General features: G+C 48.7%; 1 protein-coding gene and 1 pseudogene across 1 annotated transcript; both read left to right on the top strand.

The window, feature by feature from the left end:
• The first annotated feature begins 13,284 nt into the window (after nt 1-13,284).
• Nucleotides 13,285-80,387, top strand: LRRN2 (leucine rich repeat neuronal 2). Its single transcript, XM_030813152.1, has 2 exons — nt 13,285-13,765; nt 77,343-80,387. Exon 2 carries the CDS (start codon nt 77,569-77,571, stop codon nt 79,708-79,710), a length of 2,142 nt encoding a protein of 713 aa, XP_030669012.1. The 5' UTR covers nt 13,285-13,765; nt 77,343-77,568; the 3' UTR covers nt 79,711-80,387.
• Nucleotides 80,388-130,991: 50,604 nt separating this feature from the next.
• Nucleotides 130,992-131,100, top strand: LOC115835226 (annotated as a pseudogene).
• The last annotated feature ends 2,933 nt before the right edge of the window (nt 131,101-134,033 follow it).

Here is a 134,033-nt window from a genome sequence, read left to right on the forward strand (position 1 = left end):
TTCCAAGTTTTTGCCAGGGAAGCTCAGGTAGAGTCCCACGTCCTGTTGTCACCAAACTCTCTCAGTTAACAAACCAGAACTGCCCATTGGAAATAAACTTCTGGAACTTGTACTCCAAGAGAGACAGCATGAAATTTCAGGCTTGGTTGCAGACCATTTCTGCCCTAAATCACTGTGGGGTCTGTCCAGGTAAGTCTAGTCTGTTTGAAAGGAGATAGGAAAAAGAGTGAGACGCTCTCCTGGCTGATTACCTTCCTGGAGCCCCACAAGATCAGGATTCAAAAGATGGGGGTGAGGGCCGGGTGTGGTGTCTCAAGCCTGTAATCCCAGCACTTTGGGAGGCTGAGGCGGGTGGATCATGAGGTCAGGAGAGCGAGACCATCCTGGCTAACACGGTGAAACCCCATCTCTACTAAAAATACAAAAAATTAGCCGGGTGTGGTGGTGGGTGCCTGTAGTCCCAGTTACTTGGGAGGCTGAGGCAAGAGAATGGTGTGAACCCAGGAGGCGGAGCTTGCAGTGAGCCGAGATTGGGCCACTGCACCCCAGCCTAGGCGACAGAGTGAGACTCTGTCTCAAAAAAAAAAAGATGGGGGTGGGCCTAGATGGTGATGCACAGGGCCAAAGTGTGATGGAACAAGAAAAAGCCTATGTCTTTCCCTTCCAGACATTTGGACAGAAAAGTGAGAGTTCTGAGCTCCTAGGTTGTTCCTGGGTTGTAGGAAGGGGATGAGGGTGATTAAATGAATCAAGCCTTGGAATGGGAGCATTATATACTCCCTGCCAACTGCAGGGCCAAGCCTGGCATCACCAGGAGCACGTCATGGGATCAAGGAACGCAGACTTGGCCCAAAAACAAAGCAGCAGCAGAAGGCAAGTCCTATAGCAATTGAATTCAGGATCTTCCTTAAACTTGAAGGTGAAGCTGATTAGGCTTAGGATAAACAAATAAGCAAAATAAGTTTATAGTTCTACTTCACAGGGTAAATAATCCACTTAGAATCCAATACCCCAAGAGGAGGGAGGAGTCGGAAGTATACAGGGCTCCCAAATGAGATTATGGTGACTTGGGGAAAATGGATTCATTGTAGGTTAGGAGAAGTAAAGCATTTTAGCTATATTCTTAATATTTGAGAATGCCAGAAGAATCTGGCGCTTCTGAAACCACCCCGAACGTCATGCCAAGATCAAATGCAGACTGGGGGCTGACAAACAGTGGGAATATAAAAGCTGAAGTTTCTTTTTTAAAAAACATTTTATTTTGAAATGATTATAGATTCATAGGAAGTTGCAAAATAGTAGAGAGCAGTCCCACGTACCCTTCACCCAATTTTCCCCACCAGTAATATCTTACATAACTACAGTAAAATATATCAAGTTATACTGAGAAATATAATTTATTCATTTTATTGGTTAAAATATCAAAAGCAGCAAAGGGACATTTGAACTGAATCTGTCCTCACAGAGTTAACAAGAATGCTGGACAGAAATAGAGTTATAATTAAACATTAATCAGGCTGCACTTTGATCCACTTCATTGTAACTAAAAGTCGTGCAACACGGGATACTGACCATTTGCATCCCTGTCGTTCCTATAGATGGAATTTCTGATGTTAGATTCACTCAGCTTTTGTTTAAGAATTGCTCAAGATGTTTTTCAGATACCAAATTCCAGTGAAACAGCTGGTGTCAGTCAGTTTGAAGACCCCCACCGAGGAACAGACTCATCCCAAGAATACAATTTCTTTATCTCCCTGTCCCATGACTTCACTCTGTATTCTTTGACCAGTCAACAATCCCCACTTTGGCTCACTCCAAAACCCTTAAAAACCCTAGCCCTGGACTCCTTGGGGAGATGGATTTGAGGTTTTCTCCTATCTCCTCATTCGGTGTCCCCAAGATTAAATCTCTTTCTCAGCTGCAGCCTGGTGTCTCAGCATATTGACTTGCCACACACATCGGGCCATGGACCTGTTACAGTTACAATACAATCTACAGAGCTCATTCAGATTTTGCCGGTTTTAAAGAACTCAATTGTGTGTGTGTGTGTGTGTGTGTGCACGTGCGCATGTGTGTGTTTAGTTCCATGCAATTTTACCACGTGTGAAGATTCATGTAATCACGCCATAATCAAGACACGGAACTGTTCCATTCACAAAGATCCTCACGCTCTCCTTTTATAGTCACACCATATCCTTCATCCCCAAGCCCTGGAAACCACTCATCTATTCTCCATCTGTGTAATTTTGTCATTTTGAGAATGTCTTATGAATGGAGTCATGCAGTACCTCTGAAATTACCTTTTTTTCACTCAACACAACGCCCTTGAGATCTATCCAAGTTGTTGCATGTATCAATAGTTCATTCCTTTTTGTTGTTGAATAGTATCTAGTGGCAAGATGTACCACAATTTGTCTAATCATTCAACCATTGAACGACATTTGGGTTGTTTCCAGTTTGGGGCTATTACAAATAAAACTGCTATGAACCATCATGTACAGGTTTTTGTGTGGACATGTGTTCATTTTTTTGGGCAAATGTTTAGTAAGGTGATTGCTGGATCATATGGGTAAGTATATGTAAAGTTTTTAAGAAACTGCAGTTGGGGGTAAATGGACAGTTAGGAACATCTGGGAACCATGGCAGGGGGTCTCCATTGCAGGGTCAGAGGTGTCCATTAAGTCTCGGCTGGGCCCGGCTGGGAAGGGAACAGATAGTGATCACCCTAGAGAGACTGAGACTGCAGCTGACACAGCTGGGACATGACCAAAGGCAATTGCAAGGAAGAGCTATCTGAACTCCAGAGCTATTCAAAGCAACCTACAGAGAACTCAGAAACAAATTTTAATCAGCAGAGTGACACTGGCCTCCAATAAACCTCTAACCACGCTAGAAAGATAGGCTGCCCAGAATGAGTCTCAAGCCATAATAGTGTACTGGTAAATCAGAGCCCCGTACACAAAGAGCGCAATCAAAGAGACTTAGTTGTTCACTAAGGAGTTTTATGGTCTGGCCCCAGCCTCCCTCAGGCTCTGCGTCACATGACTGGAGGGGCTGCCAAGTGGAGGACACCAGCTCATTCCCTCATTCCCTCAATAAACATTTGCTGAGGCCCTACTATATGCGTAGGCCTCAGACCAAAACAAAAGAAGCCAGTATCTGGACAGGTGGTCACATTTAGAGGTGAATCATAAGTTGTGCCAATCAAGAGGATGTTGAGGGCTTTGGTCTTGTGAAGTCCTAGGATACCTCAGGAAAATTACCATCCCACCAGCTAGAGCTTCTTAACACAGGGCTGGTTATAAGGCATGTGGATGAGGCAGGGTGTCAAGGCCTTAGGAACAACCGCTAATATTGAGCACATTGTCAGGTGCCAGGTGCCTGCCCTGTGCCAGGCACAGCACAATAATTTAAAAGGGTAAAATTTATGCAACATTTGTTTATTGAATTTCCTACTATGTGCCAGAATAACCAAAGAAGACTCTGATTTCACAGAATAGGGAGAGCTACTTGGACAAGAGACAAAAGGGTGCTTTAATAGTCCCAGCCCAAGATGGCCAATGCTTTCTTGATTTCCTGTGCTAGAGATTAAGGCAGCCATTCAGCAGTTCTCTAGTAGGGAGGGGTGAGGGAGCTGAATCTCCAATTTGGGATTTAAGTAGAGTTTGAAAAAGCATATTCAATATGATACTATAATTATATATTTGAAATTAGTATTAAAATAAAATAAAAAGTATTTTAATTTTTATAATAAAAACTAGAGTAAGTCAGTCTTGATAAAATGGTCTTAGCTGGTGCAGAGATATAGAAAAGAACGAACTCTCAATTGAGTACAAATTCTGGAGCAAAATGCAGTAGAATCCCCAAAAGTATGTATAGTATTTTTGTTTATTACAAAGAAAGTTTGAGTGAAAAGAAAAAAAGATTTTAAATATTGTATTGGGGGGTCATCATAATCACCCTGGCCCTACACACTTTCTCAAATGACAGACCCTCTCCCATCCAAAGTCAGAAAGTGCCACCTTCGGAACACCAGTCAGGGGGCCTTAGATGCCTCTCTTCTCATCTCTCTTTGAAATGCTGTCTCCTTCCTCCAAGAAGTATTTTGTGAGTGTCAGGTTGTTCTGCTATTCTCTGAAGGTCATGCTGGGAAGAAAGCCCCCCTTGCTTTGGAAACTGCCTGGAGCCAGACCTGGCTGAATACTCCCCTGTGTTGGTGGATTTGTCAGGGGGTCAGCCTGGGCAGTAGGGGTCCCTCAGCATGAAGCATTCCCTTCCCCAAATGCGGTAGTAGGAGAGCAGGAAGTAGGCAGCAGGAGACCACAGGGTCTCCATCCTGAAGCACCCGCTAAACAGCATCTGGCAGCCCCTAAAATGTTCTAAACCTCAATCAGTGGAAAAGGAGCAAGATCAGCTTCTTCTCTTTGTCCTAAAGAAAAAAAAGATACATTCCAGATAATTTCACCATGATGAAAGAGGAAGAAGCGCTGAAGTAGCAAAGGAAATAAATTAACGCCATCTCAGCTAAAATCACACACAATTAAAACCTGGATCTGAATGTACTTTCCTGTTCAGAGAGAGCAGCTTGAAAATGACATGCATTAGTCATTCACTCCAGCCACCCGACTCAATGTATGGGGATGCCACACCATCTCTGATGGCAGGGCCACGGGAAGGGTTCCTGATCCCAGTCTTCAGCTTTCTGTTCTCTCGTCTGGAGTCTGAAAATCCCACTCCTCCATGGTGGAGGCATCCGAGTGAGCCAGATAAGCCAGGTAGGAAGAGACCTCTCTCCAGTGGCCACTTCACCATCTTCCCTTCATGTTGGGACATGCCAAGGGAGAGGTTCGGGTCTGGGGCCCGGGAAGGGATTTGGTCCAAGAGCCACTTATGCGGACAGGCACAGCAATGGCGGAGCTCCTGTCCACTCTGCCCAGGGTCATGGCCTGCATGGAGGCTACCCAGCATTTTGGGGGTCACCCCCTCATCTCCTGCCTTCAGACAGTCAGTCTCCCTCAGCTCAGGGAGATGGGAGTTTTTCTCTTCTTTCTCCTACTGTTTTTCTTCCTCTTCTCTTTTAATTTTTCTTCTTTTAGGGGGAAAAAAAAAGAACAATCTTCTGCAAAGGAGACGGATTAATGTGCCTGAAAAAAAGAAGACAGAAAAGACTTCACGAACCAAAAGGTCCCCAGGTGCCGACATACTGAGGCCAGTGACCAGTGACGGGCTCTTCTTCATGTTCCCTGAGGGTAAAATAGGAAGGAATGTGGTTTGTGGCAGAAGCAATAAGAATAAAATATAAGGATGAGCTTTCTGACAGTCAAGATTTTAATCCCTTTGACAAGTGACTCTTGGGGATATGGGATCTCTTTTCCATGAAAGGCAGGAGAGTTGTGGAAGGAAAATGAAGGGAAAAAACAAAAACAAAAACAAAACCAGTGAACTTAGTTAGCATCAGAGGACATGGGCCTGAGGCTTGTTCTGGCCTCTTCCTGGCTGGGGGAATAGGCACTGTGAGCCTCATCAGGACCGGATGAGGCAACACCGACCGCTCCTAGCACAGACTCAGGGACTCAGGGTCAGTTTTACCCAAGTTGCTTATCATACAGGCCAGCTCCTATGGACAGGAGAATGGGCCAAGCTGACCTCTGCCTGAAGAGCCACTTCATCTAGGAACAAGACTGTCTCCAGGCCACACTTCCCTCAGCCCTCTCTCTCTCTCTCTGTTCATTGTCTGGATCCAGGCCTCACCAACGCTCGCCTTAGGCTGCCCAGTGGGGCTGGGACTAGGGTGAGGCAGGGGAGGTGCCAAGGCCAAAAGTTAAGGAGGCACTCAATCCTCAGGTTTCGCAAGTATAGGGTCAGCACCTCAAAGTGAGTGCCTCCTTAAATTTTGTGCCCTGGGCATCTAGCTTGCCTTACCGAGTTTTAGCCCTACAGCTCAGCCCTCTGCCTTTGCTACTATTAGATGTGTTTCTGGACACAAGAAAGAATATAATAGCCCTTGATGAAGCTACAGTCCCCAGGGGGTCATCTGGACTCAATAGTTTTTACGGATTCACTTCTTCCTAAGGAGGTGAGAGGAGAGGACAAAGTCAGAGCCAAAGCACCCAATCAACAATGCCATTTGATCCAGGACATAACACTGATTCCCCCTGCCCTGAGCACTCCTGGATGGGGATCCCCACTCAGCAGGTAGGGGCTGGTGGGGGCAGGGGGTAGATGGGAGGCTTCCGTCCCAGGCACATAGAGTCTATGGGAAGTCTGCCATGAGCAAGGCCCTCCAGTGGGCACTCTAGGGAAATAGCAATGAATGATACAGTTCTTTGGGGGAGTTTATCATTTAATAGAGAGGCAGGATACCCAGAGAAAGTAACTTTTCAGGCAAAATGCAAATGATTGCAAATAAACATAAAGTGGCATAAACCAAGACTATGAAGGGAAGTGGAGTGGCGTGACCAGAATCAGAAGTGAATGCGGGAAAGCTTTCTGGAAGGAGCTGAAGTTTCTCCACTGTTTAGTGTTCCTCCAAGTGCGGTCTTTGGACCACCTGCATCAGAATCCCTTGGGGAGATGGTCAAAAATGCAGTTCGTGAGCCCCACTTGAGACCTACTGGGTGAGACCCAGGAATCTACATTTTAATCAATTCCCCAAGTGGTTTTTCTGCACACACAGTTTCAGAAACACTAGTTTAGACAGAAAAAAAAATAGACCCATGGAGTAGCTGCTGGGAAAGACCTTAGGAAAGATCTTTAGACATCCCCATGAGCTCTAAGATCTATGTTGGAATTAATTCAAATATTGGAAATAAGACCACAAAGACTTCCTTCTCTGACAGAAAATAAGAAGGAAAATATAGAGGTCAGAGACAGTACAAAGAGAAAAGAACAGGATTAGGATACATGAAGTCGCAGTTTCTCTGTCCTGTGAACCATTTCTGAAGTGAAATGTTCAGAAATGAATAGAATCTGATTACAAAAGAAGACAATCAACAGAAATTAAAAGGCTGGATTTGGGCAAATACGTTATTCTTAACATGTGGGATACTCCGTGTGTATTTTATTTGCAGGCTCTGGAAATAAATAACCAAGGCTCGATAGTGACTTCTGGAAAGATATACATTGAACACCATGACTCAGCACACACACATATGTTTGCATGAAAAAAAAGTATTCATGAAATATGTCCTGTTTCATTTTCATTTCAACAAAAAGTTTTTTCATTTTTTTTTTTGAGGTGGCGTCTCACTCTGTTGCCTACGCTGGAGTGCAGTGGTGAGATCTCGACTTATTGTGACCTCCACCTCCTGGGTTCAAGTGATTCTCCTGCCTCAGCCTCCTGAGTAGCTGGGATTACAGGCAGGCACCACCACACCTGGCTGATTTTTGTATTTTTAGTAGAGACGGGGTTTCACCATGTTGCCCAGGCTGGTCTCCATCTCCAGACCTCGTGATCCACCCGCCTTGGCCTCCCAAAGTGCTGGGATTACAGGCGTGAGTCACCACACCCGGCCTTTTTTCATTTTTTAAAAAAGTGCTTGCTGCAACCCACTGATGGTTCTCTACCTGCAATTTGAAGACCAGTAAAGCAGAAGGGAGGTGTGGGTGATGAGCACTTGGGGACAAAGTCTTGACCGCCTATGATGGGTCTCAGTGAGGTGGGTCAAAAGTCAACTCAAAAGATGCTTGAGGGTCCCTGGGTCTGACCTCTCAGGAAACCTAACTATTTTGTCCTGCCTTCAAGCATCTTCTCAAGATTTTCCTCCTCCAGAAAGCCTTTCTAGATCAGCACTCCAAATGGCATTCCAACTTCAGCTCTTAGAGCCATCTCAAGTGTCCCCCAGTCTTGGTGCATGCATGGCAGCCCTTGACTTAAAAGGCATGCACTTCGGAGTAGGCCAGATATACTCGCAAGTGGTGCTGGCTGGCTGGTCTGTTTTCAGATGTGCCATGTGGCAAAAAACCCTTGTCCCCCAGCTTCATACCCCTGAGGCCTCCCTTTTTGCCCATACAGGTTCTGAATGGGAGAAGGGCAGTCACTCCAGCCCTTCCCGTGGTCCCTTCTACCTAAAGCATTTCCTTTAGGAATCTTCTGAATATGTTAAACAGAATAGGATTTGGTTACCATATTGCCCGGTTTAATTGTTTTGGATACTCAAATCCAATTTAAGAAATACAGAGTACACTGGCCGGGCGCGGTGGCTCACGCTTGTAATCCCAGCACTTTGGGAGGCTGAGGCGGGCGGATCACGAGGTCAGGAGATCGAGACCACGGTGAAACCCCGTCTCTACTAAAAATACAAAAAATTAGCCGGGCGTGGTGGCGGGCGCCTGTAGTCCCAGCTACTCGGAGAGGCTGAGGCAGGAGAATGGCGTGAACCCGGGAGGCGGAGCTTGCAGTGAGCCGAGATTGCGCCACTGCACTCCAGCCTGGGCGACAGAGCGAGACTCTGTCTCAAAAAAAAACAAAACAAAGAAATACAGAGTACACTTTGGGAGGCCGAGGTGGGCAGATCACGAGGTCGAGACCAGGCTGGTCAACATGGTGAAACCCCATCTCTACTAAAAATACAAAAATTAGTTGGACGTGGTGGCAGGTGCCTGTAATCCCAGTTACTTGGCAGGCTGAGGCAAGAGAACTGCTTGAGCCCAGGAGGCAGAAGTTGCAGTGAGCCGAGATCGTGCCACCACACTCCAGCCTGGGTGACAGAGCAAGACTCTATCTCAGGGAAAAAAAAAGAAAAGAAAAAGAAACACAGGGCCGGGTGTGGTGGCTCATACCTGTAATTCCAGCACTTTGGGAGGCTGAGGCGGGTGCATCACTTGAGGTCAGGAGTTCGAGACCAACCTGGCCAACACAGTGAAACCCCGTTTCTACTAAAAATGCAAAAATTAGCTGGGCGTGGTGGCACACGCCTGTAGCCCCAGCTATTTGAGAGGCTGAGGCAGGAGAATCGCTTGAAACTAGGAGGCGGAGCTTGCAGTGAGCCAAGATCTTGCCACTGTACTCCAGCCTGGGTGGCAGAGTGAGACTCCGTCTCAAAAAAAAACAGTACAGGTGTATCATTTACGGTTTATTAAATACGGTGTCTGTGGTGTTTGTGCTTATGCCTATAAAAGTTGGGCACCAGGATGTTGGTGAGGAATGTAATTTTTATGATCACGTTGTTTCTGGGCAAAAACAGGTTCAACCTACATCATTTTTACCTGCAGTGCCTTTTCCAGGAATATAACCCAAGATAAATTTGAAGACTCCCTGCAGTTCCACACAGCTCTGCCATCTGCAATGTGTGTCTCTCTGCCTTTGTGGTTTTCTGTGTTCCAATGGTGTCTGTGGATCCTGGGAGCTCCCTGAGGGCAGGGGTCAGGGAAGATCTCAGTTCTGTGGAGCCGTCTTAAGAAAAAACTGGCAAAATTCCAAATACGAATTAGGTACAATAGTGATATTTACTTATGGCCAGCAAGAAGATAACAATTTGCATGAGCCTGGGACATTCAGGGTCCCTTTCTCCTGACATTTCTTCATTCCATTTACCAGAAATGCTTACATAAAAATGCTTCCTGTTCATAAACTGGCTTCCCCTCTTCACCTAGAACACTCTACAGTTCCCAGCTCTCATAGCCCACCCTTTCCCCACCATCCTGCAAGTCGAGAAGCCCTAAAACTTGAGCTTCATTCCCTTCATCTCTGCCTCTGCCTCTGCCTTCACTTGTTCTCTAATAGCCCAGAGAACAAGGCTCTGCACATGGTGAGCCCGGGCAGGGGATGGTCAGAGAGCAATGGGCACCCCCAGGCCAGTTTTTCTCACAGTGAGGTCATCCAGCCACCTGAATCAGAATCCCCTGGATGGTTTATCTGAAATGCAGACTCTGAGAACTACAGAATCTGACTCTGGGGTAGGACCTCAGCACCTGCATTGGTCCACACTCTCCAGGTGATTCCAAGGACCACTGCTCTAGTGCCATACTCTCTGCCTAGTTGGGTCACTGGTGGGGGACAACAGTCCTCATTGACTCCCCAGACCCCACCCCACATCTCCCAAGGAGGCTGAGCAGAGGCTGCACAAAACACACAGTGTTGTCTGTGTGGAGGGTCCACTGAGGGACCCTCAGTGACCCATGCCACATCCCAGGCCTCCCTTCTGATTCGGCTCATGTGCCAGGCACCAGTAGAAGCCATCCCCTCCTCACAGCCCCCACCACACAAACAGCATGCCCACCAGTTCCGTGGCCTGACCCCTATATGAGAGAGCCACCTGGAATTGAGTTAAGGATCATTTCTAGCAGCATGTAATCCCTGCATCCCTCTCCCAAGACACTCTGATGTCACAGAGTTCCAGGCTCCCTGGTGGGAAATTATGCATGGCCAAGCCCAGAAATTAAATTTGGAGGGTGAAAGGTCAATAACAGGGCAATTAAATCCTCTGGGTAATTACCTAAGCGCTTCCAAAGGACTGTGAATTGGGGCAGCTTTTCCCAGGAAAGTATGAGACTCAGAATGGCAGCAATGGGAGCAGGGTTGGGAGAAAAATGTCAACCACGTACCATGCATCAGCCACCGTGCTCATGCCAGCCATATAGTCCCTGTTACATCTCACAGCAACCTACAAGTATGAATCCATTCCATTATTGCTATCTTCATCCTAAAGAAGTGCTAGGGAGACTTGGATTGGTGTTTGGACTCTGTCATTTGAGGACCCTGGATTCCCATCTTAGCTCTAATATATACTGGTTAGGTGAACACTGAACCTTGTTTTTCTCCTATCACTAGAGTCCTAGTATTGATCAAATTTTTGATGAGATGATGCATAAATGTGCTAGCACCTTGCCTTGCATGTAGTAGGTGCTCAATAAATGTTAACTGCTATTACTTGAATTAATATCATTACTCAGGAAAGAATCAGAGCTAGGGAAGTTCAATACTTTTCCTGAAGCAAGACAGAGTAAATGGACAAGTAGAGTTCCAAATCCAAATCTTTCTGGCTGTAAAAGCTACACTCTTTCTCCAGTCTCACTGGGTTCTAAGACGTTTGGAGTCAGCTCAAGATAAGCCTTCCCCTGTTTTCTTCCCACAGCTGATGAAATTCCCTTATGCCTCACCTAGTACGTCTCACAGGCTTTGCCACTCAGGATCAACCACTTAGCGAACGTTACTTGCATTTATCCCATTTATTATTTCAATAGTCAGTTATTGGACATCTACCATAAAGGACTGGTCTTATCTTATTAAGGTGTAAGACAGTTGTAGGCTCCAGAAGCTTACCCTCTGGTTAGGAGATAAGACACATGAGTATGCATGGTTATTGGGAAGCTGGGGTGCCGGCATGAGTGCTCTCTCTGGTCGTGCAGTTGGTAAAGGACTGCTAAAATGTCCTCCTTTTCACCATCAGCCTGCCTACATTGACACTGGCCCTTAGACTGGAAAGGTGGCTCCAGTGACTTGACAAGGGACTCAAATGCTCAGGCTAAAAGCTTGGAGTCAAGTTTTGACCCCTTTCAATCAGTCAGTCTCACAGTTCTGCCAAGTCTTCTTTACAAAGGCCCACGCATTTACTCTATTCTCACTACTCCCCTCCTCCTAGATTCATGCAACAGCTACCTCAATAATCTCCCATCCTCCTGCCTCTTTCATCCCAAATCACCTGAGGATGGGTCCACAGCTAAACTGCTGAGCCTGGCAATTCAGGCCCTTCATCAGCTGCTCCCACCCTGTATACTCAATGTGGCATTGTCACACTGTGAAAATGAGGTCTCACATTCTGCCTACAGATTTTGGGCTACTGCCTTAAACTCTGTGGGCCTCCATCCCCCGGTCTGTTAAATGCGGGTATTAGTCAACTCAGAGTCTAAGATGAGAGAGATGAGAAAAGGCTGGCATCTAATAGTAGCTCTATAATTTTCCTCCCTTGCCCCCTACCCTCCAGACAACCCATTCTACTCTGCTTGTCTCCACTTTCCTGCCTTTGCTGGTCCCCATATTCTCTTCACTTCAAATCCTATCCCTCCAACTAGGCTCAGCTGGAGACTCAGCTCCTCCATTAAACCTTTCGTGAATAACGCTAGTCCATTAGGGTGGTTTCTTTTTGTATTTCTATGGCACTTCCATTGCCTTGAAATGTTAAAATTGGTTTCATATAGTTCCAGCCTGTCACTCTGAGCTCCTTGAGGCCATTATGCTCCGTAGCAGGGGTGGAGAGTGGGAACATGGGGGTGGTTTAGTGGGAACTTAATATGTGCTCATTCAATATATGAAGGTGAGAATCCCCTCTGTGCATACAGAACTCACAGACCCTCAAGCCAACTTCACAAAAGCCACCAGGCGTGGCAGTCACCACTGGCTGTACCCTTGGAAAAGACAGGGCCAGAAGCTCAAGCACTGGATGATGACAGGCAGCCCAGGGAAGCCACTCCTCACAGGACTCCACACCTTGGGCTCACCTACCTCATCCATTCCCCTGTTGTTGGTTCTGCAGGCTCTGGTCCAGACCCATCAATAGGGTGTGGCCTGCCATGGAGCCGAGTTTGTGATGTGTGTTCTGAGTGGTCCAGGCTGAAGTCCCCACCAAGGCATGGGTGTTGGGCATTGGGCCTTTGCCCCAGCAGGAGACCCACTCTCCTAAGCCCCCACTAGTGGCAGTCATCCAGCTTTTCTAAGCCACCAGGCAGCAGCCTAGCACCCACCTTTGGCACCTTCTTAACTTTCCTTCCCCAGTCTTCATGATGTCCAGCTGGCAGAGTGGGGAACCCTGAAGCCAAACCCCTGACTGGGCCTGCCAGTTCCTGACTGAAATTGACCTCCTTCATTGAGAGCCAGAATGGAATCTTCCAGAATGCTAGAGCTGCACGGCTCAGGATGCAATGCTGGAAAAGCATGACAACTAAAGGCGTCTTCCACTCCATTCTTTAGAGTGAGAGGTGCCTGGGCCCAGTGACAAATTCTCACCCACCCCACTACATTCCTTAGTCCACTGTTAACTTCGGGAGGGTAGCACCATGCAAAGCAAAAATGTGATCTTAGGTGCATGCTGTGACTGTGAGCGGCACCTGTCCTCACAAAGCTGCTGAATTCCCCATCTGTCCTCCTGGCCTTTGCAAGAGGGTCCGAGGAAGTATGAGAGAAGCCAACCCTTCTGTTCCTGGACCCCAGGGCTGTGCTCCTTCTCTCAGCCAAGCCTTGTGTCTCTAGGCACAAGGACAGCTCAAGCGTTAGCGTCTGGCCCCACCCAACTCCTTCCTCCCGGGTGTGTGTGCGTTAGGTAGAGGGGGCCTCTGGCCACTCAGGAGTTAAAATGGCAGCGGGACTGGAGGGGGTTGGCGTGGCATGCAGACTGGGAGGAGGCGACCGGAGTGGGCTGGGGAGGTTGGGAGAGCGGCGGAGAAGCCAGTGAGGAGGGCGAGCGCGAAGCCGGGAGGAGGGGCGCGCGTGTAGGGGGTGCCGGGCGCCGCGAGGGCCTGCTCCGGGCACCTGCAAACGCGCGGCGCTCTGAAGGAGCGCCTGGCTCTCGCCGGCCAGCCTCCGGCCACAACGCGCCCAGGGCGCGGAGACGGGGTGGGGACGGATTGGGATTCTGCCATCGCCCTCACCGGCTGGGCCCCGGAGCCGCTCCCAGGATAACTCCACGTTGGAGAGGGCGCCCGCCGAGGCTCCTCGGCCTGTGCAGACGGCGCGCGCGGCGGGAGGGCGCGGACTAGCGTCCCCAGCCCGGCCCCGGGCGGACGGCGGACGGCGGACGGCGGACGGCGCCCGGCGCCCGGCGACCACGGGGTGAGTGTGCGGCTTCGGGGCTGACCTGGGCAGCGCCGCCGCGGCTGGGGAATCGTGGACACCGAGGTCGCTGGCGTGGCCGAGGGGGACGCGGCGGGAGCGCCCGGAGCAGCCGCCTCAGGGCTCCGGTCTCCTGCCCTGGCACCGCAGCTCCGCCTGACCCGGGTGGGGGCCGGGGGAGGGCTGGCCGCTGCCTTCCGCCGAGACGCCTGCAGGGGAGCCGGCGACTTGGGAGAGGGAGGCGGCCGAGGGGCAGAGGGACGGAGGGCTGGAGAATGCCCAGAAGCGGCCAGGGAGGGGGCGCCTGGGCCTTCTCCCGGAGAGGACAGAACCTCCCCCAAACTGTTGCTGGGTAGAGTGGGGCCCTGGAGATGTGGAGGAGCCGAGAGGTGGCAGTGAGGTTAGAGAGGGCGTGACACGGGCGGACTGGCAGGCTGGAAGCGCTCCAGAGCCTGGGGACTTTCTCCTTCTTGGAGCTCGCGAGTCTGTGCGGAGGGACAAGGTGGCCTTGGGTCTGTCTGAAGTATCTGGAACCAGGAGCTAGGCTCCTCCCGGGCCGGCTGGCTGGGGTCCGACTGCAGCCTGGGATGGGACCTTTGGGGTGGGGGATGGGCCGGCCTGGGGCTCAGCCTGGGGACTCGGTCAGGGGGAAGCGGAAACGGAAGGGTGGCTCTGAGCCCACCGCAGCACCCAGGAGACAGGATGGGCTAGCCAGCCACAGGTGGGCCGTCTGTCCTGCTGGCAAAGGGTGGCGCAGGCTCTGGCTGCCCAGCTGGCGAGGAGCCGCGGGGTGAGGGGGAACTGAGCTCCATCTGGGGATGAGCAGAGAAGCTAAAGAGGTGCAGGAGACCCGGACCCTGGGGAGGGGCCCTGGGGATAGCACTGTGCTCCCTACCCTTCCTCCCCCACCCAAAGGAACAGGAAGGAAAATGTCAGCTGGGCTTTGTGCTCTGTTCCTCAGGCTGCCGCAGCTCCCATCTGTTGGAGCCAACGCAGCTTCTAATTGGGCGACTGGCAGGGTTGGAGGGGATGGGCTGGGCACAGCGCTCAGTTGCCAGAGATGGACTGACAGGCCCTCTGCTTGAGAACCCCAGGACCTAGGGTGGTGGGGAGAACAGCCTCCCTAGGTCAGGGCAGTAGAGGTGACTCCCTGCCAGCTTGGTCACTGTCATAGGGGAAGATCTAGGTCTCCCCATGCACCCAGGCCGATGGCAGGCTCCTTGCCCCCCTTTCCCGCCAGTCTAGGATGGGCTCTGGCCCAGGGTTTTGTCCCTGAATAAGAAGGCCAGGAGCTCCTCCCATTGCCCACTGCTTCTTAAAGATCCCTCCAAAAAAGAGCACTGGGCATGGAGGGTAGGGGTGGGCTCTGTACTGGGCACTGGAGCCCCCTTGCCTTTGGGCCCTGTGGCTACCAGAAAAAGTCACATGTGGGTGGCCTGACCCACTTTCCTGGCCGGGTGCTGTTGTGGCGAAACGATGGAAACAGAAGGGCAGAGCTAGGGGTCTGAGCCTCCTAGGCCTTCTTCCTTCCCCTGGGCTGACTCAGACTTCTCCTTCTTGCAGAGGGCTCTCTCTGGACCTGGGATGGGACCTCATTATTTGCAAAGCATGGAACTAAAGGCCTCAGTGCCTGGGAGATTGAGATCTGCCCAGGGTCTGGCACCTAGGAACACCCCCAAATCCACACCCTCTCCCTAATGCAGTCTCCTCCCAGGGAGACACCAAGTGGCAGTAAGAACTCAGAGATCTGCTAATTCCACCCAGGCTAGTACAGCAGGTTCCCTCTCTAATTCAACACAGTTCTTCCCCACTTCCCACCCTCTTTTTCCTGTGCCTCCCCTCTTCCTCCTCCCCCTCATCCTCCTCTCCTTCCTTCACTCTTCACTTTCCTCCTCTAACACTCTTCACTTCCTTTTTCCCCCTCACACTGCTCTTCGTCTTCTCTCACCCTCCTCATTCTTCCCCAGATATCTCCCTTCCCAGTCTTTGTCTCCACCTTTGCTCCGCTTCTCCTGTAAACTGCAGCTTAAACCGTAAGCCAGGCGTACACGCACTCCCGCTCATCCTGCCGGTGGGGGCACACGCACTGTTGGCTTTGCTGCATCCCTTTTGCAGAGGAGCCTGAGCTGGTGGGCCTGGCAGCTGCATTTGTCTGGCCCTGGTGTCCCTTGCACCCTGTCATTTACTCACCTGCCCCTCCTACTCCCCACACCCTTATGTCGTTTATTTGAAAGGAAAAGGAAACTCCATTGCTTTTTAAAAAATTTGTTCATTCAACAACTATTTCTTGAGTGCCTACTGTGTGCCTCTCATGATTTTAGAAGCTGAAGATACAGCGGTAAACAAACCTCCATGTCTCAAGCTGACCACACTTGTATCTGGACTTGCCAGCTGATTAGCTCTGTTCCCACCAGGCTCGTTCAAAGACCCACAGCTTGAGGGGGCAGAGGTGAGGAAGATGAACAATGCTAGTGAATTATCACACTGAGTGACCTCTAACATGCCAGGTACCGCTCAAGTCATCCTGTCCTTAAGATACTTTTCTGACCTGAAAGGATGGACCAGGTCACATCTCACCATTTATCTGGCAGCCCAGGGCTGAGTAGAAGGCTGGTGCTTCAGACAGAGAAGGGGGAAGGAATCAAATTTATTATTGAATACCTATTATGTACCAGTCTATGTGAGGAACATTACAAAAGTTATTCCGTTCAGTCCTGCTGACAACCTTCTAATGTCTGCATTACGATCCCCTGTTTTCTAGCCAAGGAAATTGAGGCCTGGAGAGGAGAAACCACTTGCTCCGGGTCATATAGATCTCCATTTTGAAATCACTTATCTCTGCAGTTGATTTGGCCCTATAATATGTGTGACATCTGGTAACTTGTACACTTATACTAAGGCTTACATTCTAACCTAACTTTTCATGGGGCCTTATCTCCCAGTTAGACTATTAATATGTATAAGGATTTGCTGAACGGTTGTGTGAAAGTGACCAAAAAGGAAGGCTTCCCAGAGGAACTGGGACCCTGAATGAGGAGGCAGGGAGGGCAATGACTTTTCCTGTGTTATCCTACACAGGTATGTGACAACTTGTAGGCAGGAAGTCCCTCACCCCACACCGCACCTGCATTCAGGTAGAATTGACTCAGGGTCAGGATATAGAAGCTTGGTCTATGGCCCATCTAATGAATAAGTGTCGCTTGTGTTCTTAATCTATATGGCTTATACTCTTTATAAAAGCTTCAAGACAAAGGATGGGGACCAGAAGCTTTCAAGCCTACAAGGACTCCAGGGAAGGACAAGGACCATGGTTGGAGGCTGGAATGGGGCAGGAATGGGGAGAGTGACCAAGGAACAGAAGAGAAGGAAGACAAAGGCAGAAGATAAACTGAGAAACAAAAAACACTTTTGACAAAAATGAAGTAGCTGAAAAAGACAACAAAACAAAACCGAAGACAAGAGATATGCAAAAAAGACAGCAGCATGTGATTAGATTGCTGAGAGGACGAGTCAGAAAGATGCCTTTATCTGTTACTTTCCAGTGCGGGGCCTGGGTCTCTGTGGCCTACAGCTCAGAGTCTGAAATTTCACCAAGTTAGCCTCAATCAGGCATTTGCTTATTCAGTCAACCCATCTTTTCTAAGTACCTACTGTGTGCCTGGCTCTGTGCTAGGTGCAGGGGACAAAGAGACAGATCAGATGTCCCTGCCTTCAAGGAGTTCACTGTAAGAGTAGAGATTCTAGAGCCACACAGCTGGTTCAAATCCAGGCCTCACCACTTCTAGCTGGGTGACATTGAGCAGGTCATGTAACCTCTCTTCCTCTCAGTTTCCTCATCTATAAATGGGATAATAAAAGTACCTACTTCATAAAGTTGTCATGAGGACTACATGAGGTGATACATGTAACGAGCTTCGAACAGTATCTGGTATATATAGTAACTGCTATGTAAGTAATATTATTATTGTTATTATTATTATTAGATGGGGGAGTCAGTCCCATAGACAATAATGAAACAAGTGTTGGACTATAGGGATAAGCAGATAAAAAGGTGACTCTCGGCCAGGCTTGGTGGTTCACACCTGTAATCCTAAGGAGGCCAAGGCGGGTGGATCACATGAGGTAAGGAGTTCAAGACCAGCCTGGCCAAAATGGTGAAACCCCATCTCTGCTAAAAATACAAAGATTAGCCGGGCGTGGTGGCACATGCCTGTAATCCCAGCGACTTGGGAGGCTGAGGCGAGAGAATCACTTGAACCCAGGTGGCGGAGGTTGTAGTGAGCCGAGATTACACCACTGCACTCCAGCCTGGGCAACAGAGCAAGACTCTGTCTTTAAAAAAAAAAAAAAAAAAAAAAAAAAGTGATTCTCTGTTTGCTGTTTGCAGATTAGGAAAGGGTTGCCAAGTGATATGATATTTGGGCCAAGGCTTGAAAAGGAGTCAACCAGGCAGAGACGGTGGGTCTGGGGACACAGGTGATGAGGGTATTTGGGGCACAGGCATCGTGCATGAAAAGATACCGGGGTGTGTATGTGTTGACTGCTCTTTGTGAATGTCACCATCACCGCTGACACGTCCCCGTCAGCCTCTTTGTCTCCAGAGCTGGGAGCTGGGCTTCCAGTGGGGCTGGCTGGTCGCCCAGAACATTCCCACATGTTTTGGTGCAGGGGACCTGGTGCATCCCTGCTGGGGGTTAGGCTCATGACCTTGGGCTCCTGCACGTTCTAAGCCCTCATCAAGCAGACTCTGCTCCAAACCCAGAGGTGCTAGGCCTTGCACTCTGCCTTCTGGCACTTCCTAGGGACCTGGGAGATGCCTTGGCCTGAGGGGGGCTGCCTTTTAGGAGGTGAGTTGAACCAGATTTGGTTTGGAATTCAGTTTTTTTCTGTGTGTTTCTTGCACCCACACCTTCCCTGCTACTCAGCATTTGATGGACCTGAAGTGAGTTCCAAGATAAAGCGCAGACAGAGGGTTCCTGGGGCAATAACTGCTTCTCAGCTTCTACCTCTCACATGGTAATGACACTAATTATGATACCTGATACCTAGCATTTATTGAGCATTTACTATGTGCCAGGCACTGTGCCAACTGCTTTACCTGCGTTATCCTGTTAAGCTTTCAAAAGTACCCCTATTAGATAGGTAGTTAACTCTCATTATCCCTAACCTAAAAAGCCAAGAAACAGCCTCAGACTTGCTCAAGGACATATAGCTAGGAAAGATCCAAGGGAGGGAGTTAGCCCTTCTCTCTGACTTTAGGACTCCTCCTGCTTCTTCACCATCCCCGAATCTGGTGTTCCTTGGGCCTGGAGGGTGCTCTGGGACATCTAGCCCATTCTCCTCCTTCCCTCCCTCCAGGAAGAAGTTCCCTAAGCCAGCCCTGCCCAAGCCAGTGGCTGCCTTTCTCCTTTTTTGGGATCTTCAGAGAGGGTCTCCGTGACCTTTTTTTTCCTCCTGCTCCTGCAGGGTGTGATATTTAAGATCCAACATTGTTTCCTTCTGTCTCAGCTAAGTGCCTCGGGGCCACATGGAGCCACTAGCCTCAGAGAAGCTGGACCTTAAGAGTCAGTGCCCATGGACACATGGTGGGAACCAATGCAAGGGTGGCTCGCTGGGAGATGTGAGAATGGGGCCCAGACCCCAGATAAGGTGGAGAGAGATGGGGAAGGCTTGGGATTTGTGCTGTCAGTGGGATAGCTCTAACAAGGCAGACTCGTGTGCTTCAGGAAGAACAGGTACAACTGTTCCTATTTACAAATGTCTCACAAGGCAGCTTCTTCAGGGAAAAACATATGGAAGAAGGGGGCAGGGCAGTGATTATTAGCAACCAGCCTGGGTTCCCCAGGAAGAATGGGTCTGTCCTATCTGATCTTTTCAGGGGGAAGGAAAAAGGAGGAAGAGAAAAGAAAGGCAGCAAAGGTTACTTTGCTCTCTAAAATGTTCTCAAAATAAGCATTTGAATGTGGTCAATGAAAGTATCTGTCTTTGGCTTGGGAGGGCAGAGGTGGTGATGCCCAGAAGGGGGAATGACCACAGAGGGGCAGCTGGTGGGAAGCAAGACATTTAAAAGCTGTGTAGGAGGAAAGAGAATTTGACGCTTCACCTTGCCTGGCTGTCGCCACTCCTTTTCCCCTGCCTTCTGCTGGGGTTCAGACAGCTTCAGGCCTTGAGCTTGAGAAAGTGCCTGCCCAGAATTGGGCCCAGGGGTTGAATGGTGGAATCTACATTGCGAGGGGACCTGCAGAATCATCCTGTCCACTGCCCATCTCTGAGAGCCACCACGCCTCAGCCATCTCAGACATGGGGTGGGGCTGGAGTCTCTTCGTTCAGCAAGTATTTGTGAAGCATGTAGCCAGGCACTGAGGGCAGACAGCAGTGAATGACCAGACAGATCTCTGCCCTTCAGGAGCTTTTAGTTTATTGTCTGGGGATGCAGTAAAATAAACTCATAAAGGAAATGGCATATTGGAGGCTGCTAAGTGCTAAAGAGAAAAAACAGGGAAGGGAAATGGAAGAGTCAGTTGGGAGAGGGGGAGTTTGTTATCTTGTGCAGGGTGGCTACAGAGACCTCACTGAGAAGGTGACATCTGAGGAGAGATGAGGGGGTGGCACCGCAGTCAGGGCAAGCTGGGCAGAGGGGACAGCAGGTGCAAGGGCAGGGAGGCAGGGCTGTGCCTGGAGAGTCAGAGGCGGCGTGTAGGCCGGCGTGGCTGGAGTGTGGTGAGGGCAGAGAGTTGCAGGAGATAAAGTCAGAGGGTCAGGAGGAGGCTAGCTCTGGGAGAGCTCTGGAGCTGGTGAGGAGGGGGATTTTTCCTCGGAGTAAGATGGGCTCTTGCAGGGTTGGAGCCTGGGGCGGCATGATTTGACTTTTTAACACCCCTGGTCGTCGGCCATCCATTCCAGCATTTTCCTCAGCGGCTAGTCAGGAAGTGCTGCCTGGTTGCCCTCTGCAGCCATTGGAGCTGTTTCAGCCAATCAGTACATCCCCACCAAGGATGCTCTGAGCACTGTCCTAGGCAGTGTGGGGTGTGAGGTTGGGAAGGAAATAAAAAAGACAGGACACAGTCTTTACTGGTAAGGAAACCTACTGATCAGCTGGGGAGGCAGAACTTACACTCACAAGAAATAATGAGGGAATAATACCAGACAGTATTTAAAACCGAGTGCTAAACTGTGTGATTTAGACTATAAATGTTATCAGAACTGTGAGCTCTATGTGGGAGTTATATAGGGAACGCTTCCTCATGGGGGCGCGGCTGATTTAGGCTTGGAAAATGGAGTAGATTCGACTCTGCAGTGGGAAGGATTCTCGCACGGAGAACTTGGAGCTGGCAGGGTGAGAGGAGAGAGGGGTGGTGCTGCTGGAGGGGAGGGCACTGAGTGGGAGTAAGGCAGCCCACATGGCAGCTTGCAAGGGCAGGGTCTTCTGTCTCTGAGCAGTCCCTGCCTCCCACCTGGGTTTCCAATGCCCCCTGTACTCTCTCCAGAGACACGGAAAGCCACCCTTTCCAGAAGGAAATCCATTATCCAGTGTCCTTGCCCTCTCCTGCCCAAGACCAGATGATCTCTGATCTTGGAAGTCCTCTGGCTTCATGGAGTCCCATTTCCAGCTCTGGCTGTTGTCCCAGGTCTGCACACTGGGAATCTCAGCCTCTTAGTTCACCGTTGTCTGGAGCCATGTTCTCTGGAATTCCCTTAGGCTCCATGTATCTACCCAGGCTGCAGCAGCTTCTCGTCTCCCTTCCTCTCACTGCCTGGGTGGGCCCGTGTTGGGTAGGTTACTCCTGTAACATTCCTGGTCGTTTCAGATATTGTGAACTGCAAATAAAATTGCAACAAAATGAGCAAACTTCCTCCCCCATGAGGGGTGAGTGTGTCCTCTCCCTGGATCTTGGAGGTATGAGCTCACCTCTGAAGTATAGAGAGAGATCCCCAGAGTGGAGCAGACTAGGATCCACTGGTAGTGCCCTCGCCCACCCAAGACACGGGGGGCAATGCTTTCCTCCCTGCCCCCAGCCCCCAGGCAGAATGCAGGAGCCAAGAGACCCATAGGCAAAGCAGTCCACTACTAGACAGACTTCTCCCCTCCTCTAAGTCCTTGGAGCCTGAGAAAGGGGGGCACACCCGCGGTACCCCAGCACAACCCCCTGGAAGACGCAGAGGCTGACCCTGAGGCTTTTGTCCTTATGTCTCACAATCCAGAGGAAGTGGAATCAGTTGGCATTGGGTCAGAATTCACAGTCCCTAGCCACCTGCCCTTGGGCATCTTACTTAACCTCTCCAAGCCTCAGTTTCCTCATCTATAAATCTGAGTTAATAACATCCACTTCCTAGGGTTGTTAATAATAATAAGAGCTAACGTTATTGAGTGCTTATGAGGTGCCAGAAGCTTCACTGCATTTATCTCATTTCATCCACATAATGCTGTGAAGTAGATATTATTTTCCCCCATTTTGCAGTTGAGGAAACTAAAGCCTGGAGGCCCTGCACAGCCAGCAAGTGGCAGAGCCAGAATTCAGCCCCCAAATCTTTCTGACTCCAGAGCCCTGATTCTCAACTACCACATTAAATGAGCTAATCTGTGTAAAGTACCTGCTACAAAGTAGAAGCTCAATAAATGTTAGTTCCTTTTCTCAATTTCCCCAGGGCCATTCCTCTAGAGAATAGCGTTCTCCTACCTCATCACATTTCTTTTCCGGGATCCCGTGGGACATATGATAGAAGTGGGAATGGGAATGAGCTGCCAGTTTATACCGAGGGAAGAAAATAAGGCTGAGAGAGGTGAGTAATTTGCATAAAATCATAAAACACTGGGGCTGTGATTAATGCCCAGGGCACCTTGCTCATAAAAGTTATTGAGCCCCACTGGGTCCCAAGCAGTTGGCAGAGGGTGTCTTGCGGAGATGAGAACAGAGGTTATGCTTTATGGAAGAATGAGAGGCCACCATCTCCCCCAGGGTCAAGAAAGAGCCTGTCTCACCTGCAGAGGGGAGAATTGATCATTATGGGCCTGGAAAGTTGCTAGCAGAAACAGTACCTAAGCTCAGAAAGGTCTAAGATCCTATGTTTTCTGAGCTTAGCTACTGTTTCTAGAGTTTGTTCTAAACAATCTGGGACTGTTCATGAGTCTTGGAAGAGGACAGTGTAGAAGGTCAAAGTGTGGAAAGACAAGATGCTATCTCACCTTTATGACTGTTAGATTGGCATGCCTTTTGCAATAGGTAAAGTGTGCATGGGTGGGTACACAGACACACACACACACACACGGCTCCATGTAACTTTGCATGGAAATAAAAATGAGCAGACAACTGCAGGGTCATCTGAATTTCAGGGTATATAGGGAATGGAGGTGAAGGAGCTGAGACAGGGCCATTCCCCTAAAACAGTCCTCATTCTTTCCTCCCCGGAGACCTCTTTTCTGGTGGGCATAGAGACCCATTTCTCTGCACAGCCCACAAAACAGCCTAAGCCTGCCAACATTCACCTCTGATGGGCAGACCCAGAGCTCCTCTGCGTATCCCCCATGGAGAAAAGGAGAAGAGCCTAGGTCATAGTGCATCAGAACTGATGGCAACAGGAAGCCCTCTGGTCCTGTGGCTTTCAAACATTTATAGAAGTTAATCCATTTTTCAATGTCTGGTAGGCAGAATAATGGGCCCCCTAAGATGTCCATGTACGAATCCCTAGAACCTGTGAATATGTTATGTTCCGTGACAAGGGAGAAAAGATTGCTGATATCTGGCTTAAGAATAAATTATCCTGGATTATCTGAGTGGGCCCAGTGTAATCACATGGGTCCTTTAAAGGTGGAAGAGGGAGGCAGAAGTCGGCATCTGGGTAATGCCATATGTGAAAGTCTGGACATGCCAGTGCTGGTGTTGAAGACGGAAGGGGCCATGGGCCAGGGCCTGTGGGCAGCCTCTAGATTCCTGTCTAAGAAGCTGGGAAAGTGCAGGAAACAGAGTCTCTCCTCCAGCCTCCAGAAAGAAACACAACCCTACTGACACCTAGCTTGAAGCTGGGGAGACCCATTTTGGGCTTCTGGCCTCCAGAACTGTAAGAGAATACATCTGTGTTGTTTTTAGCCACTAAGTTTGCAGTCCTTTGCTCACAGCAGCATCAGGAAACTAAATACAAGGCAAAAGCCAAGCGGTGGACCAGAACCCAGTTGACCTCCTTCTGACCTCCCAGCCACCCTGGAGGGATTGCTTCAGAACTCGGTGGCTCCGAGGAGCCTGGTTTGAAATACACTGTGTGTGAAATACAACCCGCTAATTCTCCAGACAATGAAATCGAGGCCCAGGAAGGAGTGGTTTTGTGTGAGGTCACGCTGAGTTAGTGGATGAGCTGGGACTGCAACCCACGGTCCACTCCTGTTTTGTCAGAAATCCCAGATGCTTACATGAATTCTCTCATGAACTCATCTGTTACAACAATTGTATGTGTATATTTTTACATTTTCAACAAACACATGCATATAAAGGCCCAAGCACTGTGCTAAGAACTGGGCAGAGGCGACGTGAGCACTGGTGCAGGAAGATGAGCAGCTCTGAGTTCCAGTCCTGACCTCAGCCCCTTCCTGGGCCTCTGCTTTCTCCAAACATCCGCAGCCAGCCCAGGTTGCTCAGATCTGTCTGTGTTCTTTGTCCTGGAACTGGTCACCAGATGGGCTTTCTCACAGCCACCTGCTCTGAGTGGAGACACAGCTCCAGGAAAGGAGAGGACCTAGCCCACTGGCCTAGGCTGCACCTGCCCTCGTGAAGCTTATGCAGCATTTATCACCCATAACAAGCTGCAGGTGGGCAGGACCCAGGACTGTGGGAGGGAAGGGAGAGGAAAAGCAGGCAGAGGCAGAGCCTTGCCTAAAATCAGTGCCCCAGTGGTGTGTATACCCTCTGCCAGGCATTTTGACCTTCCCAGCTCTCCCTGAAACACACCTGAGCCACCGGCCGGCCCCCCGGGGCTGCCAGCTCCCCGGTGTTGGTCTCCATGGCAACCTCACATTTGCCGTTCTGGTTTCTAATGACTTATTGGCATGTGTGGTAATTTGCAGAGCTTGGCAGGAAGAGCTAGGAGAGTAGTGAGGAGGGGAGGGGAGGGGAGGCAGTGAGGGGGACTTGGCAGTTGGCGGGGGTGGGGGTTGGATTTTGGATGGGGACAGAGGCACACTTATCCTGCCCCACGCTTCCTAGTCCCAGCCGAATAACATCCAAAGTAAGGGAGCTGCTTCAGGTCCAGGGCCTCTGCTCCCTGAGGAGTATTGGCTCTCTGCAGGCCCCTGAGAGGGAGACAGATGGACAGACAGATGTGGTGCACAGCTGCTCACCTGTCAGGCAGATTCGGGCAGGCATGGGGGGCTGACAGCCGCATTCAAACATGGCAGGTCAGATCACTCATGTTTTCCACCACTCTCCTGTCTGTTTCCTGGGCCCTAAGAACAAAAGGGTACCTGGGTCCGGGAGTCACTTGGTCCTGTGGGGAGAGGGGTGGGAGTAGAGTATCCAAGGACAGATCCTTGCTGCTTCTAGGCCTCTCACACATTCAAAGAACCAAGCAGGGCAGCCCTAAATGAAATACCAGATCACGTGGGTAGTAGGGGAAAGCAGGAAGGGGGAGAACCAGCCTAGCAATCACAGGGGCTGAGGGGAGCAAGGGCCAGACCCCTCTCCACTTTTCTTCGGCAAAGCTTAGCCAATCTCAGGACAATTTCCCCAGGGCAAGGCAGTGGGAAGCCTCAGATTTGCTGTGTGGCTGCAGTCTTCCTGCATACAACTTTGCTGCCTCTGTCTCTTTCGGTCACTCTTGATGCTGCGATCTGTTGTGCATTTGTGGGAAGCAGGCGGATGTGCTGAAAAGATCACCTTCTTGAAAGTTGGATCCATCTGGGTTAGAATCCTGTGACTTGTGCTTCCCAGCTCTATGACCCTGGACGTGCCTCAGTCTCTCACTGAGCCTCATTTCACTTATCTATAAAATGGGTTTAACACACCCAGTTCACAGGGTTGTGAAAATGAAACCAGCTCATGCTTGTAAAACGCTTGGCACACAGTAGGTACCAATAAATATTAAAGAATTTAAAAAGTCATCTTTTAATTATCTACCCAAATAAACAGGAATAATGTGATGGATAATTTAAAGAATTCTGATAGACTTGATAGGGTATTGTTTTTTAAATATTTGAAAATAGTCTTCATTTAGTTCAGTAAATGTTTTTCGAACATCTACTGTGCGCAAAGTACAGGGCCAAGTGGGTCTTTCCTGGTGTTTTATGATTAGGGTGAATTTAAGTTGCTGGTGCATTCTCTAAGCATATATCGTCTGACAGAGGGAGAGGGAGGGCCCCTAGGAAGGCTACTAGCAGAGAGGGGGTGGCCCTCGGTCAACCGTGTAGGTGGATCTTACATGGATTTCTGAGAAGTGGCTGGCCCTAAGAGAAAGATCTGCATTGTGAAGGCTCTGTCTGGGTGGTGTGCAGTGAGATATGTGGCCCAGCTTCTCAGAAATGGTGAGTCTGTTTTTAGAGCTGGATGAAGTGGATGATTGATGGAACTAGTGGGTGGTCGCTCCTTCACTTTCACAAGCTGCTGCTGAGGCTTGAGCAGGGCGGTGACCACCAAACTCTCAGCTGGAAGAGGAGCAAGGTGCATCTGCTCTCACCTGGGCATCTGAGCAGATCACAGCTCCCTCAACTAGTGCTGGGAGGGAGGGAAGGAGAGCAAGAGGGAGCTAAGAAACTTGGCTTCTATCTCTGCCAGCAGATGGACTTCTGCCTGCAGCAGGAGTCTGTCTGTTCTTCTATCAGCCTCCCTGCAGCCTCCTCCAAGACGGCGCGACAGAGATGTGCAAACAGAACGTCAGAGATAGCTGGGGCCCTGGAGAGCATCTGTCCCACTGCTTTCTCACCGTCCTCATTCATATTATAGCACACAAACACAGTGATAATGGCTCAGGGACCCCAATTGACCCAGGGCTAAAGGGTTATGATCTCAGCACACCTGTACCCATTTGTTGCTCCCTAACACCACTTGGGAAGCCCTACCTTAGCCGGTTCTCCCAATCTATTTTTAATCCATGAGAAACTTAAGCAATGGGGAGGGGGAAGGACTTGAGATCACATAGCATATTAGTGCCCTTGGGACTAGACAGAAAGCTCCTAACTTCTGGCTTTGTGCTATACCTACTACCTCTTCTCAAGACTCCTTCTTCCGCTGTTTTTCCTGATCTTTCACCCTGGAGGGCCTACTTCATGTGCAAGAGAATGTAATGTCTCTAAGACACGATTATTCTCCAAATCTCGCAAAATAAGGCGACATCCTCCCCACCCACCTTTATTCTCACTAGCCACCCTCTTCATTCAGGGAAGCCTTTGGAGTGTGCCCATAGACCTTCTCCCTTTCCAAGTGTGTCTGTCCATCATCCTGGGTGAGATTAGTGACGATGTGGACAGCTTCTTCTACCCCAGACCCATCAGTCCCTTCACGAGCTCACCTATCTCAGCCACTCACCTGCAAGTTCACACTCTGTATCTTGCCATCCCCTGAAAATTACCTAGCAGAGTACCCAACTTTCTGGTCATCACCTTCTACACCTTTTAGTCTCCCAGCTTGCTTGTCCAAGGACTCCCACTCCACCACTTATTTTTTAGCCAGTCAAATTTAGCAGTGGGAGGGTTGTATGACACCCCTACTCTTTAATCTCTTTGGGAACTTTGCTCCATTGGCACCTTTGCTTTTTTTTTTTTTTTTTTTTTAACCATCAATTACCTTCCTCTGCCTTCCCTTCTCTGAGTCCAGATAGAGTCCATGGTCCATCATTTTTAAGAATCCTCCTGCCAATATCCTAAACTCTCTTGAGCCTCTGTCTTATTGTCCTAGTTTGACCAAGTCCCTGTTCTAGATTAATTGCTCTATCTGCTTCTTTCTACCTGCATTCAGGAATCTGGACCTGCTGGGACACACACACACACACACACAAACAGATTGCTACTTCTACAAACTCACCATCACCAACCCAACTTGCTCTTCAAAAGTGCCTGGCGTTCCTACCACATTCCTCTGGTTCTGTCTCCCCTCACTCTCCACAATGACTATTTCACACCTTCCTCCCCGAACCTCCGCCTCCACCCTCATGCTCAGCTGAGGACCTCACCTCCCACTTCACAGAGAGAGAGAAGTCACCAGGCAGAACTCCCCAACTTGTCCCCACCAAACTCCCAAACTACCTGCCTCTGGGCCAGTCCTCTCCTCCTTCCCTCCTGTGTCTGCAGAGGCCGCAGCATGGCCATCACAGGCCAGTTCTTCCACCACCCATGTTCTAGATCCTCTCCTCTGCCTTCTCAGAAACAGCCTTCTCACCATGCTCAAGTTTCTCATGTCTTCAACAAGCAAAACAACAACAAAAACCTTCCTGAAGGCTGACTCCACTTGCTGCCACCACACTGTCTCTCTTCTCCGTACAAGCCAAATGTCTGAAAGGGTTGGCTGCAGCAGCATTCTCCATCTCTGCGCCACCCACTCCTTCCCCAGCCCTGCTTCAGTCTGGCTTCCTCCCCCATCACTCTGCTGAAGCAGCTCTCCAGATTGCTAAAGCCAGGGAACATTTTTTAGTTCACAGAAGCATTTTCCACTCTTTTTTTTTTTTTGACACTTTCTTTTCCCTTGGCTTCTCTGACCCCACATTCTTGGCTTCTCTGGTACTCCTGAGTCATCTTTGCTGACTCATCCTTCCCATCTTGATCTTTAAATGTTGGTGTTCCTTATGGTCTGGCTCAAGGTATTGTCTTCTGATTGGATACTCTGTCCCTGGGCCATCTCAGCCACACGAACGGCTTCCGTTGTCGTCCACATGCAGATGACACCCAGCTTCCTAGTCGGCGTCTTTTCTTCTGAGCCCCATATCCTTATATTCACCTGCCTATTGACTAAGTTAGATGTCTCAAGAAACCTCAGACTTGACATACTGAAAGCCAGAGTCGTGATTCTCCTGCTACATCTCCCACTGCCTTCTCACCCGCTGCCTGATCCTCCTCCAGTGCTGCCTGTTTTGTGAATGGCATAACCTCAAACCTCAGTTCTGCACGCCATCAACTGGGAGTCACTGTCAGCTCTTCCCTTTTCTCCACCGTCTTACATCCAGCCCATCACCATGCCCTGTCTACCTCTTAAACAGCACCTGGGTCCATCCACTCCACTCTTCCCCATCTCCACAGCCTCCACACTAGTTTAGGCTGACTTTGCCTTTTCCCCAGGCTTCTGGAATCACCTTCTCATTGGTATGGCTGTATCCACTCTTGCATCTCCGATTGTCAGAGAAGCCAAGGGAAAAGAAAGTGCCAGAAAAAAAAAAAAAAAAAACTAGAGTGGAAATGCTTCTGAGAACTAAAAAATATTCCCTGGCTTTAGTAACTGGGTCTCTGAATTGCTGCTAGACTGACCTTTTTAAGGACACAAATCTGACCTAGTCACATTCTGTCGTACTCTCAAAACTCTTAAGTGATTCTCGTGCTCTTTAGGATGACCAGTGGGAGGGTCCCTTGTGGCATTTGACCCGTGCCTGCACTGCGGCATCCCCACTCCCCTCCCTCACGCTCTGCACTCTGCACCCTGGCCTTTTTCAGCTCATTGACTGCTGAGCTCCTTTTGGCCTCATGGCCTTCACATGTGCTGTTTCCTGGCCCTTAATCACTCTTCCCATCCCTTACTTCTCCTCCCTAAATACTAGCTATCCTGCAGATCTCAGCTCAAGTAGCCCTTCCTTAGAAAAGCATCCCTGTACATGCAGAATTTTACCAGACCCCGGTTAAACACTCTCACAATGTCCTGTATGCTTTCTTCAGAACACACATGATGATATCTAATTATACAGTTAGGTGCTTATTAGAGAAATGTCCATCTCTGCCACTAGGCTGTGACCCTATGAGGGTAGAGACCCTGTCTGTTGTATTATTGTATCATTGGTGTCTGGCACAGATTTGGCTTCCAGAAAATCTTGGGAGAGTGAATTCATCCATGAAAGGTCTTTAAATACAAAAAGGATCCATGAAAAAGTCCAAAAGGAAAGCTATTCCCTGTGTGTGGCATTGGTAGACCAGAAGACCATACTCCTGCTCCCTTCCCTTCCCTGTCTTTCCCCAACCAAAGATTCAAAAGTCATTCACTTTGAGTTTCCAGTGTAGGCTCCTCCTCACCAAGAGATTTTTTCAGGAACAATAGCATTAACCTTTCACATGTGAAAAGCTATTTACAGTCAGGCACAGTGGCTCATGCCTTTAATCCCAGAACTCTGGGGAGGCTGAGGGGGGAGGATCACTTGAGGCCAGGAGTTCAAGACCAGCCTGGGCAACATAGTGAGACCCCATCTCTATAAAAGATTTAAAAATTAGCCAGGTGTAGTGGCCGGTGCCTGTAGTTCCAGCTACTTGGGAGACTGAAGCAGGAGGTTCACTTGAGCCCTGGAGGTCAAGGCTGCAGTGAGCTAGGGTAGCACCACTGCACTCTAGCCTGTGTGACAGAGTGAGACCCTGTCTCAAAAACAAGAAGAAAAACTATTTACAACCTACAAAACTCTTTCACATATATTACGGTGTTTGATTTTTTTCTTTGTCCTTAGAGCCACACCCATGAGGAAGCTGGGGTGTGTATTATGATCACCTGTTTCACAGTGAAGCAAACTGCAGCCCAGAGAGGAGTGGTGGCTTGCCCACAGTCACATGGCTGATCAGTGAAGAGCTAGACTTGAGCCTGGTACTCAGTCCCCACTTCCATGCTCTTTTTTGAGACAGAGTCTCGCTCTGTCACCCAGGCTGGAGTGCAATGGCGTGATCTTGGCTCACTGTAACCTCTGCCTCCTGGGTTCAAGTGATTCTCCTAGCTCAGCCTCCCAAGTAGCTGGATCCACAGGCACGTACCACCACACCCAGCTAATCTTTGTATTTTTAGTAGAGATGGGGTTTCACCATGTTGGCCAGGCTGGTCTCGAACTCCTGATCTCAAATGATCTGCCCGCCTCGGCCTCCCAAAGTGCTGGGATTACAGGCGTGAGTCACTGCGCCTGGCCTTTCCATGCTGTCTCTACTGCTGCATATCCATGCTTTATAGAAAAGAGACTGCTGCAAGTTCAAATTATCCACAGTAGTGGAAGGAGGAGTGGCACCACAAACAAACACCACCACCCACAGGGGCTGGGAAGAAGGTGGGTCTGGAATGTCATGTGCAGTTTGGTTTGGAGCAGACCAAGTTGGCTTGGTGGGGCCAGCACTGGCCTCTTGCTTTTCTCAGATCTTCATAGGTCTATGAGGATTCATTCCATGCCAGGAATGGAGTACTCTGGAACAGGAGTGCCCAGAGAGTCCACAGAGTGAGGAACGAGGATGGTCAAAGCTGAGGGAAGACAGTGGCTCCTCACCGCAGACTCCAGGAGGATAACGTGCGAGCTCTTGAGACATGCACACCCTCCCTGGAGTGGCTTCTGCCTACTTTGCCAGCCTCTTCCTCCAGCCCTCACTGCCTCCCAGATGCTCAAGTTAACACAGTTGTCCCCAGTTGCTCAGCCATCTCATGTGGCTTCACACCTCTGAGCTTTTCTCAGACCGTTCCTTCTGCCTGGATGCCCTTCATAGTCTCCTCTCCTGGCTGACTCTTACCAGACTTCAATACTCAGCTCTAGTGGCATCTTTTCCAGGAAACCCTCCCTAAAGCCCTGAGAACTCCTCCCATGAACTGAGCACATTCAGCACATTCTATTAAAAGTCTCTTTGCTGGGTCTTTCTCTTCTGCTGGATTAGCAACTCCTCAAAAACAGAGACTGTGAGCTATTTATATGGGCAATCCCAGTGTCCCGCATGTAGTAGTAATAAAATCACAACATATATTGAAGGTTTACTATGTGCTAGATGCTATTTAAGTGCTTTATATTAACTCGTTGTATCCTCAAAATAACCATATGATGTATGTTTTGCACCCTATTTTTTAAATTGTTTTTAAACAGTTTAAAAGGTTTTTTAAACCTTTTTTTTAAAAAAGTATGGATTAACTGGAGATGCAAAGAAATTTACAGGGAAGTCCACAGTACCCTTCATCCAGTGTCCCCCAGTGCCAGCATCTTGCCTAATTATAGTGTAGTGTCAAAACAAGGAAATTGACATCGGTATAACCCTAGAGTTTATCTGAATTTCACCAGTTATACATGTACTCCTTTGTGCATGCCTGGTTTTGTGTATGCCTGGTTTTGTGTAAATCCACCACAATCAAGCTACTTAACCACACCATCACAGGACTCCCTTGTGCTGCCCCTGTATAGCCACACTACCCCATCTCACACTCTGTCAGCTACTCAACTATTCTTCATCTCTATAATTATGTTGTTTCACAGTTGTTATATAAATGGGAACATTGAGTCTGTAATTTTTTTCTGTTGGCTTTTTTTTTTTTTGGAGACAGAGCTACACTCTGGCATCCAGGCTGGAGTGCAGTGGCATGATCTTGGCTCACTGCAACCTCTGCCTCCCAGGTTCAAGCAATTCTCTGGCCTCAGCCTCCCGAGTAGCTGGGATTACAGGTGCAGGCCACCACGCCTGGCTAATTTTTTGTATTTTTAGTAGAGACTGGGTTTCACCATGATGGCCAGGCTGATCTCAAATTCCTGACCTAAAGTGATCCATCTGCCTTGGCCTCCCAAAGTGCTGGGATTACAGGCATGAGCCACTGCGTCTGGTGGCTTTTTTTGTATTCAGCATAATTTCCTTGAGGTTCATCCAAGTAGTTTCCTATATCAGTAGTTAGTTTGTTCCTTTTTGTCACCATGTAGTATAACATGATAGGGATGTGCCACAATTATTTAATCATCCACCCACTAGAAGGGCATTGGCTTTACCTCGTTTTGCAAGTGAGAAAGCTAACTGGCCTAGGTTCACATGACTAGCAAGTGGCACTTAATAAATGTTTAGCAATAAGCGCCTAACAGACGTTTATTGTACGAACTCAACTGAATGAGGGTACTTTATGCTCTTCACTTAGCACCTAGCATGGTGTTTTACACATAGTAGGTGCTCAGTAAATGTTTGCCAGTGAGGATTTGGATGAGATGGCATTTATATTTACATAACTAGCATCATGACCAACTTATTCCTATGCGTAGCCATTCACAGGAGAGGAATATGTCCCTCTCAATAGCTTACACTTTCCACTTTACTTAGAATATCAGGAAAGGAAAATTGGGGCAGTAAATATGACCACATACAGGGCTGGCATTTTATTGCCTAAAATGCCCAGAGCTTTTGGTTCCAAATTAATATATGCCATCTTTTCATAGTATTTTGCATCTAATTTGCAGGTCGCTCATTTTATCAAAATGCAAAGCAACCCTTCCAACTCCTGCTTCTTCCTGTACCACCACCCTCCCAGCAGGTGCTGGGTCAGGCTGTGCTGATGCAGTCTGCAGAAACAATTGGTTGGGTTCCGAAAGTGTCCATGCTAAGCTGAAAAGTCTACTGGGGTGTTTTTGCTTGTGGAAGCAGTGAGTTATTTTCACTCAGTGGGGGCCTCAGGAGGTTTAATTGCAGAGGATTTGTGGAGCTGTTGGAAGTCCTCAACCTCAGGTGTGAAGAGCCAAATGTGATTAAGTGATTGGAAAGGAACCACAATTGGACTAGTCTCTGTCCTGGGCACAGAGCCCAGGAGATGGGCTTGCTCGAGAAGCTCCCACTGTCCCTTTGAAGAGTGAGGTGACAAGAGAGCCAACCCCAGCCTCCAGGGACACATTGGAGTTAAGTGGGGTCTCCAGGGTGGGCCTTTCACAGAGAGTGCCCTGTGGCCTCATGGGGAACCCATGGTTTTGGCCAATTAAGGCCTTACTATGGGCCACAAGTAGGAGGGACAGATAAAAAGGGTAAAACTGTGGGCCTTGCCCTCAAGCAACTACTAATGCTGTCGACTCACCCCCAAAGCAATTAAGGGCCGGCTGTGGGGGTGCTCACACCTGTAATCCCAGTACTTTGGAAGGCGGAGGTGGGAGGATCACTTAGAGCCCAGGAGTTCAAGACCAGCCTGGGTGACAGAAGAAGAACCTGTCTCCAAAAAAATAAAAAGGAAAAATGAGACTTTAAAGTAGTTTTGGCCTTTTGGCGGGCCATGTGGGATTGTGCCCTCAGACCCCTGGGAATGCATGATCACTCTGTTGTTAGGGGCAATTCTTTTTAAAATTTTTTTTCTTTCATGTCCATCTGTGATCCAAGTTAGGGGCAATTCAAAGGAGGAGTTGAAGCATTATCTTTCTAAAGAGAATGGAACCTCATCTGGGAAGACAAAACGGACTGCTGGGGAGGATGGACTGGTGAGGAAGTGGGGCCAGTATTGGGGTAGAGAGAGTGACGTGTCTGATTTAGGACACTGTTCTAGGGACTCATGGGGAACTTTGGTACTTTAGGGAACTGAATGGGATTTGATTAAAGAGCTGACCCTCAGGCTATTGCAGAGTGTAATGAGAGGCCAGATGAGGCTGTAAAGAGGGACCATGATGGGGAGTGGAGGATGGGCCTGCCGGACGGCAGAGGACTGACCCCAGAGGGAGAATGGGCACAAGGCAGGCGCAGAAGACAGGGAGGGAGTTCCAAGAAGGAAGTTGGTAGCGTGGCAGACAATCCCATCAAGAGCTTCCCGAGGCTGAAAGCTGCAAAAATGCTGTTGGATTGAGAAGAGCTGTGAGATTGAAAATTAACTCACAGGGGCTTAAGCAAGAAGGGTCTGTGCTCAGAAGGAATCACAGGCGAAAGGGGCATTTTTATTGTTATTTTTAAAGGTGGAGAGAGGGTAAGCAAAGGAGTGAGTTTCCTGAGGAGGTGGGAAGGGATGAGGTTGATTTTAAAATTCCTCTTCCCTTAAGTCAGAGTGGAGGGAGAGAGAATGAACGAGCTGCGCAGAGGTGTGGGAGGCACAGTGATAGAGGGCAAAGGGGGTCACATCACCATCTCCATCTCCATCGGCCTCAGGAGGTCAGGCAAGGCAATCTGTTCTGAGGACGGGGTGCAGGTGGGGAGTACGGTGAGGGGCAGATCCAGAAAAGGACTGTGCAGAGGTGCTGGGGCAGCTGCAGGGGAGGAATAAAGGGATTGCAGCAGGGAGGATTGGTTGAAGCTGGAATCATGAATGCATAATAGTGCTGGTGGCTTCCGTGTTTTCTTCTGCAATGCTTTGTGGGGAGAGAAACAGAACTGGGTGGGGAGGATATCTAATTTTTTAATTGAAGCAGGGGCAGCAATGACCTCAGTAAACTTCCCCTCATTTTGTGGGGCCTAGGCTGCCCAGCCTTCTGCAGAGAGACACCTTCTATCCCCACCAGCCTGGCCTCTTCCTGTGGGCAGCCCAGTGGGGAAGCCCACTCACCTGGCTTTGCTGTCTGGGGGAGCTCTCCACTTTTCAGAGCTTGTGGTCATTTCTCCTTGGCCTGACATATCAGTGGATCCGGTTCTAAAAGAGTCCCATTTGCCCTCGGTTGTTCCCTGTGTACTGTTTTCATTTTTCTCCCCTCGTCGATCTTGCGACAGCAGCGTAATAGCCTCCAAGAGGGTCAGACTGGGAAGATGAATGCTGGCCTGTGGAGGACTGCATCCTGCCTCTCCATTAGTGAGGTGATGGAAGGCAGGGAGCAGAGAATGGATAATCCAAGGAAACACAAACAAACACAACAAGCAGCGCACAGGATAACCTACACAGCATTTCCTCTTGTGCTTGGAGTGTGCTGTGGTGACTTGAGTGCCACCGATTTGCTGGTCTAATTAGGTCTGACTTGGACAATGTGGGTTGCATTTCCCAGGGTAGAGGGGACAGTGAGGAGAAACCAGGATAGGCTAAAAATGTTTACTTGGGGAGAAGCCACCATGTGAAGGATCCCCGTGTGCACGCACAAGCAGACAGGAGAGCCTGTGATGGCTGCCACTATTTGAAGACTTGGTGCATTAAATGGGCCCAGATACCCCACAGGTCACCCCAGAACACAGCTCCCTACTCAGTGTACTCCTCACATGTTGTGTGTTAACTCCTTCCTGGCCAAGTCAACCACACAGAATGGCTGGGAAAGTTTCTCATGTGTAGTGCTAGGGTGGTGATCTGGTACGGTTTATCCCTGTTCCTTGCTGATATGCTCCAGGTCTGTGAGCTGATGCCTCCAGGTACTTTCTGCCAGAGGAGCCAGGAAGACGCCCAGGGGCCACTGCCCTGCCCTTCTGCCCAGTATCAGTTGATGCTTCCTTCGTGCCATTGGCATCAGTTCATGGTCCAAATGGGGGATGGAGGGGAGAGCCCTTGAGGCAGACAGAGGGCAGATTATAGAAATAATAGCCTAAAAGCCCTCTGGAAATGCACTATTTAAGGAAACATGAGTTCTGGTCTCCATGTCCTGTGTAGTCTTGAGCTGCTCACCAAAGTTTTCTGGGCCTCCATTTCCCTCCTAAGGCCTTTTTTTTCCCAGCTCAGTCCCCTGAGCCATCCTGAGAACAGAAAAGAGTTTAGTTAAACCAGTTTCTAGTGATCATGAAACCAGGCTGTAAGTAGGGAGGGACATCTTCAAATTCTCCTGGGCTTGTGACAGGGCTGGAGTATGTTTTCAAGTGTCCAGATAAGATACTGTGGCAAAGTTACTCATCAAATGTGTATTTAGGTCCCAGTTCCCAGATACGTATCAGCTATTTGACCTTGGACAAGTTGTTCTTTACCTGAAGACCAATTGTTCATCCATAGAACAGAACTTATACCTGCCCCACACATGCTTGTGAAAATCAGATAAGATAATGTGTGAGAAAGCATTTTGCATGTTCATAAATGTCCCATCACTGTAGCAGGCTGAGAGGGAGAGGTAGCAGGGAACATGAAAAGATCGTGGGACTCGAGTCATATGGAGCCAAGTTCAGAGTCCACTGTGAGTTGTGGCCTTGGACAAGTTGGTGAACTTCTCTTAGTCTTAGTTTCGTCATCTGTAAAGTTGACATAAGTAAATTATGCCAGAGAATTACTGGAGGATTAAATACAATGGTGTTTGTAAAGGGTCTGGCATATGGTAGATGCCCCTGCCCCTTTTTCCACTCCCTGTATGTAGCTCCCCCTCACTATATCCTAGCCCTCCCAGGCCCTCAAGTCAAGGACAGCTCAAGTCATCATTTGCCCATATTTTCAAATGCTCAGACTATCCTGGCATTTGTCTATGGAAGTGCCACGTTGTCTACACACTCCCCAAGGTCTCACCTTTAGCTGTGGGTCTTCAGTCTTGGATTCCTTCTTCCTGTTGGACAGAAGGTGCCTGCTGAAGATACAGAACTGATCACATCCAGTCTTCGGACCCTGCAGAGGGATCAGGCTATTCCATGAAACTCCACCTCTGCTGGGGACCAGCTTTCCACATCGGCTACCTTTCCTGAGCCAAAGCCACTCCATGAGGTTTGCCCAGCCATCCTGGGGCAGGGTGCCCAGGGTGCAGGAGTGCAGGAAAGCATTCTTTGCTCAGAGAGATTCTCATCCCTGATGAGAGGATCCACTCCCTGTCCTGCTCCTTCTCAGCCCAGAGAGCAGCCCCTAATTTCCCGCTACCACTTTTGCTGTCCTGACTGTACTTTCGCTATGCTGCAGCGTAGCCAACCCCTAACCCTCCCTGCCAAGGGCCTCCAGGAGCCCTCAGCCACCCAGCTGCCCCTCATGGCTCCCAGCAGGATGGTGCTTAGGCCATCTAACTGGGCAGATGTTCAAGCCCCTGTGTGGTCTTTTCTGGTCTGTGGAACACCTGTCTCAAGATCACCCTTGGGGGTGTGGGGCACTCAGATGCAGATTCCCAGACAGCACTTCAGACCAACTAGATTCCAGGCTGGCCAGAAATCTGCATTGTAGATAAGCTCCCACAGGATTCTTATGTACAGGAAAGTTTGAAAACCACTGGTGTGACTTTTTCCCCCATTTTTATTGAGGTAGAACTCATATAGTGAAGCAAACAAATCATGTGGAAAACTTGAGTTTGAATATGGGGTATACAATATCCCCATATTACCACTCCCAAATCAAGATATAAAACAACCTGTAGAACATTTCTAGCCCCCTAAAAGGCTCTCTTGCACTCAGCGTTCTAGCAACGTAGACCTAGTTTAGCCTGTGTCTGAATTTCATGTGAATGGAGTATTTGTATTCCTTTGCTCCACATTGTATCACTTCTGCCCACTGTTAAAAGTACAAACAACTCCTCTTCTATCCCATGTACCTTACCCTCTTCTGACAGAGAGAGAGAGAGAAAAATCAATCAATCAATCAACCAAGTTTTTCAGGATCTAGCCCTAACTCCCTCTCATTTCAGTTTCCTCTATCCTCACCTCCTCAGGCCTTGGGGAGATCACATTCGGCCCCCATCCTCCAAGCATTAGTGCCTCCAGAGGCTCAGGAGCCATCACCAATGCAGCTGTGGAGGACCTGGGCCCACTCCCCTGCCAGTCCCTCTGTAGAGAGCTACTGGGACACTCATTTGTAGTATATGGCTTGCCAGAGAGTCCAGGCACATTCCAGATGAAATTGGCCAATTTGAGCTACAAATGAAAAGACAAATGAGATGGAAATTGCACAGAACAAGCCTGCTTCTCATCAGGAGGTATCAGTCCTGACATGCTTAGTTGTGCAACCTATTTAGGCCTCTCCCTGCCACTGAGGTCAGAAGGGCTTTCCCAAGGAGGGGAAACACCACCTCCTTCACACGCACAGCCAGGCAGAAGAGCAGCTCAAGAGGCTCTAAGACGAAGTGAGAGAGAGACAGAAAGAGAGAGAGAGAGAGAGTGTGTGTGTGTGTGTGTGTGTGTGTGTAAGGTGGGGAGAAGGGGGAAAGTAGAGGACCCAAGGCAGATACCTCAGAAGCAAGGCAATAAAGAAAGAGGATTTATCATTCCAAAAAGGAAAAAAATATTTTGGACATCTGCTATTTACTAGGCCCCATTCTAGGTGTTCAGACTGTCAAGATGAACAAGACCTGCCCTTAAGGAACTCCCAGCCTAGAGGAGGAAAAGAAAGAAAGTGACACAATGGGGACGACAACAGAAAAGGCAAGGGGAGATGGAGGCACATCTATAAACAGGAGGAAGGACAGCTGGAAGGAGAAATGAGGGTGGACGGGAGACCTGGAGAGGAGCAGGAACCCTGTGAACAAGCCAAGGGTATGGAGCTTGGCCTGCTGTCACCCCCTGGACCAGGGAGAAGCAGCCTTGAGGGTCCTCTGGAAAGAGACAGCTCACAGATGCCTTTACAGGCATCAACTCATTGGTTCTTGGTAAAGTGTCAAGGAGTGGGCCTGGCAGGGAGTTCACCAATCCAGTGAATGGGGCAAACCAATAAACAAAATATCTGGATGATGGTTTATTCTCTATTATGTAAAGAGGGGTCAATGAGCCAGGAGTTCTTAGTCCCTGGGTCTCTGTCTCATCTACTATTTTTTGTTGAGTTTAGTGAGTTGCAAAGAGTCCAGGAATGCAAATTTGTTTTCATATGGATCCAAGCTAAATACAGTTTTAGTAATAATAATAATAGCAAACACTTATAAGGCACTTACCATGAGCCAGGCTGTTTTAAACACTTCACACATATTAACTCATTTGCATAGTAAATACGCTGGGGAAAAAAATCCTACAATGCATTTCAAAGCCAAACACAAGCGACTTTTGAACTATCCGTCACACACACACACACCCAAAAGTGGATTATGAACTGTTGACCACCTTAAACCTCATTGTCTTAGGTGGCCATAAGACAGATGTCCTGGGAGGCTGGGTTTGGAAAGCCGTTCCAGGGGCACTTGAATAATTCCAAGATTTCAGTGGGCCAAACAGGCTTACCCTCTCCCTCTTCCTCCTCTGAGCTGGAGCACTTCGGGCCAGGCTCCATGCAGGGTGCTCAGGCTGGATGGAGACCCCGGAGTCCGTCATTAGGGTAGGTGTGGCCCTCTCTCCAGGGACTGCTCCCTGTCCATTACCAGAGCCAGAATCCATGTGCATTGCACCACTGTGGATGTTGCTAAGCCTAATTGCTACCAGGGAACTAGTTACCATAGTGACAGAGGTACAGTAGGCCCTTGACATTCTCAAGGGATACATCATAGCCCTTCATGAATCCATGGATTAGAGACTACCACATAATTTCCCCCATAAAATGCAGTAAAGTATGACTGAGAAATGTAATGAGGATGGCTATTGAGGGCAAAGTCACCCAACTCTCAGCTTGCTAGGAGGTTCCCCTGCTGGTCTCACAGCACTGGCAAGTCAGCATTACATACTATTTCATGTCAGACCGAGGTTGGTCATAATGGCAGAAGCCACCTTATGATAAACAGAGAATACCAGTGACTGCCACTTTTGAATGACAATAGCAAGGAGGGACTTCTGTTTAAACATGATGGACTAACATCTCTGGTGCTCTGTGCTGCCTCCCCAAACCACACTACGAGTAAAGGAATAAAAAAGATGCAGGCCCACAAGGGCAGGGGAGGAGATCAAAGCGAATAAGAAATGTTAGTACAATTTTGGAACTTGAGAAGGTAACTGACTTGGCTTGATAGAGAAAGAAAAACCTAGAGACTCACAAAGAGGGGAGTCAATGAGAAATGGGCAGATTCCTGCTATAAAACCACAGAGAGGCTGAGAAATGGTTGGCATCTGAAGACAGGGTATGGAGTAGGGTCAGAAACAGGAGAGTGATACCTCAGATCCCTTCCTCACCCCATGTCACTCCATGTCTGTCCCTGCTTTACCCTACAGCATCCTGAAGAAAACTTTGCTCTCCAAAGAGACTGAACCCAAAAAGTGCTGACTTGGGGATATGGGTACAAGTATGGGTAGAGATGAGGCAGTATGTTGGAAAAGTGAGCATTTGCTCAAAGTTTCCAAGCCAAGTGGGGAAGCCTTTTGGTCATTTCTTCCAGTTGGGTCTAAAAATACTGGTAGTTGGACAAGTGATGACATTTGGGAGACCCCCTCCCTCTCAGTTAAGCCCTGCCCGTTCCAATAGGCTGTAAATACGAACCATCGGCTGGGCACGGTGGCTCATGCCTGTAATCCCAACACTTTGGGAGGCCAAGGTGGGCAAATCACTTGAGGTCAGGAGTTTGAGAACAGCCTGGCCAATATGGTGAAACCCCGTCTCCACTAAAAATATAAAAATTAGCCGGGCATGGTGGCACGTGCCTGTAGTCCCAGCTACTCAGGAGGCTGAGGCAGGAGAATGGCTTGAAACTGGGAGGCGGAGGTTACAGTGAGCTGAGATTGCGCCATTGCACTCCAGCCTGGGCGACAGAGTGAGACTCAGTCTCAAAAAAAAAAAAAAAAAGAACCATTGGCTAAGGCTTACTAGAATTTTAAGGGAGGTGTCTAATATTAAAAAAGCATAAGCCAAAATAAACAATAAATAAAAACTTGAAGAAAGGAAATACTATGCAGGGAGCAAAAGAAAAAATAAAAACCACCATCACCACCTCAATTTATATCCTCAGAGTTGAGAGACGACATTATACCCACAAAAGAAGATCATGGGACCTTTTTAAAAAATTGAGATATAATTCACATACCATAAAATTCACCATTTTAAAGTGTACAATTTGGTAGTTTTTAATATATTCACAAGGTTGTACATCCATTGCCATTATCTAATTCTAAAACATTCTCATTATCGCCCCCAAAAAACCCCATACCCATCAGCAGCCACTCCTCATTCTCCCCTTCCCCCAGACCCTGGCAACCACTAGTCTGCTTTCTGTCTCTATAGATTTGCTTATTCTGGATGTGTCATATAAATGGAATCATAAAATTCGTAGCCTTTGTGTCTGGCGTCTTCCACTTAGCATGTTTTCAAAGGTTGTAGCATGTGCCATTACTTCATTCCTTTTTGTAGTTGAATATTATTGCATTGTATGGATATACCATATATGTGTGTGTGTGTGTGTGTGTGTATACATATATATAGACACACAGATACATATTTTGAGATGGAGTCTCGCTGTGTCACCCAGGCTGGAGTGCAATGGCGTGATCTCAGCTCACTGCAACCTCCGCCTCCCGGGTTCAAGCGATTCTCCTGCCTCAGCCTCCCAAGTAGCTGGGATTACAGGCCTGCACCACCACACCCGGCTAATTTTTGTATTTTTAGCAGAGACGGGGGTTTTGCCATGTTGGCCAGGCTGGTCTCAAACTCCTGATCTCAGATTGTCCACCCGCCTCAGCCTCTCAAAGTACTGGGATTACAGACGTGAGCCACCACGCCCGTCAGATATACCATATTTTTTTATCCATCTATCAGTTGGTAGACATTTGGGTGATTTTTATTTTTTAAGGAAAATGCAGAGAACAAGTTATTGGAAACTTAAAATATGTTGTTTCCGTCGATGAGGATGATTACTTTGCAGATGGCGAGGGTCCATTAGGTGCCTAGCACAATTAATGAAGAAGAGACCCTCACAAATACACAACATTTTGAGATTTCAGAATGTCAGGTATAAAGTGAAGATTCCACAAGCCAGGAAGAAAAAGACACGCTTTAGGATAGAGCAGACTTCTCAACAGCAGCCCTAGACGCAAATAGGCGTTATGTTATTGTAAATGTTATTTACAATCTGAAATTATATTTCCAGTCAAACTGTCAGATATGGAGGCTCAATAAAGACATGCAAACATTTGCAAAAATGTTCATACAAAAATTTTCAAACACTCAGACTTTCAAGAAACTTAGCCCTTTTTCAAAAGCAACTCAAGAAAGATGTACTCTACCAAAACAAGGTGGAAAACAAGAAAGATGACATGAACCTCAGGGAGAGACAAATTGTTAAGAATATTTACTATCATAAGAAAAAGCCTGAAAAGACATGCATCAAAATGTTAACAGTGGTTATGGCACCGGGAGGTAGAAAAGGGGATTGTTCAAATTTTCTCCATGTTTTTCTATACCTTCTAATTTTTCGATAAGAATGTCATACTGTACCTACCAGTTACTATATCTTTGACACACGTGGATGCAGACAGCCAGGGGCAGGCCAGAGATAGAGAAGAGACAAAGAAAGAATAGAGGGGGGCCAGGCATGGTGGCTCACACCTGTAATCCCAGCACTTTGGGAGGCCGAGGCGGGCAGATCACGAGGTCAGGAGATCGAGACCATCCTGGCTAACACGGTGAAACCCCGTCTCTACTAAAAATACAAAAAATTAGCCGGGCGTGGTGGCGGGCTCCTGTAGTCCCAGCTACTTAGGAGGCTGAGACAGGAGAATGGCGTGAACCCGGGAGATGGAGCTTGCAGTGAGCCGAGATCGCGCCACTGCACTCCAGCCTGGGCAACAGAGTGAGACTCCATCTCAAAAAAGAAAAGAAAAAAAAGGGAAGGAAAGGGAGGGAAGGAAAGATGTGGAGCGTGGAGCTCTGGGGGCCACTGTGCTGCTCTGAACACAATTATCTTGCATTTCGGTGCCCTTGTCCTGTCAGCAGCCCCCAGGGCCACAGTCGTATTTGTGAGTCTGTCAGTCTGCCCTGCTAGGTACAGATTTTCCTCAGGACAGAGGCTGGATCTTGTTCATCTTGTATCTATTCCCAGTGCCTGGCAGAGAAAATATGTGGAATTGGTGCTTGAATGAATGTAGAGAGGAAGAGAAAGGAAGGAGGAGAAAAAAAAAAAAACCTCACCTGGCTGGGCATGGTGACTCATGCCTGTAATCCCATTTTGGGAAGCCTAGGATGGCAGATCACTTGAGCCCAGGAGTTCAAGATCAGCCTGGGAAATAAGTAAGACCCCTTCTCTAAGAAACAAAAACATTTTTTAAAAAATTAGCTGGGCATGGTGGCATATGCCAGTAGTCCCAGCTACTTGGGAGGCTGAGGTGGGAGGATCACTTGAGCCTGGGAGACGGGGGCTGCAGTGACCCCAGATCGCGCCACTGCACTCCAGCTTGGGTGACAGAGCAAGACCCTGTCTCAAGAAAACAAAAACAAAACCCACCAAATGTAGGGCATAAACTTGGTGATACCTGAAGTAGGGATGCCATCAAGGTTTTAGCACCACTTGCTGGAGTGGTCAGTTCCACTGTCGGAGAACTTGCCTCAGCTGGGTCCAGCCACCTGTGTCCCACTCCCACTCGGCTGTTTCTTCAGCCAAGGCCTGGGGGAGCTGGGAATGTCCACAGGGGCTAGAGAATGGAGAATGTCTTTCGCACACATTAAAGTTTCAGAACAACTACAATCAGACCACAGCTCCCCAGCTACTGGTAGTCCCAGAGCTCTTATAAACCTCCTGGGGCCCACTTGAGAGGAGCACTTTGGGTTCACGGCAGGGGTGTTGTGCTGGGGGGAGTGGCAAGGAGGGAAGCCCTGATTTGTAGTGTTTGCCAATTTTCATAGTTTTCAGTATTTCCATCACAGCCAATTTCAACCTACTATGTAATGTTATTGAGGGTGGAGTTGGGAAGAGGTGAGCCCCATCAGCTCTCATGGACTGGGGCATGCTGGTTCCAGCACACACTGGTTAATGCCAATGATGGATGTAACTACCAAGTGCCACTTCTGCATAGTACAAAGTTGGATGACTTGGATGTTTGGATGGAATCAAAGAGCTTTTGGTCCAGGGAAGGATGCAAAGTAGCCACATATGCTATGAGTACCACCAGGGAGAGTTTGGCAGAGAGTTTTTGATCAGGGGATGCAAAAAGGATCAAGACAGCTGGATGGGACCTGCTATACAAAGAAAGAACTTTGTACAACTTCCTTATCAACTAAGAAAGCAGGCTTTCATTCTAACTGTTCTGATTTGCAGATGAAAAAACTAAGGCCTAACAAGCTAATGGTCACACAGCTAATAAGTAGGCCACCATTGGGACAAACCCAAGCCTTCTGATTTTTCATTAAGATGAAACTTGTCTACAGTATTCCCATAAATCTTAAGTGAACAGCTTGAACATTTCAGTACCCAGAAGGCCCCTCGTACCCCTTCTCGGGTAATTGGGTCTTCTAATTCTTAATCCAGTCTGCTTTACACCGGTCCTTACTGACTTTGGGTTGGCAGTATATCATGTACTTACAAGTATGGCTTCAAGGGCAGTGTTCCTCAGTGGTTAAGCACACAGACTTTGGGGCCAGACTGCCGAGATTCAAATCCCAGCTTCAGCTGTTTGACCCCAGGCAGGTTACTTAATCTCTAGATCTTTTTTTTTTTTTTTTTTTTTGTCAGGGTCTCACATTCACCAAAGAGGGAGTGCACTGGCACAATTATGGCTCACTGGAGCCTTGAACTCCTAGACTGAAGTGATCCTTCCACTTCAGCCTCCTGAGTAGCTGAGACTACAGATGCATGCCACCATGCCCAGCTAAATAGTTTTTCTTTTTTTTTTGAGATGGAGTCTCACTCTGTTGCCCAGGGTGGAGTGCAGTGGTACTCTACTACCCTAACTCACTGTAGCCTTGACCTACAGGGCTCAAGTGATCCTCCTGCCTCAGCCTCCCAAGTAGCTGGGACTAAAGTTGCACACCACCACACCTGGCTAATTTTTAAAATATTTTGTGGAGACACAGTCTCACTGTGTTGCCCAGGCTGGGCTTGAACTCTTGGTCTCAAGTGATCCTCCTGCCTCTGCCTCCCAGAGCACTAGGATTACAGGCATGAGCCACTGCACCCGGGCCAATCTCTGTATTTTAGATAACCATTTATAAATGAGGATAAAGGCATCACAGGGTTGTTGTAGGCTGATATGGGTTAATACAAGTAAAGTGCTTAGAACAGCTCCTAGTTCATACCAAGTGTTCAGTAAGGGTCAGCCTATCATTATTTGGCAAGGGAGAAGCAGCCATCCTAGCTCAGAAATCAGAGAGGTGTGAAGAAGTTGATTAGAGATCAAGAAGGCAATCAGCCTCAGGCTTCCTTCACGGTTTCCCAACCTGGGGTCAGTGGAGCCAACTCCTAGAGAAACTTAGAACTTCTGAGTTGAGAGGGACTAGCCATCTTGTAGCTGTGTACTTGTTTCTTGCAGATGAGAATCAGAAGCCCAGAGTTCAGTGTGTGCCCTTATATTAATATTAGGCTGGTGCAAAAGTAATTGTGGTTTTTGCTGTTACTTTGGCAAAAATTGCAATTACTTTTGCACCATTTAATGCTAGTCACTTCCCTGCTCTGGGACTCTGCTTCCATTGAAAAGGAAGCAAAATGAGGTGGATACTGAGGTCCCTTCCACAGAAGCTCTGACCTGAGGACCAACTCACCTTGCTTAGATGTGGAGGCTGCCCCCGGGACAGACCCCCACGTGAAGGTAGCAAGTTGGTGGGAAAGGCAAGACCTCACCTCCCTGTCAGCGCCCTCCATCTGTAGGGGAATGGCTTCTGAAATGGACCCAGGTGCAGGACTGCCCTGGGCTAGCTCTTTTCCCAGGAGGCAGACCCAGCTGCCTGCATTGGAATCACCTGCTTGGAAGCTGTTCAATCTGCAGGTGTCTGGGCTCCACCCTGGGGAGTGGGATGGGTATTTGCATATTAACAAGCTCTCTGGGTGATTCTTGGGCACACTCTGAGTTTGAGAAATATTGGATTGGAGGGCTGGGATCCAGGATGGGAGGTACAAGCTCTCATATTAGAAATAGCTGCCATTTATCCAGTCCTTACTCCATGTGGGGCACTTTTTGACACCTCCAATCTTTACAACCACCACCCTGCAAAGTAGGCATTATTACTCTAATTGTATGGAAGAGAAAACTGAGACCCAGAGCAATTAACTTGCCAGGCATCATCCAGATAATGAGACAAGGAGCCAAAACTTTAGCTCAGGTCCTTCTTTGCTCTTCTGCCTCCTTGCTGAGCTCCTAAACAGCTGCCTCTTACCTGACAGCGCTGGGAGACCAGCTGAATTGGGAGAGGGGTGGGTTAATGTAAAGGAGCCTGCAGCTATGGTTCAGGGAGGCAAGGAGGAAGGCGGCGGGGGCGGGGGTGTGAAGAGGAGAGGGAGAAGGGGAGAGAGGAGGGGTAAGGGTCCCATGGCCCATCTCTGTTTTTCTGTCTTCCTTTCCCTCTCAGGCATTCTTCAGGCTCACAGCGGCTGTTTCGACAGGGTGTGAAGCCATCCACAACCTTTGTCTTCTCTGCTTCCCAGCCTCCTATTGTCTCACTAATTAAAGACAGCTTCAAAAATTCCCCCTGCTGTGTGCTGCTTGGCAGAATGCCAGCATCCCACTGGAGAAAGCCACAGCAGGCACCTGGCACCCGGGCACTGGGAGACACCTGGGCCCTGGCAGGGGCCGGCTGGGGAAGGGAGTTGGGCCAGGGGAGAAAGTGAGCAGCCTCGGGACAGGGCAGGCAGGGGCTGGTAATTCTTAGGCCCTACAGCAGGAGGATGGGGTTCTGGAAGGAGGGCTGGGAGTTCTCACCTGTCCTCAGCTAGAGTTGCTCAGTCCCCATTTGAAAGAGTTTTCTGAGCGATTCCCCAGCAGCCCCCATCACCCGCTCCTATGTCCGACAGAACTTCCCTTGGGATGCTTTTTGTGACAACTCACCTGAAAGCTCCCACTCCCCAAGCCTTTGCCCAGGCCATTCCTTCTGCCATATGGTGACAAGCCATCTGGTTTGCCTGGGGCTGGGGGGTTTTGGGGGGATGCAGGACTTAAATGATGAAACTGGGAAATGGGGACAAGTTGGTCACCCCACTCTGCTTCCTCATCATCCAGGTGTCAGTCCCTTCCTCAAAGAGGCCACCCATGTTAACACAGCACCAAGTCACTCTCCTGTGACCCTGTTTAGTTCCTGAAATAGCTTTTTATTGCTGCCATAACAAATCACCACAAACGCAGCAGCTTAAAGAAACACACATTTGCCATCTCACAGCTCTGTCGGCCAGAAGTCTGTCTGGGTTGGCTCAGCCGATTTCTCTGCTCCAGGTTTCCAAAAGGCCAAAATCAAGGTGCCAGCCAGCTGGACTCTATCTGAAGACTCTAGGAGGATCCGCTCCTGAGCTCATTCAGGTGGCTGTAGGACTGAGGTCCCTGTTTCCATGCTGGCTGGCAGCTGAGGGTGTCCTCGGCTCCTAGACGTCGCCCTCCAGTCCTTGTGCACAGCTTCCTCAGAGCCAGCAACAGGATATCAGATCATTGCACACTTGGAATCCCTCTTCTGCCTGCCGCTGGAGAAAGCTGCTTTAATGACTCATGTGACTAGATTTGTCCCACCCAGATAATCCAAGACATTCTCTAATCTTAAAGTTCATAACTGTAATTACATCTGCAGGATTCCTTCTGCCCTGGAAGGTGACAGATTCCATAGGCTCTGGGATTAGAGTGTGGGAGTCTTTGGAGCCCCATCCCTCCTGCTGTCCGGCATTCCTTCTGAGCCCCTACCACTCTCTGATGTCTACTTACACATTTATTGTCCATCTATCCTCCCAAGTAAAATCCATGAGCAGAGGGATTGTGTTTGAGTTGTTCAGTGCCGTGTCCCCAGCCCTCCTGAAGCAACACTTGGCACACAGTGGGTTGTCGATGTTTATTGAATGAGTGAGTGAACTTTACAGGGACTTTGGATGCAGAGTGGAAGTGGGAACTTCCGGCAGGTCCAAGGAGGCTTCCTAGATACACCCTTCTGCAGAGCAGGTGGCATCAGGTAGGCAAAGCACCCCTCCTGGATGCCAGGCCCCAGCTGCTGGCATCCCCCAGCCTACCTCTCTGCCAGTGTTCTCCCCTCTTCCCACCTGAGGGTAAGACTAGTAGGACCCCTACCCTCACACCTGACCCTCAGTCTCTCCCTGCCTGAGAATCCCAAAGGGCAGAAGCCACTGCTGAGTGTGTCCCTGAGGGGTGGTGATGAGGTAAAGCCAGGGCCTGTCTGGTCTGCGCTGGGTTCAAAGCCAATCCACCTGGGACTTCAAACAATTAATTTCCCCAATCTGCAAAACGATCAGCTTCTGAGGGAAAACAATTAGCCCACTGCAAATTGTAATTGTCATCTCACTCCTGATTTTAATTTGGACTAATGAGGGCTAAGTGATTCCTGCTCCCTCCCCTTCCACTGCCCCAGGCCCTGAGCCCTCACCTGCCAGCGGGCACTTAACCCTCAGCTGCCCACCTTACATCAGAGGCTGAGGAAGTTTTCGGGCTGGCACAGGGCCCATGGCGAGGCTGGGCAGGTGCTGGCAGGACAAAAGGAGGGAAGAAGAGAGCACTTCCGGCTCAGCCCACAGGGGAGCTGCCTGTTTACAAGGCTCATAGGTAATCAAAGTTTTATTGAATGGAATTGACTACTGGCTCACTCCTTGTCACAGCCAGTTACCTCTGGCTGCACAGTCTCTGGGGACCCTGCTTCTAGGAGTGTCTGTTTGCCTCCTTCACGCCAGGGTGCCTCTGCCTGGCCTTGCTCTCCCCATACCCCCTACTGCCATGGTGGGGCAAGGCCATGATTCTCTGCAGCCGGGAGAGGGCTCACGTCCATGTCTGCCAGTCATGGGGATCAGTGTGGGAAGTGAACCTTGGAGCATTTAGTCTAACTCCAGTTCCTCTAAACAAATAAAGAGGAGAAGGATCTGGTCAAGGTCACACAGGGGTCAAGGCCCAGGAGGAACTCACAGCCCTTCATGTTTCTTCTTATTGCTTGCTTGTCTATCTTCTTTCCTGGACACTGCTTTCCTTTCTTGCCTGCACAATGCCTGACATGTTCAGGGATGCAGGAAAGAAGAAAATAATGCATCCTGAGCAACCCTGTCCATGTTCTTCTACCACCTCCCACCCCCACTTAGCCTCGTTTCCAGTTGGGTTGGTTTGATTCATTCATGTGCACATCCATTCGTTCACACAGTGCAGCTGTGTGCTGAGAACCAGGCCGTGAGCTGGGGATACAGAGATAAATAAGACCAATCCCTGCCCTCTAGGACCTCACAGTCTAGTGGTTTCTGAATGTGGGGCTGTTTGGCCCAGAGCCCCCGACCCTCAGCAGGTTGCTCTTGGGCAAGAACCAACCCTGCGTCCTGAGCAGCAGGTGAGGGAGTCAACTGCAGCTCCTGGCTGCAGACTGGCCCTGTGCTCATCCACCTCTTTGAGTCGCTGCCGCTGCTTGAGGAGTTAAGTTTGGAATCAGAAACCCTGAGTTCTTGTCCTGGGTTTGATGCTGATTTGCTCTGTGGCCTTCCACAAATCCCTTCACCTGGTGCACTTTCTGAAGCCAGGGTCTCGGCTCTGGTGCATCCACCTGACTTGGTGACTCTGGCCTGACCTCATCCCAGCTCCACGCAGCTGCCTCCCCCTCCATGTGCCAGCGGAGGCAGCTCAGCTAGTGGAAAGGCCTCTGTTCTGGTCTGGAGCCGTCTCTGTCTGGGCCTGCCACCACCACTGGGTAATCTCAGTTAGCCGTAAAGTGGGGAAGGTCACCACCTTGAGGGTTGGGGGTTGTGGTCTGAACAGCTCCACATTTCAAAACCACTAGACTGTGTGGTCCTGGAGGGCAGGGGTGGGTCTTATTTATCGCTGTATCCCTAGCTCATGGCCTGGTTCTCAGCATACAGCTGCAGAGTATAAATGGATGAATGAATCAAACCAACCTAACCAAAAAGTAGGCTGGGGGGCGAGGCTAGAAGACCAACTGTGTGGTAAGAAGTCCATGCAGGTGAAGGCTCCCTTGAATAAAACTCTCAGTGCCATACAAGAGGACCTCATTGTTGGTATGCAGTGGTTGCTTCTTGGATACCATCCCTCAATTCAGTGGACATACGCACTGGAGGTGCTGCGGGGGAAGCAGTGGAAAGCACATGGAAGGAATTTCCCGGCTCTGGGCCTATTTTCTTGGGGTCCCTGGATTGGATCCTCTTTCAGGCTTCTTCCAACTCTTGACATGCTGGGATTTGGCATTGAGATGTACCCAGTAGTGTGGCCTTGGGAGAGGCCACAGCTTCTTCTGCACCCTGCCCAGGCCCTCTCTCACTGTCTCCGGTGGGAAGGTGCAGTTGGCTGCACCTCTCTGACATTTTCCTCTTCACATTTTCCCCACTGTCTGTTTCCACACATGTTGCCGACCCCAGCCCATCCTGTTCCAGCCCAGTGCTCTTTCCCTATGGTTTGGCCCATCTTGTCTTCAGTGGCTGTAGCTGGGCTCACCTGCCAGGTGTCCCTGAGTAAGTCGTGGAGGTGGGATTTGAATTTAAGTCTTTCTAATCCACAGTCTGTCAGAATATAGAAATGTGTGTTCAATAGAAATAGAATGCAAGCTTATTAAAAAGGCAAAAAGAAACAGGTGAGGTTAATAACATATTAACCCAATATGGCAAAAATATTTCAAAATGCAATCAATAACAAATTCATGAATTAGATATTTCACATTCTTTTTTCATATTAAATCTTTGAAAGCTGATGTACATTTACACGTCCAGCACATCTCCATTTGGACTGGCCACATTGCAAATACCCAGTGGCCTCATGTGGGGCTGCCACCTTGGACAGCTCTGGTCTTTGTTCTTGATACTGCTCCCTCCTGCTGAGTCATAGAGTGACTCAGCATAAAAATCAGAGCCGTCCATCTGGGCTTTGCTTCTCTTTGACTTCCTACTGCTCTCAGGGACCAGCCCTTCTCCTTTGGACTCTTTTGGAGTTGGTGCTGTCTCCCCTTCCCTCTTACTTTCTAACCTGCCCATCCTCTACCTCCTCTTCCCTCACTCCCTCTCTCCCTTTCCTTGTTGTCAGACAAGAAACCTTTAAATAGGTGAGACAAAGGTGACAAATGTTCCTCATTTACATTCAAGTTCTATCTGCTTTTTTGGCCCTGTTGAATGGCACCTCTATCAAAACATCTCATTTGGAAATGTCAGAGTGGCTTTTGATAAGTCATCAGTCACTCTGATGGTAGCTGACAGATGTGGGTAACAGTGTGGTGGTATCTAATATACTGTGGAATGCATCTTTTGCAATTGTGTGGTATTTTATTTATTCAACGTGGCATGAGATCTCTATTGAAGGAAAGAAACTATTAACCCTGCCAGACCAGTCTCTAAGGCCTTCTTTTCCCCTTAACTTTCTAGCCTTCTTTTTTAACCTCCTTGCTTCCTTTCCTGGAATCAGAGTCTTGCAATCCCAGTCACTGCAGGCCAAGTTCTTGGGCACCCCCTCGCCTATTGCAGCAAAAGTCAAGCCAGCCACACTCGTGAGGCTCTGCCATCCCTACAAGAAGTGAGTAAAAGCTTCTGGGTTGAGACGGAACCCTGGCTTGGAATCCAGTTGCTCTTTCCCCATGGCTGGGCTCATCTTGTCTTTGGTGGCTATAGCTGGGCTCACCTGCCAAGTGTCCCTGAGCAAGTGGTGGAGGTGGGATTTGAACCTGAGTCTCTAATCCATGGTCTAAGTTAGAATATAGAGATCTATGTCCAATAGAAATATAATGCAAGCCCTATTAAAAAGGTAAAAAGAAACAGGTGAAATTAATAACATATCAACCCAATCAAAAACATTATTTCAAAATGCAATCAATAACAAATTCATGAATGAGATATTTCACATTCTTTTTTCATATTGAATCTTCAAAAGCTGGTGGACATTGACAGGTCCAGCACATCTCAGTTTGGACTGGCCCATGAATCTTGCCTGAGTCCTGGCTCCCAGGTTCTCATGAGGGAGAAAATCTAGCCTTGGCAGCTGTTGTTCCCTGGATATAACTGCTCCCTCCTCCCTGCCAGCTCCCCCAGCTCTCCCAAAGTCTGCCACTGTAGCTGCCATCCCTGAGGGGCTGCACTGCTCCTGGGTTGTAGTAACCCAGGTGCCTACTATCCCTGTTTCCCCATAATTTCAACTCAAACGAGAGTAGTTTTTTTTAAAAGAACATTCACTAAAAACTAAACGAAAAACAACACTACACACAGCCTACCCCAAGAAAGCATGGAAATAAATCCCGAGTTTTTTCAGGTCATATATTTCTGATCTAAAATACAGGCAGTCAGGTCCCTAATGAGATAGGCTGGTTCAGTCCAGGCAGCCTGGTCCCCGCCCCTTCCCCCATTTCACCTGTGTCTGGAGTCCCCCCTCCCCATCTTTTCTCACCATGGAGGTCTTCCTCCCCTGCCACCACTTTTCCCTCCGGTTCTCCTCCCATTCTTTTGGGGTTGAGACTTTGGCCAGGTATAGCAAGTAGCCAAGCATGGTGGGATGACAGGTCTCTAAAGGCCCTGGGTTGTTACTGAGAGAAATCACTGTGCTAACATAGTGATATGGTTTGGCTCTCTCTCCCCACCCAAATCTCACCTTAAATTGTAATCCCTATAATCCCTACATGTCCAGGGTGGGACCAAGTGGAGGTAATTGAATCATAGGCATGGTTTCCCCCATGCTGTTCTCATTATAATAAATCTCATGAGATCTGATGGTTTTTATAAGCACCTGGCATTTCCCCTGCTTGCACTCACTCCGTCCTGCCCCCCTGTGAAGAAGGTTCCTGCTTTTCCTTTTCCTTCTGCCATGATTGTAAGTTTCCTGAGGCCTCCCCAGCCATGCAGAACTGTGGGTCAATTAAACCTCTTTCCTTTATAAATTACCCAGTCTTGGGTATTTCTTCATAGCAGTGTGAGAATGGACTAATACACAGCCATTCTGAAGTTTCCTCATCAGTACATGGAGATGGTAATACCTGCCTCAGAGAGTTGCCATGATGATTCCGCATGCAGTCACACATATGAGAAAGTGCCTTGTTGACCTAAACCCTACTGTGAAATCATTCTTTTACCCATGTCCAGACACGATGGAGGAGAGGCTGCCCAGTGCCACCTTAGCAACTGACCCAGCCCATTCTCCACCCATTCTTTAAGGAGAGATGCCAATACACACACATGTTTTAGCATGAGCCTTTCCCTGTTCCTGTTTCCTTGGGGTGCTGTTTGTGATTTCTGCAGAAGGCAGCATCTTTTAAAGAAAAGAACTGTTACTCGAGGGCCAGACCAACGTGGCTCCAATTTTAGCTCAGTGCAACTTATTGTATGCCTCTGGACAAATAAGCCACCTCAGTTTCCCCATCTGTATAATGATTTAAGTATACCAGTCACACAGGAGTTGGACCTATGACACTGTCAATGCTAATGACTGTGAATTCCCTTCTTCATCCCTGCCCCATCCTCACCTTCTTCCTCTCCGTGCAGGTGTAAGGTGGAGAAAGTACCTGGATAGCTGGCAAAAGCCCTCTGCCCTGCCCTGTGGCTTGGAGTAGACAGGTGCAGAATCCAGATGGGATGAGCATATCAGTCCTCTAACCATCAACCTTCCACATACCTAGTCTACACACAGGCCTGCTCCAGCAGGACCCAAGCTAGCTACCCTTGGGGAGGGACTGCTACCTTTACAGGAAGCTTCTATTAAGGGGGTCCCACTGCTAGCCCTGGGAACCATGTTGCTTTTTCTTTTACCCCAAGCCGCATTTATTGAGCACTGACCATGTGCAGACCCTATGCCAAGTGAGGGGATGCTAGGGATGAGGGAGGCCCAGCCAGCCTCTGCTCTTGAGAAGCTCAGTCTGGGGAGGCAGATGGACTTGCCATGGCTCATGCTAAACTAGGGTAGGTGTTGTGGGAGCAAGAGGAGAGAAGGAAGGTGTCACAAAGGAGATGACAATTGAGCTGGCACTTGGAGGATAATTATGAGCTCCCTAAGCAGAGAATGGAAGGACATTCCAGAACAACAGGTTCAAAGACTTGAAATCACAAAAGAGAACAGCCAGCTCCTGTCCAGGGCGGGGAAAAAGAAGAGGAGGAGAGGATCTGAAGAGGTGGGCAGGAATGGGGCTGTGGGGGCAGCTGCTAGGCCAGCCAAGGAGTCTACCCTTTGAGAAATGAGAGAAAGTAACCTCCCCCATCACCAGGAGAGAGAGGGAGGGAGGCTGCATGGTACAGATGGAAAGCCCAGATAGCAACTGTGGAATGTCAGGGAAGAGCACTGTAAGGAGAGCTTCATGGAGGAGAAGGGGCCGGGTGTGAGGATTTGGTAGAATGTGGTCAACAGTGTAGGGGGAATGTGGCTTCTGACCACCACTCCCATTTTACTAAGCAGCTGTTCCCCCCGGGACCCCCTTTTCTCTGATATTGCAGTGGTGCAGCAGTTGGGTAGAGGCATGTATGTCCCTGCTCATGCCTGCTGGGAAAGGGAACCCATTTATCGAGTGCCTGTTGCGTGCTAGATACTATGTCAGATTCTCTGCCAGCATTATCACATTTAATCCTCATGATAACTGTCATATATTATTCTCATTTTACAATATAGAAGTTGACACTCAGAGAGGTTCAGTAATTTGTTCAAGGTCACACTGGTGGGAAGAGGCCAGGGCAGGATTTGAACTCAGGTCTTTCACATTCTAAAGGCTTTGTTCTTTCCACTTTGTGGTGCAGAGCATTTGGTCCCCAGCTTCCTGAGCCTGATCTTCCTCTAGCCCCTGGGTTTCTGGAGGAATTTATATGACATTGTTGCTGCCTTCATCATTAGAAGGCTGTCACCAGGGTGACAGGGAACAGTAGATATGGAGCTGTCACAATGGGAAAAATGAGGCGATGAGGAAGGCACTCCATCACTGCCTCTGGATTAGAGGCGGCCACAGGCGGCTCTGCCTGGCACACACTCCCTGTCATGATTCTGCTTCAGCTGCACCCCAACCTCATCCTCGCCCCCTCTTCAAATGGGTGGAATCCAGGCCTCAAAATCCACCCTGAATTCCAAAGTATGGAGTCATCTTCGTGGAAAGGGGCCAACCCACCATCAGAACCAAGCAAGGACTAGAACAGCACTTAACATTTTGGGAGGCCACAGACCCCTCTCAAAAGTTGATAAAAGCTATGGACCTTCTCGCCGGAAAAATGCACCTGTGCTCACACATTCACACACAAACATGTTTGCATGCAATTTCAGATAATTCCCAGACTCTCTGCAGTCCAACTGAGGACTTCAGATTAAGAAGGCTTTCTCTCTGGAGATGCTGGGGGAATACATTTATAAAATACATAGTTTCTGATGATGTCTCCTTTTCTGACCCCTTCCCTGTTCGTAAGCTCCTGGAGAAAACAAAGGAAATGTAACTCAGATGAAGTAATTGTTTTAGAAGAGTGTGTTGGCAACACCATGTGTGGGGAGGTGGAAGCACTGGCCACAATGGGAGCTTTGGGTTATCTGTCTGTTTAAATCCCTCAGGGTTCTTCACGTCCATCATGGTGTGGGTGGGCTGCCCAACAATCAGGATTTGGCTCCATGTCCGAAAATCAGTCTATCAGGCTCTGAGCCCCTCAGGATGCTGGCTTGTGAAACACTTAGGTGCTGCACCTTCCAGGGGATGGGCTGGAAAATGCTTTGTAGAAGAGCCCATTGCTCTAAGACCCTGATCTCCTCCCTCTCAGCCTCAGCTACCTCTGCAGGTTCCTGTTCCTCCCTGGCAGGAAGCACGTGTGCTCTTAATAGAGCTGCCTAATCACTTGTTTAAACTAGACATTGCGTAGGTAATGACTTCTGGCTGGGACCAGAGAAAGCCATCAGCTATCCCCTGTAGGGACAAGTCCTGCCAGACATGGTCCCTGCTGGCTGCAGAGGCCGGGGCAGTCCTTCCTGAGGCAGAGCCAGCTGTGTGGTGGAGCATAGACGGTGGATTGGGGACTGTTTGAAAGTTTGGCAAAGAGAGCTGGCACCTCTTTCCCTCCCTTGCCTACCCTGCTACTCCTGGGCACAGGATGAACCCAAATGTGAGGGCTAATGGGAGCGCAGAGCTAGGAGGCAGGGTGCCTGGGGTTGTTTCACCCCTCTGCCAGTGGCACTCAAAGGGTAGCTCCTGGCACAGGCCAGTCCCACGTACACCTGCACCTGTCTCCCAGCTGGAGAAGACAGAAAATCTGGCAATACCTAAGGCTTCCCAGTCCCAGGGGTGTGACTATAAAGCCAGGAGATTCGCTGTTTGCTCAGAGTTTTGAGGTCTGGGGAGAGAGGTGCTAGAGAAATATAAGTTACAGCCATGTTAATTATTATTATTTTTATCATTATTACAGGAGAGAATGTTCCCCCTGTTAATTCCCCGGGAAAATGGCTGTGAAAAATGAGCTGCCACCATCCGGGCCTTGTGCCCAGGAGAGCAAGAGCACTGGCTAATACAGCCTCCAAATCTGCTCCCCTCCAAGCTGCTTTACCTGGTCCGCCACTGCACCCCTCTGCCTGCCACCTCCCCTAACACACACATGCACTCACGTGCACAGATACACAACACACACACTCTTACACACCTGCAGCCCTGGCTGCAGAGAGGACGGTGCATAGCTCCTGCAGCATTGGAGAGTGGGTTTGGCCCTTGTTCCTACCTCACTGGGAGAAAACCAACTGAGCTGTAGTAGAGCCATGTGAAGGGATGAGGGAAGACCCCTGCTTTAGTTGTTCTGGAGTTTTGCACTTACAAACACTTTCAAATGCATCATCTCGTAGGCTGTCTCACAGCCAGATAGTTGGTGTGGTGGTGAAAAGTGAGAGCTTCAGCATTACACAGTGCTGGACTTACACTGTGGCTTCTGTTAATACATGTACTAGCTGATGTTACAAGGCAGGGCCTTTGGGAGATGAGCTCATGAGAGTGGAGCCCACCTGAGTGGGAATAGTGTCCTTATAAAAGAGACCCCAGAGAGCTCCCTCTCCCATCCTGCCATGTGAGGACACAGTGAGAAGATGGCCCTCCATCCATCAACCAGGAAGCAGGCCTTCACCAGACACCAAATCTGCCAGCTCCTTGATCTTGGACTTCCCAGCCTCCAGAACCGTGAACGATAAATTTCTGTTGTTTATAAGCTGCCTGGTTTATAATATTTTGTTATAGCCGCCCAAATGGACTAAGACCATGGCAAATCCAGCCATTTAATTTACTTTTCAAATATGATGTGATTGTGAATTTATGGTATATGAATTGTATTCAAAGCTGTTGTTATATATAATTGTGTATGTATGTGTGTAACATCATAATATGATTTGTTAAGAGCATGGATTCTTGCTCCTTACTAGCTGTATGATCTTGGGCAGGAGGCTTAACTGCTTTTAACCTCAGTTTTCTCATCTGCACAATGGTGATAATAATATAATAGAGTTTTATGAGGATTAAAAGAGATAGTAAATGGCAAATACCTGGCAGAGAGTAAGCCCTTAATGAAATTAGCTAATTGTATTGCATCTATTTTAGCTATACAAGGCATATGTCATTACCTAAATTATATTTATGTATTTACTTATTTTAGAGACAGTGCCTTCTGTCACCCAAGCTTGGAGTGCAATGGTGCATTCTTAGCTCACTACAGCCTCACCTCCTGGGCTCAAGCAATCCTCCTGCCTTAGCCTCTCAAGTAGCTAGGACTACAGGTGTGCACCACCACAACAGGCTAATATTTTTTTTAAAAAGTTGTTATAGAGACAGGGTCTCACTATGTTGCCCAGGCTGGTCTTGAACTCCTGGCCTCAAGTGATCCTCCCAGCCGGGCCTCCCAAAGTGCTGGGATTACTGGCATGAGCCACCATGCCTGGCTATTACTCCCATTTTAGAATTGAGGAAACTGAGCCCAGGAGGATGTTTCTCTGTACATGTCTGGAGGGCAGCACCTTGTCTTATTCATCTCTGTGATCCTGTACATAGGACTGGGCTCACTGAATCTTTGTAGAGTAACAGACATGTCACCCCTTGCTCAGTGGGGATCTGGCACCGGAATGCACAGCTCTGGGATCCTAAGCCTGGGTTCTGTCCGTCAAGCCAGGCTGACCAGCTAGGGAGGTTGAGAGGGCCCTTATGGCCCAGGAGCCTCCTGGAGGCCTGTCGCATGTCTCCAAGTGGTGGCTACCGAGGGGGCCGTGCCACCACTTGCTCACAGGGGAAGAACTTTCAAAGGTGGGAGCTGAGGCTGCCCTGCCAGGGGATGGCCATCTCAGGGCAGGGTCATTCAGCAGGCTCACGGAGCCCCCAAAACTCTTCCCCAGCCTGGGAGCAGGAGCCTGGGGGTGGCGTCCCACTAGCCAGGCAGATAAACAGCTTCTTTGGTCTGGGATTTTACTGAAAGCTCTGAAGCCCTGAGCCCTGCTTCACTTAGCACAGATTAGGCATCATGGGGCACTAAAGATCTCCACATGGCCTCTTGGCAAGTCTAGGATTGCTTCCTCGCTCTGGACTACTTAGAAGACCTGGCTGGGCGTGGTGGCTCACGCCTGGAATCCCAGCACTTTGGGAGGCCGAGACGGGTGGATCACGAGGTTAGGAGTTCAAGACCAGCCTGGCCAAGATGGTGAAACCCTATCTCTACTAAAAATACAAAAAATTAGCCGGGTGTGGTGGCACGTGCCTGTAATCTCAGCTACTCCGGAGGCTGAGGCAGAGAATTGCTTAAACCTGGAGGGCGGAGGTTGCAGTGAGCCGAGATCACGCCACTGCACTCCGGCCTGGGCGACAGAGCGAGACTCCGTCTCAAAAAAAAAAAAAAGAAGAAGACCTTGGGTAAGTTACTTCACATCTGTAGGCCTCAGTTTCCTTGCCTGTAAAACAGGGGTGCCAGTAGTGCTGACTCCAACGGTGTGGGGGGATTCAATGAAATGGTGCACAAAATCACAGAGTCGAGTCCTGTTGTGAACACTAAAGCAGGTCGGAGGCCTGGCCCCAGATCTCCATGACAGCGCTCTGGCTCTGCGAACAGTAATGCTTGAGATCAGCGCTGGTGATTATATTCTCCAGGCCTCTGCCTGCAGGCCTCATGCCAAGGCCTGATGTTCGGGGGGGTGGGGGAGAGCAGGCAATCACTGTTGGGGTCCCCCTACACTCAGTGAATGCTTTCACGAAGCGGGAGGGAGACCAGAAGAAAAGCAAGGAAAGGAAAAGAAAACCCTAGCACATTCTCCTCTGTCCTCCAGCTCCGCAGCTCCTGGGGGAACTGAGCTGCATAATACAATGGGATTTAATAAAATGCCTTTAACTCACAAAGTTTGTCTGCTGCCAGCTCCTTAATTAAATTGCCTAATGCTGCTTTGCGATGGCAGCACAAACTCCTGTGTTTAAAGAGCATGGTGTTGCCATGGCACTCCCCCACAGGGTGAGCGGGGTGTGGAGGAGCATACAGATGAGGCCCGGGGGTTGGGGCCTTCCCTCAGAGTCCTCTCTACCACCCTGTCAGCGACTGCCCCCAGACACACACACACACACACACATCACATGCTGCAATAGGCAGACTCTGATCTGGGAAAGGATTTAATCCTTGCTAAGAATGCTGAGCTGTGGTTTAGAACTGGGAGACTCAGGGGCATCTGTACAGAGCAGAGCTGGCCAGCTGGTCTGGCTGTGGACAGTGGGCTCCAGGCACAGCCCTTGGTACTCAGGGCAGGCCTGTGGGGCCTGGGGCAACCAAGCGTCTCCCCGAGCCACTCCCTCTGGCTGCCAGCAGCCACCACCCTCTCTCCTGGTGCACTGTACAAATACACTCATCTATATGTGCCCTGGCTTGAGAAGGGCTGGGAAGCATTGGGCTAGAAAGCACTGGGCCAGATCTGATTGGTTTGATGAGAAAGTAAGGATGTTCCTTCACATGTGGATGGTAGAGGAAAGAGAAGCTCATTTGTTTTATGGATTTTTCCTTCAGAAGCAATAGTTCTCAGTCCTGGCTTCACATTCAAACCATTTCGGGATTTTCCCCCCAATACTTTATTATGAAAAATTCCAACATACCGCAAAGTAAAGGGAATTTTACAGTGAGCAATCATCTACCCACCACCTAGACTCTACCATTAACCTTATTATTAGACTTGCCTTATCACCTCTCTCTCCAACTATCCATTCCTGTGTCTATCAATCCATCTTAATTTTGGTGCATTTCAAAGTAAATTGCAGACATCAGTACACTTTTCCCTAAATATTTCAGTATCAACAGCTATGGAGTTCAATTTTTGCTTACAATGTTTTTCTTTTGACATAAAATTTACAAAGAAATCCTGGGAAGTTTTTTTTTAACACCGTGTGTGGATCCTACACCTCAGAGGTTGATTTAATTGGTCTAGAGTGGGAGGTAGGCATCAATATATTTTATTTTATTTATTCTAAAAGAGTCACCCTCTGTCTCCCAGGCTGGAGTGCAGTCGTGCAATCATGGCTTACTGCAGCCTTGACCTCCTGGGCTCAAGGGATCCTCCTGTCTCAGCCTCCTGAGTAGCTAGGACTACAGGCATGCACCTTGTAGCCCACTGCCCACAGCAAGACCAGTTGGCCAGCTCTGCTCTGTGCAGATGCCCCTAAGTCTTTCAGATCACTGTGTTGCCCAGGCTGGTCTCAAACTCCTGGGCTCAAGCAATCCTCCCGCCTTGGCCTTCCAAAGTATTGGGATTACAGGCATGAGCCACTGTGCCTGGCCAGCATTAGTATATTTTAAAAGATCCCCATGTAATTCTATGGTGCAGCCAGAGTTGAAAAACAGATAACAGGATGCAAATGATTGTCATTTTTATGTCCATGATCATCCTTCTTTTAGTGGCCCCTCTGTGTGCATGTGAATCCACTTATTTTCATGTTAGCATTATTGGGGGATCTCATTATCCAATGTGTATTTCCCAATTACAGAAGCCGCATCTGTTTCAGGTTCTGTACACATCACAGCAATGAGGCCATACACATGTTCTGATGGTGATCAGGGTAGCTATGATGACCAGGATTGTGACAGTGGCTGGAGGAGATGATGATGCTCGTGGAAGGTGTTAAGTGAGTGTGGTCATGGCAGCGAGCAGGGGATTCATATGGCAAAGATGGGGCTGGTGACATTAACAGAGATGGCCGGCTACAGGTGGGCTGACCGTAGTGATGGTGGAGGTAAATCTCACAATGGCATTGTGATAATGAGATGGTATTCCTGGTGATGCTGCTGCTGTTTCCTGTCCCTGTGAGGGCGATGTGCCAACAGATGCTCATTCCCTGCAGTGATGCTTGTCCGGGAGGAATGTTGGTTGTTACATGGCAGGAAGGTTGGTCCTTCCATTTGGGATTCTCACTGCTGCAAGGTGCAGCTCCTTCCAAAATTCTGAGACCACCTAAGAACCTTCTACCTTTGCAGCCAAGAAAGAGGCTCAGCAGAGCAGCAGCAGCTCCTTGCTCAGCTGCTCTTTTCCACTGCACTTTAAGACAGCTCTGGTGTTAAGTACGAGTGGGTCATTAGGAACATTTATTTAAGATGAACTGTTCTGGGAGCCAGCCGAGCTGGCTCGTGATCGATAGAGATTTTATTTGCTGCCTGCATGGTTTCCTGTTCCCTTCAGGCCTGGTACACTCAAGAGAGGACTGGACAACTGCTGTGGTTCTCTCTCCCTTAAACCCTGCAGCAGGGAGCAGAGGTGAGCAAAGCCCCAGAGTAATCCTGACCTCTCTCCATGAGCTAGGATGACACCCTCACTGAATTGTACTGGGCTGCGGAGAGAGGTTTAAGGATGAGAACAAGGTTGGGGCTGCCAAGACACATTACATTTAAAATATTTATATATTAATATTTACTTATATGTAAATATATATAAGCCCAGAGAATAATGCTGGAAAATACCCTTAAAATAATATTGTCCAACGCTTTTATTTTACAGATGAGAAAACTAGGGTTCAGTAGTCAGCAAATAAGATCCTTGTTGAGAACAACAAAAACATCTTTTATGCATATATCTCTAACAAAGCAGAGTGAACTCACACCTGTGATCTGATCAGATCTTTAGAATGGTCCTGTGAGTAGGCAGGAAACTTCCTGCCCACCTGACCAATAGCTCCTGATTCCCTTCCCAGATTTTTTCCACTATGCAGTGAGCCTAGGTCACATCTGTATAGTACTTCTCAGCTCACCATGCATATTTCACACTCATATTTTCATTTGAGCTGTACGTCTCTGTAAAAAAGGGATGGTACTACTCTTATTCCCATTTTTCAGTAGAGAAAACTGAGGCTCATAGAAATAAAGCATCTTGCCCAAGCTGACGCAGTTAGTAAATAGCAGAGCGGGAACTAGAACTCAGGAGGCCTATGTTACTGGATGGCTTAAAACAACATAAATGTATTGTGTTGTAGATTTGGAGGCTGGAAGTTCAAAATCAAGGTGTTGGCAGGGCCATCCTCATGCTGAAACCTGTAGAGGAAGATTCTTTCTTGCCTCTTCCTGCTTTCTGGTGGTGGCCATCAATTGGTGGTGTTCCTTGGCTCATAGCTGCAGCACTTCCATCTGTCTCCATGGCACATGGCACCTTCCTGTGTGCCTCTGTCTTCACATGGCTTTTTTTTTCTTACAAGGATACCAGTCTTATTGAATTAGGGCCTTCCATAATAGCCTCATCATCAGGTGATTGCATCTTTAGACCCTATTTCCAAATAAGGTCATGTTTACAGGTACTGGGGGTTAGGACTTCACTATATCTTTTTGAGGAACACACTTCAACCCATAACAGTCCCTGACTTCCAAGCCAAGGGCCTTTTACAACATGCTGTTTGCACAGCGGGCTCCATCCCATTCATTCTCTCCTCCACGTCTTCTATTCCCAAGGACCAGGTGCTCCCCTCCCCTGCAATTCAGGATGTAGGGCTGGCTGAGAGCACTTTTCATTTTCTGCTCTTCCCAAATTATTACAAGCTAATATCATGAAATATAGGTGGGCTTTTTGTCTTTTTTATTCCCAGACAGTAAAAATCATTAAGGCTTGCTCTTAATTAGTTTAATTTCAAAGCTTCTAAATATTGATTTAACCTACACTCTTTTGTACTTGCCGCAGTCATTGAATTATGCCTGTTATTGATCACAGATGGAAGCATTTCCTTCCACAGGCTTGGGGGCTCTGGGAGCCGCTGGTCCTGCAGCGGGTGCACTGGGCTCAGAAGGCGTGGATGGGTGTGGAGGAGAGGAAGCCTCTGCCAGATTGGAAAGGGCCTTCTCTTGAAGAAGGGCTGCTGAGCTTAGGCCAGGGGCCAGTTTCTTTCTCTTGGGTTGGCCCAGGCCCAACGGAGCTTGAATAAGTCTACTGGAAATCTCCTCATTCTATTCCAGGCTTGAGGAAGTGGAAGGAGAGCTGGGCGCGGGGGCTGGAGGAGGGTGATGTGGGATCGGGGTTTAGAGCACAGGTGTTACGGCCAGCCAGAAGCAAGTCTGAGTCCTGGCTTTACCAACTGAATGTTCTGGGCTGGGTACCTTACCTCTCACATCTGAGAAGTGGGGCTAGTAATTTCCACATCACGCTGTTACTGTGAGCATTCAACACAATCACTCTGGTGAGGCACCTAGCCCAAGTCCTGGCTACTAATCAGTGCTCAGTCAATGACTACCATTATTATCATTGCCCTCTCACTGGAAAAATAAAGACTGGACTTGGAAGTATACTGTATCTTCTGGCCTCAGCCTTGTTACTTGTTTAGGTGTGATCTTGGACAAGTCACTTATCTTCTTTCCACTAAAATGAGGATAATGGCCCCTTTGACTTCAGAGAGCTACCGGGAGAATCACATACATCGTAGTCCATTTGTGCTGCTATAGCAGAATACCACAGAATGGGTAATTCATAAAGAACAGAAATTTATTTCTTACAGTTCTGGAGGCTGGGAAGTCCAAGACAAGGTGCCAGCATCTGATGAGGGCTGCTGTCTGCTTTCAAGATGGTGCCTCGAATGCTGTTTCCTCACATGGCAGAAGGTAGACAGACCAAAAAAAAAAAATTCTCTCTGTCAAGCCCTTTTACAACAGTAATTTATTTCTTCATGACCTAAACACGTCCCAAAAGGCCCCACCTCCCAACACTGTTGCACTGGGGAATAAGTTTCCAATACATGGATTTTGTGGGATATATTCAGACCATAGCAACATAGGATTGTGAATACAGAAGAATTTTTTTTTTTTTTTTTTTTGAGACAGTCTCGCTCTGTCGCCCAGGCTGGAGTGCAGTGACATGGTCTCGGCTCACTGCAAGCTCCACCTCCTGGGTTCATACCACTCTTCTGCCTCAGCCTTCCGTATAGCTGGGACTACAGGCACCCGCCACCACACCCAGCTAATTTTGTTTGTATTTTTAGTAGAGACGGGGTTTCATCGTGTTAGTCAGGATGGTCTCGACCTCCTGACCTCGTGATCCGCCCGCCTTGGCCTTCCAAAGTGCTGGGATTACAGGCGTGGGCCACCGCGCCTGGCAAATTTTTTTTTTTTTTTTGAGACAGAGTCTCACTCTGTCACCCAGGCTGAGGTGCAGCGGCGTGATCTCGGCTCACTGCAACCTCCACCCCCCAGGTTCAAGCAATTCTCTTGGCTCAGCCTCCTGAGAAGCTGGGATTACAGGTGCATGCCACCAGGCCCACTAATTTTTGTATTTTTAGTAGAATTGGGGTTTCACCTTGTTGCCAGGCTGGTCTCAAACTCCTAACCTCAAGTGATCTGCCCACCTTGGCCTCCCAAAGTGCTGGGATTACAGGTGTAAGCCACCACACCCGGCCAATATGGAAGAATTTTAATTGCAAGGTGCATTTGATCTGAACAGCCTATTATTATTGATGGCTGTTGTAGCTATTGCCTTTCGTTTGTTTGGGTTTGAGTTTGCTTTTATTGTTAGAGACAGTGTCTTGCTCTGTTGCCCAGGCTGTAGTTCAGTTGTGCAGTCATAGCTCACTGCAGCCTTGAACTCCTGGGCTCAAGCGATTCTCTCACCCCAGCCTTCCAAATAGCTAGAACTACAGGTATAAGCCATCACACCCACGTAGGTGTTTTGTTTGTTCGTTTGTTTGTTTGTTTGTTGGTAGAGACAGGGTTTCACTGTGTTGGCCAGGCTGGTCTCAAACTCCTGGACTCAAATGAGCCTCCCTTGGCCTGCCAAAGCACTGAGATTACAGGCGTGAGCCACTGCGCCCAGCTGGTTACTGCCTTATATGCCTCCTTTGGCTGGCCTCTGCCTGGGTATTGTGTCCAGACCATTCTGCCTCTGGCTTGCTGCTCCAACATCTTCATCACATCACCCACACTCTCAGGACCCAAGGGGAGCCACTCACTGCTTGGAACTCACTTCATATGTTTGAATCTTGGGACCTTTGCTCCTAGTGTCTCCTATCTGTGCATTACTGGCCTATGGATTCCAGCAACACTACCCCTGTGAATTTTTCAATGGCTTTATTGAATTATAATTTGCATACCATCAATTTCAGCCATTTTTAGTGTACAGTGATTTTTAGTAAATTCCTCTGAATGTTTGTCTAACTTCCTATATGAGGTAGAATCATGCTGTCTCCCCTAGCTTGTGCCCTGCTGCCCTTGCTCTGTGACAACTTTTGTCATCCTCTAGTAGACTGGTTTAGTTTTCTTTTTAACCTGTGAATCCCCACCTGCCCTCCTCATAACTTTGTATTTGCAGCCCTCACATACTTACAGTGCCTGGGATAAGGTCAGGGATCTATTTCATGCTCAATGGATATGAGTTCCCTTGTGGCCAGGACAGAGGAGGTGAGGGGAGTCTTGAATACCCAACCTAATCTGTCACGGTATAAGCAGCTCATCATATATATATATATATATATATATATATATATATATTAGATTGAACACTCTAGGTGTCACTCTTGTTTGTTTGTAGACTTCTAATCTGAGCTGGAGAGGAGGTTAGAGATGAGCTAGCCAGCAATTCTCAAACTTCAGCATGCATCAGAACCACCCACAGGGCTTGTTCAAACACAGGTGACTAGACTAGGGCCTACTCTCAGAGTTTCTGATTCTGGAGGTCTTGGGTGGGCCAAGGAACTTGCATTTCTAGCAAGTTTCCAGGTGATGTGCATACTACTGGTCCAGGGACTACAGTATGAGAACCGCTGCTCTAGCCCAACTCCCTCATTTTGCAGATGAGAAACCCAAGACCTAGAGAAGGAAGAAGACACCATCCAAAATCTGTCCCCAGGCCGGGAGTAGAGCCAGTCCTGTCCCATGCTGTGTCTACCAGCTCTGCTTCCTCCATCTGGCTTTGGAGATGGGTGAGGAGTGGAAGGTGGGAAGCAGCCTCTGAGAAACACTGTCCACCGGCCTGCCCCGGCAAGGGGTGTGCAGAGGGACTGCCCAGGGAGAGGCCTGTGGGACTGGGGAGGGGCACAGGAGAGGTCCTGGGGAAGGGAATGGCCAGGGCATTGGAGGAGGTGGCCAGGACGGACAGGCCATTGTCTTGTGGTTAGTGGGGAGGAAAGACAAACCTGGGCCTCAGCTGCAGCCATTTATCTCCGGGCTGCCTGGACAGCTGACAGCGAGCAGGCAGTGCCCCCGAGACCAGGACTCCTTCCGCGGCGTGATTTATCTAGAGCTTCGTCTGGCAAACCTGCTGATGAAATGAGTCTCCTTTTCTCTCCGCCTCATCAATTTTCATTCTGATTTCATTTTCCTTTTCCGTTAGAAGGGGCTTGGCCTTTCTCCATAACTGGGCTGCTCCCCATTCTCTGCCTCCCTTTCTCCTCAGCCACCAGAGCCCAGCCCCTCTGACCAGGCCTCACCCAGCCCCACCCGACCCTGCCCTGAGGGTCCTTTCCTCAGTACCACTGACACTTGGAGGCAGGAAACCCAAACCTCCTTAACTAAGCTTCATTCACCTCGAAAGCAGTGGTGCTTCCCTCTATCCAGGGCCATAAAGCCACTGTCCCTGTCCTCGAGCAGCTCGCAGTCTGAGAGAGAGAAGATGAGCATTGTATTTGATGTGGATTTTTTTTTACTTTAATTTTTATTTTATGTATAGGGGGTCCATGTGCGGATTTGTTACTGAGGAATATTGCATGATGCTGGGGTTTGGAGTATGGTTCCTGTAACCCTGGTAGTGAGCATATACCTGATATATAGGTTTTTAACCCCCCCACGCACACCCTCTAGTGGTCCACAGTGTCTGCTGGTCCTATATTTATGTCCATGTGTGCTCAATACTTAACTCCCACTTATAAATGAGAAGATGTGGTATTTGGTTTTCTGTTCCTGCGTGAATTTGCTTAGGACAATGGCCTCCAGCTCCACCTACACTGCTGCAAAGGCCATGTTCTTTTGATGCCTGTGTAGTATTCCATGGTGCATGTATTAGTCTGTTTTCACACTGTTGATAAAGACATACCTGAGACTGGGAAGAAAAAGAGGTTTAATTGGACTTATAGTTCCATATGGCTGGGGAGGCCTCAGAATCATGGCAGGAGGTGAAAGGCACTTCTTACATGGCGGCAGCAAGAGAAAATGAGGAAGATGCAAAAGGAGAAATCCCTGGTAAAACCATCAGATCTTGTGAGACTTATTCACTACCACAACAATAGTATGGGGGAAACTGCCCCCATGATTCAAATTATCTCCCTCCCACAACACGTGGGAATTATGGGAGTACAATTCAAGAGGAGATTTGGGTGGGGACACAGCCAAACCATATCAGTGTATACGTAGCACATTTTCTTTGCGGATGTGGATCCTTGAGGGTGGAGGAAGGAGCAAGGGACTGATTATTTTGAGTTGGTGGTAGAGCCTGGTCATCAGGGAAGACCACATGGGGGTACAGCATAAACTATGACTTCAGAGATGGAAAGGAATTCCCCAGATACGCAGGTGAGGAAGGAGACTTGTGGCAAGGTCCCTGCATGTGTGAAGGCATGGGACAGGAGAGACTATCGCTTGTATTGCTCTTGGGTCTTCCCTCCCCTTCCCCCCTGCCCTTGCCTCTGTCCCAGGGATCCACTGGAGCTAAAGGGATGTTCTAGGGCCCAGACTGCTGGAGGAGCCATGCTGCAGGGTCTGTTCAGCACCCCCACCTGACTCCTGACGCAGAGAGGTGGAGAAGCTCATAGGTCAGCACTGGGCTTGGCTGCCCATCTGAGGCTTGCAACTGTGGCCAGTGTGGAACGTCTATGGGAGGCCATCAGCTGGGACATTTAGAACTCTTCTGGGAGGGGCACTCTCGACCCTTCTGGAGAGCATGTGGGGAAGCAGGGGAGCTGCTCCCCTAAGCCAGGAGGAGCTGGTGCTGAGTTGTTTATTGAGGAGGAGCTGGTGCTCAGTTGTTTATTGAGGAGGAGCTGGTGCTGAGTTCTTTATTGGGTGAGAGTTGTGTCCAACACCAATGATCTTTAAATGAACTGAGTCCTAGAGTTGTCCGGAAGACTAGAACTAGGACCCCAGTTGGAGACTGCAGGGAGTGCTTATAGTTGACATCGGACAGGGTAGCTCCATTAGGAAGGAGTGCCACCTGCACTGGGAAGGTTCCAAGGAAGAGGCTGCCTGCCTTAGAGACCAAGTACCCTGATAGGCCAGCTGGCCTAGTACAAAGATGTTCTCGAAGCCCCGCCAGGGAAATGTACCTCCAACAAATCGAAGTGGATAAAAAGGGCAGGAAATTCTAATGAGCACCAGGCACTCTCTAGACATCTTTTTCAGATTCCCCCTTGCTATGAGGCAGGTCTGTCTCCATCTTGCAGATGAGAGTCTCAGTGAGGAGGTTCAGGATCACACAGCCAGCACAGGACTCTGTGCCACGCCGTCTCTAAAGCCCACCGTTCAACCGCTTGCTTATGCTGTCAGAGAGGTCGGTGGAACCTGTGGGATTTCTGGAAGTGGAGCCTGAGAGAGCTTCAGAAGGGTGAAGACTGCCATAGGAGCATGGCAAATCCAGAGGCAAGAACTTGAGTCAGAGAAAAATGCTCTCTTCACCTGGGGGCCAGTGACCAAGGAATGGATAAAGACGCCATGCCTGGAGTGACCCAGGTATTGCCCAGGAAAGGCAGGCTCTGGGATGATGTTTGTCTCTTTCCTGTCAGGAAGGAAGGAGGCAGGGGGTCTGAGCCCAGACACTGCCCACCCCATAGGCAATGGAGCCACCTGAGCTCTGAGACAGCCAGCCCCCTCCCTCCCCACTTGCCTTGCCTGCCTTGCCTTTCTTTTCTTCCCTCCCTCCCTCTTTCTTTCCTTCTCCTGATATTCTCTGAGCTACCACTGTGTCCAGACGGTTGGAAGAACTGGCAACTTGGAGTACAGTTCCTGCCTCAGAGGAGCTCACAGTCTGGTCGGGGAGACAGCAAGCCAGCCAGTTTAGGATGGAGGCACACTAGGGCATCATGGGATCCCAGGAGATGGGTGCAGGGGGTCAGAAAAGTTTTCCCTGATGATCAGCAAAAGCCTGGAAGCAAGCAGCAGTGAGATGCAGCCTGGAGCTGCCTCCGTGCCCCCAACAGGCTGGCTCCGCTCCCCTGCAGCCTTTTTTGGTGCAGTGCACGCAGACAGCAATGACTCTGTGCTACCTACTGGCACCTTCCACTCCTAATTAAGAAATAACGAGGCAGGCTGCCTTCCAGGCGGCAGAGCTCTAACACTCTCTGCTTGGGCCAGCCAGGAGACCTGCGAAGACAGAGATTCCTGCCTGGGGACAGTCCCTCCCCTCCCAGGCCCAACAAGGGGGGTTTCCTGGAACCCTGAGCCCTCTCATTCCAGACAGGAGGGGAGGGAAAATATGAACAAAGAAGCCTCACTTTTGCCCAGCAGATGCCCTCCAGTCCCTTCCCACCATGACAGCCCTAGAGGTCAGGTGAGCGCTGGCACCGGAATCATGGAACTGGCAAGGGCTGGCGATGGGGTTCAGATCCTGGCTCCTCTACACGCTCGCTGTGGGACCTCAGTCCGGCCCCTTAGCTTCGCGGAGCTTAGGTTTCTCATCTGAAAAGTATGTCCCTCACAGAAGGATGGGATGAGGAACATAAAGTGGCTAGCAAATAGAAGTCCTGGTACATGGAAGACACTCAGGAATGCCACATCTTTCCTCTGAGACTTTGCTTTCTGTTAGCATCCCAGTGGCGTCAACTAGAGTTGAAGGGACTCATTTTCCCAACAGAGAGATTCTCAGAGTAATGGTTTTCAAGCTTTTATAGCTATAGCCCTAGGCAAAAAAAAGAAAAAAGAAAAAAAGAAAAAGCCTTGTATTGTGTCCCAGTGCGCAAATGCGTGTGTATAAAATAGGGGGCAGCATCTCAAAACAATGCTTAGTCTGGCTGCATACAATGCAGTCTGATATTTTCTATTCATTTTTTTAATGTAGATAGTGACCCACGTTAAATTGTTTTCATGACCTACTAATGGGTTGTGTTTCACAGTTCACGGCAGAGCACCCCTCAGTCCTGCAAGGGAAAGTGCACAGTACTAGGCTCTAGGGATACAAAAATCCATAACAAACCATCCTTTCCTCGAGGAGCTCTCAGTCTGGTTGGGAAGACAGACTCATGGCCTAACAGTGAGGAAGTTGCCACTGTGGTTTGTTCAGAGAGTCTCGGGGGCAGCTGTGGGAGGAACCACTCTTCTCTAAGGGAAAGCGTCACAGGGGAGGTGGCATTTGGGATGGGTTTTCATGGCTGAAGAGGAGTTGAATAGTTGAAGTTGGGGAAGGGCATGGCAGGCACAGTGAGATGCCCGAGGTGTGGAAGGAAAAATAGCCAGGGTGTGGCGTGTCTGGGAATGAGAGGCAGTGAGGGGAAGTGTGGCTCTCTCAGGTGAGCAGGAAAGCCCAAAAGAGGCCACCGCACAGGACAAGGCCAGAAGTGAAAAGAGAAGGTAGGTGCGAGCATTTTGGTGGGGGGTGTGAGGTGGGAGAGGGCAGATGAAGATGGCGGGCATTTCCAGCCTTTGGTGGACGGTGGTGCTGACGGCAATGGGACCAATGCAGCAGAGCCTGGTGGTGGGAGGAGATGTTGCATTTAGGACAAGCAGAATGGGAGGAGCCTCTGAGACTACCCAGTAGAGTGGCCCAGGGGACGGATGGTTAGGAGTGCAGGTCTGGGCCCCTCCTTCCTGGCCACCCCCAATCCATCCTCTTGCCTAGTGCCCTAGAACTCTGTGATGAGAAGGCCTAGAGGACACGGGGGCCAGGAGGTCACCCACATCATCCTCTCTCAAGGCAGCATGGCACCCCCAGGCCCAGGCCATGAGGATGCTGGCCAGAGCTGGGCCCCAAGGCTGAGAGCAATTTTTAGATATGGGAACTCTAGAAAGGGAGAGAAGAATCAGCCTCTCTTCCTGGAGATCACTGGTTAAACATGAGACTCTGAGAAGCTATAGCTCACTTTGAAGTAGGAGGAGGAATGAAGTGGATTTAAAGTTCCCTAATGCCACAGTAACCTAATTCCAAAGACCCTGGTCCCAACTTGTCATGGAAAAGGAAGGGGAATTCTGGGTTTTCAAGATGAAACTGCTTGGCGGTGATAGAAGTCGGGACAGTGGTTAGCTCCAGGTGGGGGCTGGATATTGACTGGGAAGGGGCACATACGTAGGAACCTTCTGGAGTGCTGGGAATGTTTATGTCTTGATTTGGGTGGTGGTTGTACTTGTACCTATGCATGTTGAGATCAGGGACATTTATGTATTCTCCCGTACATATGTTATACCTCAACAGTATTTTTTTAAGTTTATTACAAAAGTTGAGAGATGAGAAGTATTAGGTATTAGTATTAGTATTAAAAGTCATGGCCAAAACTGCAATTACTTTTGCTCCAACCCAATGTATGATAAGATGAAAGGAGAGGCTGCAATGCTGGGAAGCAATAGAGGGAACTAACAGGCACTTCTTGTACCTTCCATCCCGTACCCCTCACAGCAATTCCAGAAGGGGTGCAGGCATTATCCCCATTTCCCAGCTCAGGGATTTGGGGCTCGAAAGGTTAAGTACTTTGCCCAAGGTCACACAGCGAACAGCAGAGCCAGGCTCACGCCCAACCACTCCTCCTTCACATAAGTTATTTATGGAATTCAGACTCTGGAAGAGCAGATAAATGCTGAGGCTGAGGTCTCCTCCAGCTCTGAGGTTCTGGTTGTGTGTGATTAAATGGGAGGTGGAAGTGAGGGGCCAGCCTCACCTCCCAGGAGGAGCTGAAGGCCAGGTATGCAGATGGAGGACTGGCCTTCCTCACCCTCAGCATCCCTCCCACGCAGCGCTTCTCTGCTGGTGAGGAGGCCGGAGTTTATCAATGCTACACTCAATTATGCCGCCCATCTGTCTCCGCAGCTTTGTGGGGAGAAGGGTGTCCTGGCACTGAAGCAGCCAAGGCCAGGCAATCGATCACCGCCTGCCACCCTCTCTCCGGACCCTCAGCTCCCGGGGGGCTGCGCAGGGAACCGCCAGGGAGAGGAGGGAGGAAGAGAGGAGAGAGGAGACTCTGCGTCCACCAATACCAGGCAGGAGCACTAGGGCTGTGCTGGGGCCGGGGGCCTGAGAACCAGGGAAGGGAGAAAGGAGCGACAGCATCTCCAAAACTTCCTTCAGATCTTTGCCAAAGGTCTTAGTTTAATTGGGGGCATAGTGGATTAATTCCACAGTTTCTGCTAAATCCACAGAAACAGCCCCGAGGACATAGACCTGACAGGGTTTGCAGCACCAGCCCTTCCAAGAGAGAAACTTGCCCTTGGAGTGGGCAACCAACCCTGCTTCTTGGAATACGGCTCTAGGGCTTTTGTCTCCTGTCCCTGAAGCCCACAGCTGGCCAGCAGTCACTGCGCAAAAAGCAGTCCCCAGCCCCCATTCAGAAGGCAGGCTGAGGTCTGTGTGCAGCAGCTGGCTATGTTTGTCCCTGTGGTTCCAGGCCCAGCCACACACACACACAGGAACAGTGTCCCTCCTCACACTGTCCCCCAAGGGGGTTGTTCTAGGCAGGAGTCAAGAAACAGGAGCTGAGGGGCCCAGCAGGGGGCAGGTGGGGTGGAGGAGCTGAGGACTCAGGTTTTCTCTGAAGGGATTTGCAACTGAGGCAGCCTTGCCCTCTGCTCCTGTAAAACAGGCGCTGATCCACATTGGCTGGGCTGGTGAGGCAGGTTGTAGAGTCAAAGGCCCTGGGTTTGAATCCTGACCCCACTGCATAGAAGCCATGCAACCTCTGATGAATCACTTAACGTTTCTGACTCTCAGTTGCCTCCCTAGCAAAATGGGGCTAAATAATCCCTTCTTGCCTACACACAGGGTTGTTGGGGAGATTAAATGCAATGCGTGTTCTCTACACATTTCACTATAGCCACTCTCAAGCACCTGCTACATGCTCAATCCTACACTTGGTGCTCTGGGGACACAAAAAGCATGTAAGATATGGCCCCTGCCTCAAGCAGCTTGGAATCCAACTGGGGAAAGTATACACGTGAGAGTCTGAACTCCTGATCACCCCTGGAGATTACAGATGAAAGACAATTAGCTTTCTCTGCAGCTCCCCGGTAGAAACTGCTAATCAGCCTGCATGAGCGGGCCATGTGCAAGGCAGCTTTAGGTGGTGATGGCAGGTGAGTGGGCAGCCCTGAGCTGTATCCTGGAAAGGGCTGCATGCTCAGCAGTGAGGGGGTGGACTTGTCTGGGCCTTTGCCAAGCCTTGGGGTCAGAGGTGCAGTGTGAACGTGAGTCATCAAGTCACTGCCTCTGGATCCTAAGGCCTAGCCCCAGGCTCCTGGCCCAGGAGCCATGACCTCTGCCTCATCCACCCAGCCCAACCAGAGGAAGGAAGGAAGGGGCAGCAGTCTGGGGTGAAGGGGAAAGACAAGTGCCTGGAGGGTTTCAATTAAGTTGTAAACGGTTCCTTGATCCCCTTAGTGCAGTTGAGCACTGACTCAGCGCTTAGAACCAAGTGTTGATGAAGAAGGGAAACTGGACTCGGGTAGGGTCTAAAGGTCAGGGAGATGCTGGGGCCCAGCTGAAGACCCCTCTCCACCTCCTCCAGCCCTCACCCTTCTCTCCACTTGGGAAATGTCTTGGGCTCTCCTAGTTGTTTTGTGTTTTTGAACCTGCCTCCCCAACTAGCATGGCACTTGCTAACTTATCGAGCCCTAGGAGCCAACTTCTACTGTCTCCTAAGAAGTCCTATAGCTGGAGAACCTCCTAACCCTGAGGGATGACTGGAGCTGGAAGAGAGCTAACATTTGTCCAGTTCTTTCTGTGTGCAACACACTCATTTAATTCCAGTGACAATCTCATGTAATACAGAAGGAAATGGTTGCTCAGAGCAGTCAAGTAGCTTTGCCTCAGGTACTTGGGTAGTGAGTGGTAGGGCCACGATTTGGGTCCTGATCTATTTGCTAGTAGGTCTGCTCTCTCACAGCAGGTCTAGGTGGCAGTCAGGGGTCTCTGGTATGTAAGTGTGGCAGGACTACTGGCCATAGATCCAGTTCCACAACAGGGACCTCTCGGAGACTCAGCTTGTTCCCTCCTTCCTTTCCACCCATATAGAACAACATAAAATTCCCTCCCCGCTTCCTGACCCCCATACACTGGCTTGGGTAGCTGGGTTCCCCTTGCACATGTATGCAGGCATGCATGCATGTGTGCACGTGTGTTTGTTTACCCTGAGTTTTACGTGTCAGTGCACACACACCCCTACGCAAAACCTCTGTGCCTTTTAAGTCACGGTTGTTTTTCCCACCTTCAGAAATAGCTGCAGAGGAAAGTGGGAAGTAGTCAAATGTAAATAGGCTTGCTGTGTCCCTGCTCAGGGAAGGGGACCCTGCCTCCAACTGCTCTCCTCCCAAGCCCTAGCATCCTGGAAGCAGGATGAGGTAGGCGAAGAGCCCCTTGGCCCACTGAGAGGCACCTGCCTGGATGGTGGCAGGAGACATAGCTCCAAGCTTTCTGCAGCTGCCTGGTAAGGAGTCATCACCCCAGGGGACGAGAACAGGCACACGGCCTGCAGCTGCAGCAGTCAGTACATCCCAGACCCTCCAGAGGCCCAGGGCAGGGTCAGACCAGACAGACCTGGGAGCACAGATGTTAAGTGTAAGCGGCACACAGCCCCCTGGACTTGGGTTGATTCTTGTATCTTGCTGCTCACCAGCTACGTGACTTGAGTCAAGTTCTTTAACCTCTTCAGGACCTCAGTCTCTTAATCTGCAAACTGGGGGTATTAGTGCTTATCTCATGTACCTGTTACAAGGGTCATGTGAAAAAAGACATTCAGAGTCTTCGAAGAGTCCTGAGCAATGGTAGGTGCTCAGTAAGTGTTTGTGCATTTCCTTGACACTTGTAGCTGAAAACTTACCTGGAATCAGACTTCCACTCAGGAGTCAGACCAGGCTCAAGAAGGCAACACAGTCTGGCCCCTTTTTGTTTCCATCTTTGGTTCGAGACCAAGGCTGGACTTGCCTCCATGGCCCTGGGATCTGAGAGAGAAACTGGATAGGTTCCTCACGCTCAGGATGGAGGAAGCAGCAGTGGCTTGCATTGTCGATTACAAGGGTGATGTCCAATCTCCTGGAGAAAGGAACTCTGGAGTCACGGAGATTGACTCATACAATCAACACACACTGGGCACCCATCCTGTACTACAGGCACAAGAGGCAAGACAGGTCTCTAGTTAGAGACGTTTTCCCATGGTGTGGTCAGGACTGTGACAGCAGGAAGCGTGAGTACTGTAAGAGCATAAAGCCAGCCCCTTAGTCAGCCAGGTGGGGAGGTTTTGGAGAAGCTTTCTGCAGGTGGTGACTGAACTTAAAGTTGAGCGTTGAAGAACAAGTAGGAGTTGTCTGGAAGATAATGAGGAGGAGACATCAGAAGGGGTGGCATGTCACGGTAACCTCAACCCAAAAGGTTTGTGTGCAGCGGGTAAGTGGGGTGGTGACAAGAGAAGCCAGGTGAAGGGGCCAGGCCAGGTCACAGAAGGTCTTACCTGCACAGCTGAGGAGCTCAGACCCGGGCTTCTTAACTCCACTACCTCCTCCTGGGCAACTCTGCCAGGCTGTTGGGAAAGGAGAAAAACTCCTGCCTCCAGGGTGGGGAAGTTGGCAAACACCAAAGCAATATCCCCACCCGGAAGATCCTCGGCAGCAGAACACCCCAGCCTGCCTGGATGTGAATCAGGTCTGCTGTCTTTCACCTCTAGAGTCCTGGGGAGCCCATCCCAGATTTTAGAAGCGGTACTTATTTCCACCAATCCTCACCCACCTCCCACCTACACTGCCAGAGGAATTTCTGGAAACTTATCATTTTATCTTCCATTTACCCAGTGAGCCAAGGAGGCTGGGAGGAAAGAGGTAAGAAAGATTAGAGAACCTACCTCACATCTCTCTGGGCTCAGAAGGACTCTGAAGATATCAATAATTTCAGCCCATCCACTCTCCTTCCCTCCCAAACACACATGTGCATGTGCACACACACATACACCTTCCTCTCCTTCACTGAAGACTCACAGTCACTCACTCTGTGAGCAGGTCACAGAAAAGGACACTAAAGCCTTAAGGACAGGCCTGGCCATGACCTCTGCAGCTCCTTTGGCTTGTTGAGTCAAAAAACATGGGAGGGGCCAGGCGCAGTGACTCACACCTGTAATCCCAGCATTTTGGGAGACCACGGTGAGCAGATCACTTGAGGTCAGGAGGTCAGGAGTTTGAGACCAGCCTGGCCAACATGGAGAAACCCCCGTCTCTACTAAAAATACAAAAATTAGCCAAGAGTGGTGGCAGGTGCCTGTAATCCCAGCTACTCAGGCGGCTGAGCCAGGAGAATCGCCTGAATCCAGGAGGCGGAGGATGCAGTGAGCTGAGTGCGCCACTGCACTCGAGCCTGGGTGCCAGAATGAGACTCTGTCTCAAACAAATAAACACGGGAGGAGGGGTAGATACTGCTTCTCTGCAACCTCCTTAACTCTGCATCCTCTTCTTCCAGGGCTGCCCCTGATGGGGCCTGGCAATGACTGAGCAGGCCCAGCCCCAGAGGACAAGGAAGAGAAGCCATATCGAGGAGGGCAAGAAGTGATGCCCGGTGTAGAATGACTGCCCTGGGAGGGTGGTTCCTTGGGCCCTGGCAGGGTTGCTGACCCTTACCCTGCAAAACACGAAGAGCAGGACTCCAGACTCTTCTTGTGAATGGTCCCCTGCCCTGCAGCTCCACCATGAGGCTCCTCGTGGCCCCACTCTTGCTAGCTTGGGTGGCTGGTGCCACTGCCGCTGTGCCCGTGGTACCCTGGCGTGTTCCCTGCCCCCCTCAGTGTGCCTGCCAGATCCGGCCCTGGTATACGCCCCGTTCGTCCTACCGCGAGGCTACCACCGTGGACTGCAATGACCTCTTCCTGACGGCGGTGCCCCCGGCGCTCCCCGCAGGCACCCAGACCCTGCTCCTGCAGAGCAACAGCATTGTCCGTGTGGACCAGAGTGAGCTGGGCTACCTGGCCAATCTCACAGAGCTGGACCTGTCCCAGAACAGCTTTTCAGATGCCCGAGACTGTGATTTCCATGCCCTGCCCCAGCTGCTGAGCCTGCACCTCGAGGAGAACCAGCTGACCCGGCTGGAGGACCACAGCTTTGCAGGGCTGGCCAGCCTACAGGAACTCTATCTCAGCCACAACCAGCTCTACCGCATCGCCCCCAGGGCCTTTTCCGGCCTCAGCAACTTGCTGCGGCTGCACCTCAACTCCAACCTGCTGAGGGCCATTGACAGCCGCTGGTTCGAAATGCTGCCCAATTTGGAGATACTCATGATTGGCGGCAACAAGGTAGATGCCATCCTGGACATGAACTTCCGGCCCCTGGCCAACCTGCGTAGCCTGGTGCTAGCAGGCATGAACCTGCGGGAGATCTCCGACTATGCCCTGGAGGGGCTGCAAAGCCTGGAGAGCCTCTCCTTCTACGACAACCAGCTGGCCCGGGTGCCCAGGCGGGCACTGGAACAGGTGCCGGGGCTCAAGTTCCTAGACCTCAACAAGAACCCGCTCCAGCGGGTAGGGCCGGGGGACTTTGCCAACATGCTGCACCTCAAGGAGCTGGGGCTGAACAACATGGAGGAGCTGGTCTCCATTGACAAGTTCGCCCTGGTGAACCTCCCCGAGCTGACCAAGCTGGACATCACCAATAACCCACGGCTGTCCTTCATCCACCCCCGCGCCTTCCACCACCTGCCCCAGATGGAGACCCTCATGCTCAACAACAACGCTCTCAGTGCCTTGCACCAGCAGACGGTGGAGTCCCTGCCCAACCTGCAGGAGGTAGGTCTCCACGGCAACCCCATCCGCTGTGACTGTGTCATCCGCTGGGCCAATGCCACGGGCACCCGTGTCCGCTTCATCGAGCCGCAATCCACCCTGTGCGCGGAGCCTCCGGACCTCCAGCGCCGTCCAGTCCGTGAGGTGCCCTTCCGGGAGATGACAGACCACTGTTTGCCCCTCATCTCCCCCCGAAGCTTCCCCCCAAGCCTCCAGGTAGCCAGTGGAGAGAGCATGGTGCTGCATTGCCGGGCACTGGCCGAACCCGAACCTGAGATCTACTGGGTCACTCCAGCTGGGCTTCGACTGACACCTGCCCATGCAGGCAGGAGGTACCGGGTGTACCCCGAGGGGACCCTAGAGCTGCGGAGGGTGACAGCAGAAGAGGCAGGGCTGTACACCTGTGTGGCCCAGAACCTGGTGGGGGCTGACACTAAGACGGTTAGTGTGGTTGTGGGCCGCGCTCTCCTCCAGCCAGGCAGGGACGAAGGACGGGGGCTGGAGCTCCAGGTGCAGGAGACCCACCCCTATCACATCCTGCTATCTTGGGTCACCCCACCCAACACAGTGTCCACCAACCTCACCTGGTCCAGCGCCTCCTCCCTCCGGGGCCAGGGGGCCACAGCTCTGGCCCGCCTGCCTCGGGGAACCCACAGCTACAACATTACCCGCCTCCTTCAGGCCACGGAGTACTGGGCCTGCCTGCAAGTGGCCTTTGCTGATGCCCACACCCAGTTGGCTTGTGTATGGGCCAGGACCAAAGAGGCCACTTCTTGCCACAGAGCCTTAGGAGACCATCCTGGGCTCATTGCCATTCTGGCTCTCGCTGTCCTTCTCCTGGCAGCTGGGCTAGCGGCCCACCTTGGCACAGGCCAACCCAGGAAGGGGGTGGGTGGGAGGCGGCCTCTCCCTCCAGCCTGGGCTTTCTGGGGCTGGAGTGCCCCTTCTGTCCGGGTTGTGTCTGCTCCCCTCGTCCTGCCCTGGAATCCAGGGAGGAAGCTGCCCAGATCCTCAGAAGGGGAGACACTGTCGCCACCATTGTCTCAAAATTCTTGAAGCTCAGCCTGTTCTCAGCAGTAGAGAAATCACTAGGACTACTTTTTACCAAAAGAGAAGCAGTCTGGGCCAGATGCCCTGCCGGGAAAGGGACATGGACCCACGTGCTTGAGGCCTGGCAGCTGGGCCAAGACAGATGGGGCTTTGTGGCCCTGGGGTGCTTCTGTGGCCTCCAAAAAGTTGCCCTTACCTCCTAGGGTCACCTCTGCTGCCATTCTGAGAAACATCTCCAAGGAACAGGAGGGACTCTGGCTAGAGCCTCCCGCCTCTCCATCTTCTCTCTGCCCAGAGGTTCCTGGGCCTGTCTTGGCTGTCCCCCGCCTGTGTCCCCGGGCTGCACCCCTTCCTCTTCTCTTTCTCTGTACAGTCTCAGTCGCTTGCTCTTGTGCCTCCTGGGCAAGGGCTGAAGGAGGCCACTCCATCTCACCTCGGGGGGCTGCCCTCAATGTGGGAGTGACCCCAGCCAGATCCAAAGGACATTTGGGAGAGGGATGCCCAGGAACGCCTCATCTCAGCAGCCCGGGCTCGGCATTCCGAAGCTGACTTTCTATAGGCAATTTTGTACCTTTGTGGAGAAATGTGTCACCTCCCCCAACCCGATTCACTCTTTTCTCCTGTTTTGTAAAAAATAAAAATAAATAATTACAATAATACGGGGGAAAGGAATGAAAGGAAAATAATCCTCTGAGTATTGAGTGTGGTTAAGGAGCTCTGCTCTGGACTCTCCTCGGAGCCTGGAGGGTGATGGGCATGGGGGCCAGCTGGGACATGAGAAGAGGGACAAGAAAAGGGACAGAGTGAAAGAGGGGACAGTTTTTCCTTTTTGGTTTGAATTCTGGCCCCTGGGCCTGCTTCTGGCCCCCAAGAGTCTCCGTGGCTGTGACAATGACCAGAGTGAGGAAGGGAGGGAGGCAGAGCGCAGGAGGCAAGGAGAGGGGTGGGAGAGAACCATGGAGACAAACCCTGAGATGGGGAGAGCGGAAATTTCCATCACCAAATGCTGTCACCCCTTATCCTTCTCTGATAAGCAATTAACATGCCAGAGCATAGGAAGCACTTCCCAGCCTATTTCTAATTAAACAAACCCAAGAGGCAGAGTCATGCAGAGAATTGCAAATCATCAAGACAGCAAGAACCTTGGCTCACTAGGGCAGGAGCAGGGCATGGGGTGATAAGGATTTAGGGAGGGGAGGGCTGTGGGATAAGGAAATTACTGCATTCTATCTGTCCGTTTCATTTCGGTATAATTTGCAATAAGCATGGTTTGCTTTTTTAGTTTTTTCGTTTTTAAACTGATTGAGTTCTTAGGACTACATGTGAAGAGGAACATCTGTTGGGAAGCCATCAGAGCCAAGGGCAGAGGGGCCACTGTGGGCCCATCAAGGGGCCCTGCCAGAGCCAGAGGCCACTGAGCCACCACTCTCCGTTTCTGAGATAGGCTGGGAAGGGAATGGGTTTCCTGAGACTGACAGAAAGCAATGCACATTTGGAGGATCCCCCTGTGTTACAGAGCACATTTGGCAGACTTGTTGGAAGCAGATCCTAAGCCACCATCAAGACTGCAAATGTATACACGGGTGGAAGCCAGACCAGGGACAGAGCATCAGGCCCCATGGACCTGGAGCACTCACCTAAGTGAGGATAGTGTCCCTCTCTCAGGAAGCTCAAAGAGAGCAGGCTCTGTGAAGACCATCAGCAAAGAGCCACAGTAGGAGCCTTCTTCCTTTTGCCTGAGGTCCTCACTCAAGGCTACATCAGTCACCTGTGGGGCTTGTTAAACACAGATGGCTGGTCCCGCCCCCAGAGTTTCCCATCTACTAGAGCTGGATAACAACTGAGAACCTGGATGTCTAACCAGTTTTCAGGTGACACTGATGCTGCTAGACTGAGGACAACACTTTGAGAACCACTGGGCGTAGGCCTGCAGTAGCTGGGATTTTGCACTCCTTCTGCTCTAGGCCTCGGCTTTCTCATAGACAGTGTTGTGGCTTATGGCTCCAGAAGAGAGTTGGGAAGGGGCTGGAGGATGGTCCCTCCTCCCCACTCTTCTGATGGGTTGCTCAGCCCCCATTTCAATGACACGCTGTCCTGAGGTCAGCAGCTCCTTTCACGAGTGTTTTTCTGCATGGCCATGTTATACATTCTTTAGGGGAGGGGAAGGCAGAGATGCTTTCTACTTCTACACACACGCTCCCCTTCCCCTGCGGCACCCCGGCAGACACTCCTAGCACCCCCCAGGGTTCTCTGCCGATGTGCTTTGGGATCATCACAGCCGTGTTCTAGGCAGCCCTGCCAATGGACTGGAGCTGGCCTGTGCAATTTAGCCTATTCTCCATCCTCCAGGATCCAGAAACTCTGTAGGGAGGAGGTGGGACAGAGTCTGTGCTGATCATGGAAAACTGGAGTCAGAAATCAACGCCTCTCCTTTCCTCCCAGAAGATCCACAGTGCTGCCTTTCTTCTCTGGCCCACGAGACATGGAGAATCAAGGTGTTCCCTTAAATAAGCTCCTGAGCCCTGTAAGAGCCTATGGAGCCCTGTAACACCCTCCCATCACCACCTCCACTGCCACCCCAGAACTTACCGAAGAGCCCCTGGTCAGTCAGTAGCTCCCAAAACAGGGACCACCTGCAGATCCAGAGGTTCCAAGGCTTTAGATCCCTCAGGCTCAAAAGGCATGTACATGTGCCTGCAGTTGGAAGGTAGAAAGAGGGAGTGTTCCCAGCCCCAGAGGACCATTTGCCTGCTCTGATCTCTTTGCTACCCTGTTTCTACCAGACTCCTCAGTTACAGAATGATTGCAAGTTGTGAGCCCCTGGGGAAAGGCAGAAATCATCCAACCCAGAGGATGCAGTTCTGGCTCCCAGATGCCATGTGCCTGTACTTGACACACTGTGGCATCTCAGCTGCTGTGGGGCTCACAGCTGCTCATGTCCTTGAATGTGAATGCTTTCTTCTCAGAAGAAAATGTCAGTTATGGGAACTTAATCTGTGTCTCACCTGAATCCCCAGGTCCTGGACTGTTAGGCTACAGCAGAGAAGTTAGGTGAGGTGGGGAAAGGAAAGTAGCTCATGGCATCTCTTCTGTAAAGAGAGATGACACCGCAGGGACACTCCCCAGTTGGAGAGAGGGAGGACAAGGCACTCTGTGGGTTGCTGTGTCCTGGAATAGCCAGAAATGGAGCAGCTGAACATGAGCAGCCTCTCCCTTGGTACAGAGCTGGACATGTGGCTCTGGTGTGTTTCGAGCAGGAGGAAGGAGAGTGGGACTATCCCCTGCCCTCCTCTGGCTCTATGTGTCCATTAACACAGCCTAACAGGAAACATTTGAAGTCTTAGCTTCAGCACTAGACCAGGCATGTGGGCAAATAAATGTACTGGGCTTAAAATAAAACAGCTATTAAGCCTGGTGCCTTCTGTACATTTCAGATTGCTTTTTTTTTTCTTTTAACCCTAAATAGGAAATAATACAGCCAGGAGCGGTGGCTCATGCCTGTAATCTCAGCACTTTGGGAGGCCGAGGGGGGCGGATCACCTGAGGTCAGGAGTTTGAGACCAGCCTGGCGATATGGTGAAACCCCATCTCTACTAAAAATACAAAAAAATTAGCCGGGCATGGTGGCAGGTGCCTGTAATCCCAGCTACTCAGGAGGCTGAGCCAGGAGAATCGCTGGAACCTGGGAGGCGGAGGTTACACTGAGCCAAGATTGTGCCACTGCACTCCAGCCTGGGCAACACAGCAAGACTGCATCTCAAAAAAAGAAAGAAAGAAAGAAAATGATACTTCTGTTTAAATTTTAAACTTATGGCTTATCATTTTTTTCTATTGAAATGATTTCAAAACCTAACCCAATTTGTTGAGTGTATTAGTTTTCCTTCCCTAGTGCACTGGCAAATTCAATCCTGCCTTCTGTGTCCTCATGCATGGCTCAGATAGGTCACAGAGCAGACCTGGGCCCAGAGACAGTTCTGTGGCTCACCACTGCAGCCTTCCCGCCAGCCTGACATGGGTCCATTAATCAACATGTCTGGTGTAGCCACCCAGCTAGCTACAAACCACCCAAATACACTATCTTGCAGCCTGTATTTCTGCATCTCATCTGTAGGGTTGTCAAGACAGACTTTGTGAGAGGCTGAGCTGAAATGAGGATGTAATGAGGGTGTGGCATTCCTGGGAAACATCAGTCTAATCACCGTATCACAGAAGTAGACAAAAACAGCTGGTCTAGTGTAGGGGACCAGTTGGGACTCTCCTGATCTTAGCACTGAAAGTCCCATGTTTCGGGAACTCTCTCAGTCCTGGAGAAACTGGGATGGTTGGTCACCTTGTCTAGTGAACTCTAAGTCTACCCAAGCCATCTTCCTCCCTCCCTTCCAATCAACAAATATTTAGTGAAGAGGACCATGCTATAGGTGCTGTTCTATGAACTAAGGATACAAACAAAAGTCCCAGAGGCTGGAGACCTTGCATTTTAGTAAGGGGAGAAAGTTGATGAACAGGAGAAGTAAAAAAATGTAATATGTTGAATGGGGATGAGTACTAAGGAGAAACAAATGTCAGGAAAGGTAAATGGGGCCTTGATAGGGTGGTCATAAAAGGCCTCATTGAGAAGGTAACATTTCAGCAAAGACATGGGGGAGTGAACTAAACAGTTGTCTGGAGGGAGAGTGATTCAGTCAGAGAGAATGGCAAGGGTGAAGGCCAAGAGCAAGCAGGCTAGCGTGGCCCGAACAAGAGGGGGTGGAGGAAAAGTACCCATGAGACCTGCTGTCAGAGAAGGAGCAGGTGGCGGTGTTGGGCCCTGTAGACCACCGGAAGGACTGGCTTTTCCTTTCACTAAGACGGGGAGCCCATGGAGAGTTCTGAGCAGACATGTCATCATTCGACTTAAAGGGATCCCTCTGGTTGCTAGACTGAGAACAGAGCATGGGAGCCTGGGGTGAGCAAGGGCAGAAGTGAAGAGGCCAGATAAGAGGCTACCAGGATTGTCACCTCAGTGAAATAATTTCCTCTAGAACTTTGCCAGGATGGACACTAAATGCACCTTTGTACTTTCTAAGTCTATCCTTTACCCTATTTTTGAAAATTGAAGGCACGTTTGCTTTTTGCAGGCTTCTGACTCCTCTTGGTTTCCCCATGATTCTTCAGAGTACTTATGCAAAGTAGTTCATGTAGATCAAGCCTCCGCCATCACATTTGTAAGCTCTATCAGTACCCTGCAGTGAGAATGACACTCACTTAAGGTGGTGAGGAATGATCTTGACTGGCCTTCAACTCCATCTTAATTGTGTTTGTTGTTGAAGCACATCATTCCAAGGGAGACAACAGTGACACACGCAAGTCACTATCCTGCCCTTCCATCAGCATCAACAACACTTTGACAGGTCCAGGCATGATGTCTGCCTTCCTTCTTGGTGATTTTACCCAAAGAACTCTTGTGTGTTCTTCACAGGTTTCACAAGTGTCAGAGCAACCTGTCCTTTAACCCATCCAGTATATTCTTACCCATTTGCACTATTCTTTTGCAGTTACCCTTTGTTTAAGAACGTCTCCTATATTTTGTAGAATGGCAATAATGCTAATATTGATGAAGCACTTACTACATGCAAGGCACTGTAGTAGGAATTTCACAGGTGCCATTTCATTTCATTCACAGCTACCTTATCAAGTGGGTACAATTATCCCCATTTTACAGGTTTAGATATTAGAGCTCAGAAAATTTAAATGATTCATCCATCCAAGGTTGCACAGCTAGTAGGTGGCAGACCCAGAATTCAAATGCTGTGATTCCAAAGGCCCTGTTTTCACCACTCTACCCTAGTGTATTCAAATTTATATGCTTTCGGCACAGCACAGTGGCTCATGCCTGTAATCCCAGCACTTTTGGAGGCTGAGGAAGGCAGATCACCTGAGGCCAGGAGTTCGAGACCAGCCTGGCCAACAAGACAAAACCTCATCTCTACTAAAATACAAAAATTAGCTGGGCTTGGTGGCGGGCGCCTATAATCCCAGTTACAAGGGAGACTAAGGTAGGAGAATCGCTTGGACTTGTGGAGGCGGAGGTTGCAGTGAGCTGAGATTGAGCCACTGCACTCCAGCCTGGGTGACAGAGCAAGACTCTGTCTCAAAATTAAAAAAAAAAAAAATGTATATATTTTCAAAGTATGTCAAAAGTTTTTGGAGAGCAGAAGGACTTCTAAGATCTGTGTGCACTGGAGAGCTCCCTGTGCAGCCACTTTTATTTTTAGAGGCTGCCCTCTTTTTTTTTTTTTTTTTTTTTAAACTCAGGATAATTTGCGACTTTATTGTCAGGACTTCAGTTTTAAAACCTCTTGAACTATATTCTCTTGAGAACCACAGCTGATGATTCCTTTCTCTGAAGTTTTGAAGCATGCTTTGTAGAAGTCTGACTCTGTATTCTCACCTTTTCATTCCCTGGATCCTATCAACTCTAAAATTCTGTAGTGGCTTCCTCTGGAGGCTCTGATCACTCCCCTCAACAATCAGTTCTCTTTTGTTGGTCAGAATTAAGTCCGAACAGCTTTTGCCCATGGGCTTTCTTTGCTTTTGAGCTTAGATGTCAGCTGGGCAAGTCAGGAACTCATCAGAGGCTTAAAGCTGAGCTCAGCCACACACCAAGCAAGCGCCTACATGGCAGGAGTCGCCCCTCACTGCTTCCTAATCTGCATGCCTATTTTACAGCATCGATGAGAAAACGTGGTCTCCATGGTCTCTTTCTGGCCAAGTGGGCCATGTCATTCTCATACACAATGCCCTCCCAAGCCACTCTCCTTTATCCTCATCCAAATGCTGCTTCTGCCTCTTATTGACCTTCCATGGCCCTGTTACAGACATGAATCAGTACCCTCACCCTCCACCTCCACCACATACTCCAAACCTTTGTGTTTCTCTCGGTTCCTTTATCTACAGCCCCCAGGCAAAGAACTCTCTGCCTGGTTGTAGAAATTTCCAGTCACCATAGTTTCCTACTCCCACCTTCAGTGCCACTGCACACTTAAAGAGACCTGGTTTGTGTTGCTTCTGGATGTCTCAGAGCTCTGAAAGAGCCATTATTTGAAAATGGCAATTTCCTTCATGACAGAACACTAGTAGGTTGGGAGAACGCTAAGGAGCTATTCCTCAACTTTTAGTTGCCACCCTTATGAATCCAAAGGGCCAGGCTGCCAGCCTGCAAGGGAGGAAGAAAGACCCAGACTCAACCTATGTGAAAAGGATCATATGTGGTCTATTTTGGAGGATGGCTAAGCTCATTGATATCGACCTTCTCACTTGCTCTTAGTAATAGCTCAATAAGTTAGGCCCAACAGATATTATCATCCCCATTTTTACAGGTAAAGAGACTGAGGCTTGAAATACTTAAGTAACTTACCAAGGTCACACAACTAATAAGGTTAGAGCTGGAGTTAGAACCCAGGTCCTCTCACTCCGAATTCCCATGCCCTGTTCAGTTACCGCGCTACTTTCTACATAAAGAACAAGGATGTGGATGGTGTGTACTCCTCTCAGGGGTGTGTAACACTCAACAGAAACATTCAGGGGCTAACTACAGAGGATAAAGAAGAGATGGCATCGCTTACGCCAATGGGGATTATAGGAGCTGTGTGTGTGGCAGACAGGAGCAAGAGCCCACAGGGTGGTCCCAGGATGCATGGGGGCGGCACTGAATTAGGCAGAGGAGCCACAGCTGAGTGTGTGCTTCACCATTCCAGAGCTCTAAGACCATTGACTGGTAAAATCCAAGCTCTCTCAGCTGAAGCCAGCCTCAAGGAGACATCTGGTTTAGGCCCCTACCTTCTAATGGCTCAAATACCATTATCTCTATTCATTTTACAGTGAGTGATGGAGGAGGAACTAGAACCCAGGTCTCCTGACTCAGGGAAGGGCTGAATTAAGGATCACTGGAAGACAGGTGGCCATTTTTCTCAGGGCCCTCCACTAGAGTCAGTGGGTCAAAGATGGACTTCCATGAATTGCTGACAAATTTTTCTGTGTACACATAGATGTAAAATTTCTGGAGAGAGGGCACTTTGGATTTAATAAGATACTGAAATAGGTCCAAAACCCAGAAAGGCCAAGAACTACTGCATTAAAGGGTGCAAGAATCATGCAGCTGCAGGATTCGAGACTACAGCTGGGAGTTGCCAAGGGAAACAGAGCCACCCACAACAATTTGAGGGTCTGCCAGCAAGGTTTAGATTGAAGAACATTCACCATCTCTACACCTAAATGGAACCCAGATTTATGTATATAGACATTTCCTTTAAAATAAGGAAAATGAAGTGAATTCCCAGTGTTTTCATTTGCAAAGCAAAGGCTCCTATGTCGGCTCTTAACCTTCAAGCTTTCAGCCCAACAAAACCTCCAAGCTTTCTGGAATTTCACTGCAATCGCCTATATCATCCATGGGTCTCTGACTCCTGAGAGCCACATTAGAGCTCACTCAGCCAGTCAACACCACCTGTCCCACCACCATGTGCCCAGCAAGGGCAGTGGATTCAGCCAAGTGCCATGAGAAACCTAGTCTAAAGCTCTTCTCTTCTTTAGTCTTGGGTAGATTAGAATCACCCATCCTGTTCCATTTCTCCTTTATGCCCCTGCCCCAATTCCTCAACCTCTCTGACCCTACCATGCACACATGCAAATACATGGGCTATGTTCACACATGCATGTACATGTGTTCGCACAAACACACAAAACTTTGTAAATGTCAGGTGCAGCTCTGCTCCAGTCCTCCATTCTACACACACCATCTGCCAGAAGCTATTTTCAGCACCTAATAAAACTGTTTTAGAGTGAATCCTGGGGTGTTCTGCCCTTTGCTCCCCTGGGGCAAGAGCAACTGAGCTCCAGATAGAGCTAAATTTTTCTACCAAGTGAAGAGGAGGAGAAAGAATCAAGGGCTATCAAGAGACCCTACTGACCTCCCCACAAGCAGTATGGTGTATCTCACCTTTGTACTTACTGTCCCTTACTGTAACACCCTTGGGCTAGTAACCAAATCTCCCCACCTCACCCATAGGTGGCTACTACCTTACTCAATGGTTCTCAAACCTGAGCACACATCAGAATCACCTGGAGGGTGGCGAAATCACAGGTTGCTGGGCCTCATCTCAGAGTTTCCAATTCCCTAAGTCTGGAGTGGGGCTTGGAAATTTGCATTTCTAACACAAGTTCCCAAGCGATTGCTGGTTCAGGGACTACACCAAGAGCTAGTGACCTAACTCATGAGCTTGTTGTGAAGATTAAATGAGAAAACATGTAAAGCACCTGGCACATAGTAAGGTAGTGGGTCTTAACCTTGGCTGTGCATTAGAATCACCTGGGGAGCTTTAAAAAATCCGGATGCTCAGCACTGCAGACCAATTAAATCCAGGTCTCTAGGGGTGAGATACGTACATTACCACCTTTTAAAAAGCTCCCAGGTGACTTACATGTGAGGCCAAGGTTGAGAGTCACTGAATTGAGTGCTCAATAAATTTACAACGCCCTTTATAAGCTACCCAGCCACCCCCATCCTGAGAGTCTCCCTCTCCTCCTCCTTCCCCAGGGTCCCATCTCTCACTCTGGCTCCCATGGGAAGACCTGAGTGAAGCCTAACCTTGGCTTTGGCTTCTAGAGCAGATGCTGAGGACCACGTGGAAGATGAGCTCCGGTTCATTCACTCAGTGGCTCATCCACTCAGGTGCTGCTTCACTCAGTCATCATCAACCCAGCTGCCATTATGGCACCCACGAGGTGCTCGGGGGATGCAGGGATGAGTCAAATCCAGGGCTGTCCTCAGGAGTTGGTAACAAAGAACATAAGATGTAGAATAATGGACTCTCAGATTCCGAAGGGTCCTCCAGCCCCATCTCCCACCCACCACAGAAGTTGTCTTTACAACCTCCCCATCATCTCTTCCCAGCATCAATACTTTAAGTGACAGAAAGCACATCACTTCACAAGGCAGCCCGTCCAGCTTAACAATGCTACTTGTTAGAAAGTTCTTCCTTAGACAACTGAAACCCACTGCCCCATAACCCCCACTCACTAGCTCTAAACTCTGGAAGCTCCTCATCCCAGGCTTGGCCTCCCACATGACTAGACTGCAGCTATCCGGATTCCTTCTGTGGTAAGGAGAAAATACAGCCAAAAAATCAAGGGTGCATTAATCCCATCAAAGTACAGAGGTCCTCTCTATGAAAACTGACTGCCACGCGTGGTGGCTCACGCCTGTAATCCCAGCACTTTGGGACACCAAGGTGGGTGGATCACCTGAGGTCAGAAGTTCAAGACTAGCCTGGTCAACATGGTGAAACCCTGTCTCTACTAAAAATACAAAAATTAGCCAGGCATGGTGGTGGGCCCCTGTAACCCCAGCTATTTGGGAGGCTGAGGCAGGAGAAACACTTGAACCCAGGAGGCGGAGGTTGCAGTGAGCCAAGATGGAGCCATTGCACTCCAGCCTGGGCAACAAGACTGAAATTCTGTTTCAAAAAAAAAAAAAGGAAGAAAAGAAAAAAGAAAATTTACTTTCTGGCTCTCACAGCTTGTGCTGGGAAGCTAAAGTCAACATAACACAAAAATATTCACTAATGAACCAACCACAATTTACCCTTGACCCCTCACTAATAGATTCTTTTGGTTTAACTCCAGCCTCAGCCTGACCCAACCTATTAGGTCAAAGGTCTTTGTTGGTCTCTGCTAGTCGTGGGTGGCTACCACCACACAAACAAATATACAAACCAATTGCAAAGTGAAATTGCATATCCTGCCTCCCAAAATGCAGATTTTAATGAGGTTAATGAAATCAATGTTAGAGAAGTTTTTACATCATCCACAAAGCCCTTGAAAAGATAAGGAGCTAGGGGAGACCAACTAAACTGAAGAAGAGAAAACCAACAAGGATCATGACAATAGAATTACCTCCAAGTCAATGATCTGGGTATCAAAAATTGAGAGGCCTTTGGAAAATGAATGAAGCATCGCAATATTTTTGCAAAACAAGGACCCTCTTTAAGATCCTGCTGCATTGGCTGGGTATGGTGGCTCACACCTGTAATCCCAGCACTTTGGGAGGCCTGGGCAGGCAGATCACAGGGTCAAAGTTCAAGACCAGCCTGGCCAATACGGTGAAACCCCGTCTCTACTAAAAATACAAAAATTAGCCAGGCGTGGTTGTGGGCACCTGTAGTCTCAGCTACTCGGGAGGCTGAGGCAGGAGAATCACTTGAACCCAGGAGGCGGAGGTTGCAGTGAGCTGAGATTGCACCACTGCACTCCAGTCTGGGCAAGAGAGTGAGACTCTATCTCAAAAAAAAAAAAAAAAAAAAAATCCTGCTGCAAAAAAATCAAGGAAGCAATGAAGAGTGTTTCCCTCCAGGAGTCTAACACTTGGTTGAGGAGTATTACCCGTGAAAAAATTTCTATACTATGTCCAGTACAAGTCAGCGATGATCAAGAGTTAGATTAAGGGGAAAGCAGATTAACAGTTCAGAAGGGGAGGTCCAAGAAGACTAGAATGGTTGGCGAAGGCTTTGCCAAGGAGGAGGGAGTGGACTTGTTTTTGAAGGAGGATGTAGATCCACCATCGCCACCACTGCCTTCCTGTCGGCCTCCTATATGGATATTTTTGGGCCACACTCCAGTCAAGAGAGGCCCAAAAATCTACATCTAACATGCCAGGCATATTGAGGAATTAAATTGTGATGTATATGGTCAAGATCTCAGGAACATAGACATGCAATGGACCAGGCCACGTGGCAGAGGAGGCCAAGGGCTAGAGGCACCCCTGGAGGTAGAGGAGGAGAGCACATCTGAGGAACCACTCGAGCCCCCAGGTGCCTTATGTCCAGCCCATCTGGGTGTGTGGCCAGCAGGCCGGTGCTGTGGGTCCCCCATAGGTCTGGCTGCTTCAGCCAGCAGGAGGATGGAGAAGTGCAAAGTCACATTTCACTCAGTGAAAGGGAAATCGGCAGCAATTAGCAGCCTTTCCCTCCATGCTGACGTTCCCCTGTATGGGCCAGGAGGCTTCCCAGCTTTCATCCCGTACATCCTCTGCCTCCAGTGGGACCCCAGAGAGGCAAAACAGGTCGCGGGAATAGGAAGGCAGACCTTCATGGGTATGGGACCCAAAGCAACACTGTGTTTCCACCTCTCAGCTTCCCCACTATTTTTATAGAGAAGAAATAGGCTAAGGTGAATGCCAAGGGGAAAGTAAGTTATAAATACATGCAGAGAGGAGAGAAATGGGGTATGTGTGTGGAGGAGGTGCAGTTAGGGAAAACGGCAGCTGTGATTCTTGGCTGTTTTGGTTCCAGTTAAGCGCCCAGGGCCTTCTCCTCCAGCTGCCTCTCTGGGTCCCCACCCATCCCCAGGCAGGGGAAGGAGTGCCTGGGAATCCAGTGCTACTCAGATGAGGGGAGTCTGAGTGAGGGTTGACCTCTCACTTCCTATACCCCTCCCCACCCTTACCTTCACTTTGCTTTTTTTTGGTTTTTTATTTTTTTTTTAAAAAAGAAAGGGCAGATTCTATGTTTTGTTTTTGTGTATGTGTGTGGTTTGTGTGTGTGTGTGTTTTAGTTTTGTTGTTGTTTGAGACGGAGTCTCACTCTCTTGCCCAGACTCACTGCAACCTCTGCCTCCCAGGTTCAGGCGATTCTCCTGCCTCAGCCTCCCGAGTAGCTGGGACAATAGGCACACAGCCACCACGCTTGGCTAATTTTTATATTTTTAATAGAGATGGGGTTTCGCTATGTTGGCCAGGCTAGCCTCGAAATCCTGACCTCAAGTAATCTGGCCACCTCAGGCTCCCAAAGTGCTGGGAATATAGGCACGAGCCACCACGCCCAGCCTTGTTTTTGTTTTTTGAGACAGGGTCTCACACTGTCGCCCGGGGTTGGGGTGCAGTGGCACGACCATAGCTTACTACAGCCTCGACCTTCTGAGCTCAAGCAATCCTCCCACCCTAGCCTCCTGAGTAGCTGGGACTACAGGCAAGCACCACCGTGCTTGGCTAATTTTTGTATTTTTTGTAGAGATGGATTTTCACCATGTCACCTGGGTGCTCTCAAACTCCCAGGCTCAAGTGATCGCTTGGCCTCCCAAAGTGCTGGGACTGCAGACATGAGCCACTGTGCCCAGCCCTGCTTTGCTTTTTTAAAAAATGTAAATCATCTAATTTCTTTTCTTCTTATTTTTAATGGTGGTAAAAAGCACATAACAAAATTTATCATCTTAACCATTTGTAAGTGTTCAGTAGTACTAAGTATGTTCACATTGTTGTAAACCAGTAGCCTGAACTCTTCATTTTGCAAAACTGAACTCTGTATCCATTAAGCAACCACTCCCCATCCCCGCAAGCCCCAGCCTCTGACAACCACCATTCTACTTTCTATCTCTATGAATCTGACTGCTTTAGATACTTAACGTAAGTGGAATCATACAGTATTTGTCTTTTATTTCACTTAGCACAATGTCCTCAAAGTTCACCTATGTTGTAGAACATGTCAGACTTTCCTTCCTTTTTAAGGCTGCGCAATATTCCCTGGTATGTATATACCGCATTTTGTTTATCCATTCATCTGCCAATGGGCATTTGGGTTGCTTCCACCTCTTGGTTACTGTAAATAAGGTTCCTATCAACATGGATATATGCAAATATCTCTCTTCAAGACTCTGTTTTCCATTTGTTTGGATACACACCCAGAAACGGGATTATTGGATCATACGGTAATTCTATGTTTTATCGTTTGCTGTAGTGGCTGCATCATCTTACATGCCCACCAGCAGTGCACAAGAGTTCCATTTCTCCACCCTGCTTTGCGTTTGAGTCTTTGAGAACTAGGGTCTGCCCCAGCACCTCTGGACTTGAAATGAGAACCCAAGACCTCAGTCGGGTTTGCCCCGCAATCTCAGCCCTTCTCTGCCTTCTCTTCGGAACCCCCTATTTTCATTTCTGGAGAAATCTCATGGCCATTATCCAGCCCCAGAGGAGTCATGACCTCCAGCAGGCCTGAGAGGAACAAACAAAATCAGGGCTTCCAAGGCAATGAGTAAAACAAATACCCAAGAGCAGTGGTCTCAGGTAGCAGCTCCCACAGCAATGAGACAGACTTGCGGTGAGGAAGCAGTGGGTTACCACCTCCTCCTGAGTCGGCTGCGTGGTCCACAGCAAGGGCAAGGAGGTGAAAGGAGAGGCTGGACTTGGGGGAACAGGTGTGGAAGTGCAGGAACAGGTGTGGAGGTGCAATGCCACTGCCACTTCTCCCCCATCCACCATGATATCCTCCAACCCAGCCTCTCTGCTTTGTGGTGGAGAGTCAGCAGCCAATAGTCTCATTCTAAAATCCAAATCTGGTGCTACCATGTCCTGGCTTTAAACATTTCTGAGGCTCCTTACTGTCCTCAGACTTAAGTCCAAATGCCTTGCACAATTACAGCCCCGCATGACCTGGCCTCAGTATCTCATGCTGGCTCTCTCCCATCACTCTGAGATACAGCCACATCAAATGTGTTTCAGTTGCTAGAACAAACCACACTCTCTGTCTCCTTTGGGCCTTCATAAACAATGTTCTCTCAGCTTGGAACATTCTCCTCCACACCACCCTCTTTCCTCTCCTTTTCATCTAGTTAGTTGTACTCATCCTTTAGGTTTCAGCCTAGATGGCACTTCCTCCAGGAAGCCTTCCATGATGTCCTCCAGTTCTGAGTCAGGACCTCTTCTCAGTACAGCCACAGGACTTATTATACTAGGGGTGTAGTCTGCTGACTTGGCTGTGTCCTTAGAATACTCGGTTCCATGAAGAGAGCAGAGTCTTGTCCACCTTTTTTCCCTAGCACCCAGAACACGGCCCGGTTCAGTGTAGGTGTTTATTAAAAGCTTTTTGAAGAGTGAATGAATGAGTGAATATGTGAAGGACTGAACCATGAGGATGATGAGACCTGGGAATGGTGGGTGGGCATCAGACTCCTACCTCCCCTCCCACCCACACAACCACAGAGGGCTCTAACCTGCCACCATGTCAAGTTAAAAATCAACCAGAGCTTTTGATTTCTTTCTTTGCTTTTGGTGCCTCCCCAAAATTATGCATAATAAGGGTAGGCAAAAAAAAGGGGCAGGGACCACACAAATGAAACACAAACCCTTGAGTTTCTTTGGAAAACTGCTCCAAAGCTCTGGGTCATGGGCATATTTAAATTTATCTGGCTTTCCCCTGCCACAAGGCACTTAGTAATGAAGAATTCAGTTTCTTCAAGCCTCTCTCTGACTTTCCAGCTTCTGACCAAAGATCATGTTCTGCCTCCTCCAGCCCTCACCACCTCCCACCATCCCACCCACACCTCCTCTTCTTCTTGCTAGGAGATGGCTGTGATCTACAGATGCCTCCCTGGGAGCTGGCCCGGCCCTGAGGCCCAAGGAGCCAGGTGTGACAGTGATGTATGGGTCTGGGCTGGACTCTAATTGGCCATTCCCTGTGGAGCATGGAGACTTAGCAAGACAAAAATCTCCCCTGTTGCATCCTGAATCTTTTCCTGTAGCTGATAAACAGTAAGTCCCTGAACTGGGAACATTCAGAAGGGAAGAGCAATGATTCAGGGGAGAGGAGGGGAGGAAACGCTCCATCCAGAAGTGCTCGTGCTCACCCCAGGGCACCAGAGCTTCACGTTCTAGGGACACAAGGTATTAGAAAATTTTATGTAAGTACTATTGTCATGTCATTTTAACTAAAAACAGCATGCAGAAGCCCAAAGAACTTCCACATCTATTAGCCCTTTCACTCCCATGCCGTCCCGGAGAGGATGGGAGGGGTGGGCAGGGGTCTCTGTACAACTAGAGCTACTATTATGGATTATTATTATTATTATTATTGCCGCCAATATTACATTGTTTATGACACATTATCCTCAATCCTCCCAACAATCCCAGGAGGTAGGGAGTTGTTTGTGTCATCTAAAGCAGTATACAAAGTTAAGTTTTACAAGAAGACTAAATACAATTCTGAATTCATGATTCACGAATAATTCATGGTCTTGTTTTATTTTGTTTTGTGCTTGTTTGTTTTTTAATGGACTTATTTTTTAGAGCAGTTTTAGGCTCAGGGCGAAATGGAACAGATGGTACAGAGAGTTCCCACACAGCCCTGCCCTCGTGCTCACAGCCTCCCCAGTGCCCCACCAGGGTGACCCGTTTGTTACACTCAAAGACCTACATGGGCACATCGCTGTCACTCGAAGTCTACAGTTCACATTAGGGCGGCTCTTGATGTTATACATTCTGTGGGTTTGGATAAATGTATAATGACATGTATCTACCACTGATTACAGTATCCTACAGAGTACTTTCACTGCCCGAAACATCCTCTGTGCTGTGGTCAAGAGTTTTAACCTCACATTTAGACAAAGAAACAGACGTCCAGAAAGTTCATGTGATTTAACCAATGCTGGGTCCAGGATTCAAACCAGACTCTATCGTATTCCCGAGCCCAGGCCCTTTCTCCCCTCTAGCACCAACCTCTCCTGTGGCAGGTGGGTGAAATGTGAACCCTCGTTACCCAGCTAGCCAGGGGCAATGTTGGAATGGAAGCCCAAGATGCTGACCCTAGTCCCAGATGTCTGCTGGGTCCCTCCCTGCCCTGGTGGCCAACCTCAGGCATTACCCATCACCCGGAGATAGACTGGGATCGTTGGATCAGAGATCCCAGAACATAAAGCAGACCTTTCAGTTTAGAGAGAAAACCTTGCTGCCCAGTGTCCTCTTGGGCTGGAGCCAGGCTAGGAAATTCAAGTCCATCCTTCTCTGGACTCCCAGGCCCTGCAGTCCCACCATGGCAGAGCACAGCAAGTCCTTTCTGTGCCATCGAGAAGAAAGGAGCAAGATGGTTACAAATTTCATAGTAATCATGTATGTCAAAGTTCTCTGAGGCCAAAGGGCCTAGACTAGAGGTGGCCAGGTGGCCTGGCCAGGGCTGGAGTCTGGCCAGATTTGTCTAGCATCAAAGGTACTCTCACCCCCCTCAAAAAAAATGCAGGTATGCACGTATACATGCTCTTAATTACTCCTGACCTGGTGCCAGCCTCATCGTCGTGTCCTTTTCTAAGGGACCCTGTCTCCCACAAAAGTCATTAAAACTGACAACTCTGAATGCAAGCTGTGGCGACGAAAGGTAAGCTCCCAGCCCACCACCCGCTGGCAAACTGGCATGTCAGTGCTAACATGCTCATCACCACCACTGTAGTCATCCTCGTCCCTACAGCCCCACATCTGGAAAGCCATTCACAGAGCCTTTTTCCATCCACACCACAATCCCGTGAGGTGAGCAGAGCAGTATTTGTCTCTACAGTTGGCAGATGGGAAACACGAGGATCAGAGAGGTTAGGTGATCTACCCACGGTCACACAGCTGAGACTGGAATCTCAGCCTCTTTCTACTACCACACATAAAATTGCTTGCTGTTGACAAAGCAGCAAGCATTTCTCCAGTTACAGGCAAAAAACACCAAGCTGCAGAGCTATGGTGCTTCGGGAGTGCAAATGCCTGTGATGAGAAAGAACACAGAACTTCCCTTCCCTCCCCCAGGTGGGGAGGCCCAGCGGGAGTCTCCAAAGGTCTCTGAGGACTGCAGCTCTTCAGACTCCCTCTCGCAATAGCCACTCTGGGTCCCTCAGAAGAGAGGGACTTGACAGAGCAAGGTGGCGGGTGAGGAAGAGCAGAGCCCCACCCATCCTTCCTCTGTGCCCCCCATCCCCTCATCCCCTCGAAGACACTTTGACTCCCCTTCCCTTCCCTTCCCTATTTTGGGACTTAGGAAAGTCAGATAAAGTATCCAAGACCTCTCGCCCTCATTCTTCCTGTCTGTCAGGAGCCATGTTAAATCTTAACTAGAGGAAATCCAAGGCCATTCCATGGGAGGAGAGCAGTAACCCCCAGCGCACATGCACAGGCTTCGGGGGACAAGCCTGGGCAGGGCGGAGGCCTGGGGCTCAGGCGAGTCCTTGCAGGCGTGCTGCAAGCTGCCAGAGCCGGCGTTTTGGACCTGCTGGGCGTCCAGGTAGGTGCAGCCTCCTTATCTATCTCTTTGCACTGGGGCTCAGAAGAATGGGGGAAGATCCGGGAGCCATCTCATGTGCACAGTTCAGTTCAGTCTGCAAGATGGTTTTCCCAGTGAAATGAAATTCAGTCACACCCAAAGTGAGAACAGAAACGCCCAGATAGGTGAGGCTAAGACAGGTGCTCCACAGCTGTTCTAGGAACTGACCCTGCTCCATCACACACACACACACACACACACACACACACACACACACACACGCCAGTACGTGCACACACACACGTGTACATGCCCCCCAGACTGCAGCTCCCCTCTAGAAGAAACGATTGTCAAGCATCACTCCACAAACCAGGAGCAGCCCCCGGTTCGTGCACCACCTCCCTCACTGCCCCAGCACTTAGACTCGGAGACCATAGTCACACATGACTCCAGCCAGACCCACGGGAGCCTGCCGTTCTTGTCCTCTCATATTATTTCCTGCTCGAGCTAAGCTCCACAGTCATTCAGCCAAGCAGTGGAATAACTCCTCTTGCCAAAAAAGCTAATGCGAGGCGAAATGGTATTAATAACAGTGCAGTGTCTAGACAGGAGGTAATGGTCCTGAAACGCTCTGTACTAGTCCGCCTTCACCTTCCACAGCTTGAGAGCCACATACTAAGGACATTGGTAAACTTGAGTTCCTTCAGCAAGGGTTCCCAGCATACAGGTCTAGACAGGATTCTTCCATCCTTGATGGCCTGTGAGAGCCACCCTTAGACAGTGTAGGATGATCACATGGAATGGGGAGGGGAATCGTTCTCAGAAGTTTGAAAGGAGACATTTAGAACAGCGTATGTGAGTTACAGGGAGCTCGGTTTCAACTCAATGGAAGAAAATTTTCTAACAGCCAAAGCTGGATAACAATAATGCAGAGTGTCTGGTGAGAGCTCTGTCACAGTATTTATTAAGACAGTGCAGCACAGTGCTTAAGAGCTTAAGCTATAGAGTCAGATACACCTGGCTTCAATTCCTGGCTCTGTCATTTACTAATTGTGTGACTTTGAGGAAGTTACTGGAAACTCAGTTTCTTCGTTGGCACATAAACATAATAACACCTCCTCAGGTTTTGAGACTTATATGAGATTAAAGCATATAAACTGTAGTGCCTCACTCTAACTATTATTACAAATAAAAAGCAGAAGCTAGGTGGCTACCAGTTGCGGATACCAACAAAGAGACTCCCACAGTGGTTGAGGAGGAATTAGATAATCTCTGTGGTCCCATCTGACTCAAAGGATATATACATTCATTCTTACCTTTTTTTTTTCTTTTCCTCATGCAACAAATGAAACTACCCTGTGACAGAAAGTATGCTGGACCCTGAATAGACAAGGGGTCAGAGACTGCCTCACTACCTCACTCATTCTTTGCCTTAAAGCCGTCCCCAGGCCGGGGTGCGGTGGCTCACGCTGTAATCCTGGCACTTTGGGAGGCCGAGGCGGGTGGATCACCTGAGGTCAGGAGTTCCAGACCAGCCTGGCCAACATGGTGAAGCCCTGTCTCTACTAAAAATACAAAAAAGTAGCTGGGCATGGTGGTAGGCGCCTGTAATCCCAGCTACTCAGGAGGCTGAGGCAGGAGAATCGCTTGAACCCGGGAGGCAGAGGTTGCAGTGAGCAGAGGTCGTGCCATTGCACTCCAGCCTGGGCAACAAAAGTGAAACTCCATCTCAGAAAAAAAAAAAAAAAAAAAAAAAAACCATACCCAGCTGATCAGAAAGATGAAATGTTGTCATGCAACACACACGTGCGCACACACATACTGCCGTGCTGCCATGCCCTCATCAGGATGACAAACACTGAGCCCCGCGCAAAGCATGAATGTGTCAAGACTTGGCTATTCATTTCTTCCTGTAGCTGACTCTGGATCATGTACCACTTCACAGGCTGTCTCTGGACCCTTTTGATGATGTGCCCATTGCAGCAAGATCTATCTGCCACAGCCTGGTGTACCAAATATCTATTCCTTGGGCAGAAAAAAAAAAAGGCAACAAAAAATGGTCTGCAGGCTGGCCCCATCATTACAGAAGTGACTGGTTGGCAGAGATCATCATTCCACAAGGAGTGTATGTTTCAGAAGGACAAAGCATAACTCTTCCATGAGTGGGATCTGAAATAACCAACCTGGCCTGAAGCAGCAGGCTGGTCCCCCCACGGTATGGCACCAAGTCAGGAGCTCAGGGTTGGTTTCTGCTGTAGAATGTTGGGCATTCAACAACGGCTGTAACCAGGTTAGTCTTGGTGAGTCCATGTGGCTAAGCCTATACCAAGCCCTCCACTGAGCCATCAGGGCCACTCTGTCCATAAGCCCACTGAGCCAACCCTGGGTCACTGGAGGAAGAGACTAATCAGCATCCTCAAAGTAGACCACCTTGTCTACCTGTCCACCTGACTACCAATAGGAGCTTGATTAATGTTCACATGAAACATAAATATTCTCATATTCTTTGGCCATTCTGAGAGGCCCATCCACATTTCTGTTTTTCTAAACTTCCTTGTCACCAATCCTTGAATCTTACCCCTTCCACGTTTTTGATCATCTGGCCAAACCATCAGCAAAGCTGCTTTAGTAAGAGCCATACCTCAGGCGATCTCTCCTTCCGAGTAAAGCAGTCAACAAGCAGTACTGCTCAAAGCACAGCCCACTAGAAGGATTTCTGGTCTCTCCTTCGGAGGCTCTTCTGAATGGAGCTAGAAGGCTAGAGCAGTTTACTTTGAGTGGGGACCAACATATCATGAAGAGTTTTGCAAAGTAGTCGTGTTTTCCTCCTCAGTCAACTCTGCATGCAGCCATAGATGCAGATTGAGGGAGAGGCAGCAGAGCAGCAGAAGTAGGCGCACTGGAGCTTAAGTGAGTGGCTCATCCCATTTACACCAGCCATTGGTACCTGCTTGGCCCAGTCCCACTCATATCACTTGCACTTGATTATGGAGTGTGGCTGGACATGCCTGAATTCATGGCATGGTTCATCATGAGCAGTAGCTTGGGTTGCATGCTCATGTGGTGTCCAATGGTCAGGGGTTTAGTTTATTAGGGCTGATAAAAAGCCTGAACGATTTATTAAAAGGAGAATAATGACCTGAGAAAGAGAGTATGTCCTTGCTTCCAAAGCCTCGGGATTTCTACATGAGCAGAATAGGCAATAAAAAAAAATAAAGAAAGAAAGAAACAGGCTGGGCATGATGGCTCATGCCTGTAATCCCAGCACTTTGGTAGGCCAAGGCGGGTGAATCACAAGGTCAAGAGTTTGAGACCAGCCTGGCCAATATGGTGAAACCCTGTCTCTATAAAAACATAAAAAAAAATTAGCCGGTGTGGTGGCAGGTGCCTGCAGTCCCAGCTACTCAGGAGGCTGAGGCAGGAGACTTGCTTGAACCCAGGAGTCAGAGGTTTCAGTGAGCTGAGGTTGCGCCACTGCACTACAGCCTGGGTGACGGAGCGAGACTCCGTCTCAAAAAAAAAAAAAAAAAAAGAAAAAGAAATAAACAAAGCCTCAGGATCTCCACTGGGATTCTCCTATTGGGTTTGCCCCAGGTTCCATACAGCATCTGAAAATTGGTCTACCAAATCCAAAGAGACTGACCTTCCACCAAAATGGAGTAACAGAGACAGGATTCACCCTCCCACCTAAAACAACCAAAAAGGGACAAAATCTGTGACACAACTGTTTATAAGACACAGTGTACCAGATAATGAAAGGCAATAATCCCTGAGAGATGGGAAAGAAACAACGTCACTCCTGTGATTGCCCCAGCTTACTGTCTTAAGGGAGTTTCCAGGTAGGGAGGAGGGGCCCAAGTGAGGCCTGATGGATTCCCCGAGTGGAGGAGACAATGCTGAGATTCTAGCTACAAGGCAGCTAGAATTCACAGGAAAGAAAACTGGAGAGGAAAGCACTGCACAGAGAGAGAATCCTGAAGATCTAAAGAGACAGCCCCCACCTTATGTATTCAGCTGAGTACCAATTGGCACATGTAGGTCAGGAATCTATACGAGGCTGGGGAAAGAGTCATCTGGAAGGATGAAAGTTTGCTGGGCGTGGTGGCTCACACCTGTAATTCCAGCACTTTGGGAGGCCGAGGCAGGCAGATCACCTGAGGTCAAGAGTTTGAGACCAGACTGGCCAACATGGTGAAACCCTGTCTCTACTAAAATTACAAAAATAAGCTGAACTACACCTGTAGTCCCAGCTACTTGGGAGCCTGAGGCAGGAGAATTGCTTGAACTCAGGAGGCACAGGTTGCAGTGAGCTGAGATCTCACCAGTGCACTCCAGCCTGGGTGACAGAGTGAGACTCCATCTCAAAAAAAAGAAAGAAGAAAAAAAAGGATGAAAGTTTAAGCCAGGCACAGTGGCGCACGCTCGTAGTCCCAGCCACTTAGGAGGCTGAGGTGGGAGGAGGCTCAAGCCCAGGAGGTCGAGGCTGCAGTGATGATTGCATCACTGCACTCCTGCCTGGGCGACAGAACCAGACCCTGTCTCAAAATAATAATAATAATAATAATAATAATAATGATAAAAGGGAACAGTGCTCAGCACTCACACAAGCTAGGAATGGTGCCTGTTCCTACAGGCCAGACTGGAAAGCCCCATGATTCATGGGGCATTAGATAAAGTACATATAAGAGTCTTGCTTCCGTAGTGGCTAATAATTAGCCCTAGACCCTGGTTTCACAACTTTCTCAATTAATACTTAGGCCGAATAGTTCTTTATTATATACCTATTCGAAGCATTTACATACTTTTTAACAGAGCTCCAAAATACATGAAGCAAAAACTGATAGAACTGCAAGGAGAAATGGACAAATCCAACGCACAATTATAGTCAGAGATTTTAATATCCTCTCTCAATAGTTGATAGAAAAAGTAGTCAGAAAATTAGCAAGGATATAGAAGATTTGAATGCTATCAACCAACTTACCTAATGAACATTTCAAGGACACTCCATCCAACAACAGAGGACACATTCTTTTCAAGTCTACATGCAACTTGTATCGAGAGATCATCTTCTGGGCCATAAAATAAAACTCAATACATTTAAAAGGATTTATGCCACACTAAATATATTCCCTGACCACAGCGGAAATAAATTAGAAATTAATAACAGAAACATTACTAGAAAATCTCTAAATATTTGGGAACCAAATAACAAATTCTAAACAATCCATAGGCCAAGGAAAAGGGAAATTAGGAAATATTTTGAATTGAGTGAAAACAAAAACACAACATACCAAAATCTCTGGGATTGGCCTGGACACAGTGGCTCACACTTGTAATCCCAGCGCTTTGGGAGGCCAAGGCAGGAGGATCACCTGAGGCCAGGAGTTTGAAACCAGCACCTGAACAACAGAGCAAGATCCCATCTCTACAAAAAGTAAAAATAAAAAACACTAGCCAGGCACTTGGCAGGTACCTGTAGGCCTAGCTACTTGGGAGGCTGAGGCAGTAGAATGGCTTGAGCCAAGGCGTTCGAGGCTGCAATGAGCCATGATTGTACCACCGCACTCCAGCCTGAGCAACAGAGATTCGAGACCCTGTCTCTAAAAAACCAAAAACAATAATAACAACAATAACAAAACCCTGGGATGCCACAAAAGTAGTACTTATGGAGAAGTTTGTAGCATTAAACACCTGTTTTGCAAAAGAAGGTTTCAAATCAACTCTCCAGCTTCTATCCACTGCCCTGCTGTAATCTATTTATACCTCTCTCACAAGATAAGTGCTCTGAGAACTGTAGACATATCTCATCCATCCTTGGTCTACAGAACCTAACACCTGGTCCACTGCAGGCTTCCAGAAACACAACTTAACTAGAATTCCACCCTCACTGGCTTCCCTGTAACAGCAGCTGGGAGAAGCCCTCTAGAGCTGGGCCTTCTATCCTATTCCATTTGGAATAAACAAAATTCTGGTCCCCAGACATGGCCCAGGGAGACCCTTAGAACTGGAGATAGGCTTATTTTTCAAGCTCAATCTGTGGGGGAAAGCAGAACCTAGCACCTTGGCCGTTGAAAACCCACTGAGCTCTTTCGCACCATGGGACTTCTGCACCTGTGGCTCTCTCTTCCCCCAGCTCTTCATGGGCCCGGCTCCTATCTTTGTCCTGGTTACAGCTTAGAATGGCCTGCAGTACAGTGCACACTGATGTTTCAGCATGCCCAGGTCCATCACCTGGAGCCCCTTCCTGTGGCATCGCCAGATCTTGCTTTGGATAACTCCTCCTCCCCCAGTGGATACAGTCCTGATGAAACTGTCAATCACAAGTCCCTGGTCTTCATCCTGCTCTCCCCTGGCCAAAGAGTGACGGCCCTTTTTCCTTGGACTGCGAATCCTAAACAAAGTGTCACAAACCCAGAACACCGTTGGGAGATATTTGTCCCAGTGGCCACCCCCTAAAGAGACTGTCTTTGAGTGCCTGCCATAAAGATGCCCAAAATAGCACTGGTTCCTGTGCCTTCTTTTATTCTTTTTCTCTCTTCTTCTTTCCTTTGATCCTGTGAACTCCCCTTATCCTTCCAGAAATTTCTTTTTGCTTAAGTTTTCCAGAACTAATTTCTATTGCTTGCAATAAAGAACTCTGATACTAGGGTCCCATCCTCAGTCAATATCTGCATTTTTCAAAATCTAAACTAATTTTAAAACATGTCTTTGTTTCCTAGTGTATTGTCTGTCTCTGCCACTGGAATGGAAGCGCCATGTCAGCAGGGACCTTTTCTGTCTGCTCCCTGCTGTCCCTCAGCACCTAGCCCCCGCCTGGCACATAGCAGGGACTCCAGAGGAAGGAAGAACCACACCCTGGTCTGTATCTTACCGTGAGGTCCACTTTGAACACAGGTCTGTGTGAAAGAGAAGGAAAGGAGAGGGCTTATGGGAACCAGTGAATGAGCTTCCACCTCTCCCAGGAGAGTGAATTCTAGCTTTGGATTCCAAGCAACAGATTCCAAGACCAGAGCTCTCCTCCCCTCCCCCTTTGCTCTCTACCAATCCTTCCTAAGTCTGGAGCAGTGTCTCGTAAATCTTTAATTACAAGAAAATTGCAACCCAACCAACGAACACACTAACAGTGTTGATAAATATTTAAAGTTGCTACAGCAGCAGATCTGAAGGGATTAAGAAAAGATATATTGGAGTGACAGTTATTAAACACTGAATCCCAGTAAATGTTACCGAGCAGATATATAATGCAGACTCCTGACAGCCACTCTGTTGCTGACAAGACAGGAGAAACATTTGCTCAGGAACATGGCATCAGGAGAGGCAGCAGGCCCTCACGGCCTGTGACAAGGGTTTGGGAAGAGAAAGGACAGCCAAGCACTTAGCTCTCTGCCCCTTGGAGTCATGCCCTGCCTCATAGTCCCTTGGCGTCACTAGCTCCATGGAGGGGTGGCAGATAGTGGCTGGAAGGAAAGGAGAAGTTTCCAGAATGAATACATTTGGAGGACCCCAGTGACCGGGTTGTCACCCGTGGCTGTCTGTCAGATGGACCAGCTCTAACTCTCCCCAGGGTTCTGGAATGGGCACATTTGTATTGCCACCAGCACGTAGCCCTTTGGAATAAAGGTAACCAGCTTTGCTTCATTCATTCCTTCACCTTCACTCCTTTAATTCTCTACTCATTTCTTGATTCACCATTCACCTATTTCCCCCACTTATGCACTAATTGTCTCATTCTATTATTCATACATTCACTCGTGTATGCATTCTTTCATGCATTTATTCAATTACACATGCATGTGCTAATTTACTTAAAAGTTACTCACTCAGTGGTCAAATATTTATTGAGCACTTTTGACAGCTGGGGAGAAGCAAAGCTGAGAAATACCCAGGTTGTACCCTCAAGATCTGAAAGCCTAGGAGAGAGTAGGGACCAGAAAGATAAAAATATTCCAATATAGTAGGCTCTTGGCATTTGCAGATTCCATATTTGCAGTTTTACTATTCAGTAAATACTCACAAAAGTCTGTGACTGTCAAAGATCTGCACTGTTGTTGACACACAGCTTTGAATGACACATGCATTAAGGCTGGTGTGTGGAAATGAAGGTACCTGACAAGGTCTGGAGAAGTCAGGGAAGGCTTCCTGCAGGAGGAGCTGCTTGGGCACCAGCTATATGCCAGGCACTTTACTGTATTAGCTCATTTCATCATCACAACACTCTCCCAGCCTATTTTAAAGATTAGAAAATTGGAGATCAGCTTGTCCAAGGCCACAAATGGCAAAATAGAATCAGAATCAGAGCCTGTCTCCAAAGCCAGGAGAATAGCTTGAACCTGGGAGGCGGAAGTGGTTGCAGTGAGTGTAGATCGCTCCACTGCACTCCAGCCTGGGTGAGAGCGAGACTCTGTCTCAAAAAAAAAAAAAAAAAAAAAAGAAAGAAAAAGAAAAAAACTGAGCCAAACACCTTAACAGACGTTTCACCAAAGAAGATGTACAAATGATAGATAATCATATGAAAAGATGCTCCACATCACATGTCATTGGGGAAATGCAAATTAAAACAAAGTGATACCACTATATACATTAGAATGCCCCAAATCTGGAACACTGATAATACCAAATGCTAGTGAGGATGTGGCGCAACAGGAATTCTCATTCACTTCTGGTGGGGATGCAAAATGGTACAGCCACTTTGGAAGACAGTTTCGTGGATTCTTACAAAACTAAACATACTTTCACCATATAATCTAGCAGTTGCACTCCTTGGTATTTACCCAAATGAGTGGAAAACTTATGTCCACAAAAAAACCCACACACAGATATTTATAGCAGCTTTGTTCCTAGTTGCCAAAACTTGGAAGCAACCAAGGTGTCCTTCGGTAGGTGGAAGGATAAATAAACTATGGTACATCCAGACAATGGAATATTATTCAGCGCTAAAAGGAAATGAGCAGCCAGGTGCTGTGGCATTCACCTGTAATCCCAGCTACTCGGTTGGTTGAGGCAGGAGGATGGCTTGAGCCCAGAAGTTCAAGACCAGCCTGGGCAACATAGTGAGCAAGACCCCATCTCAAAAAAAAAAAAAAGAGAGAGACAGAGAGAGAGCCAAAAAAGAAATAGAAAAAAGAAAAGAGCTGCCAGGCGCGGTGGCTCATGCCTGTAATCCCAGCACTTTGGGAGGCCGAAGCGGGTGGATCACCTGAGGTCAGGAGTTCGAGACCAGCCTGGCCAACCTGGTGAAACCCCGTCTCTACTAAAAATACAAAAATCAGCTGGGCGTGGTGGCGGGCACCTGTAATCCCAGCTACTTGGGAGGCTGAGGCAGGAGAACCACTTGAACCTTGGAGGCAGCGGTTGCAGTGAGCCGAGATCACACCACTGCACTCCAGCCTAGGCAACAGAGCGAGACTCTGTCTCAAAAAATAACTAAATAAAATAAAAATAAAGAAAGACTGGTTAAACCATGAGCACAGAGAGACTGCCCAGCACACCAGGAAGAGACAGAAAAACAGCAAGCCAGGTCTCTGCAAGGGTTCCACGTATGGCCTGAATGTATAATTTGGAAAAACTGCCACCCCTACCCCATGCATCCCAGCCACCCCCTCCGCCCTCCCTCTGAACCCCCAAGTTTGCACCTTCTTACCTGTCCCCATCAAATCGCAGCCAGCCTGGGCTCCCCCTGATGGGAAAGGAAACCTCAGTCAGAGACTCCACGGCCCACATTTTTAGGTGGGGGTGGGTTTGGCAGATTGGGATGGGGATGGAGAGAGGGGAGATGTTTGAGGGGGTAAGGGAAACAGGGAACCAGCTGGGAGGGAGGAGGAGAAGAATAGGAAGGGAAAGAGGTAGAGGAGGGAAAGGAGAGGAGAGGGGCCTGCAGGAGAGGGAAGGAAAGACAAAGGCCTGCTGGGAACCAACCCAGCAGGAATTACACTCATTTTTTTTCAAATTTCTGGAAGCTAGCATTTACCTAGGTGGGAAAGGGAGCTTCTTTGCAAATATCCGATGCATGTATGAGTGTACGCTGCAGGTATGAATCTGAATGGCAACGGGACATAACGCTGGCTATGGCTGTGGCTGTGGCTGCGGGTGCAGATGGAGGGGATGTGGGTGCCGTACACATCCTGATAAGGAAAAGAGAAATGGGGAGAGACCTCAAAATAAGCAAACCACTCTTCAACAGCCCTAACAAATCTGTTTTCGTTTCCTGTGTGTCTTCCCTGTCCTCATCCATGTGCACATGTGACCTTTACCTCTTTAACACACCAGAGTTGAGGGTGGCAAAGCCATGCCACGTCCAGCAGAGTCCCAGACCACAGTCCACAGATGCCTTCTGAAGTCACCTCCTCCTAGCAAGCCCCTCCCCAACTAATGCCCCACACCTGCCCACCCCTCTCCACTTCCGCCAGGCTCTGGGCTTGGTCTTGCATCTGCTTTGCATTTCCCATGAGTGCTCCACTGCCCCTCTCAGGCTCTAGACATCACCCCTCCCCAGGACTGCAGTGTCTCTGCCTTTTCTGAATCAAGGCCCCCACCCCGCTTTCCTGGGCCCGAGGTGGCTGGCAGGTTTGCACAGAGCTAGCGGTTCTGAGGTGCTGGGAACGCACAGAGTCAGTGCCTCCTCGGTGCACAACATAAGTACCTTTTTATGTCATGTGCAGTCTTTGTGGCATAAGGTTACTGACTGTGTTATAGGCCACCCACAAGATGTCCTCTCTCCCTAACCATTGCCCTAGGGTTGAAAACACTGGATGACTATTAAAAAAAAAAAAGTTTTTCCCTTTGAAAAATGTTCCCTGTGAGCCTGAGAGGTGAGGAGGAAGGCATTTCTTCAGCTCCTTGAAGCAGGTAGGTCCAAAAGCTGCCTGCTCTGCAGAGAGCCTGGGAGAATGGGTGTTTCCTGGTGTCCTGCCTTACCTGACATCACTCCAGTAGCCCCTGGGGAGCATCTGAGAGGAACCCAATCCCAGGAGCACTATCACTTGGTAGGATTACTACCATTTAATTTGCCACATTGCTTTTTAATATGCTTTTTGTGCCATCTCCTCTGGTAAATCGTAAGTGTCCTAAGGGCTGGTTACATTCTATTCATCTCTCAGTGCCTGGCACCTGGCCCAGTGCCTGCCACATTGTGATATAAACAAGCACAGCAACCACTGAGTGAGCACCTACCCTGTGCCAGGCACAAGCACTTGACAGGCATAAATGATGTATAAATAGATGCCACTATTATGCCCACTTCACAGATGCTGAGATAGAAGCCCAGAGAGGTGAATTAACATGGCCATGGTCACACAGGGAATAAAAACCCAACTCATGTTTAGGCTTCTCAGTTTCTAGGGAAACTTCCCTGAAATATTCTCAGGCAGCAGAAATCTGGAGCCAGCTCCAGGTCTGAGAGGGATGGCGCAGAAGCAGCACTGCCCCAGGCCCTGCCTCTGTTGTGCAATAAGTGGCGCCAAGGATTTAGAATTTCCCCAGAAGTGAAATAATGATCATAAGCATCTTTATTACAAGAAGATGTGCACTGCTTTTGCAATCTGCTTTTGCTTTTTTGGTTTGTTTGTTTGTTTTTTGTGATTTGTTTGTTTTGAGACAGGGTCTCTCTCTGTCACCCAGCCTGGAGTGCAGTGGTGCAATCTCAGCTCACCGCAACCTCTGCCTCCTGGGCTTAGGTGATCCTCCCACCCCAGACTCCCGAGTAGCTGGGACTGCCGGCGTGTGCCACCATCCTCGGCTGATTTTTGTATTTTTTGTAGACACAGGGTTTTGCCATGTTGCCCAGGCTGGTCTCGAGCTCCTGGACTCAAGTAATCCACCCACCTTGGCCTCCCAAAGTGTTGGGATTATAGGTGTGAGCCACTGCACTCGGCCTGCAATCTGCTTTTGAAAGCACTTTTCTATCAAATATCTTTTTAGATGCTATGAAGAAGCCAAGGCAGGTATCATTTCATTTCTGATGAAGAAACTGAGGCTCTGAGAGAAATGACCGTCCAAGACCGCACGGCGGGGTGAAGGAAGGAATGGCGTCTGTGTGCTGGAAAGACTTTCAGAAGAGGATGCTAGGCCCAGCGTGGTGGCTCACACCTGTAATCCCAGCACTTTGGGAGGATCACGAGGTCAAGAGATGGAGACCATCCTGGCCAACATGGTGAAACCCCATCTCTACTAAAAATACAAAAATTAGCCAGGTGTGGTTGCGCGTGCCTGTAGTCCCAGCTACTTGGGAGGCTGAGGCAGGAGAATCGCTTGAATCCAGGAGGCAGAGGTTTCAGTGAGCCGAGACTGCACCACTGCACTCCAGCCTGGCAACAGAGCAAGACTCCGTCTCAAAAATAAAAAAGAGAGAGAAAAAGAGGATGCTCTTCCTTTAATACAAGTTTGGGTAACAGCCCTGCCTTTCTGCCCATTTACCAGCAGCTCAAGGTGCCCACAGGGGACAGTCTCTGTCCTCAGGGCTAGGTCTCAGGGCCATGCTGACTGCACACTGACCTGCTCCCTTCTTGAAGGCAGAGGCTGGATTTTGAGCACTCCAATTAGTGCAGGGACAGCACGGGACCCCCGTACCTCAGCGGCTGCACACTCCAAGGCCGAGTTTATGAAGGAGGACCAGCAGTCATCTACTTCCCCCATCAAACACCGTTACAGACTTGCAAATGCCAGTCTCTAAAGTTGGCTCTCTAGGCTGGACCTGTTCAAGTAAGCTGCGTCAGCCAATCAGTCACAGAGGAATTGGCCCCTCCACCCCCAGAAGACCCCAAACCAAAGCCTGGGTGGCAGAGCAGTTGCCACCATCAAGCCAAGCCTCGACATCTAGGCTGAACTATGAAGGGTACACCGTTGAGATAGACAGTCCCTGCCCTTGTAGGCAAAGTGTCCAGTGTTCTGTTTTGTGGGCATCTAGGGGAGTCCTAAGGGATCAGCTGCCCAGCAGCCTTTTTCTAGAAATACAGGCACATCCACATGGATACAACAAGATCTCCAGGAGCCACGTGTCCTTCCTGTCCCCCGACAGCCACACTGATGGGACCAGCTGTGCACAGCACACCTAAGCTGCGCATCTCAGAGTCCTTCCCTGAGCATTTGGAACCAGGAGACTCCAGGGTAGCCTGGCTTTCTCATAAACACAGGGATTTAAACTTCAGAAATGTTAGTGGTGGCCGTTCTCCTCTTTGGAGTCAAGAATAGAGAGAAAGCCAGTCTACAGCAAGAGAAAAGAATGAGGCAGCCCTGAAAAGAGGAGGGAGGTCCACTTGCATCCATGCCTTTGGGTTCCATGATACCTTAAGACTTTTCTCACAAAGTCCCCATTTTTGCTTAGAGTTGGTTTCTGTTACTTGTAACCAATAGAGTTAATACAGTATAACTCCATCATTCTCAACCAGGGGTGGTTTTGTTCCCCAGGGGACATTTGACGATGTCTGGAGATATTTTTGGTTATCATAACTGGGGGAAAGGGGGTGGTACTGACATCTAGTAGGTGGTCAGGGATGCTGATAAACATCCTACAATGCACAGGGCAGCCCCTCACACCAGGAACCATCTAGTCCAAAATGTCAAGTTGACAAGCACCATGTTTGTCAAAGACAGGAGCGATCATCATGAAAAAATAGGCTTTGTGTCTCACTTCTCCATTTGGCAAAGAGTCTTTCATTTTAAACAATATTCTGGTGGTGAGAATTCTCATACCTTGATAGCAGGAGGACAGACAATGAGTGCAACCTCTATGAAGAATCATTTAACAAGACATTTACCTGGGGCCTTAACATGTTCACTGTTAAATCGGTAATTTACTTTGTAGAATTTATTCTTGGTAGAAAATCTTAATTCAGAGATATACACAAAGATTTATGCAAAAGATGTTCAGTGCAGCTTTATTTATAATGGTGAAAAATGGAAACAACTTAAATATCAACCACTGGGTATTGGTTACATAAATTATGATACATTCATAGCACAGAATAATATATGTAGCACTTAAAATTATGTTTATGGAGATTATTTAGTAACACAGGGAAATGCTCATTATGTTAACTGAAAAGCCAGAATATAAAATTTTTGAAATATGCATAAGCACAGAAAAAAAGGCTGCAGGGAAATATATCAAAATATTAACTGTGGTTATCTCTAGGGACTAGGATCACAGCTACATTTTTGTTTTCGTATTTTTAAAAAATATTTTCCAATTTTTCTGCAATTAACGTATTATAATTCGGAATTTAATACTAGAAAGGAATCGTGATATCAGAATTGAGGATAGTCTAGATTATTCATTCATCAAAAAATAAATATATATATATATAAAGAGCCTACCATGTGCTAGATGGACATTGTGAATAGGCAGACAAGGCCCCTGACCTCAAGGGGTTTCCAGTTCACGAGAGGAAGCACTTCAGAGGTTCCAACTATTTGCAAATTCACTGTTATAGAAACCATCTGAAAAGGATTTGTTATTAACACTTTAATAGCTACCATTTGTTGAGAGCTTATTATGTCAGTACTAGATGCCTTACAATTTTGATCTCATTATCTCTGCATAACACCCTGAAAAAATACGGTTAAGTCTTGGTCACATGGCTGGTGGGCAGTGGCCAGGATTCAAACCAGATCCATTTACCTTCAGCACAAATTCCCAGTCTCCTCTGCTCCCTGCCTCAGTGACAGGGGCCATTTCAGGACCATGAGACATGGCAAACTGGAGCCACCAAGACAGATTTTAAAGTCTAGAAAGCCAGATAGAAAAGGGTATGCAGGCCAGGTATGGTGGCTCACAACTGTAATCCCAGCACTTTGGGAGGCCAAGGTGAGAGGATTGCCTGAGTCCAGAAGTTCGAGACCAGCCTGGGCAACATAGTGAGACTCTGTCAACAAAATAATTTTAAAAAGACAAAATTAGCCAGGCATCGTGGTGCACACCTGTGGTCCTGGCTACTCTGGAGGCTGAGGTGGGTGGATGGCTTCAACCTGGGAGGTCGAGCCTTCAGTGAGCCTTGATCACTTGATCATGCCACTTGGGCTTCAGCCTGGGCAAGACCCTGTCTCAAAAAAAAAAAAAAAAAGAGAGAGAGAGAGAAAAGAAAGAAAGAAAAGAGAAAAGTGGGAGGAATGTAGGCCACTGACCAGATATCCAGCAGGAAGCCAAGAGTGAAGTTGTTTGCAGTGTTAGGGAAGGTAGTGGGGCCAGGGCTGGGGCAGAAGGGTGGTCACTGTCACAAATGTGTTCTGAGCTGCCCATGAGAAGGAAGAAATAGAGAAAAAGCAAAAACATTTAAGAAATGGAGACAGAAAGAAGAGTGCTTTGATGTAGATTGGAATGGCTGCAGCTGCGGCCAGAAAGGAGCACATCCTCTCCCCAGAGGTGAGTCTATTAAAGAAGGTTCCACACAGTGAGAGGGGAGCACAGAGGGGAATGAGCTTGTGCTGCAAACCAAATCTCAGGGGACTCCAAGAACACACGGAAATCAGGAGATCTCATGGGTTGTTGTAAAGGGCTACTGAGATGGCCTCCTTCCAGAAGAAATCAACAGAAAGGCTCCTGCTTCTTGGTGACCCAGAAGCCCGGGATAGGCTGGGTGTGGAGGGAAAGGGAAGCCGTGGAAGTCAAACTGGAGACTATTAGGAGCTTGGATCACTGGATTAACTTTGCAAAGTGAATTAAGTAATGAAGCTGGATGCAGATGGTGGAGCAACCGCGGTAGTTTGTGAATGTGAGGGACTAGTTTCTGCACTTCCAACAGCTGGCTGAACAGGTTAAATGCTCCACTCAAAGCCCAGGTCACTCCCATTGGTGGTGACATCCTGGCCCCTTCAGTGACAGAGGCAGGGGATCACCATGGAGAAACACCAGGGAAGCTGAAGCTGATTTCCATTCACGATCTGGTTGTGTGCTTTGGTTCAGACATTTTTTTTGGTTCAGAAACTTCCAGGGGAAAATACCAGGCTAGGAGTCCAGAGGCCTGAGTGAGTTCCGGGACTCCTGCAAGTCACAGGAGTGGACGCATGCCACTTACCCGTGTCCTCAGCTGGAAAGTGAGAATGATGGTGCCACCCTCTCCTTCTCTGGCCTCCCCTGCCCGGTTTTCTCAGTGCCCTCCTCCAGACAGAGGGGGCTAGGAAAGCGCCTGCTTCGCAGGGCAGTGGTGAGGGTCCAAGGAGGCAGCGCACAGTAAACTCCCTCCGAGGGAGGCTCGCGGTCAGCGCTCAGCGTCGTTGTTGCTGCTGCTTCTGCTGTTGTTTTTAGGCTAATTGGAGATAATAGATGTGAAAGTGTTTTCAGAAATACAAAGCACTCTATGTTCCAATAAAAGGTGTGGTTTCCATTCTTCCCTCTTCCTGTTTCATTTCTCAAAACTCCCCTCTGCACACCAGGCAGCTGCTGGACTGAGCTATTGAACATGTCCCATCTCCCACGGGCTCCCCTACCTCCAGCGCCCCCATCCTCTCCCCTTCACCTGGCTGACCGCCTCCTTCCTGGCACACAAAGCCCAACCCTGCTTCCTCTCCCCTGGGAGCCTCCTCCTCTGGGTTTCACCAGCACCCGTTGACTGTTGGCTGCACATACTGCAATTTTCTGTGCTTTCTGTTTTGGTTTTGTTTTGTCTTTTTCAGTCTTTTTCCTGCACTCTCCCCACCCTGACGTAAGTTTCTTGGGCATAGACAGGGTGTCTAATTTGTCACTGCATGCCCAGAATCTAGTAAAGTCCAGGCATATTATTGTAAGCCCAGCAAATGTACGTGGATTTGAATGAATGAGGAAATGAGATCATGTGTATGAAGTCACCTTTTATGGTCTTAGAAATAACCATCATTAAGAGCTCACTCAACAATATTCATTGATCACCTACTAATCTTTGAAAGGCCTCTACCAGGTACCTAGGGCAACACATAATAGGGTCTCTGCTCTCAAGGACTTTTCAAGGGAATGAGGGAGAATCCCTAGTGGAATTTTACGACCTACAGATGACAGTAACATAAATGTAGTAACATACGTATGTGCCCTAAAAGAGGCCAGGCTGCCTGTTGCAGAAGTACAGTCAGGGACAGCTCCCCAGGGGCTTCAGGAGGCTCCTAAAGGAGGAGCTGACTTGAGCTCTGCCTTGTCCAGCCTCCCCACAGCCCTGGGCCCTTCACGTCCTCTCTTCCTTCAGATTTGGGATGACTCAAGAGAGCTTGTGTCCTGCCCCCAGCCGCTCCTGAGGGGCCAGCAGCTCCCTGGGCCTCTCGGAGGCCACTACCTGGCAAACCTGGGGAGTCCTTGATCTGAGGCCCCCACAGGGTCACACCTGCTACAACTCCATCTGGCCAAGGCCTCAAGGCAGCAGAGGCTGAGGGATTTGGAGTCTACCAAACCCTGGTTTGAGTCCTGGCTCTGCCACTTGCCGGGTATGTGAAGACATAATTACACTTTACCCAGGCCCCAAATTTCTCGTGTATAAAATGAGGCCAGGCCAGATGTGGTGGCTCATGCCTGTAATCCCAGCACCTTGGGAGGCTGAAGCAGGAGGATCACTTGAGGCCAGGAGTTCAAGACCAGCCTAGGCAACATAGCAAGACCTTGTTTATACACAAAATCAAACATTTAGCCAGGTGCGGTAGCACACGCCTGTGGTCCCAGCTACTTGGGAGGCTGAGGTGGGAGAATTGAGGAGCCCAAGATGTCGAGGTTGCAGTGAGCTGTAATGGTGCCACTGCATTCTAGCCTGGGTGACAAGAGTGAGATCCTGCCTCAAAAAAACAAACACATGACATAAATAAAATGAGGACAATAATAGCCATTAGTGAGATGGTGACACTTCACTGAAACAACAGATATGGAGAACCTGGAACATTCTTTTAAAAGCCTTCAATAAATGTAAACCATTTTTCGCTCTAGGACCTATAAAGCTGCAGTGCTTTGCAGCCAGCGGTGGGTGCACTCTAGGCCTCATGGGTGTGTTAGTCAGACATCTTACAGGGCCCTGCCCCGCCCTCCGGTCTGGGAATCCTCCTGGGATCCCAGAAAAATGATGCAGGTTAGTAAAACTCAGACCTTCTAAATTTTATAGACACATTTAAGAATCTCTCAGGGTCAAGAACTAGTTGTAATTAAATTATAAATGTCCGGAAAAGAGAGAATGACCTCATTTTAGCCTCTGACCCCATGAGGCACAAGAAGGCAGGTATAGTTACCCCAGATGAGGAAACCAGGCCCAGAGAAGGGAAGTGTTTTGGCCAAGGGCACACAGTGCATGAGGGGCAGAACCCAGACTAAGTCTGCCCTTTCTTCTCTGCATAGTTACCAACTAATAGGCTGGGCGCCCAGAGGGGCCCCTTCTTGCCTAGGGACCAGTCTGCCTTTGTAGGACTAACAAATTAGCTACAAGATTAGAAAGTACAGTTAAGGGGTCATGTCGCCTCTGGCTCCAAGAGTCTGAACCTCCCCAAATCGTTCCTGGGAATAACATCACTATTGTAAAACCTAAGATCTGTGCTTGAGATATTTTGCAGACCCTGCACTCAATGGATTAGCTCACACCACCAAGACAAGTAATCTGGCTCCACCAGTTCTGCCATCCCACCCAGGAACAGAAAACAGCAAGAAAACCTCACTCCAACCCCCTATGATTCCATCTCCAACCAGTCAGCACTCCCCACTTCCCAGGCCCCTACCCACCGAATTATCTTTAAAAACTCTGGTCCCTGAATGCTCAAATGCTTGGGGAGACTAATTTGAGTAATAATAAAACTCTGGTCTCCCGCACAGCTGGCTCTGCGTGAATTACTGTTTCTCCATTGTAATTCCCCTGTCTAGGCAGCAGGCAAGATGAACCCACTGGGCAGTTACACTGTCCTTACAGTCTCTAAGGCTCCTCCTGCCCCAACGCTCAGGGACTCCCGGGCATTCAGTTGAGGGGTGTAAGATCAGGCCAGGCCTGACATCCTGCTGACTTGCCTGTCATAGAACAAAGGTCCCAGGGTTATCTGGCCCATCCTCCTGCTCCCTGCTCTGCCCATCTCCTGTCTGCCTCCTGCTCCCAAACCAACCTGTCTGTCCACCCCAGTTATCAGCACTCCAGCTGGCTGGAGGGGAGGGAAGGAGAGGCTGCATTCACTGCAGCCTTGTACATATAAGCAAGTTTGTGGGCCCACAGCCTTCACCCCACCATCCCCTGCTCTGCCACTGCATCATCTCCAGTCTCTTCTCTCCTCCCTGCACCCATCCCCCAACCACAGAAGCCTAACAGATTCCAAGGGAACAGCTGGAACCTCCTTGCTGCTGGACCTTTTGCTGGTGGGAAAGGGTAGAGCATGCCCTGACCTGGGCACCTCAGGGACACACTGCTCGGGCCTCTGCCTTCTGGGTCTCCTCTTGGTTCCATTTGTCTTGTAGCCTCTCAATGTACAGGAGGTCAGGAGGAGCAGTCACAAGTCGCCCTGCCTGATGCATTAGGACACAGAAACACAGGAAGGTTGAACGGCTCACTCAAGTTCACACACAGCAGCCCAAGGAGGAAACCACTCAGTCCAACAGGAGCTCGGCCAAGTTGCCAGCTGGCCTTGCCCTCCTCCCTGAGATGGCCAGCATCCTGTATGGATTCAGGGAGAACTCAAACATCAAAACTGGCAGAAGTGGAAGTGGAGAGTGGCAAAGGGGGAAAAAGATGAATCAAGGCATGCAATCCCACTAAAGAAAGAAGGCTTCAATGTACTTGGTGGCCCCCTGTTGGCTCCCAATGCCAGCCACAGCACCATCCTCCTACTGAATGTTCTTTTAATGTTTAATTACAAGAACAGGACTAACGCGACGGGTGTCAAACTACACACTTAATCTGCACCAGAGACAGCCCCTCTGGGAGCCACTGAAACAGATCAAAGCTACTTCTGTGGAGCCCTCATTCTTCAGGGGAGTCGGCAGCAGGAAAAAGATTTGGGAAAACCACCAAAAAAATAAAAATAATAATAATAAATGAGGAAAGAGAGGAGAGTTGGGAGTAGGAGGGTGTGAGGAGCGCAGGCCAAGGAAGGCAGCAGGTTCCAGGCCATGCTTGGTCCTCTAGTGTCTCTCCTCACATCCAGCCCCAGTGACAACTGGTGTCCTCAGCTCGGGCCATGGCGGCGAGCCCCTGCCTCCGTGTGCCTGACCAAATTGAAGGTCCTTCTGTGACTTCCCTCTCTGTCTCTCTTTCCAGTAACTTAGAACCCTCCCTGACCACTTTCCTTCTTTTGGGTCTCCAAGCCTTGCAAATGCTGCTTCCTTGCCTAGAGTGTCCTTAGCTTGGGTTTCTGCCACTTGCATTCAAAAGAGTCTAACATAAGAGAATTGGTCAGATAGGAGGGCAGAATGGATCATTGTTAATTATGAGGACTTTGGAGGCAAACTGCCCAGATTCAAATCCCTCTTCCACCCCTTGCTAGCAGTGTGACCCCAAGCAAGTCATTTAACTTTTCTGTACTTCATCTGTCAAATTCACTCATCACAATACTTAACTCACAGGGGTGCCGTTAATTAGTTAATGTCCACACGTATCTGATTAGAAGAGCACACTGTGTAACACAGCCCATTACGACTGCTCTAACTCCAGCCTGCAGGACCAGCTGGCCAGGGCCCCTTTCCACAGCAGCGGTGAGTCCAGATGGGCCACACCTGCTGCTGCTCCATGGCTGCATCCCCTTGTGGGGTCCTCCCAAGGCCACATCTGCAAGTGGAGAGGATTTGGCCATCACTCACTGGGGGAGGGAAAAGTGTGGAAGCAGGAGGGGGAACTGGGGAAGGAGGGAGTCTGCGTGTGGGACACCTTCGGAAGCCCTTGTCTTCTGCGTAGTCCCCAGGGAAAGGAATGCCTGACTGCTCTGTAGAGGGCAGGCTGAGCTCTGAGTGTGGGCTTCCTATCCTCACAGCAGCTAGTTTCATACTTAAAAGTCTGAAGCCACATATATTCTGCCACCAGATTAATTTTTTTTCTGAAGCTCCCATTTGGTCTGTTGAAGGAATTCACATTCCTCCGGCTATCATAACTTTGCTCTATCTTTCAAGAGCTCACACTCCTGGCCTTGTTTTGCAAATAGAGCATTCTTTCTCTCCTGCCTGTCCTTTACCTTACAAAGCTTCCCCATATTGAACAAAAACATTTTCAACTGCTCTGTAGTGGAAGGTAGGGAGGCCGGGGTGGAAGTAAAGGGTAATTAAATAATTTCTGCTGCAGCACGAAAAACTGAACAGCATGAAGTATTATTAATACGATGTGCTCTTCCCAATGAATTAACACAGGAAATCCCTCTCTCCTGTCTGGTGTTCAGTAAATATTTGTTGAATGAATGAATGTTAACAGCTTATGATTCTGTCTTTCCTGCTCTGATGAATTATGAAGTCCATGTAGCCAAATCAGCATCAAACCTATTTTATATGCAGTCTGTGTTTTGAGCCCCAGGTCAAAGTGAATAAAATATGTGTGAAAATGAAGTGATAATGTCCATTGGAGACCATTGGCTTCCAGTATATGTAGGGGATAGGGTCTACCTGGCTTGGTATTGGTGACTTGAGAGTAGCCTTCCAGCTGCTTTTCTCTGGTTCCCAGGTAAACCACAGTCAGGCTGTCCCTTTTAGGTGGAACTCTGTTGAGACCCCACAGGCAGCTCTGGTGAATGACCAGCATGTGCAAACTCATTGCGCTCCAGCTGACCCCAAAACCATGCAGGAAGAACGGCAATTCCTGCAGGACTGAGTCTGCCCCCAGCTGAGCCTTGCTTTGCTCGTTGCAGATATTTAAGTCTCTCCATAGTGCTGTGACTCACCTGTCTGTCCTTGGTTGGAATGCCACAGGGAAATCACATGCAGAACCTGGTCACTATCTGTACACAAAGCACATGGAGGGATTCTAGGGACAATCATTTCTAAGTAAATTACCTAAGGGCAGAAGAGTCTGCCCGGGATCTGGGGGAGAATGGAGCAGGGACAGGAGGTGGGAATAAGTGACTTGTACATTAATCACAAAGCAATCAGCAGATGACAAGGGGCCTTGGAACCACTGTGTCTGTCTAGCTGGACGAGGTGAAAGGAAAGGTCACCCTTGTCTGGGAACTCCCATCCATCTTCAAGACACACACTTACCTGGCTTGCATGTGCCTGGGCTTCCTGTTTTCCCTGCCCAGCAGAGACGCTGCCCTGGCCTAGTTTGTTGTCCATTATCTGCCCTCTGGGCCATCCCAGCATTCACCTGACCTGCTCCACCTGGCCCAGGCCACAGCGGAGGGCATGGCTTTGGCTAGTTGACCTTTAGGAAGTCATTTACTGGGTGTAACCTACCTCAGTTCTTGAGACCTGTAAACTCCTCTTTCTCTGCCCTGAATCTTCCCCAGTTATCAGGCCCCAAGCAGGAGAGCGGGCATGAACTCTCAGCGCTCTTCCACTAACTTTTTCCCTTGATCCTCCCCAGCTTCTTCCCTCTCCTGGCAACCCACCCCCTGCCCGCTGTCCCCTGAGCACAGAGGCTGCTGATGGATGGAACTATCTTCTTACCTCCCTCCACTGGCCCTCCCTGGGCTGTACACTAGCCCTTGGATCAAAACCTGTTCCCAAGTTCAGATCAATTTCTTTCTGACATATTTTCACAAAAGTGGGTTTTGTCTCCCAGATCATTTCAATCTGAACTGGAGCAATGTCCTTGCCCAGGTGTAACCGCTGGCAGTGGATTTCGGCAGTGGTGACGAGTTTGGAGTAGGAAAAAAGAGTCCTGATTAGAATGGCTACTCCATGGCTCAAATCACAGATACAGCATGAGATTTGGAGTCAGGCATTGGATTTATTTGTTTTATTTATTTCTTTATTTTTTGAGATGGAGTTTCGTGCTTTCGCCCAGGCTGGAGTGAAGTGGTGCAATCTCGGCTTACTGCAACCTCCACCACCCCTCCCCCGGCCCTCACCAGGTTCAAGTGATTCTCCTGCCTCAGCCTCCCGAGTAGCTGGGATTATTGGCACCTCCCACCATGCCTGGCTAATTTTTGTATTTTTTTTCGTAGAGACGGGGTTTGGCCATGTTGGCCAGGCTGGTCTCGAACTCCTGACCTCAGGTGATCCACCCACCTCAGCCTCCCAAAGTGCTAGGATTACAGGCGTGAGCCACCGGGCCCAGCCCCTGGCATTGGATTTAAATCCTGGCACAACAACTTCCTATATGTATAATCTTGGGTGAGTCATTTAACCTGTCCTAGTTTCTCATCAACAACAAGGATAAACATGTTCACCTCACAGATCTAGCTGAGGTGCAGATTTAATAAGGTATATATTTTTAAATCCTGGTACAAAGTTGTAACCATTCTCCTTAGCATGGTAAGGCCAGCACTCCCAACATGGGGGAAGGGGTGAAGGTCAGGGAACTAAACTGCCCTCTGCAGCTGAATAGCACCTAGGCAGGTTATTTTAAAGGCCCTTGGCCCCCAATATCTGTGGCACCTGTGTACTCCACCCCTCTGGATTTCCACCATTGCAGGAATTCCTCTGGGTAAGCATTATAGTCTAGGGTCTCCTTTTGAAAGGTGAAAATTCTCATGAAAGTTACTAATGCTGTAACGTGAAAAGTGTAATTAAAAGATTTTATTTATTTTTGTGAGAATACAAGGTGCCCTACAGCCCAGAAACCAGGAGGAAGCAAGGATTGCCCCAACTATGAGAGGTGAATTCAGGCCCTGAGCCAGGCACTCTCTTATCCATGATCTCATTCTACCTTACAACAACCTTCAGATGGAGTTATTGTTAAAGAAATGTTTAAAGGTAAAATCAAGGCCCTTGTATAAATATAACCTCTTACAAACATGAAATTCAGACATGCCAATGATTTAACTCGTCGATTAATAAGGGAACTAGTAAGATGTTACTACTGCTCAAAAAAGAATCCAAAGAGCAGATACATACAGAAGCCATTGGGAATGCTGACATTAATTTGCTTAATAGATATAAAACTGGTCAATATCCACAGGGCAATAATCAGTTGCATTTCCAATGGATATAATTTGCATTTCTATGGACAAAATCATTTGCATTGTTACCAGTTTTCTACAATTTTCAGAGTCATAAAATAGCTCAAAGACGATGAAAGAAAGGCAGGGGTAACCCACAGGCAAACAGACAGGATGCCCAATAACAACCTTCTTTTGCCATTTCAAAGTCTTGCACAACTTTTTCTAACATTGTGACTATCCTCATTTCATCACAAAGCAGAAAGCATGGAGACAGGCACAGAAAGTAGAAATGAAAAGTGGAAATCTAGTCCAGAGGCACCCAAGTGCCAGTCCCATCCGAGGGCTGGGGAGTGTGTAACAAGGATGTCACATGGGGGATGAAATTAGAAAAATAAGAATGAGGTCAGTTTTTTGACAAAGCTAAATGATTTCCTTCAAAAGACTGTCCATTATTGGAGATTATATTCTTCCTACATTTGTGGCATTAAAATGTCTTTTCCAGCTGGGCGTGGTGGCTCACGCCTGTAATCCCAGCACTTTGGGAGGCTAAGGCGGACAGATCACCTGAGGTCAGGAATTTGAGACCGGCCAGGCCAACATGGCAAAACCCTGTCTCTACTAAAAATACAAAAATTAGCCAGGTGTGGTGGCACATGCCTGTAATCCCAGCTACTCGGGAGGTAGAGGCACAAGAATCACTTGAACCCTAGAGGCAGAGGTTGCAGTGAGCCGAGATCGCACCACTGCACTCCAGTCTGGACAACAAAGCGAGACTCCATCTCAAAAAAAAAAAGGACAATGCCTGAGCAACACTACCTGGGTCCCGTAGCCCAGCAGGGTTCTCCTTGTCTCAGCCAAAGATGGGAAGCTGACTTGGTTAGGCTGGGCATCCAGACACCAAGGCTGAATAGAAAAGAGATAAGAAAATTACAACTTACAGACTGAACCTGGGGATGCCAGAGGGTGGTCCAGATGGAGTGAACCCCGAAAATGACCTTCTCTGGTGTTAGCCTCCACATGCATTCTGTCGTGCTGCATGGCTTGTGCTATGGTCTGAATACTGGTGTCTCCCCAAAATTCATATGTTGAAACTTAATTCCCAAGGTGATAGTATTAAGAGGTGGGGACTCTGGGAGATAATGAGATCATGAAGGCAGAGCCCTCATGAATGGGACTAGTGCCTTTATAAAAGAGGCTAGAGGAAGGCTGTTTGCCCTTCTGCCATGTGAGGACACGTAGAGAGCACCACCCATAAAGAATGGGCTCTCACCAGACACCGAATCTGCCAGCACCTTGATCTTGGACTTCCCAGCCTCTAGAATTGTGAGCAATAAACATCTCATAAAGATATTCATGAGGCAAGGCATGGTGACTCATGCCTGTAATCCCAGCACTTTGGGAGGCCGACGCGAGCGGATCACCTGAGATCACGAGTTCAAGACCAGCCTGGACAACCTGAGGAAACCCCATCTCTACTAAAAATACAAAAATTAGCCAGGTGTGGTGGTGCATGCCTATAATCCCAGCTACTCGAGAGGCTGAGGCAGGAGAATCAGTGAACCTAGGAGGCAGAGGTTGCAGTGAGCCAAGATCATGTCATCGCACTCCAGCCTAGGTGACATAGTGAGACTCTGTCTCAAAAAGAAAAAAAGGATGTTTATGGCCAGGCACAGTGGCTCATGCCTGTAATCCCAGCACTTTGGGAGGCCAAGGCAGGTGGATCACTTGAGGTCAGGAGTTTGAGAACAGCCTGGCCAACATGGTGAAACCCTATCTCTACTAAAAATACAAAAATTAGCTGGGTGTGGTGGTGCACACCTGTAATCCCAAGTAACTGGGAAGTCCAAGATCAAGGTGCTGGCAGCCTCTTGGGAGGCTGAGGCACAAGAATTGCTTGAGCCCAGGAAGTGGATGTTGCAATGAGTGGAGATTATGCTACTGCACTCCAGTACGGGCAACAGAGTGAGACTCTGTCGCAAAAAAAAAAAAAAAAAAAAAAAAATGTTTATGAGTTACCCAGTCTAAGATATTTTTTATGGCAGTGCAAGGGGTCTAAGGCACTTGTCAGTAGGCTTTACCTACGCCGTCCTCCCTGCCTATAACAAAGAAGATCCGATCCTGAAGCTCAATAAAAACCTGGCCTAAGCTGGCATGCAGACCAAGAAAGACAGGAACAGGGCTTGGCACCATCTCCCTTCCTGAGAGTCTGCTCCAGCATCCCGGGTGCAGGGTTGTAAGCAAAGCCAGAAACGAGAGGGATTACAGACTTCACAAGCCAATGACTGACTAGTATCTGGTGAATTGAAGCAGAGATTTCCTAGCATGTGACAATATTAACATTTGCACCCTGGGTTTTCAACTCTTCCACATCAGGGGTTTGGTTGGCAAAGCCCTGTCACCTCCCTCTCATTTGACTATCTGCTGCTAAAAGTCAGAAATGATCAAAGGCCCTGCTTTTAAAGGCATGGTGCTGCTCCACCAGAGAGCAAGAAGCCCAGGCAGGCCCCACTTGGAAAGAACAGAGAACGCACACACACTGGAGTTTGGGGTTTCATTCTAAACAAGTGGGGCATCCCGTCATCACTCCACAGGGGAAAGAGGGTCGCATCCAGTGGAGGATCTGCAGGCACCAGCATGTTAAGCACTGCTACCCTGTAGGACCTGCTTTCTGCTGGGTTAACAGGAGAGAAAACAAGCACGGGGAAGGATACAGCTCCTGGTGGTTTTTAAAGAAGAGTGCGTTTAAACTCAGAGAGTGCCTGAACAGCTGGGCTGGAAAATCGCTTGTTTAGCTCTGCAGTTTGTGTCAGGGACTCACTGGCTGAGAGAGAATAAATGCAGCTTGATTTTGTAAACTGTCAGTATTATGAACCAAGGCAAAGACCTCTAGGGAGGAGCAGGGACTCAAGCGAGTTCTTTTCCCCATTCCTACACAGCAGAGGGAATGACAGGACCAAGCTCAAGAACAATTGCCCAGGGGTCTGAGCTGTGATTGGGGCATTGATTGGGGTCTACGGTTTTCATGTTCCCAGCTCTTCCTTCAAGGAATCACAGCCCCAGAATTCCCGAATCTCAGATCCAGAAGGGACCGGAGATGGCACAGGAATCCCTGCTTTAGCTCCCGTGACAGCTCCTGGCCTCTGCAGAGCCCGGTGCCCCAGGGAATGCTCACTACTCTGCCCAGCCTGCTCACTGTTTGCCAGCATAGACTGGAGGTAAATTCCCTCTTGTGTGAGCTGAAACCTGTCTCCTTTTCATCAACCAGCAGAGTGGGCATGCACCATGGCACCTTAGATGAGAATGGTCCCTCAGAGATCCCATGAGTCGGACTACCCAAATTCACCTGCAAGCATTTTTCTCTGGGTCTACCTAGTGTTTTGAAACTTTTCTTTTGATCCAATATTTACAACAGAGAGATTTCCTAGAAAAATCTAGCCTTGTGGATTTTCTTGGTACATTGGAAAGGCTGGCAACCACGACCCACACTACCATCTGAAAAGACCTGGCTGGAGTTGGGTGTTGGTTGTCCCATTGTTATGGGCATGGATCTCCAGTTTACTCTCACCCCCTGCACTCCCTACTGTCCCCATTCCAGCAGCTCTCCTCTGAGATCGCACTGGTCTCTATAGCTTATGAGTTTGTGAGACCAGACCTTGTTCATGCTCCAAGTTTTACCAGTGACCATGTGCCAGGATCCTCCTTGGCCTATGGTTCATTCCCTTCCTTTATAATTTAACCTCTTCCCTTCCAGAGCCACGCTCACCCCAAGGGATTTCCTTCCTCTTGTCCTGCTATTTCCATCTTGTGGCCTTTATTGATATAAAAATAACCAAACTAACAAAGCAACTTTGTTAACTACTCCTTTCCTTGTGCCCATGCATTTAAATCAGTAGTGCTCAGCCGGGCATGGTGGCTCACACCTGTAATCCCAGCACTCTGGGAGGCTGAGGTAGGTGGATGGCTTGAGCCCAGGAGTTCGAGACCAACCTGGGCAACATAGGAAAACCATGTCTCTACAAAAAATACAAAAATTAGCTGGGCATGGTGGCGCATAGCTATAGTCCCAGCTACTTGGGAGGCTGAGGTGGGAGGATTGCTTGAACCTGGGAGGTCGAGGCTGCAGTGAGCCTAGATCGTGCCACTGCACTCCAGCCTGGTGACAGTGAGACCCTGTCTAAAAAAAAAAAAAAAAACCAGTAGTGCTCAACCAGCAACAGGACCATCTATAGTCTACGTTTAGGGACTTTTGGAAATTTTTTGTATTATAATGACTGGGGCAATTAGTGCTTGGGGTCCAAAAATGCTAAATATCATGCTATGCTAGGAGTAGTCCCATTAAAAAACAAAACAAAACCTTATTCCATTCAAAATGCCACTAACCCTCATGGGAAAATATTGATTTAAATAGAATGCTAGCTAATTTTGTCCTACATCATTTTTCTCTATGCCTGTGTAAAATGAGAATAATGTATTTCATTCTTATACCAATTCATTTCTTTCATAGAGTTGTTGTGAGGACTGTGTGAGATTTAAAGAACAGATACTTCACACATACTAAGCAAACAATAAATGCTAGTAACGACGGCTGATTCAGAAATGGAATGGTGAGACAGGAACTGGTGTGTCTGCCCATAGACCTGAATTCTAGTTCGAGCTGGAAGAGCTAGTCTGCCATTCACAAACCACATGACCCTGGTCATGTTTCTCCCCTCTGAACAATGAAGGGTTGTACTAGATTTCCAGAGTCCTGGTCATCCTGAATATTCCATGGTTCTGTGTTCCTAATAAGACAAACAGCATACCCTTTTTTTTTTTGAGACAGGGTCTCACTCTGTCACCCAGGCTGGAGTTCAGTGCCGTGATCTCGGCTCACTGCAACCTCTGTTTCCTGGTTTCAAGCGATTCTCCTGCCTCAGCCTCTCGAGTAGCTGGGACTACAGGCACAGACGACCACACATGGCTAGTTTTTTGTATTTTTAGTACAAATCCATGTTGGCCAGCCTGATCTCAAATTCCTGACCTCAGGTGATCCGCCTGCCTCAGCCTCCCAAAGTGCTGGAATTACAGGCGTGAGCCACCGTGCCTGGCCAATACCCTTTTTCTAGTCAATATTCTTGCTGGCTTTTCTTGTCTGGGCCAGCATACCCAGGTGCAATGGTGAAAGCTAACCCGAGGCTGTATTTCCTTCCCCCAACAAATTAAAGAACAAAGACAAAGAACAAACCCTATGTGTATACAGAACACAGATACACATTGGTTGTCATTGCGTCCCTGAAGTCTGTAATGTTTTCAGGGAGGTGGTGGTGGGTAGCCTCAACTTCTCCTAGTCGTTCCCCTTCCTTAGATGCGGAAAGTTTTCTCCTGGAATACAGCCTTTTGCGATAGGTACCCGTTGACCACTAGGCTCTCATCACAAAGGGATTCAGGGAAACAGCTTCTGATGCTCTACAGAGGCTCAGAAATAGATCCCTCCCCCTACTGCCTGCTGGAAGGAAGGCTGGCCCAATAGGGTAGGAGGCGGGAGGTTGTACATCAAAGGGAAAAAAAAACAGCAGTTCAGTTCATTTGAATAAACCAGGAAGAAGGGAATTGCAATAGGTTATTACTGAGAGAATAATTTGTAACTAGGTTACAGATAGTCTTGCGGAGATGGAGACTGAATGGTAAAAATGGACAAAATACAAAATGGAAATAGAACTCTCTTGGTGGCTGGTGGGGAGTTGGAGCACCATTTACCCTACGCTTCTACTCCATATTTTCCTTCTGGGTGTGAGAGGTATTTTTCAAATGATTTCTCAAAACACCAGGGTTAAGAATATTTCAATAGACTTAAGGGAGTTATCCTCAAGCAGATTCAACGATGTTAAGGGCAGAGGGACCGCCCATCCCCTTAGATTTTTATAGGTTACTGGTGCCCTCTGGTGGGAGCTAAAGGTTACGTCTGTGGGGTATAGGCCCGAGATTTGACTGGTCATTCGTGTTCAGACGCTGCAATCCTCCAGCTCGATGTGCCAGCAAGAAGAGGCAGTATCAGGTGGTAAGCACCTCACAGGCGTTATCTCACTGTTCCATCAGCCTGTTTCACATATTAGGAAGCTGAGGCTTAGAGACATGAGGTGAACTATCTAAGGTCACCCAGCAGGCAGCTAACTGGCAATACTAATTCATTGCCAAGAATTCCAGGAATGCTGATGGTCAGTTTTTCAAACATAGACAAACTGTCATGCACACTCACACTCACACAAAAAGAAAAGACAAAGAAGAAAGTAGATGCAATTTTCTCCAAAATGTATCCCCTACGAAGGTAGCAGCTTTACCCAATTTTGAGCATTGTATTTTGCTGGAGTTTAAGATTTCCCAGTTTAGGGCACTGGAAAGTTCAAGTCTCTTTACTTTGAATCAAAAGCATAGCTTATTTCCCACTAGTGATTCTCTCAGAGGTTAATGACGAAGGGGAATAAGCCCTAGACTGAGAGGGGGCAAGAACTGGTTACCAGACCAAAGGTGTGAATTGGCCATGTGATACTTGATATCACTTCTGTTGTTGTAAAGTAAGGGTGTTCAAGAAAGTGATCCTTAAGGCCATAAAAGATATTTTTTTGCACCCCTTGCCCTAAACTTAAAATAAGTGCTCACTCACCTCTCCCTTCTTTTCTCCACTTCTGCAAGGTTTTCCGTGTATGTCAGAAATATTGGAGTATCTGCCTACGCCTAGTAAAACAAAACAAAAATCCATTCTCATCCCCATGATGCTTTCATAATCTTGTCCCTAACCATTTCCCACTGTTCCTCTTCCTCTCCCCAAACCTTTCCCCCTTAGCCTTAGACTTCAGCAGTGGTTCTCAGAATGTGGTTTCTAGGCCGGAAACATGAGCATCACCTGGGAACTTGATAGAAATGCAAATGCCTGGACCTCATGCAGACCTACGTTACTGGAACCTCTGGGTGAGGCCCAACAACCTGTCAAACACCATCAGAACTGTCAAACTGTTTGCTCAAGTTTGAGAGCCACTGTTCTAGATCAGGGTTCTTAATCTAGGGTCCACAGATGGTTCTAGGAAGTCTAAATGTTTTTTGAATTTGCATATAACATTTTGCACAAGTACATGCCCTTCTTCTGGAGACAAGTTCTCAGAGCAGTCAACTCTTGACTCCAAAAAAGTTATGAACTACTACACTATCGTTCTCTTTTTTTTTTTTTTTTTCTTTTTGAGACAGAGTTCTGCTCTTGTCGCCCAGGCTGGAGTGCAATGTCTTGATTTCCACTCACTGCAACCTCCGCCTCCTGGGTTCAAGTGATTCTCTAGTCTCAGCCTCCTGAGTAGCTGGGATTACAGGTGCCCACCACCACACCCAGCTAATTTTTGTATTTTTAGTAGAGACAGGGTTTCACCATGTTGGCCAGGCTGGTCTCAAACTCCTGACCTCAGGTGATCCGCCCACCTCCGGCCTCCCAAAGTGCTGGGATTACAGGCGTGAGCCACCACACCCGGCCTATCATTCTGTTTCATAAACAACTTCCTGCCTACATCTCCAAACTCTTCTTTCCTCCTCTTCTTTGCCTTAAAAGATACCTGGCTTTCCCTCCAAAGGATCTTGGTGGTCACTTTCCCATACCTCATGTGCTTTCAGGATAGGGTATGGGGCCTCCCCAGTACTGCGCTCAGACCCCTATTCTTCCAAACCTCCAAATCTCTGCATGTATGTATCTATATATACACATATATATATATACACATACACACACACACATACATATATATATTTAGATCTATACTTCCCTTTACTCCTTCTTTACTGCTGTCATCTGCTGACTTTGCTCACACTTTCCCTTGTTCATTACAGACTTTGGGTTCCTACCTCTTACTAGCTTCCTGGGTGATAACATCACATGAATGACCTATCTAACACCACGGCCTCGTGGGACCTTAACCGCTTCACGTCAAAGAATTTCACCTTCACATACTCCAGCCACTCACTCTGTTAGGCCCTGGGGGCTTGCCCTCATCTGGGATGCTCCACGGTATGCCAGTCAGCTTACGCCAAATTACGCTGTGGTAACAAACCCCCAAATCTCAATTGCTTGCAATAACAAAGGCTTGCTTCTTTGTCCATCGCAGGATAGGTACAGCTATGCTCCCTGTTCTCTTCAGTCTTGGAGACAGGCCAAAGGAGCAGCCCCCATTTTGGGACACACTAGCCTCATGTGGAGGAAAAAGAGCACTGACTTACCCACACAATGGTCCCTAAGCCTCTGCTCAGAATAGCACAGTTCATTTCCACTTGCATCCCACTGGCCAGCCCGCTGCCAGTGGTGCAGGAAGTACAATCTTTTCCAAGGCCTGGTAGAGAAAAGCTGCGTGGGATTTGACAGTAATACATCTACCACAACCTTTGAAGTCCTATTAGATCTTTCTTCCTCTCTCTCTCTCAACATAGCGACCTGTCTTTTCAGCTCCTCGTCCTCTCCTCCTACTGTACTATTCTTCAATTTCAATCAGCCCCCTCCTGGAAATGACAATAGAGAACACTTACTGAACATTTAGTAGGTTCTATCTTGACATCTATTATCACGTGAGTCATTGAGAGCTTAGAGAAGTTAGCCTGTCTTCACTTCATTCTGTCTTCTAGGTTAGAACCATTACTTCGCCTATGAGGAAAACAGAAGAACCAGATAGAATTGAGAGGCCAGGTCAGGGCCATAAATGTGTGACACCAATCTGCAGGTTGTGTGATGATTCTCCTGTAGTACTCATTGGCTGGCCTCAGTGGTTCTCAACCAGAGGCCATTCTCCCACTTAAGTAATATTTGCCAATGTCTGGGGACATTTTTTATTGTCATAATTAGGGGAGTGCTACTGGCATCTAGTGAGCAGAGGCCAAGAATGCTGCTAAACATCTTACAACACACAGGACAGCCCCCATCGCAAAATTCAACCCAAAGTGTCAACAGTCCCGAGGCTGAAAAATCCTGGTCTACAAATTGGACAGTCTCAGGCAATTGTCTTGTGGAAATTTTCCTACTCTGTTCTCTCCCCTGTTCTCCAGAATACCTCTTCCAGACCTGCTCCACTCTCTTCAAACTCTTATCCCAACCACCATCTCTGCTGTATGGCTGGAGGCTCTGGGAGGCCGGTGGAAGGCGCAGCACGGCAGACCGGCGGTGCTTGGGGGTAGAAGGGGAGAGCAGTCTGGCCGTGGGCGAGCGGCTCAGGGGTCCCCAGTCTGAGCCCCGCGACCCCGGGGTGGCGGTGACACCTGGAGTCGGGTGAGCGTGGCTGGGCCGGGCTCTTGAAGAGGCAGCCAGGCACCACCATTAGTGTCTACGGCCATATCACCCTGAACACGCCTGATTTCAGAAACTAAGCAGGGTCGGGCCTGGTTAGTAATTGGATGGGAGACCTCCTGGGAATACCCGGTGCTGTAGGCTTTTTGGCTGCCTCCCTCCTTTTGTCTCCGCGCTTCCCAACCGCCCCGACTCTGCTTCCCCTTTTCCGCCCGCCTGTGTACCCCGCCATAGCCAGGGACCTCCTCGTGGAGGTCTGCCGCTGCAGCACCGCCAGGCAGCAGCATCCCACCTCTTCCGCCTCACTGCAGCCCCACCAGGAGCCCGGCTTCAGCCTGGGCGGGGCAGACCTGGGCCTTATCCCGAAAGCGCAGGCGCGGGTTCCCTGCCGTCAGGGTGTCTTCCCGCTCCCAGGATGCCCAGGCAATTCGATTTACTCATCTCTCTTTGTCCATGCTTTCAGCGACACTAAACTTTCTAGTTCTTCCCAGATGCCACTGTTTTCTCACCTCAAGACCTTGGCATGTTTCCTCCTAACTACGGCACTTTTCCCTTCCTCTAACTCCTAGCCTTCTTTTAATCTCAGCTCATCTCTTCCCAGAGGTTGTTCAGAAGTTCTTGGCTATATTAGGTCCTCCTTCTGTATTTCTCATAGCAGCATGTAGTCTCGCAACAAAACATATGCTAATATTTACAGGCTTAACCAGTTTCCCTAGACAGGAGAACAGGAACCATGTTCATCTTCATCACGGTATCCCCCAGTGCCTAGACAATACGAAATACATGATACGTACTTAATATTTACAGCTCAGGTGTCTCCTAAGCTCCACTTCCATTTGGATGTTCTCATATGCACAAACTCAACACAACCAAAACTAAACTCGTCATTTTTGCCTATCTCACCACCATCATCAAAAACCTACTCTTCTATTTTTTTTTTTTCTTGGTCTGTCACCCAGGCTGGAGTGCAGTGGTATAATCTCGGCTCACTGCAACCTCTGCCTCCCCAAGTTCAAGCAAGTCTCCTGCCTTAGTCTCCTGAGTAACTGGAACTACAGGCTCGCACCACCACACTCGGCTAATTTTCATATTTTTAGTAGAGACGGGGTTTCACCATGTTGGCCAGACTGGTCTCGAACTCCTGACCTCAGGTGATCTGCCCACCTCAGCCTCCCAAAGTGCTGGGATTACAGGTGTGAGCCACCACACCTGGCCCTATATTCTTTATCTCAATGAATGGCACCACCATCCACCAGTTACCCAGTCATCCTTGACTCCCCGCTTCCCTCAAATCATATTTATTCATCTTTTTTTTCTAAAAACAATGGTCCCTTTAAACATGCATTGTTTAAAGTGCACGCATTGTCATGAAGTCTGTCTCTTCTACCTTGATTTCTCTCAAATCCTTGCACTTCTTTTGGGCTTTTGTCTCAAACATACTGGGTTTAACCACTGACTATCTGCAATTCTGAATTGCCTTTGACAGGCTATTAAACAGATGTCAAGTCAGCACCTACTAAGTGTTCTATTATAATAATGCATCTATTACTGTTCTTGCCCAGCCCTCTGCCATGACTGTAGGAGTATCAATGCAGCCCAGATTGCTGTCATGGCCTCACTGTTATCCCTGCTCTAAACAGCACTCCGGTCTACTCTCACCAATGCAGCCAGAAGGATCTTTCAAAAATGCCAATGAGATGATGTCACTCTCCTGCTTAAGACCTTTGTAGCTCTCCACTACCTTCAGGATAACATTCAAACCTACTAGGTTGGCATATTACACTTTCATCACCCGGCCCCCTTCCTACTCCAACCCCATCTCTCATCACTTTTCCAAGCACATCATTTGCTCCAGGCACATCAAACACTTAAAGAGTTCCCCCCAAAAGCCATTCTCTCTCATTTAGTTCTTTCAGCTACTGTTTCCTTGGCTCATGTGGAAACTGTCTTAAGTATCTAACTCCATTGTCAGGCCGTAGGCAACTTGAGAGCAGCTTCCTTACTGTTGTATTCTCAGTATCAACCAGTCTCTGGCTCATATTAACATTAGTAAGTATTTATTTGTTAAAGCAAACCAAATATGGCCTGAGGACTCTGTACTTACATATTTGAGTCCCTGTGGATGAACTGTAACCTAGCTTAATAGGCAGACAAGATTGAAAACCTAACTTATGAGTATGTGCCTGTAACAATAGCTGAGTCTTGGCCAATCCCAGCAGCCATACTTCAACCACTCATACACTGCTGAGTGTTCAAACTGTGTTCAAATAAGGCAAATGCCAACCTGTAACCAATCCAGCCAGCTGTTTCTGTACCTCACTGCCTATTTCTTTATGTCACTTCCCTCTTTTTGTCTATAAATTTGTTCTGACCACGAGGCATCCCTAGAGTCTCTCTGAATCTGCTGTGATTCTGGAGACTGCCCAATTCGTGAATCGTTCATTGCTCTATTAAACTTTAAATTTAATTTGGCTGAAGTTTTTAACATATTGATTGAACGTAATCCTTTATTTTAAAGAGGATTAATCAAATGAATTCAGGGCTGAGGATGTACATCATAAGGTTAACCCTGTATGCCCAAACCTGTAATGATTTGAATTTTTCCTAATAGCAATAACTCTTTTCATACCTTATATGATGGACTTGTGTAACTCCAGCAAAAGCAAACAAAAAACCCCTAAACCCTCAAAACAAACACTGATGTGAAATTTACCTACTAACAATAGTTTGTGCCAGGCAAAAGCAACATTTTGGGAGGCTGAGCTAGGAGGATCGCTTGAGCCCAGGAGTTCTAGACAAACATAAGCAACACAGTAAGACCACACCTCTTCACAAAAAAATTACTTTAAATTAGCCAGGTGTAGTGGCATGAGCTTGTGTCCCAACTACTCAGGAGGCTGAAGAGGACAATCACTTGAGCCTAAAAGGCTGAGGCTGCGATGAGTCGTGATTGCATCACTGCACTCCAGCCTGGGGGACAAAGCGGGACCCTATTTCCAAAAAAAAACTGCGATACTCTGTAAGCTCAGTTACCAGTTTCAGCTTGCCTTCTTCCTCTAGTATCAAGAATATATTCA

The sequence above is a fragment of the Nomascus leucogenys genome, chromosome 5, assembly GCF_006542625.1.
Source record: "Nomascus leucogenys isolate Asia chromosome 5, Asia_NLE_v1, whole genome shotgun sequence".
NCBI classification, from domain to species: domain Eukaryota; kingdom Metazoa; phylum Chordata; class Mammalia; order Primates; family Hylobatidae; genus Nomascus; species Nomascus leucogenys.

What these genes read in the sequence shown, in the direction of transcription:
- LRRN2 (XM_030813152.1), top strand. Translation starts at nt 77,569, where the DNA reads ATGAGGCTCCTCGTGGCCCCACTCTTGCTAGCTTGGGTGGCTGGTGCC.